The sequence below is a fragment of the Taudactylus pleione genome, unplaced genomic scaffold, assembly GCF_031769625.1.
Source record: "Taudactylus pleione unplaced genomic scaffold, aTauple2 ptg000641l, whole genome shotgun sequence".
Lineage (NCBI taxonomy): Eukaryota > Metazoa > Chordata > Amphibia > Anura > Myobatrachidae > Taudactylus > Taudactylus pleione.
Window position 1 is genome coordinate 465248 of NW_028285043.1, and position 127247 is coordinate 592494.

General features: G+C 42.9%; 2 protein-coding genes across 2 annotated transcripts; both read left to right on the forward strand.

The window, feature by feature from the left end:
- Positions 1-11314: 11314 nt before the first annotated feature.
- Positions 11315-37610, forward strand: LOC148479049 (trimeric intracellular cation channel type A). Its single transcript, XM_088455003.1, has 6 exons — positions 11315-11590; positions 22227-22383; positions 23496-23680; positions 29612-29699; positions 32766-32883; positions 35899-37610. The coding sequence occupies exons 1-6, from the start codon at positions 11467-11469 to the stop codon at positions 36118-36120; spliced, it is 894 nt and encodes a 297-aa protein (XP_088311129.1). The 5' UTR covers positions 11315-11466; the 3' UTR covers positions 36121-37610.
- Positions 37611-43889: 6279 nt separating this feature from the next.
- On the forward strand, positions 43890-105902 carry LOC148479050 (tetraspanin-33-like). The gene is made up of 8 exons (XM_088455022.1): positions 43890-44239; positions 54115-54172; positions 57885-58009; positions 71343-71417; positions 75318-75413; positions 81310-81438; positions 84191-84352; positions 98316-105902. Exons 2-8 carry the CDS (start codon positions 54130-54132, stop codon positions 98523-98525), a joined length of 840 nt encoding a protein of 279 aa, XP_088311148.1. The 5' UTR covers positions 43890-44239; positions 54115-54129; the 3' UTR covers positions 98526-105902.
- Positions 105903-127247: the final 21345 nt, after the last annotated feature.

The window sequence follows — 127247 nt, forward strand, 5'->3', positions numbered from 1 at the left end:
TGGTAAGGCGGTTGTAGACAATCCGCTCAAGGAGTTTGGAGGCAAAAGGGAGGAGAAAGATGGGTCGGTAGTTAGAAAGAATTTTAGGATCAAGGGTAGATTTTTTAAAAATGGGGGAGACAAGGGCATGCTGGAATGCAGAAGGAACAGTGCCTGATGAGAGGGAGAGGTTAATGAGGTGGGCAAGATGGGAGCAGGCAGAAAGAGAGAGGAAGCAGAGGAGGCAGGAGGGGATAGGATGAAGGGGGGAGGTGGAAGGGGGGGAGGACCGGATGAGGGCCATGACTTCCTCTCCAGACACAGGGGAGAAGGATGTTAGAGTTGGTAAAGTTGATGGGGAGGGGTGATCTGGGAAAGTAGGAGGTGGAGAGCTGGGGGACAGGTTGGATATGATGTCCTGACATATGGAATCAATTTTAGATGTAAAGTAGGCAGCAAAGTCAAGGGCAGAGAGCAAGGCGGGGAGGGGAGGGGAGGAGGGGGTGAGCAAAGGAGGGAGTTGAAAGTGGTGAAGAGACACTTTACTAAGAAGACTCCGCGCGCCGCTTATTTGTTTTGATATATATATATATATATATATATATATATTCAAAGATAAATAATTGTGAAGTCTGCGCAGCTCACTTGGAGGTCCAAAGTCCAAAGGATACAAGGCTTCAATTCTGAATGCACTGACTTCCAACGGTCACTGCAGTACAATTTATAAGTTCACATTCAAATAGTCCTTAGGGAATAAGATCATTGGATACAGGCAGGGATCTGTATATACTCGATGTCGGCTAGGTCAGTTCCCTCTTCTATCCCAATTCTGGAATTTCTTTGTCTTACAGGGTCAGGGGAGAGGGGGTAGTTTCAGTTTCAGGTTAAGCACATTACATTGCTTAACTGCAAATAAATAGGATCTAAAACATTATAAGAATAATATTACATTTATGTTTACAACAGAGATGCAGTATTTACCTATAATAAACTACAAATTAAATGCTGATTAAAATAAGACTAAACATCAATATACAGTTATGTAACATTATAAATACACTTAAAGTATATTTAAAATAAGAACTTCATATTAATGATATTCCATAGCCGAACAGTGTGACGGTTTCTGCAGGGTCACCAAAGTTATTCTATTGGAATACAGAACAGAACAAGCCCAAGGAATGGTGCAATATTATGAATCACAATAGCATACAATCAGGTCTCATACAATCAGATAGACCAATCAGTAATTTGTAACCTATATAAGTACATGCCTTCATCCAAAATATCTATCTTTAACAATATATACAAATATAAATATACTGTATATATTAGGGGTGAGCGGGTTCGGATTTCTGAAATCCGAACCCCCCCGAGCCCCCCCGATCCGAGTCCGATCCGAATCAGGCTCGACTTTTCCCGCCTGACTCGGATCTGAAATCGAGGCAAAACGTCATCATCCCGCCTTCCGAGTCTCGCGGGTTTTGGATCCTATATAAGGTACCCGCGTCGGCGCCATTTTCTCACTCGGCTGTGGACAGTGAAGAGGGAGGGTGGGAGTTAGGGCTGTGTAGTGTAGTGTAGTGTAGTGCTGCTGTTGTCCACTACTTCAAAGTCCATAGGGGCAGGCTGTGTTGTGCTGTGCTGCTGTTGTTAATAGGGGCTGTGTCCACTACTTCAAAGTCCATAGGGGCTGGCTGGACTGTGTTGTGCAGTCAGTTCTCCATAGGGGCTGTGTCCACTCCAAAGTCCTGTGCAGTGTCCCAGTCCTAAAGGGGTGCTGTAGTGTTGTCCAGGGGGTGCTCTGTCCATCAGGGGTGCTCCCCCCAAGTGCTAAAAAAATAATATATTTTCTGTGTTTGTGAATTGTGTGCGCAGTAGCCGCACGTGCATCAACAAAGTAGTGCCAAGCGTGCGCCTGTGTCATAAGTAAAGGGCCGGCTGGCTTGACCGTTAAGGGTGCTGTAACCCCCGAAAGTACACTCCAGTCCAAACCAAAAAAAAAATTATTTTCTGTGTTTGTGAATTGTGTGCGCAGTAGCCGCACGTGCATCAACAAAGTAGTGCCAAGCGTGTGCCTGTGTCATAAGTAAAGGGCCGGCTGGCTTGACCGTTAAGGGTGCTGTAACCCCCGAAAGTACACTCCAGTCCAAACCAAAAAAAAAAATATTTTCTGTGTTTGTGAATTGTGTGCGCAGTAGCCGCACGTGCATCAACAAAGTAGTGCCAAGCGTGCGCCTGTGTCATAAGTAAAGGGCCGGCTGGCTTGACCGTTAAAGGGTGCTGTAACCCCCAAAGTACACTCCAGTCCAAACCAAAAAAAAAATTATTTTCTGTGTTTGTGAATTGTGTGCGCAGTAGCCGCACGTGCATCAACAAAGTAGTGCCAAGCGTGCGCCTGTGTCATAAGTAAAGGGCCGGCTGGCTTGACCGTTAAAGGGTGCTGTAACCCCCAAAGTACACTCCAGTCCAAACCAAAAAAAAAATTATTTTCTGTGTTTGTGAATTGTGTGCGCAGTAACCGCACGTGCATCAACAAAGTAGTGCCAAGCGTGCGCCTGTGTCATAAGTAAAGGGCCGGCTGGCTTGACCGTTAAAGGGTTCTGTAACCCCCAAAGTACACTCCAAACCAAAAAAATATATATTTTCTGCCAAGCGTGCGCCTGTGTCCCATAAGTAAAGAGCCAGCTGGCTCATTTCTTAAAGGGTGGTGTAACCCACAAAGTGCACTACTCTCCAGCAAAAATAAAAAAATATTTTCTGTGTTTGTGTGCGCTTTAGCCGCACGTATATATATCAATATAACATAAATGGAGGACCAAACTTTCTCCGATAAAAATAAAATAGGGAAAGATCAAGAACCACTTCCTCCTAGTGCTGTTGCTGCTGCTGGGAGTTGTTCATCATCCCAGAGAGGAAGTAGGAACATCACTACTTTTACTAAACAATTGACCCTCCAACAGTCCCTAGCGATGAGGATGAAGTACGACAGCAGTCATCCTGAAGCAAAACGTATAACTGAGGCCTTGACTGCTATGTTGGTGTTAGACGTGCGTCCGGTATCCGACATTAGTGCAGTGGGATTTAGACAATTGATGGAGGTAGTGTGTCCTCGGTTCCAAATCCCGTCTAGATTCCACCTGCATCCTCAAAGCAGCAGCGACAAGCGTGCGTCTGTCTGTTAAAGGGTGGTGACACCCTCAAAGTGTGCTACACAAACAATTAAAATATTGTTCTTTTTTCTGTCTTTGTGAATTGTGTGGGCTGTAGCCGCACCTGCATCCTTAAAGCAGCAGCGACAAGCGTGCGTCTGTCTGTTAAAGGGTGGTGACACCCTCAAAGTGTGCTACACAAACAATTAAAATATTGTTCTTTTTTTTTTGGTCTTTGTGAAATGTGTGGGCTGTAGCCGCACCTGCATCCTTAAAGCAGCAGCGACAAGCGTGCATCTGTCTGTTAAAGGGTGGTGACACCCTCAAAGTGTGCTACACAAACAATAAAAATATTCTTCTTTTTTCTGTCTATGTGAATTGTGTGGGCTGTAGCCGCACCTGCATCCTTAAAGCAGCAGCGACAAGTGTGCGTCTGTCTGTTAAAGGGTGGTGACACCCTCAAAGTGTGCTACACAAACAATAAAAATATTCTTCTTTTTTCTGTCTATGTGAATTGTGTGGGCTGTAGCCGCACCTGCATCCTTAAAGCAGCAGCGACAAGCGTGCGTCTGTCTGTTAAAGGGTGGTGACACCTCAAAGTGTTCTACACAAACAATTAAAATATTGTTCTTTTTTTTTCGGTCTTTGTGAAATGTGTGGGCTGTAGCCGCACCTGCATCCTTAAAGCAGCAGCGACAAGCGTGCGTCTGTCTGTTAAAGGGTGGTGACACCCTCAAAGTGTGCTACACAAACAATAAAAATATTCTTCTTCTTTTTTCTGTCTTTGTGAATTGTGTGGGCTGTAGCCGCACTTGCATCCTCAAAGCAGCAGCGACAAGCGTGCGTCTGTCTGTTAAAGGGTGGTGTAACCCTCAAAGTGTGCTCCACAAACAATAAAAATATTCTTTTTTTTTTTCTGTCTTTGTGAATTGTGTGGGCTGTAGCCGCACTTGAATCCTCAAAGCAGCAGCGACCAGCGTGCGTCTGTCTGTTAAAGGATTACATCGGTGACAGCATCCAAGTAGGCATGTCAGACAGTCCGTACCTGTACTGGCAGGAAAAAGAAGCAATTTGGAGGTCCCTGTACAAACTGGCTCTATTTTACCTGAGTTGCCCCCCCTCCAGTGTGTACTCCGAAAGAGTGTTTAGTGCAGCCGGGAACCTTGTCAGCGAAAGGCGTAGGAGGTTGCTTCCACAAAATGTGGAGAAGATGATGTTCATAAAATGAATTATCAACTCTTCCAGGGAGACCAGCCTCCAGAACGTACAGAGGGACCTGTGGTTCCAGCAGGGACGAATTAATACTCTGTGAGGATGAGGATGTACACACTGAAGAGGGTGAGGAATCGGTGGATGAGGAGGATGAGGATGACATCTTGCCTCCGTAGAGCCAGTTTGTGCAGGGACAGATAAATTGCCAGCTTGTTTTGTGGGGGCCCAAACGAACCAATCATTTCAGCCACAGTTGTGTGGCAGACCCTGGCGCTGAAATGATTGGTTTGTTAAAGTGTGCATGTCCTGTTTATACAACATAAGGGTGGGTGGGAGGGCCCAAGGACAATTCCATCTTGCACCTCTTTTTTTTCTTTGCATTATGTACAGTTTGGGGCCTAGTTTTTCAATGCCATCCTGTCTGCCACTGCAGTTTCACGCCTAGATGGGTCACGTGTTTGTGCCGCCCACTCGTGTCGCTTAGCATAGTCATCCAGCTACCTCGGTGCAACCTTTTGGACATAAAAACACTATTGTGAGGTGTGAGGTATTCAGAATAGACTGGAAATGAGTGGAAATTAAGGTTATTGAGGTTAATAATAGCATAGGAGCAGAAAAACCTACAAATTCTGTGATTTTAGCTGTTTTTATGCTTTTTTTCAAAAAAATACAGATCCAAAACACAAAACCCAGAACCCAAAACACGGAAGAGTGGTTTTGGCAAAACCAATCCAGATCCAAAACACGAAGAAAGATCCAGATCCAAAACCAAAACACGAAAAGTGGCCGGTGCACACCCCTAGTATATATATATATATATATATATATATATATATATATTGTAACAGGACTGGATTAGGGGTCCCTTTCGTGGGGTAGATGGACTCCCTCTTCACACACACAGCAGCCGGAAAATAGTACACCAGTCTGGGTCTCGTGCTATCTGGTCGGCGCCAGTCTTTATTGTGCCAAGTAAAAGGAAAAACAAAACATAAAAGTAAACGCTAGCCCCGTCTGGGTGCTAACTAAACAAGAGGTTCCCTCTCTAAAGAAACAGTGGGGCCTACTGCCTCCACCATCAACACAAGCGCTTCCACAGACCTTACAGGTAGTTTCACCAAGTGTCTCTGAGCCAGCCAGCGTGCTTGCTCTCCCAAGTATGAGACACTCCCTTACAATTAGACACAGCCTATATCAGCCAGTTCCAGGTGCAGAGCTTAATGAGTCTGCTAACAGGCCAAAAACCAAAACCTGGAGTGGGTTGTGGATGGAGCCCACCCTCTCCTCACATCCACACCCCCAGGACCCAAACCAGCTTTTTCAAAAGTTGAAACTAAAATCTGCTTTAGTGCAGACTTTCTCCTGGGGGCTTTTTTAGAACACATTGGTCAAAAACCTATTATATATATATATTTTTATATATATATATATATATATATATATATATGTAAAAGTAGAAAAAAAGGGGGGGGGTAGCACTCACCAGTCTTCTTTGTCCATGCACAGGACCGAAACGTCGGATTTTGATATGCTGTAAAATTTTTACTGAGATGTAATAAAGAAATGTTTTAAGAAGACTGGTGAGTGCTACCCCTCCCTTTTTTTCTACTTTTGCATGAAGAGGATTATTGTGATCCCATATGGGTGTGTCACCCCAGCAATTTATTATTGAAGACGAGAGTGTGGACCTATTTGGACTATATATATATATATATATATATATATATATAATCACTCCCTTCACCCTGTAGTACCTCTCACTCCCCATCTTCACCATGTAGCACTTCACTCCCCCTGTAGCACCCCACTGACTCGGCGACTCCCCTCAGTCACCGGAGGGAGGGGAGTGTATTATTCGGGACAGTCTTGCTCTGGCTAACACTGGGGGGTATGGGAGCCAGGGCCAGGTGTGGTGTCCTCAACTTAGTGAGCATTATTCCGCAGCGTGGCAGTGGGACGGAGTGTGTCCATGACTTCTGTGACTGACCGGTGGGAGTGGGGAGACTCGGGCCGTCACTGGTGGAGGTGGGGTGGAGGGGCAGTGGGCCAAGATGTACTCACGGGTCCGGTGTCTGGTCTGTACAACGCGGCCTTCTCCATCTGAACTGCTTCCGGACTCGCGAGATGATGACGTCATTGTCTCGTGAGTCGCGTCTCTCCTTATTACGGTACTCCCTGTGATAATCGAAGCAGTGGGTTGGCCTTAACTAATGACAGAGGGTGCAGCAGGGAGGCAGGGCCGGATTAAGTAAATAACATAATGTTTAAAAAAAAGAAAGAAAAAAAGTGCAGATTGCTTGCTGGAACTCGGGCCCCCCAAGCGGCGGGCCCCATAGCAACTGCCCCCCCTGCACCCTCTGTATTTACTCCACTGAATATGTGACAGGGCAGTATGTGGTGCTGTGAGGTGGACATTGAAGGTAGGGGAGGAGGGGGGGTGCTGTGAGGTGGACATTGAAGAGTGGGTGCTGTGAGAGGCAGACATTGAAGGGGCTGGCTTGTGGAGGCTGTGGGAGACACTTATTGTATATTGCTTCCTACATTTTATATCAGTGACTAGAATCTGTTTGTCAGAGAATGTTGGTATGTGATGTATTTGATTATAGCTCTTAGACACAATGATTTTTCATATATTTCATTACACATTAAAGCCGCATCCCATTAGATAAACCACACCTGCAGGTTTTATCAAACTTATGTTTCTATGGGTGGGATGCATCAACACCAAATATACGATCAAACCTCCTAAATTACAGTTTTCTAAGGTTTGGACAAATTTCAAATATGCACAAAGCTCAGTAAAGCGAAAGTTTCCGGAACTTGGATCCGATAGGCAATGTGGAAAGCCGTGCTGGGATCAAGTGGCTGATCCCAGCATCGGCACAGAGGGAGGAGGTGTGTCCCCTGCGGAACACATCAGCATCCGGCGCCGGGATGCTGTGTCTGCTCCCAGCGCCAGGTAAGCAGAGGCGGCGGGTAGCAGGCGCTGGGACAGAGTATCTGTTCCCAGCGCCGGTACGTACTTGGCTCCGGGCGCGGGCTTACTGTAGCCCGCTGCCAAGCAGCCTGGTTACAGCAGTGGGTGTTTGGCTCTGCAAAGGTAATAGGGTACTGGAGCGCTACACCATATGATACTAATGAATGGTGATGATGAACAATTATTGATGAGAAGAATATTGTATAAATGTTTTACTGATAACCATACAATAAAATTCCATAGACGTTCACAATGAAAAAAGAAATCAAATTAATACATGAAATTGTTAATAAATGACCTCAAAGTAATACCTTGCTCAGATATTGATGTAAAACAAATGGTATATGAATAATGAATAATTCAGTGCAATTGCATGCATAAATAATAGTTTCAATCACTGGTAGGATAGTAGATGAACTCTCTTGAGGTGAGAGCGTTATGGTGACAGATGGCTGTAAATGGTATTCGTCACAATAAAGACTGTTCCTTAAGATGTGAATGTGACAGTACTGAGAATCCAAGTCAAAGAGTAATGTGTCAGATGCGCGGCATCCCGCTGATCTGACTCTGTGTTGATAAATAATGAGTGAAGTCTGTATAAGATAGGTGCCTCGAGGTGTGCTTCTCGGGATAGGAGTACTTAATCTGGGGAATGCGGGAACAGAGGAAGAGTCCTAAACGTGATCTTTAACCTCTTCTCTATGCAGACGTACCGGCGCTTGAGCTGGGTGTCCCAGACCAGCACCAGTAAGACTGCTGGTGGGCAGGTGATCAGCCGTCTGGGGAGGGGATGTAACGTTGTAAGCTCTCCCGGACCTGTCTGCCATTGATCTCCTCCTTGATGACACTTACCTCACTTTGCAACTTCCAGGTGGCCGCTCCTGCCCCTTGCCAGCTTGAGATGTCTTCTGCGTCCGTCCTCTGTCTTGAGTTTGATGCATGACCCGAGGGCGCGGGACCGCGGGATCCGGATATGATGCAGCAGCAGGTGCGGCTGGTTAACTGGTGCTGTTAGGGATTCTCTCGTCTATCTCACGTATAGTGTGTGGGTCTCCAACGCGTTTCGGCTTCCGTCTTTGTCAAGGAGCGCGAGCCGAACACGGCTTGCGGGCCAGCAGCCAATAGGAGACAGACGCGGCTCACCGCATCATGGCCCCGCCCACTCGCGGCATCTTGTATTACATGCCACTGAGCGGGAAACTTCAGTTCATTGGCGGAGAAGGAGGAGGGAAGACCTCCCGAAGAACGTGCGGCAAGAGTTCCCAGCGGCCACGGAAGAGGCTACAAGATGCCGCTGTCAAGAAAGACAGGTGGCGCCGGCTGGAGGAAGAAAAGAAGAGGCGGCGCCGCTGGCCTGGACAGGCCAGCGGCAGAAGAATGCGGCTGCGGACTGCTGGGGTGGAAAGTAAAAGAGCTAACGAAGCTCCCCACGCAGCCTCTTCTAACGGAGTAGGTAGGCCCTCCGTGAGTCCTACCATATACCCCCTCCTAGTCCACCAGGGTTGTCGGGCATTAGGCCCGTGGGGACACTGTCGGGCACTAGGCCCGTGGGCATATAGGCGGGCGCAAGGCCCGGACTACATAGGGGACATTAGGCCCCTTTAGCGATTAATTGCCCCTATTAGGTGTATGTGACATGGATACTAGGCCCAGGTCGCAAAGGAATAAAGTAGACGGGCACTAGGCCTGTGACCATAAGCCAAGCTTAGGCCTGTACCCATTTAGGAGGGCACTAGGCCCAATTCAGCCCCTTGGTTAGGCAGGCCCATAGGCCCGAGTCCCATATAAAGTGGCCCTGGGCATTAGGCCCAGGCCAGTACCCGAGCCCCACCATTAGGCAGGACCATAGGCCTGAGCCATCAATATAAAAAAGGGGACTCTGGGCAGTAGGCCCAAGTCCCTCCTGTGCCTGCAGTAGGCAGATATGAGACCTGTGTCGCTGGTAAGACCCTCGGCGTTAGGCCCAGGGCCCTGAGCCCATTAAGAGTGTACCAATGATGTAGTAGGTAACCCCTGTGTAAGTGTATAGAGGTGTGAGCAGTTGTGCGACTCTCACCCTCCAAGTCCCCCGTGGAGAGCTGTCAGGCTCCCACTGTGATAGCAGGTAATTTTCCCAGTCACCAAGAGGAGGAGCTGGCCAGCTCTGGATAGGCAGGTAGCAAGCATTTATAGGGACAGCTCCGTGTTTTACTCTTGTGTAATTTCTGTCTGTGATTGTTGTTCCGTTCAAGGCAAAGTTTAGTTATTGTTATACATGTCGCACTACACACACTGTAGGTTGAGGGCGATGTTGTCTTAGTATGTGTAGTTACGTGACACAGGTTTAGGCCCTGCATGGCTGTGTTGTGTATCTCCTTAAAGGGACCTGTAGGCGAGTGAGCAGATGAAGAGCAAGAGTGGACACGGTGAGAAATATCTGGTGCGCGAGTACCTATAGGTCAGTGGTTCTCAAACTCGGTGCTCAGGACCGCACACAGGTTACGTTTTCCTGGTCACCCAGCAGGTGCACAGGTGTATTCATTACTCACTGACACATTTTGAAAGATCCACAGGTGAAGCTAATTATTTCACTAATGATTGTGAGGAGACCTGGAAAACATGCACTGTGTGGGGTCCTGAGGACCGAGTTTGAGAACCTGTGCTATAGGTGAAAACTTGGGATCTGAGGCCAAAAGTGCCAGTGATGATCTTCACTTAAAAGCTGATTCTATTCCTCGGTCTGGTAGGGCATGTCGGTCGACGTGAGGAAGGACGGTTCTCACATCATCTCCTTCCTCCTAGGTCATCGTGTCCGTGTTCTGTTTTGGTATTCCAGGACCGTCTGTTCAACATACGGCCTGAAGGTGAGAGGGTGCGACGCAAGGTAAGAAACAGAAATACACCTGCACGACAGCAGGCACTGCACCACACCCATTTTACAGCAACGCCAATAGGTTTCTTCCGGAGACTTCCCAAAAGGGATCCAATAGGATCGCCCCCAGGGTCCCCCAACTGCTGCACAAGCGCAGAAAACTCTGAAGTCTCCACACCGCACAGGACAGCTTTTATAGGCTATGCAGAGCTATGCATGTGATCAGTAACAAAATGCATCATATCCAAAAGGTGTTGCTTGATGCACCCCACCCTAGGGGGGCCCATTTATCATTGTATATTTGCGGTTTGTTTTTGGGTGTTAACCACAAATATTAAGTTTCCCCCAGATGTATGAAGGAGAGACCGCAGTAGGTGTCTCCGATGCCTGCTGCGACCCCTCCAGTCCTGCCGGCAGCCGCATCCCCCATAGCTTTCTATTGGGGATGCGATGCTGCCGTATTTGCCAATTCCGAAGATTGGCCGCTGCAGCTACTGCCATGTGAAGATGGCAGTAGCCCATTGTATCCTATGGGTTACACATAACGGAATCGGCCGACACAGAGGGTTCCCCCCGAACCCTCCTCGGAAATGGGTGCTGTGCATGTGTGCTCAGTGGGACCGCGCATGTGCAGTAGCCTCGGCAGCACATTGAAGGGACAGGCTTATATCGTTCCCAGATTGCATTGCAAATGCACCTATAAATGGGCAAATGGGCACCTATGTCCTTTTTACTGTCGCCATGCACTGGTAGAAAAGCCAGGGTCACTTAATTGCATTTACCCCCCCATGGCAAAAAGTTGCAAGCCAGCCCGATAGTGGGGAACTAGCGTTGTCGATATAGTTTGTATAGAACCGGGTTTTTTTAATACAGTTTCTATAGATCCGACAGGATTCGGCTTTTACCCTCTTCCGCAGAAACACAATCTACTCAGAGCGGAAACTCACAGACAGTGAATACACATTACACAGAGGTTTGGTACAATAGTGAAACTACAAGTAACCCCGGCAGCATGCACACTGCAATACAGTACTCCTCGTATATCTTATCTAAACAGTATTTCCCTCCCACCTAGCACAAGGGAGGAGCAGCCACTTCTAGCCAGCTAAATATAGCTGCTAGCATGCACAGCCAAGGGTTTATTTTCCCTGTAGAAGGGGTGGGCGTGGGGAGAGGGAATCCCACACGATATTCATCATACCCCGGCTAGTAGCCTGTTCCTCACTCATAGTAGACCCCTTGCAGCTGCGTGCTGTCACTGTATCAGCAAGGACAGCCCGGGACTCTGACCAACCATGGACCTGCTGACAGCTCTCAGCCTTGAAGACCTGGCCGTGTCTTTCTCCAAACTACCTGTCTTCCCTGTGTTCGATGTGGCTTATTATATTATCTCCATCCTGTACCTTAAGTATGAGCCAGGTGGGTGCTTGCCTCTACAATGAAGTTGCTATACGAGCACTGCTTCGGTTATTTCTGCAGTTTATTCTAGATTGCATGCAAGCATTGCTTTTCCCATACTCACCCACTGTCTATGTATATTCTGTATATATTGCCATTACTGAAGGAGTTAACTGTTGGCATGGATGTACCATTTTTAGCTGGTTCAGTCTCAGCTGTCTATTTTCCTTGTAAGGATGTAGATTGTAGACGTTACAGCAAGACAATGAATGAGTTATTATTTTCCCATGCTGCAGGAATAATCAAGAAAGGATAATCTACATGAGGAGAAATACTAACATTTATATATACATAGCAGTATCTATGTGACACAGCTTAGTACTGGCTTCTGTGTAATTAGATTCTTAGAAATATTTTTTTTTACTGTGTATAATTATCTATTAGAATAGTGATTCTCTGGGAACCTAGATGTGTATACCCTGCTATTGAAAGTGTGCTGTTATCTGTTTGTGCAATACCAACAAACAATGGGTTAGAATGCTGATTCACATACATGATTTGGGTTTTTGCCAAAAAAGATTAGGAGGCCTAGGGACTCCTATCACATCATATAAGGTACCAGAGGCGCAGGCCACTGGCTATATATGCAGCTGCTGTGGCCTTCTTCATAGTTTTAAAGAACATTTTGTGGTTTGTAGACTAATAACCAAAATTACTATTGGCAAAATCTTTTAGAGGTTTTTATTACTGAGTGTTTCTTTTGTAACCAGTGCCCACAGCAGTGACAAGTAGGGAAAATGGAGTAATGTCACTTGGTGGTTAAGGTGACTATCATATTTACTAGCAGCCATGCAGACGTGATTGTAAATATAATGGTATGGGGTGCAGACAGTCCCTTGGGTTCAGGGGGAGGCCACACAGCATACCCTGCACCCATTCACCTTACTTACCTTTCCATCGGCGTGGTAGAAATCACTGGGAAAAATAGTAGGGTGCCATTTTCCCAGAGATTGGCACATGAGCAGTACTGAAATCATCATGAAAATGGGCCCGCACCATTTTCCGGGCGATCAGCGCATGCGCAGTAGTCTCTGGAACAGTGCCAGACTACAGGGGACATGTGTTAGCGAGAAAGAAAGGGGCCCACACGGAGACTACACATGGCCACCTCCTCTGTTACACCACCCTTGCATGCATGCAGACGACCCTATGGGGAAATTTCAATTGTTGCTTCGTTCGGGCGCAGTAGTCGCCGGCATTTCTGCTCACTGCCTCCTGAGGTGGCAAGTAGAAATGTGCTATAAGTCCATGGTTTGGATGCCCTAACCAGGAGTTTAGATGGGTTTAGCCGTTTTATGCGGCTAAATCCAGTCTAATTGGGAGCGACAATCGTAATAATTGATGAGTACCCCAAAACAATTGAATTGCTATATTGGGTGCCCATTACTTACTGTGGCTAAAAAATAAACAACTGAAAAGCCCCCTATATTTGAGTACTGTAATGCATGAATGAGCATACACGCAAGCAGTTGTTTTTCAACATTATTTAATTCCACATCTTCCTGTACTTTATGTATATTCTCCAGTTTCTCAATGGTAATGGCTGTACTGCAGACTTTTCTGTTAATAAATAAAATTGTCTGTTCATACAAACAGCAATTGAAAACATGGCCCAATATAAAAAAGCAAGAACATGTTGCATGCATAGTGCCACATACATGGACTTTGCTATATGGCATTGTGGCACATAATAAGGATATAAACCATATAATGTATAATGACAACATTGAAATATATTTCAGTGGCACTCTGGTGCTGAGCCAGTTCTCCTAAGCTGCAGTCTCCGGACACTCTAAATTCCCCACGGTGTCTATTTACTGAATTTGGTCAATGGTACCATGTAAACGTATACAATAAGGGTAGATGATAAGAAGAGCATCTACTGTACCTTGTAGAAAAAGAGCTTTATTGTTTGGTTAGTCAGGCACTGAAAAATGTGTCAATTCTCGGAAAAAAAATCTCTAAAAATTGGGACTGTATGTAGAAATTAGGGCCATTTAGCAACTATATATGGAAGTCTGTGTGAATAATTGTGTTAGCGTAATTGAGTTGTAGTAGTTCATGCTACAATGCAGCCAGCTGTGAATCCAGCATAAAAGAAACTTCAACAGTACCTGTAAAAGGGACTATTGATCCCTATGGAGAATGGGGAGAGCACGAGTGGTCATGGAAAGCTGATCTGGGATGAATGGAGGACAGTGCATGCTGCATCTCTCTCCTATTACATGTCCTATTCTGGTTCTGTTTGTGCAGCATTCAGTCCATGGTTTGCATGTATTTGCATTTGTTAAACTCGTAGTGAATACATGCAAATACACTGCGTGCAAAGTGCATATAAAATCTGCTTTGCTGAGAAGGTGAACTTTAAGTTGTAGTTACTGTTGACATTTATGGGTTTAGTTACTAAGTAATAACTTGTAAACCAGTGTTTTGCTAAGAAAAACATTGCCCTTTTAAATGTTGGGCTTAAACACACCAGGAACCTATGGCTTGTGCAAGTCATCACTTAATAAATAGTATTTCTTCTTGATACATGCAAAAAGTATCAATTCTAGTGGAGTGTACCGACACTTATTTATAGCCAGAAAAATTAAAACTTCATCAAAAACAATCTGTAGCTTTTAGACCTGTTTAAATCAAAACATCATTAGGATACTTACTTATGGGAACTCATGCAGTTCAAATAGCTGAGACCTCAGTTGCTGTGACATCAGTAACCCTGCCTTTGTGTTTCCATCCACACAATAGGCTTTATCCAGTTAGGTACGAAAGGGGAGAATTGCCATTGCAACAGCAAAGAAATGCCAGCTATTCGCCCCCCTCGCGGCCGAGCTCATCTGGACTCGCACATTTTTGTACGGAGGTGCAGGTAATTTGCACCTAATTGGATCAAGCCCATAAGCTTAAATGGCAAACACACAAGGCCACAACTGGCTTCAAGTAGTATTTAATTTAATAATCTCAGGCAGTGCTTTGTGGCTAAGGGTGCGGCGTACACAAGACGATGTGCTCACGATGCGATATTGTGAGCAATTTCCCTTGCACTCTCCCCGGCAGTTCCCCGGCGCTCCATGACAAGATGTGTCTAGCAAAAGCTGCACGATGTGACACAAGATCTAACGATTTGCCGATCTTTAGATTGTGCGCGATAGTTGAGACACAGATGCTTGCACGGAACAGGGAGATCCGTGATGCATGCATCTGTGTAAAAAAAAAAAAAATCAAGCAAGACACAGATGCATGGACGGATCAGTGAGAGCCGTCTATGCATCTGTGTTAAAAAAAAAATGGGTCCCCCAGCCAAAGCATTACCCCTGACCGCTAGTCAGCCCAGGCCGAGGATCCCCCTCTCCAGCGCACCCCAGGCCTAGGCTGATAGCCCAGGGCTATTACTGGCACCCCTGGCCGGAGGGTGCCGGATTTATTATATAGTGTGGTGCATTTGAAATAGGTAAAAATATTAGCTTTTGCTGAACTACAGGTCCCAGCAAGCCTGTTCTGTGTTTTTTTAATATTGCTTTTGCTGTGGAACTACAGGTGCCAGCGGGCCTGTAATGCCTCACATGCTGGTACTTGTGGTTCTTTAAGTACCAGCATTGCTGGTACTTAGCAAAAAGACAATATTTGAAATGCATCACATTACATAGTCAACCTAGCACCCTCCGGCCAGGGGTGCCGGGGATGCCCCGGGCTATCAGCCTAGGCCTGGGGTGCCCTGGAGAGGGGGACCACTTTATTGGGGGCATCCCCAACTCCCCAGGGATCCTCGGCCTGGCTGACCAGCGGTCAGAGGTAATGCTTTCGCTGGGGGACCTGGTGAAAGGGCTTCCCTGACTGTGGCATTACCCCCCCCCCCCCCCGCTAGAAAACGTTTGGTGCTAGTTCTGGTAAATACAGGGGAACCCTGCGCATTTTTATTCCCCTGTATTTCCAGAACCAGGACCGGTTTGTCCTCTGTATTTAGCACAACCAAAAAGCCCGGGGCTGGTTGTGCTTTGGGGGTCACGCCGTTTTTTTGGTTTTTTTTCACTTTGTATTCATTTTTTTTTAATAGATGCATAGACAGATCTCTCTGATCTGTGCATGCAGCATCATGCAGATCCAAATGACATATCGTTCGGTGCATACACACTGAACACTATGCCGATGGATCGTGTAGGAGATCGTCAAATCTTACCTGCAGTAGCTAAGATTTGACGATACTATGTATGACCCACGGGTCACTCACGATTTGGACATATTTTACACGATTTGTTGTTCAGATGCCTCGAAATTGGGCGAATTGTGTAAAATATTGACTAGTATGTACGCACCTTAAGGAAAATTACAGATACCTGCACTCCTCAAAAATGCCTCCTGGTGCATAGCTACTCCTTATGGAGTTTAGATGGATGAATCATTTTGGTATATAGAAACTTGTAATATGTGCATTCTATGGGGTCAATCCAATTAAAAACAGTGCACTCGCTGGTGCAAGTCATCACGACAATGGCCGCACTTGACCGCAGGCTGAATTCGCGCAAAACTGTGCGCAGCCCCATAGGGCTGCTTACAAAATTGAGCGAGTTCAGCCTGAAAGAGGGCTGCAAGGGGTGCGAGATTCATCGCCGGCGTTTGAACACCATGGCAATGGCATAACTCACCCGATTCGCACCCCTCACGGCTAAGTGGATTGCCCCCTATGTGTGTCCTTTTGTAGCAAGTATATTGTGTTCCTGTCATGACATTCATGCCCAGGCTCAAAATATTTTTTTTTACATAGTTTTCTGTTTATCTTACCTGTTATACATACATACATACATACCTTATATAGGCTTTGTTATTATTTTGCACTACAACAGTTTAATTATTTCCAAATGCAATCTTCTTAGTAGTTAAGGTCAAATTTGCTAACTCATTTAGACCAGTAGCACATTGCAGTGGTCTTCAATGTATTTGTGCTTTACTGCATTTCATATCACGTACCAGGTATAGGCAATGTGCGGCACTCCAGCTGCTGTGGGGTGTTGCATTCCTAACCGTTTTGTGTGTCCAACTAAAAAAACAGTAGTATTTGCACCAAGCATACAGGTATGTTTAATATAGAGAAGGGGCTAGGCAGCGTTAGTATTACTATTATTATTATCAGCCTTTATTTATATGGTGCCACAAGGGGTCCGCAGCGTCTTTCAAGGTACATAGACAGATACAGAATGAATAAAACGAGAAAAAAGAGACAATGAGCAAGGAGCAGTGGGTAGGGGTACGAGCTGGATGGATTTGATAAAGAAGTCGGTCTTCAGCGTCGGTTTGAAGTAGGTGGAGAGTCTGAAAGGGAGAGTGTTCCATAGGTAGGGAGCAGCATGGGCAAAATCTTGGAGAAGGGAGTGGAGGAGATAATCAGTTGGGAGGAAAAGGCAACATTGGCTTGTGGGGCAAAGTGTGTGGGCGGGCTGGAGTGTGAAAGGAGATAAGGTCAGAGATGTAAATAGGAGTGGATTGGGTGAGGGCTTTGTAAGTAAATGTGAGAAGTTTGAATTGGGTTCTGGAGGAGTAGGAGAGCCAGTGCAGGGTAGGCAGATGTAGTACATTTGGAGAGGATGACGAGCCGGACAGTAGCATTGAGGACAGATTGGAGTGGAGAGAGATGGGAGGCAGGGAGGCCAGAAAGTAGGAGATTACAGTAGTCGGGTGTAGTAGGTATTACCGCCCGGCTTACCTTCGTTCGATATGCCGGGCATCGGTCTTCCAGTGTAGGTCTAATGACAGGCGTCTAATTTTTTGACGCCTGTCTTTAGTACCTTGCCGGGATATGACAGTCGGGAAGCCGGTGGTCGGGATTTAGACCGTCGGCTTCCTGACTAGATCCCCAGTAGTCCAATATGGAGATGAGCAGTGAATGGATGAGGGTATTATGGTGCATACACACGGTCAGATTTTCCTTCAGATCTGTACAATAACGATTTCAAAAATTCTTCATTCGTTCATATCTGAAGGAAAATCTGACATACCTGACATGTTTGTCGGATGAACGATGCGCGTTCCCATTTGTCAGATAACGATATCTGACATCTGATGTGTTTGGAGTCAGATTTGGACGATTCCATTCATTTTAATACAGGCAAAAATCGTTCAATCTTTCAAATCGTTGGGAAATCGTTCAAATCATTCAACTCGTTTATCTGACATATCTGACCGTGTGTATGCACCTTAAGTTGCCTCCGGGGTGAGAAAGGGTCTAATCCTGGAGATGGAGACTGCAGCATTGCGAGAGGTACTGGATATGTGATTTGAAGGAGAGGGAGGAGTCAAGGATAACTTCAAGACAGAGGACTTGTAGGATAGAGGAGATGGTGGTGCTGTCAATAGATAATGAAATTGTGGGAAGTGAGAATATTGGGGAGGGATGGAAGATGATCAATTAAGTCTTAAGCTGCATACACACACAGTGATGTTAGTAACCAACGATTTTAGTGAACGATTTTCGTAAATTTTTTCCCTTGAAAAAGTGAACGAAAATCGTTCACTAAAAATCATAGGTTACTAAAATAATGAACGATGAACGATTTTTTAATCATGCATACAGTGAATGGAAATCGTTCATCATTTATCTTTGATTCTGCACAACATGAACAATTTTCTGAACGAAAATCGTTTGTTGGACAGTCAGAATGGATGATAAACTACAAACGTGAACGCGCATTATCGTTCACCTTAAAAAGATGAACGATTTTATAAACGATTTAACGATAATTATAGTTAAATCGTTCAAAAAATCGTGGTGTGTGTACGCACCTTTTAGATATATTGGACCAAATGTAATAGAGTGCGAGTTTAGAAAATGTGAGAGTTTAGCAGTAAGCTCTCACACTTTTTAAACTTGCCCAATGTAATAGAGTCCGAGAACATACAAACTTGCATATTTTTAGACTAAAAAAATTTCCACTAATTAAACTCTCATCCAGATGTTTTCCCATTTTGAAGATAAAACTTGGCTAATGTGAGAGATTACTGCTAAACTCTCACATTTTCTAATCACTCATCCTATTACATTTGGCCCATTAAGTTTAAGAAGCGCCAGGACATTCAGGAAGAGATAGAAGAGAGTATAGAGATGATATTGGATGCCAAAAGAGCTGATGAGCTACCCTAAGGAGGATGTATTGAGGGAGAATAGGAAAGGTACAAGAACAGAACCTTGAGGGACACCTACCGATAGTGGAAGTGGCATGAATGTGGAGTCATGAGAGGAGACTGAGAAAGAACGGTCTCAGAGGTAGGAGGACAGCCAGAAGAGGGCAGTATCACGCAGACCGAGAGAATTAAAGATTTGCAGGAGGAGAGGGTGGTCCAGAGTGTAACAGTTATATTACCATTTTTTTGTAGTCATTGTAATAATTTAATGAAGTGACATATTAACTAAAGAAAATAATATCTTGACTTATTAATAAATGCAAAAAATAAAAATAATCAAATTTTACATATAAAAATGAATTAAATACAATCATGTCACATCCGTTATTTACCCCTAGTAGTCCAAAAAGAAATGAAGTACTGCAAATAGATGGCCGTGACTTGATATAATACAGATGGAGAGGTGGATATACACTCATCATCATCATCATCATCATCATCATCACTGTGCATTTTTTCACAAGCTTGGCCTCCAGCACCCGCAATGATATCTGGGGTTGTGCCCACATCTAATGACATAGCTTGTCTGTGAACATGTCTTTACTGTAGTTGGCTTACTCTTGCCTGTCTCCTGTGCTGGAGTGTGGGCATGCAGGACTACATATGCAAAATGCTATGTACAGATTCATTTTATGTGCATACATAGTGCAGAAATTATTATATTATGGCAAACTGTGACACACAACTACAGTAAATGAGACCCTTTGTGCTCCAGAGAGGGAGGAATGTAAAATGCACAGCCTGGCTTACAGTTGGGCACACACTGGAGCGACGACATAACGCCTACATCGCTCAGTGTGTACGCATGTTTGCAGCACACTCCCGTGATCGCTAGCCCCTTCCGGGAGGGAGCAGCCAGATTGGCATGGCAGGGGGCGGGGACGGACAGCTTACTGTCATTTATGGGTGGAGCGGGGGCCGGGGCCACATGATCGCGTCACAGGCATTGTGAAGCATTGAGTGGGGCCAAAATGACGCGATTCAGCGTGATTCGCGTCACCGCCCCCTGCTGCGGGGGTTTCTCAGTTTAGCCCGGTGGGTGGGGTAGGGGCGGGCGTGGAGGGGTCGGCGGCCACCGGGAGGCTTGCCTGCCTTTCAGGGGCCCGGGAGCGGCACCCGATTTTTCGTGAGGCTCCCGGACGAATCGGGAGGGTAGGCAAGTATGCTACACTGGTCACACATTCTTTTGTCAAAAAGGAGGGGATTTTAGATGAGAATATGGAGTGCACACTGCACAATTACTAGTTTGGAATATATTGATGCATGATTGCCTGGAGGAGTAGAAAGGCTGATCTACATGCATGTGCTATTTACATTTGTGCCTACTAAATAAATATATGTATTAACTTTAATGGGTCAGTGGCCACCCTAAAGGTAAACAGCTGTGAGAGGGCGTTGTATTACCATAGGTTAGATAGCAATTTGTCTGGAGGCATGATTGTTTTATGTGTTAATTGTAGTTCATTAGAGTGCAATCATTGCCTTACACTGTAATCTCAATGGGTATAATTGCAAAGAGTATAAATCAGAATATATATATATATATATATATATATATTTATTATAATCTATCCACATTGCAAATGAAGACTCCAGACTGTGGCGAAGCTCCAGCGTTTTGGAATGAATGTTGTAGCTTACCTACAGTCTTGGGCTTATATTTGCATTGTAGCATCCCGTGAGTGTCACTGTGGATATTTGTGAAAACCCGGGCAAGTGTAAGTTCAGTTACAGTTGAGCGCCTTCTTTGTGGAATTTGTGTGTATGTATAATAACTACTATATCCCATCATGCTATGACTTGCTATACTTGCTCTCACTTACTTCATTAATGGCTCTGACAGGTGTCTCTTCGCCTTTGCTCTTCTGCTGACCCATTGCCTATATTTAGTTCTCCATGGAAGGATCAGTTGTCTGTCTTCCCATTCCACCTCCCCACATTACCATCATACTCGGGGGATTATTCATGAACAATTTTGCTGCTGTGGTCACACACTACTGTAGATTTGTAAAGATAATATATTTGTTCTCAGAGTGAAGCTGACATCTCTGTATGTCATTACATCTATTCTGTTTTGCTATACACTTGCTTTTATATTTTGCTTCATGTAACCATGTAAATCAATATGTTCACTTTGCAATATGCCTTTTGTCTGGCCCATTACAAATCTCCTGTCTGTTGTATGTGTCTCATGTTAGCTGAATACATAATACTTAGGGAGGAATGCATCAAGCATCACATTTTGAATATGATGCATCCAGCCACTGATCGCATACATTGCGACATTTATTAACGCCATATGCATGTCTACTAATGTAAAGGACAGCTCTTTCGATAAGAGCTGTCCTTTGCCAAGAGAGGACTTTTGAGTTTTTGACCGAGAAGTCCTTCTGCATATGCACGGCTGTCGGCATGCACCTGGACGGTAAGAAGCCCATAAGCCTTTATTATGCAAGATGACGTTGTCTATCGAGAACAAGCTCTGGTAAGTTTTGCTTTTCGTAGCTTGATGCATGTGGGGAATGCGGTGAAATCTCCAAAAACTGCTTTTTCGAAGGTTTGACCGCATTTATACATCCCACCAATAAACTGTTTATCGCTGGAATCTTGTTGATTTCTGGGGGTAAATTTACTAAATTGAGAGTTTTTAGAAGTGAGTTTTAAAAGTGATGTTGCCCATAGCAACCAATCAGATTCTAGCTATTATCTTCTAGAAGTTGCTAGTTGAATGTTAAATAGAATCTGATTGGTTGCTATTGGCAACATCACTTTTAAAACTCACTTCTAAAAACTCTCACTTTAGTAAATTTACCCCCTGGAGTCTGTTTCTCCAGCAACACCTCCATATCAGTGCGGTATATTTCATAAAGGGCAGGCCTATATAAGGCAGAAGAGCACTAGCTTTCAGAACAAAAATCAATGCGTATTAGTTTTTTGTGCTTTTGGTAGCTTTCTTTTTTTATCTGTCCAGTCAGTGCCATAAGGATTTATGTGGCATAATCATTCAAGATGCACAGACACTAGTGTAGAGAATACTAATTCAGATTGCTGTAGGACACACAGAGCATAGAAACTGACCAGTGCGCTTTTGAAATTTCCACCATTACAGTCTACAGCAGGTTATGGCAGACTGTGCGCCTCTAGCTGTTTTTGAATGGCAACTATCTGGCAGAGCAGCCAAGAGCTGTAGATCAGCAGCAGCTGGAGAGTCTACAGCACCGCATGTATGCAGCGTTTTATTTGGGCTCTAATTTTTTATGATATTGTTGTAAAAGGATGGTACTGGCACAATTGAGTATAGATTCCAAGTCATTGTTGTGCTCTGTATATTGTTGTGTGCTATATACCAGGTTTTTACAGAGACTGGTACACTTTTCAGTTCACCTTGTAGATAAATCGCTCTTCTCCCTTCTCTCCTGTGAAGGTGCTGTAGCTTTTTCTCGACGCAGTCCGGTCGCCTCCTGGCTGTGTGCGATGCTTTACTGCTTTGGCAGCTACATTCTCGCAGACATCTTACTTGGAGACTCTCCCATCAGCTATTTCAGCAATAATGCTAATATACTTCTGGCATCTGCTGTTTGGTAAGTACAGTATGTCTGTGGCACAAACTCTGTGTAAAGTGTATATAGAAGAGTCTTGAGTCTGTAGACAGCTGTGCATGAAAATGCGCATATACATAAAATAGAGTACGACGGTCGGGGTGCCAGCGGTCAGAATACTAACAGTGGCATCCCAACAGTCTGAATCCCGACCCAATTAGATAACTGCCCTAACCCCTAGCCCTAACCCACCATTCCTGCAGCCTAACCCCCCCTGCAGTCTAACCCTCCTCATTGCAGCCTAACCCTAATGCTCCACCCCTGCAGCCTAACTCTTCCCCCCTGCTACCTAACTCTAACCCCCCCTAGTGCCTAACACTTAACCCTCCCCCTAATACTTACCATTGGGATGCCAGTGGTCAGGATTCTGTCACCTGGATTCTGACTGCTTTCTGGATTCTGGTGCCGGTGTTCTGAGCACCGGCACCCAACCGCCGGGATGCCAACTACATCCCCAATAGCATATGTGCCAGGTTTGCATAAGGGGTAACAGTACTGGTTTCTCTAAGAAATTATCTAGTTTCTGAAGAGAATATGCTTAATTAGTTAATTATATGTGTAGAAAACATACAATAGACAATTAAGTTAAACTTTTGATATATATGTGTACATATAAAAGAAGTGACTTATCCGCTGTTGTTGTTATGTACTGTGCATGTACCATATATTAAAATTTAAAAAAAAACAACTTTGAGTGGAATTCTATAGTGGCAAGAGAGTGTTCCACACACCTACCTGGTTGTGCCCATAAAAATTTACCCAACCGCCTCTCCCATCTGCAGAATGTAATCTCTGCTTTGTTCTGCTCCATAAAACTAAGCACACTGTTGCATCTGCTCTGTACTTTTCAAAGAACATATATACATATGTGCCATTATAAGTAAAATTACAAGGCTTGCTACACAGAGGCAAATAGTTAATGTCTAAAGTGTTTGACTGTGGTACATGGGGTTGGGGGTTTGAGTCCCCTGCATGGCATGCTGAGCATTGTATTTTAAATACATGGGGACTTAAATAAAAGTTATTATTGACAAGGTGCACATATCTCCTGTCCATTTTGGCTAAGCTGACTCCCTGTCTTCACATTATTGCAGGTACTTGATGTTTTTCTGTCCACTGAATCTTTTCTACAAGTGTGTTAGCTTCCTGCCACTGAAACTTGTCCTTGTTGGCATGAAGGAGGTGGTTCGTGTGCGCAAAATCGCCATTGGAATCCACCATGCCCACCACCACTACCATCATGGATGGGTTATCATGGTTCTGATTGGATGGGTGAAAGGTGAGACTTTACATCATTAAGAGTTAATGTGATTCTTGTTTTCCAACTAAATTCATTAGACAGATATGTGAATATTTTATGCAGTCCAAATAGTTTACAATATACAATATATGTTTAACGGGGTTGGGTATGATTTCCCGGCTGTCAGGCTGCCGCTTGTCAGAATACCGTCAGCGGCATCCCAACAGCCACAATCCCGACACCCATAGCAGTGAATGGTAAGTAACTTTCTAACCCCCACCCTAACTCCTAACCCACCTTCCCGGTGCCTAACCCTCCCCCCCCCTAGTGCCTAAACCTAACCTCCCCCTCCCTGGTGCCTAAACCTAACCGCCCCCTTTCGTTCTTAAACCTAACTTCCCCCTCCCCACACCCTAATACTAACCACCCCTCCCCGGTGCCTAACCCTAACGCTCCCCTAGTGCCTAACCCTGCTAGCTAACGCTACCCTCCCCCTGCACCCCAATACTTACCTTCGGGGATGCCGATGGACGGGATACTGGTGCTGGGATCCCGACCTGTTGGGATTTTGGCGCCAGTATTAAGACCGTCGGCATCCCGACTACATCCCGTTTAACGTGGCTGATGAGAGTAAAAGGGTCTTCTAGATTGTCCTAATGTCCCTTCCTAAAAATGACTGGGACTCAAATAAATATGAACAGAGTGGTGCGGAATGTAGAGAAGGTGATAAAAATTACCAAAGTGGCGCCACCACAGGATGTACGGACCAAAGTTGTAGTGAACATCTGTATATAGAAGAGGATAGTCAGTCCTCACACATATACAAGAGAAAATCTAGAAGAAAACACAGCGCTCTATAATGACGGTCATAAACATAAATCACATATAAATGCAAGTATTAATCTCATAAATTCATAGTACTAAAATACATATTATGTATAAATGTATAAAAAAGGAATAAGAAAAATTAAATAGCACATTACTAATAAAAGTGAAAAGATCACTCACTCCACATAATGTATATGCTCAGTCCCAGGTGTTATAATTAATTGGAGCTTTAATTTATGTATCGGTCCATACAAAGAGCAGTCTCTTGGTGTTTAAAAAACTGAAACCAACATGGGGTAATTGTTACCAGGTCCAGTGTCCAAGATAATGGTGTACCTTTAATAATGCTGGCAAAACTTTTGCAAATATGATATTCCCATAAGCACTGGTCCGGTTTGGTGATATATAGGTCGTCTCTTGTAGCACAATTCCCTGTAGCACAGGTCCAATCGGCTGCTGATAAGTATCGTAGGAACACCAGTAAACAAGTATTGGCTCCCGTTGGGTTCTGAGTGGTAGAGAGTAGATCAGCCAGTCCCTTAATGCGTTTCGCTGTGCAAAGCCACAGCTTTACAGGTGGTGCAGCATATTGATTTTCTAATTCATAGAAATATGTTGCAGTTTCTCTCTTCTGGGCTCAAGTCTTCATGGAATCTTTAACTGGCACTGCATGTGTGTGTGCTTCATTCCAGTGTTAGATACACATGTCTGTGGGTATATGGATTACAGCAGTAGTGTAGCTGATTTACTAACCATTCCAAATTAGGCAAAAGTTATTATATTGTATGTGCAAACTAAAAATGTGCCAAGGGAGACTTATGGATCTATTTAATGATTTACAACTACAGTAAAAACTTTATGTTGCTGCTTTTTGCTGCGATAGCAAATGTTTTATTACAGAAATGTATCAATAAAACCTTGCTGGTACGGCTGAGCGATGCTGGATAGCAGTGATCTGGCTGAATATATTGCATCACCAGGCCAGTGTGAAGGCAAATGTACATGCACAGTGGACTTTAAACCCAGACTTGCGCTTCCAGTGCAATTTTTTTACAGCGCTGACATCCCTTTGTGTGTCGGCTTCTCAGGAAAAGGGGTGTGGTCATGCCTCACAGGGGCGTGCTGCAAATCATGGGGCGTAGCTTTGTGGCACACCCCCATCTCTGCATACCGGTGAAGCAGAGTGCTGGGAGGCGGAGGTTCTCTGGTAGTTGCCAGAAGTGTCAGATGGCCAGTCTGACCCTGTTTTATGGCCAACCATGTGGCCAACTGGGAAGCTGGTTATCTTCTTGCTGTCATGATGATGGGCCTATTTTTATATGGAGGCCTGGAGCTGTAGTCCCATCTGCTCCATTGTTAATCTGGACCAGTATATAAGGATGTATTTCCTTCATTTGGATCAGCTGGGATGTTTGAGGAGAACTATGTATCTCAGGATCAGAACGCACACAAACTGAAATAGACATAATTTACAGGCCGTCATGGTATTTGTGAACTGACATGCTTGATCTGTCCATAGTGAATGACTGGTGTGAGTGAAATATTTATTTGTAAAATTTATGCTCTTTTGTGATTATATTTAATACTATTCAGCTATGCAGTTTCCCTTCTTGTACCAGATCTGTATGTGTTAGTTAATCCCATATTTACATTAGTAACTTCCTGGCAGCAAAGAAGTTATACAGCAAGGTAGAAGAATGTGACTGTACAAGACTGGAACGGACTGTACAACTATCATAATATGGAATACAATCGGGAAACCGTCTGCCTTAATAACGACAGCCAGCTTCCCCACTGTCATATCTCGGTGAGGGTTAAATGACAGGCGTCTAGTTTAGACGGCTGACATTTCCCCGACGCCGGGAGACTGGCGCTTGGTATCCCGATGGAAGGGATGCCGGGCGCCGCGGGGGGGGAGGGATAGGTTTAGGGCTCCCGGGGGGGACTTAGGGCTAGGCACCCCCCGTTCGGGTTAGGCTAGGGGGAGGGAGGGTTAGGGTTAGGCACCCCCGGGGGGTCTTAGGGTTAGGCACCCCCCCGGGGGACTTAGGTTTAGCCAGCGGGGAAGGGGAGGGTTAGGCACTTAGAGCGGGGATTAGGGTTAGGCACTTGGGGGGAGGTTAGGGTTAGGCACCCCTAAGGAGGGTTAGGGGGTTAGGTTAGGTTAGTTTATACTTACCTTAGCGACGATCGGGATTTCCAGTGCTGTCGGGCTTCCGCTGCCGGGAACACTGCTTTTGTTGCCAATGCCGGGAATCGAACCGCGGCCGGGGGTATTTCAGACCGATTCCCATAATACAAACTAGTTATATAGTGTAATTTGTAAAGTAAGATTTGCAAATGATTACTAAATACTAATATAATATGTGAGGCAACATAAGTCAGTGCTGTGCTGGTGACATTATTGAGGTGCCAGCATTTTACTTCACTGAAAACCCTAAGAGTAGCATTGTGGTCTTCTCAAATTACTTTGACACTTGTGGATGAAACATCTATAATGTTAAAAATGCTATTAAATATGTCATCACATGTTAAAAACATGAATACATTTTTTAAATGACCATTTTATTCCCCTTGCAAAATTTACACACATGATACCAATCTACCTCCTCCTTTGTATAGCAGGGTTTATATGCAAATAAAGAGACAAGCATACATGTAAATAAAAAATAGCAATTCTGATATTTTGTATTTAGAATAACAATATACTGTATAATTCTCTTTAATACCTCAAGCCTGCCGCTGGCAATTTGACTACATTCCGACATCAGAAGTGGAATGATACTTATACCACTATACCTACACCACTAGGTGTCACCATAGCCTTCATAGAACAGTTCCAGCATGGCTGAGTTAGATCATCTTAGTGCAACATAACATTTCAAAAATATATTATGTCTTTCCTTATATATATATATATATATATATATATATATATATATATATATATATATATATATATTTTTTTTTTTAATAGTTTTATTGAAAGGTTGTCAAACAATACAATTGAATTATTCATGCAAACACATAATAAATTCATGTGTATCACATCTGTTCATTGAGTAAAAATGCAGTAATTGGTTCAAAATGGATAATCGGAACAAATCTGTAATATGATCATAGATAGAAAGACCATTGCAACAGTTATTACACAATCATGAAAGCTATTAAAAAGGGACTCCATTACTAAGGACCTTCGGATTATACCAAGAAGTAAATTGAAAACATTTCCTCAATGAGTCTTTTACTACCAATGTTAATGTGTATATAGATATATACGGCAACCAAGTGTCAAAAAACTTTTCAGACAGTTTTTCTCTATTCAGTGATATCTCCGTCCAATCCATCATGAAGGGTATGAAAGCCTAGGGAACATCAATGTTAAATAAGGGGGGCCATGTACTATCCATTGTGACAGTATAGTTTTTTTGTAGCCACAGCCAGATTAGGCGTGTTGGTGTCAAAATATATATCCCAAAACACCCCAGTCTTAGAGATGTTAAAATTTAGCTTTAAAGTAGTGATCTAATTTTGGAGTTCCTGGCATAAAACCTGTACTTGTGTACTGGGACAGCCAATGACTGGGCTCATTGAGACAATAATAAAAGCATGATTATTTTAAGTTTGTATAAATACTGTTACTGAGGGGCCTATTCATAACAATTACCACAAATGTAATCAGTGCTGCGCATGTGCTGCTTTTGTGAGCGTGAATGTAACGGCGCATGCACAGCACTGATTACAGCTGCGGTAAGTTAGTGTAGAGAAGGATAACTATCTAGTTTCTGAAAAGCTGTCATCACAAAAATGACAGCTTTTCGGAATAGATACTTATGGAGAGGAGGAATGACAGGGGTGTATCTATAATGGGTGCAGGGTGTGCGGGGAACATGAGCCCCTGGGTCCAGGGGGACCCTGCAGCACACACCCTGCACCCATACTTAACCTCTCCGGAGTCCCACGTCGGTGCGGGCGTCTGGCGCTGTAAAACGACTGGAAAATGGCTGCAGCGGCCATTTTCCCGTCGCATGCGCAGTACAGGAAAAATGGCCGCCACGCCCATTTTCCCGGTAACCTGTGCATGCACTATAGACTCTGGGCAAACTCTAGTGCCCAGAGTCTATAACTCCGGCGCTGGCCGCGCACAGTTCAGTGCGCTGCCGGGCGGAGAGGAGGGGGCCCGTGTTGGAGACTGCACACGGGCCCCCTCCTCTCTAGAAACGCCCCTGTGGAGTGATTAATTCCTCCGGTAATTAGGTAGAACTCCATGCGAGTTCTAAACCTAATTACCTTCATCTATTTTTTTTTTTAATTTTTAATTTTTTATATAGTAATGATGAATAGGCCCCTGAGTCAGTAATAGTTGGAGGTTTAAGCTGGGTACACACACTGAGTGATGTGTACCCAGTTGATATGTTGGCTGACATATCGGATCCTGGGTACACATCAGAACGATGTAATAAACAATGGAACGATCACTTGTTCTGTCCTTAATTACACAGCATGGTGCCGTGTGCGATATCATCAGGTTTGATGTGCAGCACATCAAACCTGACAACATCGCATACGACTGCGGGAGCGCACATATATTGTGCATACACACTGCAGTATTTGTCATTTCTATTTGGCCAAATCGGAATGACATCGTTGCCCAGCTTTAGATATACTGAACAGCATCATAGCCCAGAACAGCATGGAATACATGATACAAAATAAGCATTCCTACTACATAGGAGCCAGGAATAATTATAAAGGAAATACAAAAAAGTTTATTTTTCTTTTAAATGATTTCATTGGACTAAAGTATAAATTAACTGGGAAATGATAATGTGTCTTGTGAACTAATATCAAGGACAGCAGGGGGGGTTTGGAGATTGTTAATGACAGGCTCTTTTACAAATTTGCTATAAAACTTTAAGAACTGGACACATCCCAAAAGAAATGTTGGATTTTGTTGATCCCTAATTTTGACATAATGCTAATGTAAGGATAATTTATGTTGTACGTTTTGGTCCTTTTTGAAGATAACATATTTTATTTTCCTAATTCATATGAATGTTTGAGTTGAAAATGTTTATGACAAAAATGTATACCTTTTATTAGATGAAACCGCACTAATTCACCATTTCTGTGTTGTTGTAGGCTCCGGTGTAGCTCTCATGTCTAATCTGGAACAGCTCTTGCGTGGTGTTTGGAAGCCAGAGACCAATGAAATACTTAACATGTCCTTGTGAGTGTTCCATTTACATGTCTTGTGACTTATTTGGGGCTTCTCAAGACCCCCCCCTTCCTCTTTAAAAATGTTCAAATTCACTGTGTGGCTCTGCGGCCCATTTATCATTCCGTATTTGCAGTGTATTCCCAGTAAACAATGTTTGCAATTGCAGCTATCTCCAGAAAACTAGTAAGTATCCTTCTAATGTATTATGGAGAAATCGTAGCAGATATCTGCTGCTGTTCCTCCATTTTCACCTGCACCGATGCGATGCGGTCAGATTTATCAAATTGATCCATGCAGCTTATGCCATCTGAAGATGACATAAGCCGCTGTAGCCTATGGGCTACACATCGCAAATCTGTCCGGGAGAGGGTTCCACGGGAATCTCTCCTGGCCATGGCCGCTGCGCATTCGTGGTCTGTAGACCGCACATGCGCAGGATCCTTGGCACAGGAGTCTAGTGACCACTAACACAGTCATTTCACTCCCGGCACATCGCTGGGAAGGGCTCCTTTCGGAGCCCCTGTCCCTGCAAGTGCTCATTGATGCATCCGATCATGGGCGCTAATATGGCACCCAGATCACATTGCAAATGCGATCATTGATAAATGGGCCCCTATGTGTGCATGCTGCAGTCAGCCAGTGCTTGATACGGGCTTCTGCAAGAAACTTGTTGGCAGATACCAGGACAGCTCTGCTGCTCATACTTTAATTGTAAACTAAATTAATTTGAAAACAGCATTTGTGACTGACCTGATCACATGAAAGGAGCAAGCCTCCCTCTGCTGTCTTCTACCGCCAAACAGGTAAGAGGGCTGAAGCCTCAAATGGTTTAAGCACTTCATATTTGCAGAGTGAGCTGACGAGAAACCATAATCGAAAGAGCTGTGACTGGCAACAGCGGGAGAGATGGACACAACTGGTGAAAATAACAGATAAAAGGGCTTGAGGAAATAACAAAGCGATAGTATTGAGATAAAGAAAAGGATTAGAAAGTGATAGCTACATTAAAAGAAAGGGAGCAGCAAACAAAAGGGACAGATAAATAGTGACAGTCATTCTAGGATAGTAGGACAGCCAAAAAAGGAAACACTAGACAGATAATAGTCCGAGACAGAGAAACTGTTACAGGCATTCTAGAATAATAACGAAGAGGCAACAGGTAATAGAAAAGAAAAAGAAGGGGATAATAAAAACAGAGGTTAAATATAGAGGTGTAATGTAGTAACTGACCAGAAAGGAAGATAGTCTGAGACTAGCTAGCAGTGGTGAATAATAGTGTGAGTGATAAAATAAGAGTACAACTGATGATGTGAGAGTTTTAAAGAAACCTGCAAAGGCCAGCTGAGATTTACCACCACTACTCAAGAATTATGGGGAGTAAGATATTGGGACATTGGTGACACTGCCCTGGAGCTTCTGATGAAGAGCACTACTTGTGTAATTATCATCTGTAGTAGCAGCTGTGTTCAGAGGAAATGACGGACGTATATAGCATTCTATGCAAAGTGGTGGCCCTAAGCACATTGTGGCATGAAAATGAGTTTGCACTGCTCACTAAGAATGAGTGTAATGGCACTTAACAAAATTCCTAAATTAGCACTACATGGCTTAGTTTATTGGAATGTGAAACATGTCTGTACTAGGTGGTCAATAGTTGTGCAGCAGGTCACAGCAGGCAGGCACATCTGCCACGAGGACACTCGGGGACACTGATATTGGAGAATTTCTGCCCCTTAGTAAGGTTTTATATATCTATCATATTTCTGGGCACTTTCAGTCATACACAAGTACTTACTTTCTGAAATACTTACTGCAACATGCTTTCTCTGCATTGCTTCTACACAGTCGAGTCACCTTATTATGACCACCAGCTAATAGCTAGAGTAACTGCCATGTGCAGCATGGAAAGCAGCCAGACGCGCTGGGAGTGACTCAATAAGGTGCTGGTAGGTTGGCACAGGTATCTGGAGCCATGATGACTGCAGTGCATCCCACAGCTGCTGGAGGGTGTTCGTAGTGGAGTATCCATAGAGCGATCACAACGTTCGAGGTAGTCCCACAGATGCTCAATTGGGTTCAAGTCCAGGAAACTAGGTTGCCAGGGAAGTACTTGCAAGTCTTGGTCGTGCTCATCCAACCACATGTCGCATTGTCTTGCTTGAAGATCCCATCCGCCTCAGGGAAGACAATCAGCATGTATGGGTGTACGTGCTCTGCAAGGATGGAGTCCTAACCAAATCTGTTTTGGGTGCCTTCCACATGGATGAGTGGGTCCAGAGAATGCCATGAAAACATTCTCCAGACCATAACGCCGCCACCACCAGCTTATGTTCTTCCAGCAATGGTTGCAGGGTGTTTGTTCTCCTATGTTTCTCGCCTGACATGCCAACGTCCATCCGTTCGATGAAGCAGAAAACGTGACTCATCGGAGAAGGCAACCCTTCACCAATCAGTGGAGGTCCAATTCCGATATAGGCGTAAAGATTGAAGCCTTTTTTGCCGATGCACCTTCATTAGCATAGGAGCCCCATACGCAGCAGGGTTCACTGAACTGACGTTTTAGACACACGTCTGGTGGCCCCCAGGTTCATTTTGAGCTGCTTCACTATAACACGTCGGTCGTCCCTCACGCACCTTCGTAGCCGACGTTCACCTCTCACATCAATGGCACTTGGTGCTCCGCAGTTCCCATGTCGGTTATTCACAATGCTGCCATTTGTCCATTCACGATACACCTTCACCTCAGCAGCACTCAAACTGTTTGAACGCCATTGCGGGGGCCCGAAAGCCAATGATCATCAGGTGATATGTGAGCAGACTGCCTATCGCACACCTTATATACCCACCAAGCCAGCGCACGGCATGTGACGTACTTCATGGGCTACTCGTTGCTGACATCAAATGTAGGAGGTGGTCATAATAATGTGACTTGACTGTGTATGAGGCCCCAATGTCTTCCTCATGAGGCCCCATTGTGTCTTCCTTATTAGAAGGTCTTAGCTGTTATTCTATCTAATTAAATGGTCTTTATCATTAATTTTTTTTAATTACTTTTGTTTCTCATGTCTGACACAGCCCTACCAAGGCCAGCTTCTATGGTGCTATCTTGTTCACTCTGCAGCAGGCCCACTGGTTACCTATCTCCAAGGCGAACCTCATTTTCTTCTTTACTCTTTTCATGGCTGCTTGCAAGGTATGACGCTACTTTTCTTTTTTTTACATTGGGAAAAATTTTCAATAAAAAAATACTCAATTAAACAATAAACAAAATGACACATCACAATCCTAAAACATATCCATTACCAATATTGCAGTATAGCAGAGGAAAAAAATACAGCATATATAAAACATATTATTTTTCTCTTTAGCATACGAAAAAAGAAAAGAGAATAATAGACAGTGCAAAATAGTATCAACATCATCTAGTATAGAATATACCTGTACAATGTATTTTATGCTAGAGCATTCACACTTAAATGTTATGGCACAGAGGCCCTGATTCAGTAAGGATCGCTATTGCGATTACGCTCGCAGATGGCCGATTGTTGCGTACTGTGTATACGTATATGCATCGCAATGCACGTACGCGAAGGCTCCACTGCAATTGTGCCGCGTTCAGAGACTATGCAGACCCATTGCAGAGTGATTGACAGAAAGTGAGCGTTTGGGGCTGGTGATGGGGGGTGGTCAGAAAAACGCAGGCGTGCTAGTGCGTTTGAACGCCATTGCGGGGGCATGCATAAATTATCCACTTCGATGGAATACGCAGATTCAGTTATCACTGCGTGCAATGATTTTACAAATTTCTGAGTAAAGTCAGGGCTGCTGTAATTCTGCGTGAGGGACCGATGGTTACTGATGTTTGTGAAGGATTGCAAAGTATTACGGATGTGAGATAGCGGTAGTGGGAGGCAGTGGGTGTCTCTATGCTGGCGGTGCGACCACATTGCGATTGCAATCATTAGCATATTTTCACAGCAGATTTTGCGTGCGATTACGAAGCTGCGATCCTTGCTGAATCAGGCCCATAATGTACCTCCATTAACAATATGCATTAGATAATCATATATAAACAGCACTGAGCAAGATCCAACCATCGTCTGACTCACAATCATGAAGCTACTTTTCATCCACTAGGATAAAGGTACGATCTAAATGTAAAAATTCCAGTTCAGCAAATGATGTTCATATACCCTTGCTGGAGGTATTTATAATAGTTAAAATGCCCTGCTATTTTTTTTAGTTGTTTGCTTAAGAAAAGAGAGCCTGCACCTACACCTCCCTACCCACAATTAGCTCTTACCCCAGCAGGCCCTAGCCTAAAGCTGGCCACACACTAGACCAACTTACATCCAACCATCCAACTAGTTGATTGGTTGGAATGAAAATCTGGTAAGGGATGAAAGCATATGACAATCAGCAATTTCCTCCCAAATGCCGGAAAATTGACAAAAACTTTTGTTGAACAAATTGTTTAGATCAAACATTTAACAAACTTGTCTGAACGACCATTTTCATCAGTTTTCTGGCATTTAGGAGCAAATTGCTGATCATCCGTTACTCCCATTCCTTACCAGATTTTCATTCCAACCAATCAACTAGTTGGCTGGTTGGATGAAAGTTGGTCTAATGGAGCGTACACACGGTCAGATTTGTCAGACTTGTCAGATTTGTCAGATGAACGACTGAACGATTAAACGATTTGAACGATTTGGACGATTTGGACGATTTGACCAAAGTTTTGAACGATTTGAACGATTTGAACGATTTTTGACTGCATTAAAATGAATGGAATCGTCCAAGTCTGACTGCAAACCCATCAGATGTCAGATATCGTTATCTGACAAACGGGAACGCGCATCGTTGATCGTCCATCGTTCAGGCATGTCAGATATGAACGATTTTCCATCAGATATGAACGACTGAACGATTTTTAAATCGTTATCGTCCATATCTGAAGAAAAAATCTGATCGTGTGTATGCACCATTATGTGTGGCCAGCTTTAATGGTGCATACACACGATCAGATTTTTTCTTCAGATATGGACGATAACGATTTAAAAATCGTTCAGTCGTTCATATCTGATGAAAAATCGTTCATATCTGACATGCCTGAACGATGGACGATCAACGATGCGCGTTCCCGTTTGTCAGATAACGATATCTGACATCTGATGGGTTTGCAGTCAGACTTGGACGATTCCATTCATTTTAATGCAGTCAAAAATCATTCAATCGTTCAAATCGTTCAAAACTTTGGTCAAATCGTCCAAATCGTTCAAATCGTTCAGTCGTTCATCTGACAAATCTGACAAGTCTGACAAATCTGACCGTGTGTACGCTCCATTAGCGTTTAAATCCAAGGACATTGCATAGAGGTTGGGGCAAGAACTTCTTGGTGTGGTCTATTTGTTGGTTGATTTAAATGAAAAACAGCTGTGGATTTTTTACCATAGGTAAAACACAATTCATAGGTTTTTTTTTTACATAAACTATAACTTTATAAATTGAATAAAAAATATAATGTAGTCACTTTCTAGATTGTGCTTTTTGATCTTTTAAACAATAAGTAAAAACAATATTGGACCTCATAATGAGTATATTTACTAAAGTGCAGGTTTTTAGAAGTGTAGTTAATGCCCATAGCAAGAACACATGCAGACCGAAAAAATAATGTCTATACGGCAGGGAAAATCCTATATTTTCAGGTGTCAGGGGCAGATGATGAAATATCAGATAATGATGCCGGTGGCCAGCACTAGTAAACCAGCTGTGATGGGCTATTTATGAACACGCGCAAATGGAACTTAAGTGTCTGCGACACTTTTTTTTACAGTTATTTATGCCGATTACCAGCTCCTTATCAGCCCCTAAGTCTATTTAACAAAAATGCTCTGTATGAACTGTTAATCCATATATTGGCATTAGGCATATGCATGGCCAGTAATGTAAATGCAAGCATAACTGACCACCTATTGATGTGGTATTTCATATTTCTATAAGAACAATAATAAAGCTGCAGTAGAAAGTTAGTGAAAGACTAATAGGTCCATATATCAGTATGACTCAAATGTTGATATATTACCTTTTTGGGGATATAGTTGTTGGTTATTGTTTCATGTGATGTAGAATTACTTGTTTGTTCCACAGTTTGAGTCTCTAATTCCTAAATCTCTATATCTGTATGTGTTACCTTTGCTTTATATAGATCTTCATGACAGCCACTCACTCCCATGGGTCACCTTTCGCTCCTGTGGAGAACTGCATTTGCCCATTCCTTTTTGGCTCTGCTAATGGTAACCACGACAATCACGACGACCACCACCATCATCACCATGATGACCATGAGGTGTCACATTCAGTACAAGCAAAATCTAAAGAAGAGCTAAATGAGGGTACTCGCAAAAGGAAAGTGAAGAAAGCAGAGTGAGGATTACATTGAGACATCACAACGCACTATGCATTGCCCAAAGCAGTCTTCATGTAACACTTCAGCCTTTTTTTTTTTTATTTGATGGAACTGAAAGTCCCGCAGTAACTTTTCTGGATTTCTCAATTTCAAGAGAACTGCCAGAGCTGAAGATATCCAAACAGTGTCTATAAATCATCTGCCAGCAAAATGATATACGATCATTTTCTTTTGCATAGTAGCATTTTAAACCATCTTGCAGGGAACGATAATCATTTTGTGGGGTTGAGTACAAGAGAGTAATCCGATTTCCCTTACAAAATATAGTACTCTCCCAGTAGTAATGTGTATGTGTAGCAGATCACTCTTAAGTATTTCTGTTTGCCAAAAATTCTAATTTTAATATAATATGCAAATCTTTTAATATTTATTTTTAGAAATCTATTTAAAATATTTTTAAATATTCTAACTGCTTTCAGTCCACAATCTATCCACATATACCTTTTTCTATTTTATGGGTTTAAATTATTTCCTAAACAAGGCAGAAGCATTCACTTTATGTAACAAAACTACTAAATAAATGACCACATCGGGCATAAAAAAAAAAAAAGAGCAGATGAACTAAGATATTTTTTTTACCGCTTATAAAGCGTGAAAACATAGTGTAGGTCATTTATGAAGCGCAAATGGTAGCTCCACAACGCCAATGCCACTTTGGATGCATTTTTTGCCTTAGTTTACAAAAGTGCACTAAGATTTCAGCCAGGGCAAGAGGGACATATTTGAAGAGGAGCAGATGTTTGTACAGACAGGATGCAGTGAAAGAGTTAAGTTCCTAGAGAAGTATGGAACAGGAACTGATGTGTCTCATTTGCGATGCAGGGCAGAAACTAAATTTGATTTTGCAGATCAAGATAATTGTAATGGGATAGGGGATGAGGAGAGTGCAGTTTCAGGGGTATTACCGTATTTGTTGCCATGAATGGCCATTCCTCTTTGCAAAAGGATTTGAGCTGGCAGGGATCGTGTTTTAATGAGACAATTCAGTTCCCATACACTGTTCACTGTATAAAAAAATAAATAAAAAATTGGGCAACAGGGCTGGACAGCCTGGCGCAGTTTCACACTATAACTGAGAGACTATGAACATGGGGTCCTCCTGCTGTAGTGAAAGTTTGTCCCAAACTAGTAAGTGCAAGGCTGGTGGGGGTTCGTTGGGGCAGAGTTGAGGCTTGTGCTTGGAAGTCCATTTGGGCACACTTATACGGTACTAAAAAATGTCATGTGGTGCGCTTCATAAATGACTCCCAGTGTTTTCTCTGTTATTGTACAGAGCTTTACATCTTAGATTGGTGAACTTGTACAATCTGCATGGAGATGAATGATTTACAAGAATGAAAATGTTGTTCCATTGTTTTTGTACTCCATACATTTTGGGATTATTTATCAACACCTTCAGACAAACTTTTGAAATGTTTTTCTTGCCCAATATTTATTGACTGATAATGATTAAAAACACTTTAAAGTTTAAAGGTTTCATTTTTTTTTTTATAAACTTTTTATTGAGCAAATCACAATACAATAGTACAGTCAAACATTCAAGGATAAATTACAGCACATAATATGCTTTTAATTTAAAAACTGTAATCTCTCAGAACAATAATATAGTGATTAACTTTCTCAGTATAAAAAAGGAGAAGAAAAAAAAAATATAGAAGCAAGAAGAACATCTTGCGGCAACGGTGTGGCAAGCCGTCTAAAAGTAAGAAAGAAAAAAAACGAAAGACATAAACCAGAAGAAAAACAAGGTAAAATAAGGGGAATAAAGGGGAATAAAGGGTGGATCAGCCCTAAGTGAAAAAAACATTCTTTCAATCTAAATATAATAATAGATACAATAAAAAAATAAATGTTGAATGGCAAGGATATGTTTTGATATGTCAGCCAAGGGGACCATTTTTTATCAAAAGATTTTGATGTATTGCGTAATAACGCGGTCATGTATTCCATCTTGTAAACATACCAGATACGTGATAATATTGCCTGCATAGGAGAAGGATTAGGGTTTTTCCAATCCGCTGCTCTTAGCAGATCTTATATGTCGGAATAACTTATTCTGATATCGTGATAAGGTGGGCAGATATAAGGGAAGTAGAAAATGCTGAGGATCGGAGGGAATCGCGGTCTCAAAGAGGTGCGAGAGGAGATCGACAACCTCCTGCCAAATACTGGCTACTTTGGGACAAGTCCACCAGATATGCAAAAAACTGCCCATGCTATTACAACCCCTCCAGCATCTATCCGAAGCATCAGGGAACATTACTTGGAGCCAAGATGGCACATAATACCATCGATATAGTAATTTGCAAGCGTTTTCCTTAATTTTGACGCAAATAGAACTGGTGGCAGCGTTGTCCCAAATCTCCGTCCAATCCTCAGCGTCTATAGAATGTCCCAAATCTCGTTCCCATGCCAATTCATGAGATTCCCGATTGGGACTTACTTCCTCCCCTAATAGGGAGTAAATAGTAGAAATAAGATCCCTAGTGGAGGGTCATCTCCAACAAATAGACTCAAAAGTAGTTAAAGGTCTGCAAATCAATGTCGAACTAATTTTGGAGTCGAAGTGTCTAATTTGTAGGAAGCGAAAAAATTCTGTGGATGGAACTGATACTTTTTCCTGGATTTCAAAGAATTGTGGAAAATTAGTATCAATAGTGATATCGTTTACATAATATCTATTACCTGATGACCAGGCAGTAAAGGATGGTTTGCATAAACCTGGAGGGAAAATGGGATTGTGAAATAATGGTATCAAAGGGGACGGGCCTGGAGCCAACTTAAAATGTCTATTGAGTAAATCCCTGATTGCTAAAGAACGAGAAATTACAGGGTGAGAAGAAACCATCCGGGGGCGATGAATTCTAGATATCCATAAAAGGGAAGATATAGTGGTCAGTCCCAGCTCCTCGGCCTCGATAGCAACTCAGACCTTCCTTGCATTAAAGTTACACCACTGAGTACAATGAGAGAGCTGCGCAGCATAATATTGTTTTAAATCAGGAATACCCAAACCTCCCCCCCTGGAAGGACGCTGAAGCAGCTTTAGTCTGATCCGCGGGCGTTTCCGGTTCCATATGAAATATGAAGTTTGATACTGAAGGAATTTGAACACGTAGGGAGGAATATAAATCGGAAGGGTCTGAAATAAATACAAGAGCAGAGGGAGAACGTTCATCTTAACCGAATGTATTCTACCTATCCAAGAAATAAAATAATTGGACCAGTCATACAAATCAGACTTAATACTATCAAGCAGGCGAGGAAAGTTTGCCTGAAACAGCTGATGATAATGATGAGTTAAGAAAACGCCGAGATATTTGATCTTTTTTTTTATGCCAGGTACAGGGGAGCATGGCCTCTAGGGATTGTTTTAGGGATATAGAAATAGAGAACTTAATTTTATAACCCGAGTATTGAGAATATGAATTTATTTCCTCTAAAAGTGAATTTAGTGATTGGGCCGGGTCACTGAGAGAAACTAAAACATTGTCGGCATATAATGCAGTTTTATATTCAGATGGACCTGTGGATATTCCTGAAATAGCTCTATTACAACGGATCCTTGCCGCCAGGGGTTCCATAATGAGAGCAAATATTAAAGGAGAGAGGGGACAACCCTGCCGAGTACCGTTAGTGATCCCAAAACTAGATGAGTAAACACCATTGACCGAAACCCGCGCAGTGGGGGAATGGTAGAGTGCCACAACGCCATCTAAAAATTTGCCTGAGAAGCCCATTTTGTCTAGAACAGCAAATATAAAGGGCCAGGAAATGCGGTCGAATGCCTTCTCCGCATCTAGAGCTAAAATTAGGGAAGGAGCTTTCCTTTTCTGAATAGAATGTATTAGATCAATGGCCCGTCTAGAGTTATCCAATGCATGACGTCCAGGTATACACCCGACCTGATCCGGATGTATCAGGTAGGAAAGCAAAAGGAGCTAACCGAGTTGCTAAGATTTTAGCATAAATTTTCAGGTCGACGTTTAATAATGAAATCGGTCTGTAGTTAATACAGTGAGTAGGATCACGATCAGGGGTAGGGATCACCACAATATCAGCCCAAGTCCTATCAGGGGCAAAAGAAGCGCCTTCCAAGAGATCATTAAATAAAGATTTAAGATGTGGGGCGAGTTCTTTTGTAAACAACTTATAGTATTGGGCTGTAAACCCATCGAGGCCTGGGGCGGCAGAGGAACGCATTGATCTAATAGCAGCTATTGTCTCTTCATCTGAAATACGGTCATTGAGAGTGAATAATCGGGATTCTGAGAGACTAGGTAGGGGGGTAGAGGACAAATATGAACGTACCCCCTCGGCTCCAGCAGAAGTGGGAAGAAGAGAGTCTGATAAATTATAAAGGGAACTATAAAAGGTCCGAAATTCCTCAGCCATAACTTCAGGATCATAGGTAAGAGAACCAGAAGACGGAGAGTGTAATTTGTCTATCGCACCTAATGCTTGTCTGCGACGCAATTTATTGGCTAATAAAGAATCAATTTTGTCAGCTTTATCATAAAAGCGTTGACAAAGTTTTTGCAGGATAAGTGCAGCACGACGAGACAGAAGGGCATTTAGCTGACCTCATAAGATCTCAATTTGGGTTAGCACGGAGGCGCTAGGAGATGTCTTATGTTGGGTCAATAGCACTAATATTTGTGACTCAAGGGAATGGATTTCCTGTGCAGCCGCTTTCCTAACTGCTGAAGTTTTTGAAATGAGAAAACCCCGTATAGTAGCCTTATGGGCTTCCCAAAGGATACTAGAGGAAATATCAGGGGAGGTATTCTCCTCAAAATAGCGGGTCATCACCAATTTTATTTCTAGCAGAGTGGAGGGATGTTGTAAAAGGGAGTCATCAAGGCGCCAATTACGCTTTCTACGAGGGGAACGATGTATTTCTAAAAGAATATAGACACCTGCATGGTCTGTCCATGTAAAGGGGGAAATGCCGGCTTCCGTAATCAGAGAGGTAATAGAGGAGGAAATATGGATCATATCTATCCTGGAATAATGTTGATGTGGGGCTGAAAAATGGGTATAGTCCTTGGCATGGGGATGTTTAAGGTGCCAGGAATCACAAAGGCCATAATGTTTAAGAGAAGCCTGGAGAGTACGAGAAGCTCTGGGAAGAGACATCCCGAAGGAGTTTGCAGGTGGGTTAGACCTATCTAACAGAGGATCAATAATGGTATTAAAATCTCCACTCATAATATGGCCCTGTGCCACTCTGCTGATACGCCGTAACAGAGAATCAAGAATTGGGGCTGGTCTTGATTAGGAGCGTACACTGACACCAAGGTGAAAATCTCAGTACTAATGGTCCAGATCACTATAAGGAATCGACCCTCTGGGTCTATCAGTTTTAATACGAACAAAAGGGACATTTCGCTGAATTAAAATGGCTACCCCATGTTTTTTACAATTCGCTGAAGCAAAGAAGGTCTGGGTGAACCACCTGCCTCGAAGCTGGGAGTGCAGGCCCGCAAAATGTGTCTCTTGTATGAATGCAATATCGGCCTTCTCCCTCCTACAAGCCCCCAAGAAAACAGTACGCTTCTTAGGGGAGTTAAGACCATTCACATTAATAGATAGCAATTTAAAAGACATGGAAAAATATATAAAGAAATGCTATATGCATAACACACAGATATAATGAGTCAGAAATTTGGCCCAAGTATAGCCACCCTTGGGAACAGAAAGGAAAGAAATGTGGGGGGGGGGGGGGGGGAAACATAGAAGAGCCGCAGAGAAAAGAAACAAAAAGAAACTGAAAACCCATTTGGGTAAAAACCCTGGTAAATTGGGTCCCAAATGAGGGCCGCAATAAAATCAATCAACATAACATTTATCAAGAGTATAAAAGGGAGCATGGGGGTAGCGGAAAAACTGTCTAATAGACTCAGGGCTGCCTGGACCCTTACATATAGATCGGTAATAACCTAATTTAACAAAGATCCCTGTAGTAGAGGGATCATAAACCTGTGTAAATATAAAAAAATAATAAAATAAATGGGAAAAAACAGGGAAGGGAAAAAGGAAAAAGGGGAGGGATAGGTAAGGGCAAGAGGGCAGGGGTAGGGGTACAAGAAAAAAACAGCATATAAATCTGAATGTACATAGAAATAATAACATATATACGCAAAGAACCAAAGAGAGGACTGTTCCTCCCAAGTAACATAAGAAAATTACAGTGCAAGGAAATTAAACCCTATCAAAGAGAAATTCAACAACTGTTAACCTCACAGTTCAAGTGGGATTAGAGTTCTCAGAATGGTGTCGGGATATCCTTGTTCACTCTGGTAACGGAGGATGAGAGCGTTGTGGTTTGGGAGAAAGTGTAGCAGTTACCGGAGCAGAGGTTGGCGTCGGGAGGAGATTAAGCTTGGCTAGTAATTCTTGACCTTGAGTAAGGGTCTTAACATTTTGCATAAAGTTATTTGCTGAGACCTGAAGCATAAAGGGGAATCCCCAGCGGTAATGAATTTGATGCTGTCGCAGAATCTTAGTGACCGGCTGAAGGTCTCGCTGTTTTTGAATAGAGGAAGGGGCCAGGTCCAGAAAAACTTGCAGCTGCATATCTTGGAAGGGAATCACTGGAGAGTCTCGGATAGCTGACAAGATCTGTTCCTTTGAACGGAAGTAATGAAAACGAACAATGACGTCCCTAGGTGGTTGAGTAGGAGAGGGCTTCGGACAAAGCACCCTATGGGCTCTGTCACATAAACAATCTTCATCTGTGAGGGTTGGCACAATTTGTTGAAAAAAGTATTTTAGAAACTATGCTAAAGAAGAACCAAGAACTGATTCTGCTATGTTACGGATACGTAAGTTATTACGGCGAGAACGATCCTCTTGGTCTTCTTGTCTTTCTTTGAGTGTCTCCATCTCGTCATGAAGTCTAGAGAGTTCTGTATCAAGGCGTTGTTGGGAACGGCATGTCATCCGATTTGGACTCCAGAGCATCTGTTCTGTTGCCGAGAGACGTCAGTTCCGACTTAAACTCTGTTATGGCTTTAGATAGTTCTTGTTTGAATGCAGATTGGACTCCCTCCAACAAACCCGTCATAACCACTTGAATCTGGGGATCAATACCAGCATCAGACGAACATGGAGAGGACGGGGATTCTGGAAGCAATGAAGAACACTGAGAGCCCTTAGATTTAGATCCGAAAAAATTTGCAGTGGACGGTGGAGGTTTTTTGCTTCTTTGCGACATAATGAGACAAAAAAAAAAAAAAAAGTACCGTATGAAAGACACAGGGTTCTACAATATTGATCCAGGCAGGCTGAGTATTAATATTAAGCGTACATCTCTAGCTTGTGCACTTCTGGGGGATCGTTAGAGACAAGAAAGAATAAAAATAAAAAATTTTTATAAAAATAATGAATATATAATAGCCAGTGCCACTTTCAAAGCTTAATGTAGTAATCACTAAGTACCACAAGAGGGGGCCGGTGTATAAGAAATAGCAAATACAAGTACCAGAGTGAAAACTTTCAGGAGGAAAGCAGACAAAAATAAGTGAGAAATATTAACCCTGTGAGGTATGTGAAAAGGGGCATATGATGTTAGTTATGCAGGGTTCCAGGTACTGAGATTAGGCCAACAGGTCTCAAGACCACAATGTCAGCACCAATGCAGATGCAAAGGGGGGCAGAGGGGGAGGCAAAACAGGATTATATTATATAATGAAATTATATAGTCTCCCTTCAGGGACTCACCATCCCTCTATCACTCTCCAGGGTATCTCCGTTTGAGAAGGCACTTCTGACCACTATCAGGGCTGTAAAACTGGCAGCCAGGCTGAGATTTGCTGAGAACAAAACAAAACAAAAAATCCAATATGGCCGCCAGAGGGTGAAGAGTCTGTCCAGAGCCGTCCCCGATCAGGAGCACAGGACCCGACAGCAGCAAGGAAGCAGGGATTGGTGGTGCAGAGAAGTGTCCTGTGGTCAGCGATGGGGAGCGGAGAGCACTCCGTGGGGCGCCCGTAGACAGGGATGCGCCGACCAAACACCGCCAGAGGTCCACTGCGGCTGGTCTTCAGACTCCAGTCCCCGGCTCAGAGGGAATCAGGTAGGCCGCAATCCACGAGCGCGCCTAGCATGCCCCGATTCCATGGACCCTACCCACTTAGGCTATGCAAGAAGCAGGGGTATGGGGGAGAGCAATTGCTGGGCTGTTTTAGCCGCTATAAATGCAGCCGAGGCTCACTGGAGCTATAGAGGTCCGGAGCTCAAGGAGAACTCGACTGCCTCCATTGACAGTCAAGCCACGCCGCCCTAAAGGTTTCATTTTATTTTCAAATAATTTCTTTAACATGCTTGTGGGTTATTTATTTGATGTTAATGACTATGGAGGTAATACAATGAGACTCATTCTATTTATCTTAAATAAACCTGCCCACCTGTAAATGTGTGAGCAAAAACAAAGGCTGAAAATAAAGTGTGCGTGTGAGGCTGTGGGGGCAGTGTGCGTGTGAGGCTGTGGGGGCAGTGTGCGTGTGAGGCTGTGGGGGCAGTGTGCGTGTGAGGCTGTGGGGGCAGTGTGCGTGTGAGGCTGTGGGGGCAGTGTGCGTGTGAGGCTGTGGGGGCAGTGTGCGTGTGAGGCTATGGGGGCAGTGTGCGTGTGAGGCTATGGGGGCAGTGTGCTTGTGAGGCTATGGGGGCAGTGTGCTTGTGAGGCTATGGGGGCAGTGTGCTTGTGAGGCTATGGGGGCAGTGTGCATGTGAGGCTATGGGGGCAGTGTGCATGTGAGGCTATGGGGGCAGTGTGCATGTGAGGCTATGGGGGCAGTGTGCATGTGAGGCTATGGGGGCAGTGTGCATGTGAGGCTATGGGGGCAGTGTGCATGTGAGGCTATGGGGGCAGTGTGCATGTGAGGCTATGGGGGCAGTGTGTGTGAGGCTATGGGGACAGTGTGTGTGAGGCTATGGGGACAGTGTGTGTGAGGCTATGGGGACAGTGTGTGTGAGGCTATGGGGCAGTGTGCGTGTGACTGTATGATGGCAGTGTGTATGTAAGAGGCTATGGGGGCTGAGTACGTGTGAAGCTATGGGGGCAGTGTGTGGGTGAGGCTATGGGGCAGTGTGCATGTGAGGCCATGGGGCAGTGTGCATGTGAGGCCATGGGGGCAGTGTGTGGGTGAGGCTATGTGGGCAGTGTGTGGGTGAGGCTGTAACCCTGGCTCACCTGGAATTTGCATGGGTTACTATGTCCGTGGTTCAGGTCTCCTCTTGTCTAGGTGTTCTGCAGTGCCTCCACCCAAGCCTTAGTTATCAAATTATCAGGGGCTGGCTTGGGAGAACCCCGAATTTTAGTTTAGTGTGTGAAAAGGGCTAACGTGTTGCCAGCTCCGATATGGACAACACACAGAGAAGGTGTATCAGAACATCGGAATATATGCTTGATTATACTGTATTACTTTAAGATGTAAATTCTATGAAATAAAAGGCATTTAGGGAATACTCCCATCATATAATGCATATATTTCACAGAAAAGCAAAAACAGGATCTATAATATTCAGCATTAAACAAACTCCTATTATATTTTGCATCCACAAAACAATTGCATACAGTCCAAAACCCAATTTAGATTCTAACTTATACAAGCTAGTTACTGTTTGTTGGTTCTAATAAGAGCTTAACCTAACCTCCACACTATTAATACTTGTTTAGCTAATTGGATAGGTAATACCCCACAATATTTTGAATGCTGAATAAAAAATACTTTAAAGCTTCAAATTATGAACCAATTTAAGGTGACAGTCTAAATAACTGCTGACTTATCTATATGCACGGCCATGCTACAAAGGTGCACACGTGTGTGATTAACGGATGAAAGGAGAATGGTGGGGGGGGAGGATTTTGCTCCTTTATTCCGGATGGGTGGTACTTAAATTGATAATCTTGAGCCAATCCAATGCCACTTCTCGGTGGGCTGAGTTCCCTTTTATTTAGCTCCAAAATCTAGTTTAGTTTGTGAAGCAGCAGAATACTTGATCTTTAACAAAATGTTTTGCTACTAAAGATTGAGGGGCCTATTCATCAACACTAAAATAACGTTTTTAAGGACATTTTCCTTAAATAACGTTATTTTGGTATTCATGAACAGACTTAGCACAGGAGATATCACAGATATCTCCTTGCTAAGTTCCCCTGCGTTAATTTCCACACTCCCCATACATTAGTATGTGGATGTGGAAATTGTGGTATTCATCAAATTCCGAAAATTATGAATTTTCGGAATTTGATGCAGTTACTATTCGCCACTGTGAGGTGGCGAATAGCAGAATCGACTTACCTGTATCCGCATGTGCAGGTCCCCCGACGAGTCCCTCCGGTGCTCTGCTCCGTCCTCAGGCTCCGGAGGCTGGTCGGACATGTGTGCTCCCCAGCAGAGCACAAGAAAGTTTAGAAAAAAAAAAACATTTTTTTTCTAATCTGTCAGGTGGAATGCGGGGAAACCACATGACAGACCAGCAGGACGGAGCCGGAGGCTGCTGCGCGGACAGGGGGGGGAGGTGAGCGGAGGGTGGAGGGGGGTGGTGGGGGTACACAAACTTAACACATCTGTAGGCAGTGCTTTGCATGTGATGGTTTTACAGATGTAACAGCGCATGCGCAGCACTGTTTCCAGATGCGATAAGGTAGTGTAGGCAGGGAAAAGTATCTATTTCCCGAAAAGTTGTCATCGCAAAAAATGACAGCTTTTCGGAATAGATACTTATGGAGAGGTGGAATGATGAATTCCACCTATAATTAGGTAGAACTCCATGCGAGTTCTAAACCTAATTATCTCTAGAGAATTTTTAGGTTTAATGAATAGGCCCCTAAATACTGAAGCTACTAGAGATAGTCAATATCCTTGGAATGATGAATTTGGGTTTTGTCTCTAGTCTATCCTTGCTCTCTATGCTCCTAACTGTAGAAGAACACTATATCAACATAGAGCAGTCCTCATAGGATTAGGGATACATTTACTGATAGTCATTATGGGGGTCATTCAGACCCGCTCGCGAGCGCAGGACGCTCGCAAGCGGGTCGATGTTGCCCCACTGCGCATGCGCACGACGGAGGGAGCTCTCCATCGTTCCGGGTCTCGCACCAAAGGGGGCATGCTGTCGATGTTGATTGACAGCACGCCCCCTTTGGTGGGAGTGCCAGGGGCGTGCCTGCCAGACGGAGGCGTTCCCATGGGAACGCTTACCGTCTGAACCCGGCCCCATTGACATCACTAGTGATGTCAGTGGGAGTGATTTTGGCTCTGATAGAGCCAAAATCACTCCAGGGCTTGCGGCAGCGAGACCCTACCGCACGGTCTCCGTCGCAAGCCCGATGGTCGCGATGGTCAAGACCATCGAGACCATCATCATGGACGCTCGCATGTGCTGTGGGTGGTCACCCACAGCTATGTGAGCGGCCAGGAGGCCGCTCCATTTTCATGAAGGAGGGCACTGATTCAGAGCGAGCGTTCTGGTCAGAGCGTTCGGCTCTGAATCAGGCCCTATGTCCCTTGAGGATATATGATGTTTGCAGTCCCTGGATTAGATTATGTTATAGCCACTCAATGTAAGTGACGCTGTTGTTGATAACTTTAACTTCAGGTTATTGCTGCATTGAATATTACTAGATCTCCATTGGTGATGCTCCCAGATAGTTCAACAGATGTTTGTTTGATGTCTGCTTATGAAAGCTAGTGCACTTATACGTAAGCCTCTGGTGTCAGAGGGGTAGGGTCACTTCTGCTTTGCTCTGTATAAATTTGTATGAATAGAATAATTATCTGCGGGGCAATACTAAGGTGTTGCAGAATGGTGTTATTCTATTTTTTATTTACTTTATTTCAAATTTCAAGACTGCTGCAGCTATGAATGTATTCATCTGTCGCAGTGCTGGGATTGCAAATTCAGCAGGGGGTGTCATACACCTCCTGCTGCATTTAAATAATAGCAAGGACGTAATTGCAATGCTATGTTCAATTGTAAGATTCCTCCAGAGCGCAGATCTATCATATCTGTCTCAAGGAAGGGTTAAGCAACATGGCTCAGTGAGAAAACATTAGCATTTTAAATATGTTACAGTCCACATTGCTGCAAGAAAACACTGTGGACATGAGAAATCAAACTTTTCATAAACATGTCTGCAACACAGTTTCCCGAGAAGACTAATTTTTCTACATATGGTGGCTATGACCTTAACTGTCAGCATTCTGTCTAGAGATTTCGGGGGGTATTCATGAAAGCTTGGAGAGAGATAGTGGAGACAGATAATGTACCAACCAATCTGCTCCTAGCTGTCACATTACAGGCTGTGTTTGAAAAATGACAGTTAGGAGCTGAATGATTGGTACTTTATTTTTCACAATTTTATCTCTCTCCAAGCTTTCATGAATCCCCCCCCTCAAAACATATTAAGCTCTATCTTTCAACTTGATAGCCACCTCTCTTCTAGGTTCTTCTTCCTCCTGCTTGGCGCTTGGCCACACAATACCAAAACAAGCTAATCCGACACATTGTGTTGGTGAAATACAATACTGGTGTCCTTAAACTATGCTCCTTTAAAAAAATTATTTGGAAAAGTCTCAATGTAAGGGTATTTGGGATCATATTCTTCCTTTGTGTTATTCCAGCCGTTGAGCAAAAATGACAACAAGAAAACACTTCACTATGAAACCTGTGCTCACCTCTGATAATAGGAAATGCCTGTTAGGAGCCACATATTTTACATTTGCTTGATGGCAGGTGCAAATACACTGAGGGGTCAAGTTATTATCGCCACCAGGCAATTTTATGCAAAGCAGTTATTCCGCATATAAAGCTTGCGTAGCATGCCTGAAGAACAGACAGGAAGAGGTATGCAGAGACTAATGAAGTGTATCACTCCTTAAATAATGGGTAAACGTTGAGATCTGACGGACTTTGAAAGTGGAATGATTGTTGGCACTTGCAGCAGCGGTGAAGTATTAATAAAATGGCTGCACTAGTGAATTGTTTGTGGACGGCAGCTTTTACAATGGGAATGGGATTGAAATGCTGGCAGCTCAAATCTCGAAAGCGGATGCCGGACAGGATAAAGATTCCAACAGGGGCAGGTAAGTACCCTAACCTCCCCCCTAGTGCCTAACCCTAACCCCCCAGAGGGGGTGCCTAACCCTAACCCTCCCCCCTAGGGGTGCCTAACCCTAATCTCCCCCCCAAACCTAACCCCGCTAGACTCCCTAATCCTAACCCCCCCCCACTCCGCAGCTAACGCTAAGGGCGCCCTGGACTTAACTTTGTTCGGGATGAAGTCCTTGGCATCCTGGATTATGATAGGTGTTGGTATTTTGATGCCTATCATAAATCCCTAGCCGGCATTCCGCTGTCGGTATTGTGACCGGCGGCCGCAATATGACTACATCCCGTTGCAATTTACACAGTGTAAAACTGGGTCTGATTACAAGCCTGAGGTCATAGATGGCTACTGGATGCTCGAGCGGAATGTTGAGTGGGCAGACTTGTTCAGTTCCACAACAGTGCATCGAATTACAGATAATCTGAATCCTGGACCAGTTCAGAATCTCTCTCCAAGCTTCCGCCCCCTCCTCACTGACCGCGGATTCCTGATATTATTCGCCTCATTCTTCCCACTTTATTAGGAAGTGGGCGGGATGCGGGAGGAGTACCTACTCTTCTGAGAGTGCAGGGGGCTACCTGAATATATATTGTATATTGTCCTTTGTGACATTTGTTTCCAGTAATCATTCATTGACCTAGCAGTTGGGAAACTATTGCGCTATGACCATACTACCGTGTATTGTAAAGTTTTTATATAACTATCCATACAAAAGGATTGTTAGAGCGGTACTTTCCTAATGTTGTGTTTTTTTTACAAGTGCTCATTACATTTTACACCTTTTTTTAAGGTTTTATAGGCAATAAATGAAACTTGTTGTTGTGTAATATTGTACATGTTTATAAAAATTATATCACTTGAAATTACTGTTTTCACAGTATACAAAATATTAAATAATGTTGGATCTTGGCAGCACAGCAAGTGGTGACTTATGAAGTGAGGTCATGTAGCATAGTCAAGGTGCATAAAGAATATATTACAAGACTCTACACGTCTGTAAGTTTCCTCATTCCTCCTCTTCTCTCACACACACACACACACACACTGTACACATACTACACATGTCCCTCCTTACAACCTCACTGCAGCCTCGCATAAGATATCTGTGTCTGGAGACCATCAGCTAGTCATAAATAGGGCAATGAGGACCAGTCAGGCAGTGAAATATTGTTTGTTTGTATCCTGCTATATTTTTTGGGTGAGTACAAACAACAAAGCTTTATTGTTCATACCTTACAGAATAACAGATATGGTTATTTAGCTGTATTCGGTAAACAGTGTTTGTGAAATGGTTCAATGACGGGAACATCATCTGCTACTGAAATTGATTGCTGATTAATATTGATTGTTGTATACAGAGATATACACATCAGTTTATTATTTGTTAATGCTTATTTCCCAGCTGTGCCTATTTTGGAATGACAGCCTCACTTTACAAGCAAAACCCAATGCCAATCTTTCCTCCCATGTTGTTTTTGTTTCAGCTTGGATAATGTACACATACTGTACCTGTCTATGGATAAACGCCTTCATATTCTCTCAATAGTATGTTTTGCCCCTACATTTCTAACAAAACTCTTCCCATTCTTTAGTACTTGTTTCAGCCCGTGTGGTAGTTATGTGCAGCTGTTATAAACTTACTGAGCTGTGAATGAAAGAAAGGACTTGTTTTTATTGTATAGCTACTTCACTATATATACAGTATGTTGTCACAAGATCATATCAGGGGCACAGTCTCCTCATGTAAATGGTGGCACTTTCTCTGCAGCAGCCAATTAATACATACTTACCGACATTTGAAGTCTTCTGTCCGGGAGAAGACTCCGGGGTCTATTCATGGAGTAGTGAAAAGCCCTTTATCAGTTATAATAGGGCTTTTCACTGCTCCGTCCTATTCACAGAAGGGGTTACCCAGTGGTGCCCCAGCTCTGTATCAGGATCGCTTCCCCATACATAGTATGGGGAGAGTGAATTATAGAAGCATTCTATGAATCACTCGCCCCATACTCTACATTATTTTTTTCTCCATCTCAGGATGGCGTAATGTGCCTCCTGAGGGGAGAATAGCAGAGAAGACAGCTGACCCGGCATATGCCAGGTCACCTCACTCTGCTGACTGGTTGGTGCCTCCACTGCCAGCTCGCTCTGCGCTTACCCCGCCGTCGCTGTCCTGAGTGACCCAGCATATGCTGGGTCACCTCTGCTTCACTGCCCAGTACCTCTGCTGCCGGCGGCGCATATGCCGGGTCGCTTCAGACTTCTGATTACCTGGTGTCCCACCGACTCTCCAACGGTGGAACTGCCCGGCACACGCTTTACCCCAGTGCCCCCCTAAAAACCCACGTCACTGACAACGATGAGAAAACAGCCTTGCCGGACCACATTTTATCACATTGCTTCACAACACAGATAAGGGTACATGAATTGCTACTTAGCTAAGCAATAGATCGCATTGAACTGATGCGATTTATAGTGAAAAGTAGCAATACTGTAGTGCACATCTTCATGAATAGACATCCTTAGATGCAGGTGGGCAGTGATGGGGGCTGAGCTGGATGATCATGTCATTAAGTCCTGCTCCCTCGCGTCGAAAATGCCAGGAATCATGGACATTTGAATAGGGACAGAGCCAAAATGATGTGATTATAGTTGCATCATTAAGCCCTGTCCCCTCCTGACGGATCGCAGAATCACGGTAAGATTCTCCCCATTTTGCCTACTTCACTAGGAAGTGGGCAGAATGAGGGAGAAGTGACTACTCTTCCGGGGGTGCGGGGGTCTACTCGAAAATTCGGGAAGCTCCCGCAGGTCTCGTGAGAGTAGGTAAGTATGAATAGCACACGAGTATCTGCAGCTAGTTTTATTGAGCAGAACAAAAATAAGCAAAACATAAAAATAAATCCTGGCCTGTCACAGGCCTTTTCATCATCACTTAATTTATACAAAAGCAGGTGAAAAAGTAAAATTTTCACATAATTTTGTATAATTTAAGTGTCAGGGCTATTCATCATTCATGTAACGCAGGAGATATCACAGAAATCTCCTGGTTACAAATGTGCATTCATAATTTCCACAGTCCCCATACTATAGTAGAGCAGTCCTTCTGTGAGTTGGGGCCAGGAGAGGGCACAGCAGCAATGGCCAGCTGGGTCAGGCACGGCAGGGGTCCTACACTGGGCAGCTGGTGTGACCGGGGGAGGGCCAAGTCTCCGGCAGCAGCTTAGCCGAGTAGGTCCCCCACACAGCAGTGGCGGTGGCGGGTGGCCTACTCGATGCATCAGGTCTTAGCGGGTGGGGGGGCGCACACTCTCTGGTGCCCGCGGTGGGGGAACCTACACTGTGCATGCAGCAGGTCTCAGCAGGGGGGGGCAGGCCGCACAGTCTCCAGCAACCACAGGGGCAGCTTTACAAGGATGGGGCGGTGGGGGTGACAGAAACCGGCAGGTGCAGACAGGTGGGGGGGCTCAGTCTCTCTTCGCAGCCTGTCTTCAAGCTTGAAGACAGGCAGTGAAAACTGAAGAGGGACAGGAGAAAAGTCTTTCAGTTCCAAAAAACTGCATCATAGCAACAGCAGTTTTTCGTAATTGATAGTTTAGGGCAGGAGGCATGATGAATGCCTCCTAAACTGTGCTTGAATCGCAGCGAGTTCAAACCATAATCACAAGTGATAATTATGTTTTGATGAATAGCCCCAAAGAAACAGAACTTAAAGACAGCACCTACATTCAGTGGGATGTAATCAAAATGTCAATATCATAATGTCAACATTTGGTGTGTGCAGAATGTCGACGTTCTCAGTGTCTACAAGTGAAACGCCAACATTCTGCACAGTCTGGCAGCAAAGGGTTAGGCTTCTGGAGGGAAGGTTAGGGATTGGCTGTGGGAGGAGAGGTTAGGTTAAAGTAATAGGGTTAGGGGATAGGCATACTCTCCACCGCAAGTGTTGCTGGATTGACCAGTAGTCCCCATCAGATTTCCGCCAAACCCGAAAAACATCTCTGGAGTCGCCGGGCCTGCTGCACTAAGTAAGTCAGTGCTTGACCATCAGGGACATTTTATTGACATTATAATCATGTCGCCATTTCATCAGTGTTGACATGATGACTGTCGACCGGGTATATGGTGACATTGCAAGAATGTTGACATGCTACATGTTGATATTATGGGCAGGTTGACCTTTCGTCGACATGATGAATGTCTATAAAATATACCACACCCCGGGATGTAGTTTAAATCCCAGCTGTCGGGATGCCGGCATTCAGAATGTCACCGGAATCCTGACACCAGTTAGAATCCCAGCACCAGCATCCCGACCGTCAGCATCCCAATGATAAGTAGTGGGGTTAGGGGGAGGGTTAGGCACTAGGGGGAGAGGTTTAGGGTTAGGCACTGGGGGAGAGAGTCAGGTTAGGGGTAGGGTTAGGAAACTTACCGACAAGTGTCTGTATGCTAACCCTGTCGGGGTGCCAGCACCAGGATTCTGACTGCCGGGATCCCAACCCCACACCCCATATAAATGTTCAGAGTGGAGATCCATCACCAGTTTATTTGCATCTGCTGTGGAACGCATTAGCCTCTATCCCTGTGTCACATCTTCAGCACTTCAAAGTCCATGTGTCAGTTGATTCATGCTGTTCTGACTGTAAATGGACAGGTAACTGACTGTAATATAGGTAAAGTATCCACTCAGCATTTAGCAAGTTAGTGTTAAGGCTCAATACAGATATGGAAATGAATCAGTAAAAAATGATATATACATATTATGACAGGCATGCATGCAAGATGTCAATATATAGCTAAGTGACTGTCATCTCAATCTAACAACACTTTTCCAGGTGGCCAGTGGACTAATGATTGCTGTAGGACTGTATGCTAAACTCTGCAAAGAGACAGGTGAGTATACGTGGCTGATTGATCATTTATTATGTTAATAAAATACATAGCATGCAGTATGCTGTGAATAAAAATAAGGACCCTTTTTATCCCAGTTTATACGCACAGTATAGTCCATATGCCCTCGATAGCTTGTGTATAGTGTTTAAGATGGCTGTGCTTATGGTCATGCATGAAATTAATCTGTGCAATGGACATTTTAGATCTAGTGGTGGTACTGAAGCAAAAATAATTAATTATTTCTAAAAGCTCAAATGTTACATTTGTACTTTACTTTAACCCCTTCATTAATTTAAACCTTTCCAATTTTTGTCTAAAATTAGTCATTATAGTAAGTGAACATGTAGACTTTTCTTTTTGTCTTGTAACATTGTGACTGGGGTTTGTGTAAAAAGGTATCCAGATGGAAGATCGTCATCATTTAGATTGACAGTCACTAGGTCAACACCAGATGGTCGACAAGTAATATGCCGATATATTGTAAATAGTCAACTGACAAATGGTCGACAATGCGAAATTTGGAAAAACGGGTGTTGGCCATTTTTTTGTGTCGATAATCTGCTATGTCGACCATTTCAGTCAACCTTGTGTCCCCATCGACCTTTTGACCATGTCGACCTATTACCTGTCTACCATCTGGTGTCCACCTACTGACTGTCAATTTAAACATTGATAATCTATTGCATCACACCCATGTAAATATTTGTGTTCCCATGTGAACTGTGTCTGGAGTGTGCTAAAAATGTCCCATCAAGGATATAGGCCACCTGACCTCTACTGCGCGTGCAGAAATAAACTTTTTGGGTGGGTTGCTACTTAACTGATCTAGAAGCCACCATAATATTGCCCACTGGCCTTCTCCATCTCGTTAAGCTCATTTAAATATTATTTTTTGCATAAAGAGGTCATACAAGGTTAAGCAAGGAACCTCACAATCCTCCCATCTGTTCCCATCAAAAGTAGAAAAAAAAAACCCTGCTTTTCGCAGACGCTATACCAGTCTGCTAATCTATGTACAAACAAGCACAGAAAATTAAACGTGTGCTGCTATAAAATAACACTTGCTTTATTGGTTTGCATACTGTATTTACTGCTCTGTAAAAGATACACACACTGGCCATGCACTGCACGACAATTGTGCACCCCAGCCAACTTGGTAAATCCTCCTACAGAACAGCTCCCTTAGAAACCTATGGGGGCTGCTTTGCGGTCCGAGTACGGCAGACATAGCAGATATCTTACGTGGTCACTCCGTGGTAAATCTGCGAAATCCTTAATATTTGCGGATATTCCGCAAATATAAATTGATAAATGGACCCCATAATAACAAAACATCTGACCACACTACATTTTACCATATACAGTATTTAGCAGAACCTCTAGAAAATTGGGAATAATATCCAACTCAATGGATCTTAACATTCTACAATCATAATGAACTATGAATTTGTTAGAGAACTAAATTATAGTCAAATGTATTTCATATACTATTGAAAATGTGAACTGACACATAGGGGTCAATACATTTAGATTTAGGTGCAAATTGTGAGTAGCGTGTTTGTTTCATGAAACTCGCAGACTTCTCACGAATGCGCGCACCCAAGAATTCTCTAATCCAATTAAAAATGCCTATTTGCGGTACTTGTAGCAGAGGTTTGTGAATTGTCTGCCAAATGTGATGTGGTAGAAGTGCATGAAAAAGTGGGCAGACCATCCTAGACCCCCCAAAATGTATAAGTTTCTTAGCAGGACTATATAGAAGACTGTTTGGGGGTATTAGGAAAGTACTGAAGGTTTTTAATTGGTGTCAAATGGCTGATTTGTGCTTTTTTAAATGCAAAAAAATTATAAAAAGCTAACTTTTTTGTTAAATCTCAAACTAATTAAACGAAAAAAAAAGTAGGAAAAAAAAAAAGGTAATTTTGGAATACTTTGAGGGCACTTTAAATAAAATTGTAAAAAAAAAATTGTTTTTCAATTTAAAAATATTGTAATTAAATTTTGGGGCGCCTAAGCAAAAGTTTTTTTTGGGAAAAAATGTTTTCCCCAATAAAATTTGATTTTTGGACTAATTAAGCTAATTGGAAACTTCCAATTGCCCAATTAGTCATTCGGGGTCATGTCCAAGGGGTTCAGCACAGTATCCATATATTTTAACCTTAAAATAAATCCTCCTCCTCCTCTTTTTGTATCTCTAAAGTGAATTTTAAATAAAATTTCAAAATCCACCTGCTTCAAGCACCTGCAATCCTAAAAACACCTGCCCCATCCACACAGCCCCACCAAGAAACATTTTGCTATCTTTTTATCCTTGTCCCCCAACTTTTTCATTTTCGCCCCAAAAATTATGTGTCTTTTGGGGTGTTCTGAGGTAAATTTTTTTTTTTGCTTATTTGTCCTTTGGAGGGGGGGGGGGGCAGGGGTTGTCCAAAGGGTTCTGAATCAATTCCCCACATTTGCACCCCAAAATAGAGATTTTGCACTTTTTTCCGCCTGCCATTCATTGGAGAAACTTTGCTGCCTGTTTTAGTGCATTGAGTTTCCGCTTATGTGAAAACGTCCTGGAATGAGATTTGGACATGAGAAGCAAACAGGCGAGAAGCGGCAATAGGCTAAACTTTTTCGCCAATTCCGTTTTTTCCCATCTAATTTAATCCGGCCCTTAGACACACCAAGTTTATTTTATCAATATTACTTTTAGCATTATTACAATTCTAGGTATAATCTGTAAAATATTTTCTACACAAATTCTATGGAACAGAGTCACTGTACATTTTACTTTAAAGGGAATTAATCATCACAATATCCTAAAAAATATTTTAAAATTGAGAATACTCATATTGTGAACATTAAAATTATTATTATTCTAGGTTTAATTTTTTTGATAAGAAACAATAATGACCCATAATTCTTAAAACTACAATTTTACAGTTTGCTCTGCTCTTGTTGTTCTTTTCTTTTTTTGGAAGTATTGAATTAGAGCTAAATGTAAATACGTGCAAGAGCAGCATGCTAATGCTGCCCATCCATTACACGATGCGGGGGATGACGGCACGATTATGACGCCGTCATCTCGCGCGGGGTGAACTGCATACACTGAACGTTCAGACATTCAGTGTATGCAGATCAATCATTCCTGAACATGGCAACCTGACGGCGGTCGTCAGGTTGACCGTCATGTTCGGGTGATGACTGATGTTAAAAACGACCAGCGGGCGTGTGCATCGCTGGTCGTTTTTAACCTTTTACTGCCCGATTTGTGGGTGATTACCAAGTGATGGAGCGATAACGACCGTCGTTATCGCTCCATCGCTAGGTTTAATCGCCTAGTGGATGGGCAGCTTAAGATGAGCGGTCTCCATCTAAATAATCAGTTTTGCTCCTCAATCAGTAAAATTCAAAGTAAACAAATAGAAATCTTACATTGAGGGGAGCTCTTCTGTAATGTAATTGTAATGATATAAATCTTTAAAAAAATAAATAAATAATGAGTTGCTGGATTAAATTAAAGTAACACAAGTTTATGAGATGGTGGTAGAGTCAATGGATTGACACCAGTGTAAGTAATATTGTTGTCTACATCACTGAAATATTTATGCTATTATAAGTAGTAGCAACCAAATCATACTCTAGCACCACATAGACGTGTACACAGTGACATCCAGGCTGTATGCTAATGGATATTTGTAAGTAATTCCTTATTGTTTGTCAGGTGTTGTAGAATCCCTTACAGCGGACCCTGCCATCATATTAATCGTGGTGGGAACACTCATGTGTGTCATAACCTTTCTTGGATGTATGGGAGCCTTGAGAGACTTGCGCTTACTGCTTAAAATTGTAAGTAGGATCTCGATCTCAATTACTGGCTATATTACTGATTGTATTGTACTTCCGATAAACTCATCAAGGTGGACCCATGAGACCTTCGGGATGCCGAAGCCGGGATTTTGACAGGTATTCTATGCGCCAGCATCCCGCATGTCGGGATACTGGACATATCCCCTGCAGAACACATGGTGGCCTTTTACAACAATTTCTCTCTTTTGGGTCAAGGTAGGCAACCTCCTGAAATCGATAGTACCAAATCCTAAAAACACCTGGATCTTTATCCTAGGTTATTAACCTACTCCCTCTCCCTCACATAACCGAACTATTAGTATTTATGAGTCATTTTTCTCCAACATTCCTGGCTGCAGAAAACTCTGTGATAGCAGCTTGTTGGAAAGAGAGAGAATCTTAGCCATTTGTTTTGTTAAAGGATGAATGGAAATAATGACTTATCATTGTACTTTTAAATACACATCATACGTAAATTTGCCTTATTCCTTTTCCATTTCTAACAAATCAGCCCTTTAGACCATGTTTTTATTATATTTTAAATGATCTCTTTTGTACTCATTGTGCTATGATTGTCTATTGTGAATAAAAATTGAAATAAAAAGATGCAAGTAGGTGATACAGATACCATAGATAGGAGTTACAGATACCATAGATAGGAGCTACAGATACTATAGATAGGAGCTACAGATACTATAGATAGGAGCTACAGATACTATAGATAGGAGCTACAGATGCTATAGATAGGAGCTACAGATGCTATAGATAAGAGCTACAGATGCTATAGATAAGAGCTACAGATGCTATAGATAAGAGCTACAGTTATAGATAGCAGCTACAGATACTATAGATAGGAGCTACAGTTATTAGATATAGGAGTTACAGATACTATAGATAGGAGCTACAGTTATTATAGATAGGAGTTACAGATACTATAGATAGGAGCTACAGTTATTATAGATAGGAGTTACAGATACTATAGATAGGAGCTACAGATATAGATAGGAGTTACAGATACTATAGATAGGAGCTACAGTTATTAGATATAGGAGTTACAGATACTATAGATAGGAGCTACAATTATTATAGATAGGAGCTACAGTTATTAGATATAGGAGTTACAGATACTATAGATAGGAGCTACAGTTATTAGATATAGGAGTTACAGATACTATAGATAGGAGCTACAATTATTATAGATAGGAGCTACAGTTATTAGATATAGGAGTTACAGATACTATAGATAGGAGCTACAGTTATTATAGATAGGAGTTACAGATACTATAGATAGGAGCTACAGATATAGATAGGAGTTACAGATACTATAGATAGGAGCTACAGATATAGATATAGATAGCAGCTACAGCTACTATAGATAGGAGCTACAGATATAGATAGGAGTTACAGATACTATAGATAGGAGCTACAGTTATTAGATATAGGAGTTACAGATACTATAGATAGGAGCTACAGTAATTATAGATAGGAGCTACAGTTATTATAGATAGGAGTTACAGATACTATAGATAGGAGCTACAGTTATTATAGATAGGAGTTACAGATACTATAGATAGGAGCTACAGATATAGATAGGAGTTACAGATACTATAGATAGGAGCTACAGTTATTAGATATAGGAGTTACAGATACTATAGATAGGAGCTACAATTATTATAGATAGGAGCTACAGTTATTAGATATAGGAGTTACAGATACTATAGATAGGAGCTACAGTTATTATAGATAGGAGTTACAGATACTATAGATAGGAGCTACAGATACTATAGATAGGAGCTACAGATACTATAGATAGGAGCTACAGATACTATAGATAGGAGCTACAGATACTATAGATAGGAGCTACAGATACTATAGATAGGAGCTACAGATACTATAGATAGGAGCTACAGATATAGATAGGAGCTACAGATATAGATAGGAGTTACAGATACTATAGATAGGAGCTACAGATATAGATAGGAGTTACAGATATAGATAGGAGTTACAGATACTATAGATAGGAGCTACAGTTATTAGATATAGGAGTTACAGATACTATAGATAGGAGCTACAGTTATTATAGATAGGAGCTACAGTTATTAGATATAGGAGTTACAGATACTATAGATAGGAGCTACAGATATAGATAGGAGTTACAGATACTATAGATAGGAGTTACAGATACTATAGATAGGAGTTACAGATACTATAGATAGGAGCTACAGATATAGATAGGAGTTACAGATACTATAGATAGGAGCTACAGTTATTAGATATAGGAGTTACAGATACTATAGATAGGAGCTACAATTATTATAGATAGGAGCTACAGTTATTAGATATAGGAGTTACAGATACTATAGATAGGAGCTACAGTTATTATAGATAGGAGTTACAGATACTATAGATAGGAGCTACAGATATAGATAGGAGTTACAGATACTATAGATAGGAGCTACAGATATAGATAGGAGTTACAGATACTATAGATAGGAGCTACAGTTATTAGATATAGGAGTTACAGATACTATAGATAGGAGCTACAGTTATTATAGATAGGAGCTACAGTTATTAGATATAGGAGTTACAGATACTATAGATAGGAGCTACAGTTATTATAGATAGGAGCTACAGTTATTAGATATAGGAGTTACAGATACTATAGATAGGAGTTACAGATACTATAGATAGGAGTTACAGATACTATAGATAGGAGCTACAGTTATTATAGATAGGAGCTACAGTTATTATAGATAGGAGCTACAGTTATTATAGATAGGAGCTACAGTTATTATAGATAGGAGCTACAGTTATTATAGATAGGAGCTACAGTTATTATAGATAGGAGCTACAGATATAGATAGGAGTTACAGATACTATAGATAGGAGCTACAGTTATTAGATATAGGAGTTACAGATACTATAGATAGGAGCTACAGTTATTATAGATAGGAGCTACAGTTATTATAGATAGGAGTTACAGATACTATAGATAAGAGCTACAGATATAGATAGGAGTTACAGATATTATAGATAGGTGCTAAAGATACTATAGATAGGTGCTACAGATGCTATAGATAGGACCTACAGTTATTAAAGATAGGAGTTACAGATACTATAGATAGGAGCTACAGATATAGATAGGAGTTACAGATACTATAGATAGGAGCTACAGTTATTATAGATAGGAGCTACAGTTATTAGATATAGGAGTTACAGATGCTATAGATAGGACCTACAGTTATTAAAGATAGGAGTTACAGATACTATAGATAGGAGCTACAGATATAGATAGGAGTTACAGATACTATAGATAGGAGCTACAGTTATTATAGATAGGAGCTACAGATATAGATAGGAGTTACAGATACTATAGATAGGAGCTACAGATATAGATAGGAGTTACAGATACTATAGATAGGAGCTACAGTTATTAAAGATAGGAGTTAATCCCTCTCTATTTTAATTCGGCCATTATAAAAGTTCTGCCGAAGTCAGGCAGAGACCCCCTTTTGCCTTCATCATATAGACCCATTTCTCTACTTAACGTAGACTATAAATTATTGACAAAAATTTTAGCAGAGCGGTTGAAGTTGATTCTCCCGTCTATCATACACCCGGACCAAACCGGGTTTATTTGTGGCAGAAATTCTGTCACAAACATTAGGAAAGTCCTTACGGTGCTGCAGTCTCTGCATATGGGCGAGACAGGTGATCCCAGGTTCTTGTTGTCTTTAGACGTAGAAAAAGCGTTTGATCTGGTAACCTGGGATCACCTGTTTGAATCTCTGCGTCGGTTTGGTATGCCCGCCCTTTTTGTTGAGATCATACGATCCTTATATACTTCTCCCCTTACTCAGATTCTCACTAATAGATATTTGTCACCTGTATTCTGTACACAGAGAGGGACGAGACAGGGTTGCCCGCTTTCTCCACTTTTGTTTGCAATTGCGCTAGAGCCATTGGCGATAGCAATAAGACAGGAAACGGAGGTAAAGGGTATTACTATCCGAAACCAAACATGTAAATTGTCTTTATTTGCAGACGATATGATGCTTTTTATATCTGATCCCCTACGATCCATCCCTACACTTCTGGATCTAATTACCACATTTGGATCATTTGCAGGTTATCGCATCAATGTGAGTAAATCTGAGTTGCTCCCTATTGATGCAGCTACTTTTTTAGCTACACATCCCCACATAGCCTCTCTTTTCACAATTGCAACACATAAATTAAAATACTTAGGTATACTTATACCAGCTCAATTATCCTCTCTATATGCTTTTCATTTCTCTCCATTGCTAAATAGATTAAACTCCCAACTCCAGAATTGGAAAGATCTTAAACTCTCTCTACTCGGACGAGTAACTGTAATAAAGAGTGTGGTGTTCCCGAAACTAGCCTATCTTTTACAAACTTTACCCATTACTTTAACAAGAGCGGATGTACTGAAGTTTACGCAGATCTTTTTTAAATTCATTTGGCAGTACAAGAAGCCCAGAATGCTGCGTTCCCGAGCTTACCTACTGAAAAAAAATGGAGGGCTGAGCATCCCAAGCATCTCTGCATTTGCAAAAGCTGCCATATTCCGATATATAACTGATTGGTTATTACATACCGATCACTATACTAATCCTGACTTGGAGGAAGCATTATTTCACCCATATGCCCCAGCAGCCTTGTTACACACCCCTAAAATACACATTCCTAAGATATTTTGTTCTAATATTTTATTCTGGGACACTTACACTACGTGGTTGAAGGTCAATACACATTTGGGGAAAAATCCTTTTTCATCCCCGTACATCCCCTTATGGGGTAATCCCTGTTTTCCCCCTTCACTTGACATTCCTCTTTTTAAAATGTGGAATCAAAAGGGAATCATGTCCATCAAAGATGTATTTGATCCGGGTGGCAATTTGCTCTCCTTTGTACAATTACAGGATAAATATGACATCCCTCGTACACAATTTTTTATGTTTCTACAAGTACGTCATTTCATTCAATCCTTAGATAATCCTTTATGGATCTCAGTTAACACAGATACAATGGGTCGCATTCTACTCTTATGTCGCTCAACCAAATTCAGAATAGCTCATTTATATAAATACCTGATTGAAATTCCTATACATGCTTGGGCACCAGTTGCGGAAGCTTGGCACACAGAGATACCCGAATTATGTGACTTGGAGCCATTTGTTGCGAATCTGGATCGTGTTTTACCCTGCCTTAAGTCAGCGAGACTTCAAGAAATTCATCTTAGAATTTTAAATCGTACATATATGTCCCCGGCCCAACTGAGACATTTTGTGCCACTGGAGGAGGGAAATTGTGTGAAATGTGACTGCTCTAATGCCTCTCTCTCGCATAACCTCTGGTACTGCAGAAAGATCCATAGATTTTGGAATAAAATTTTGTGTTATCTAAATAATACAATACATCTTAAATTGTCCAAAAATGCGGCAGCTCTTATTTTCGCAGAATTTTCAATATGGGAGGCTGAGTCCTCCTTGGGCCCATGGAAACCTGCTCTGAGAGTCATGGTTACAGTAGCTAAACAACTTATCCTTAATTACTGGATCTCAAAATCAGCACCTACACTAATGGAATGGAAAATTGCGCTGCTGGAGGTAATTTATGCGGAGAGACGTATGGCTATCTTTAACATCGAAAGAGGGGTACGGATTTTTTCAAAAAAATGGGAACCATACATACAATGTTTACCGGTCCAGATTCGGAATAACATATGGAAAGTCTTTGATCACACGGAATGGTTTATGCTAAGAAATATCACTTAAAATGCCCCTATTGTTGCTATTTATATGTAGCTCTCTGTGAATCCCCCCAGACAAGGTATCTCTCACCTTTTGTCAGTGATTCCCCCTCTATTTCACCTTTCTTTCTTCTTCTGTTTCTTTTATCATTTTATTCTAACTCTCCCCCTTTTTCTAATATAATTCTACATTGATGTAGATTATATTGACGCAACGATTGACTGATATACCGAAGTTGATGTGATAATTGGTTAACTCAAAATTCAATCGCTGCTTACACTGGCTCTATAAGTTGCATAGTTTGAGTGACATTGATTGTATATTTACTTGCATTTCTATACGGTGTACTATATCGATTTTTTTTTATACAGTATTTGTAATTTTGTAATTTTCTACATTATATTATATTCAAGTACTTTGTTTCTTTGTACTTTGACATAATTTCAATCTATATTTGTACTATTTTCCAAAAAAGTTTGAAAAGATTAACAGTAGTTTGTATATTGTTTGTTCCAAGAAACAGACTAGTCGTTTATCAGATAATTTTATTTTCTTTAATTCTTGGATTGTGCAATGTATAATTGTTTTATTGCTGTTCAATAAAAAGATATTTAAAAAAAAAAAAAAAAAAAGATAGGAGTTACAGATATTATAGATAGGAGTTACAGATACTATAGATAGGAGCTACAGATATAGATAGGAGCTACAGATACTATAGATAGGAGTTACAGATACTATAGATAGGAGCTACAGATACTATAGATAGGAGCTACAGATACTATAGATAGGAGCTACAGATACTATAGATAGGAGTTACAGATACTATAGATAGGAGTTACAGATACTATAGATAGGAGTTACAGATACTATAGATAGGAGTTACAGATACTATAGATAGGAGTTACAGATACTATAGATAGGAGTTACAGATACTATAGATAGGAGTTACAGATACTATAGATAGGAGTTACAGATACTATAGATAGGAGTTACAGATACTATAGATAGGAGTTACAGATACTATAGATAGGAGTTACAGATACTATAGATAGGAGTTACAGATACTATAGATAGGAGTTACAGATACTATAGATAGGAGTTACAGATACTATAGATAGGAGTTACAGATACTATAGATAGGAGTTACAGATACTATAGATAGGAGTTACAGATACTATAGATAGGAGTTACAGATACTATAGATAGGAGTTACAGATACTATAGATAGGAGCTACAGATACTATAGATAGGAGCTACAGATACTATAGATAGGAGCTACAGATACTATAGATAGGAGCTACAGATACTATAGATAGGAGCTACAGATACTATAGATAGGAGCTACAGATACTATAGATAGGAGTTACAGATACTATAGATAGGAGCTACAGATATAGATAGGAGTTACAGATACTATAGATAGGAGCTACAGTTATTAGATATAGGAGTTACAGATACTATAGATAGGAGCTACAGATATAGATAGGAGTTACAGATACTATAGATAGGAGCTACAGTTATTAAAGATAGGAGTTACAGATACTATAGATAGGAGTTACAGATACTATAGATAGGAGTTACAGATACTATAGATAGGAGTTACAGATACTATAGATAGGAGTTACAGATACTATAGATAGGAGTTACAGATACTATAGATAGGAGTTACAGATACTATAGATAGGAGTTACAGATACTATAGATAGGAGTTACAGATATAGATAGGAGCTACAGTTATTATAGATAGGAGTTACAGATATAGATAGGAGTTACAGATATAGATAGGAGTTACAGATACTATAGATAGGAGCTACAGATATAGATAGGAGTTACAGATACTATAGATAGGAGCTACAGATATAGATAGGAGTTACAGATACTATAGATAGGAGCTACAGTTATTATAGATAGGAGTTACAGATACTATAGATAGGAGTCAGATACTATAGATAGGAGCTACAGATATAGATAGGAGTTACAGATATAGATAGGAGTTACAGATATAGATAGGAGTTACAGATATAGATAGGAGTTACAGATACTATAGATAGGAGCTACAGTTATTATAGATAGGAGTTACAGATACTATAGATAGGAGCTACAGTTACTATAGATAGGAGCTACAGATATAGATAGGAGTTACAGATACTATAGATAGGAGCTACAGTTATTATAGATAGGAGCTACAGATATAGATAGGAGTTACAGATACTATAGATAGGAGCTACAGATATAGATAGGAGTTACAGATACTATAGATAGGAGCTACAGATATAGATAGGAGTTACAGATACTATAGATAGGTGCTACAGATACTATAGATAGGTGCTACAGATATTAAAGATAGGAGTTACAGATACTATAGATAGGAGCTACAGATATAGATAGGAGTTACAGATATAGATAGGAGCTACAGTTATTATAGATAGGAGTTACAGATATAGATAGGAGTTACAGATACTATAGATAGGAGCTACAGATATAGATAGGAGTTACAGATACTATAGATAGGTGCTACAGTTATTAAAGATAGGAGTTACAGATACTATAGATAGGAGCTACAGATATAGATAGGAGTTACAGATACTATAGATAGGAGCTACAGTTATTATAGATAGGAGCTACAGTTATTATAGATAGGAGTTACAGATACTATAGATAGGAGCTACAGTTATTAAAGATAGGAGTTACAGATACTATAGATAGGAGTTACAGATACTATAGATAGGAGCTACAGATATAGATAGGAGTTACAGATACTATAGATAGGTGCTACAGTTATTAAAGATAGGAGTTACAGATACTATAGATAGGAGCTACAGATATAGATAGGAGTTACAGATACTATAGATAGGAGCTACAGTTATTATAGATAGGAGTTACAGATATAGATAGGAGTTACAGATACTATAGATAGGAGCTACAGATATAGATAGGAGTTACAGATACTATAGATAGGAGCTACAGTTATTATAGATAGGAGCTACAGTTATTATAGATAGGAGTTACAGATACTATAGATAGGAGCTACAGTTATTATAGATAGGAGCTACAGATATAGATAGGAGTTACAGATACTATAGATAGGAGCTACAGTTATTATAGATAGGAGTTACAGATACTATAGATAGGAGCTACAGATATAGATAGGAGTTACAGATACTATAGATAGGAGCTACAGATATAGATAGGAGTTACAGATACTATAGATAGGAGCTACAGATACTATAGATAGGAGCTACAGATACTATAGATAGGAGCTACAGTTATTAAAGATAGGAGTTACAGATACTATAGATAGGAGTTACAGATACTATAGATAGGAGTTACAGATACTATAGATAGGAGTTACAGATACTATAGATAGGAGTTACAGATACTATAGATAGGAGCTACAGATACTATAGATAGGAGCTACAGATACTATAGATAGGAGCTACAGATACTATAGATAGGAGCTACAGATACTATAGATAGGAGCTACAGATACTATAGATAGGAGCTACAGATACTATAGATAGGAGCTACAGATACTATAGATAGGAGCTACAGATACTATAGATAGGAGCTACAGATACTATAGATAGGAGCTACAGATACTATAGATAGGAGCTACAGTTATTATAGATAGGAGCTACAGATACTATAGATAGGAGCTACAGATATAGATAGGAGCTACAGTTATTATAGATAGGAGCTACAGTTATTATAGATAGGAGTTACAGATATAGATAGGAGTTACAGATACTATAGATAGGTGCTACAGATACTATAGATAGGTGCTACAGATACTATAGATAGGAGCTACAGATATAGATAGGAGCTACAGTTATTATAGATAGGAGTTACAGATACTATAGATAGGAGCTACAGATACTATAGATAGGAGCTACAGTTATTATAGATAGGAGTTACAGATACTATAGATAGGAGCTACAGTTATTATAGATAGGAGTTACAGATACTATAGATAGGAGCTACAGTTATTATAGATAGGAGCTACAGATATAGATAGGAGCTACAGATATAGATAGGAGTTACAGATACTATAGATAGGAGCTACAGTTATTATAGATAGGAGCTACAGTTATTAAAGATAGGAGCTACAGATATAGATAGGAGTTACAGATACTATAGATAGGAGCTACAGATATAGATAGGAGTTACAGATACTATAGATAGGAGCTACAGATATAGATAGGAGTTACAGATACTATAGATAGGAGCTACAGTTATTATAGATAGGAGTTACAGATACTATAGATAGGAGTCAGATACTATAGATAGGAGCTACAGATATAGATAGGAGCTACAGATATAGATAGGAGTTACAGATATAGATAGGAGTTACAGATACTATAGATAGGAGCTACAGATATAGATAGGAGTTACAGATACTATAGATAGGAGCTACAGTTATTATAGATAGGAGCTACAGTTATTAAAGATAGGAGTTACAGATACTATAGATAGGAGCTACAGTTATTAAAGATAGGAGTTACAGATACTATAGATAGGAGCTACAGTTATTAAAGATAGGAGTTACAGATACTATAGATAGGAGCTACAGTTATTAAAGATAGGAGTTACAGATACTATAGATAGGAGTTACAGATACTATAGATAGGAGCTACAGTTATTATAGATAGGAGCTACAGTTATTAAAGATAGGAGTTACAGATACTATAGATAGGAGCTACAGATATAGATAGGAGTTACAGATATTATAGATAGGTGCTAAAGATACTATAGATAGGTGCTACAGATACTCAGATACACAATTTAAGAAGATTTGCTACAAAATACATCCACAAAATTGCCTGCAGTGTGTATTTTTAGTACAGAGAAGTCAGAAACCAGGAGGCTGGGAATAGTATAGGACAAAAAACCTACTTCCAGGGCCAGGAAAAAATAAGAACAATCTGGCGATCAGGGACAGATAGGAAGTACCAGGAGTGAGATTTTGGTAAAACATAAAACAAAATTCTACTTAAATCATGCAGAAAAGAACATGGTGGTTAAAGTTTTCTGCTACTCAGGTGGCAGGAAAACATTAAAAAAATCCTTACCTTATACAGACCCTCCAACATGACCCTTTCCATTCATTGGAAATTGCTCTGCTCCTGGGCTTCCTTCTTAATTTATGATCTATTAACTAGTTCAACACAGGTGTCTGCAATCATTAATTAGGTGGGGAGTCCAGGAGCAGAGGATTTTGTACCAGGTGGAAGGGGTCATGTTGGAGGGTAGGCCTTATATATGGCATTAGCGAAAAACTGCATAGACAGATGGCTTTCATCTAATCAGGATTACCTAGGTGGCTGCTGGTTGGAATGAAAATCCTGCATCCCTGCATGTTTGCTCCCACATGTTGAAAAATGTCAAAAAACGGTAATTCCAACTAGTTGGGAAAATCAAACATGTTTGATTTTTCCCAACTAAACGTTCATGTGACCGATATGTAGGTGCACACTGTCTGGCAGTGCCCGCCTACTTTTGTCACAGTCACCTTTTGCAGCAAGCGGTCTCCTGTCATAAAAGCCAGCAGCAGCATACCCCGTGTCACATGTGCCGCAGCAGCAGGTCGCCTGTCATTATCACCAGCTGCTGCAACAACAGTAACCCAGATTTAATGGACCTGTGTCAAGTGGGGCAGGAGGCAGCTGGAACATGTTGTCCATCTCCCTGCCTGCAGCAGTGGTGGATCCATGGGGGTATCACAACCTCTGGTCAGTGATCAGGTGCCAGACACCTTCCACAAATGATAGTCTCCTGGGGTGTACCTGCCAGGTTTGCTGCGGGCTGCGGAAGCTACAGCGGGCGGGCGGCAATGTTAGACTGTAACCTGGTCAGGTCACCGCAGAACAGCAGCACATTTGATATACAAATTATTAGAATAATACAAAAAAGATATTTATAACTTATAAAAATCTTCTTTGTTTATTGTAATCATTTTTACAGTTAACCCTTACCCATAACTCTTTATTATGTTGCCCTGTCCCTTTCTATGCTCCCTTAACTATCCTGCAACTGTACTGCACCTCAGACCCCCCCCAGTACAAGCAGTACTGCACATCCCTATGACATATCACTGCACCCTAACCTCACCCACCTCCTCTTGACCTCTCTATCACTGCAACCTAACCAAACCCACCTCCTCCTGACCTCTTTCTCTATACCCTAACCTCACCCATCTCCTCCTGACCACTCTCTCTCTCTGTGCCCCAGCCTCACCCACCTCCTGTAGCAGAGTTGCAGACAGTGAATGAGCAGAGCCACCTCCATGTTATTCAAAATATGCAGTCGTGGGCAGACACTGTCCACCTACTTCTGTGACATCACAAGTTGAAGAGAAGTTGGCTGGTCTGATGAAAAAGTTGGTTAAGTGTGTGGGGCAGAGTTTTAATCAGACAGACAAGTTAGACGGTTCGTCAGTTAGATGGTTGGTGGAAAGTTGGTCTGGTGTATGGCCAGCATTACTTTTTACCAAATCTGAATCATGCCCATTAAATGGATCATGGGCCTGAATCACTACGAGTTGCTATTGCGATCGCAGCTGCGATTACGCACTGAGATTTGCTGCGAAGATATGCTAATGACTGCAATCGCAAAGCCTTCTCACAGCGATGCCCACTACCGCTATCTCATATCCGTAATACCTTGCAGTCCTGCGTATACGTTGGTAACATCGTGTAACACCGGCTCCTCACACACATTTACAGCAGGTCTGACCTTACTCAGAAATTGCTAACCTCATCCCAAGCTGCGTATGCCGTTGCAGTGGCTAATTTATGCACGCCCATACAACGGCGTTCGAACGGACAGGCACACCTGAGTTTCTCCGACCACTGCCCCGTCACCACCCCCAAACGCTGACCTCCCACCACTCACTTTGTTATAGCTTTCTTTCTGCGTGAGTGATCACAGAGCGATCGCAATGCTAACTCACGCACACACGCACTGCGATACATACGCATGCGCGTTAAGCACCATCGACCGATCTGCACATGCTGTTGCTGTTGCGATCTGTGATGAATCAGGCCCCATGTTTGTCATAGTGTTACTGGCATTTTGTTATTTCCAGTAGGATATTGGCCTTAAGGTGCATACAAACGTAACAAGTTTGTAACCAACGATTATCTGTCAGTTTATCTGTCAGATTTTCCCTTGAAAAGTGAACGATTTTTTGAAGTGTACTGAACGATTTTTACAACAATGACCAAAAAATGTTCCTTCTCTTAATAAAAATCGTTATGTTGGACAGTCTGAAATGAACTACAAACTACAAACAAGAGCGCGCTTGAACGATTCTCGTTCATTCTTATAACTCAGAAACTGAACGATTTTTTGACCGACTGAACAATAACAACGTCATTATAGTTAAATCGTTCAAAAAATCGTTACGTGTGTACGCACCTTTACTTTGCATGTACATTTATGTTCCTAACTACCTTACTTACTTGTGGTTGGAAAATGCTAAATTAAAATCTTTAAGAAATGGAATTAATTAAACATTTGTTGATCAAAGCTCATTTGGCTGTTTTTTCATTTTACAGTTTGCCAGCATGCTAGTCCTAGTCATGTTTCTTCAATTTGTGGCAGCTGTTATTGGTTTTATTTTCTCAGGAATGGTAAGTACTTAACTTGTGATACCGCATACAAGTGCACATTCTGAAATGGACTATGGCGAATTTGGATAAAATAAAAAGCTAGAGCACAATTCCTCGTTAAGGGGCATATTTATTATTTATTAACATTATTTTACCTAAAATAATGTGAAAAGGGGCTCACTGTGATCAACTGTGTGGTCTAATACCCCTTTTACACCGGAGCTAAAACCCGGGTTATTGCAGGGTTAACCCGGGCAGCTCCCTGGTGTAAAAGGGGTGAGGGTTGGATCGCCGGGTCGAGTGACCCAGCAATCCAACCCAGGTAAATAGCAGGGTTTAACACGGGCCCGTGAAACCCTGCTGTGTGTACGGCGCATTCCGGGTCTTGATGACTTGGAGTGCGCCACAACTATTCGGCCGATTGGTCCGGCTTCAGTGGCGCTTGGAGATGACGTCATCTTCAAGCGTCCACTTTCACGCCAGAAAAGCCGGGTCTATGCAGACCCGACTGCAGTATGAGTGGTGCCGACTCGGGAATATCCCGAGTCGCCGCCAGCTAAATTCCGGGTCTGATCCGGATAGGAACCCTGGGCCTGATTCAGAGCCGGATGCTATTTGCGCTCGCTCGTTCAGAAAAAGGGGCCGGATATTTAAATAGAGCGCTTGCTCTTTGCCGTCTGTTGACACCTCTATGTCTGATCGAGCGAACGAAACATGTGCTCGCTTTTTTTAAAAAAACGCCCCCTGGCCGCTCGCATCATACGTCATCTCCGCTATTTATTAGATTAATCGAGTACATTGAAAGGCGTATGAACTGCTCGCAGTGCTTGTGGTAGGATTTTCCTACCGCAATCATGCGAGCAGTTCAGGCTAAAAGACAACCAAGAGACATGATCGATGACACTCCCTTACTAATTATGCACTCCCATTAAACGCCCGTTTTGACCGTTTGACACGCCTGCGTTCGGATCTCCACTCCCCATTTTCAAGCACCTTCCCTTGTTACCACCCACAAACGCCTCATTCTGTCACTCAAATTAGCAGGCATTCGCTATTTTGCGAGCACACAATTTCCGACCGCAATCATTGGTTCACGCATGCGTATTACAACCCATACGCATGCGCAGTTGTGCGAACGAGCGGCCGCTTACGAGCGGCTCTGAATCAGGCCCCCTGTTCCAACTCCGGGTCAGACCCATAATTTAAGTGGAAAAGAGGTATAAGTAAACCACAAGCTGATTACTGTGGGGGTTTCTGAGGTGTCGGGCGTTTGGACGCAGTATCCGGCAGGTGTATGCGCAGATACATCTCCCTGTATTTTTTTTGTAAATACAGAGAAAAGTGTGCTGACGGGATTCGCAGGGACAGAGGGGGTCATTCAGACCCGCTCGCGAGCGCAGGACGCTCGCAAGCGGGTCGATGTTACCCCAATGCGCATGCGCATGACGGAGGGAGCTCCGTCGTGCGCATGCGCGAGACCCGGACAGCGACAGCCAAACTCCGGGTCTCGCACCAAAGGGGGCGTGCTGTCGATGGTGACTGACAGCACGCCCCCTTTGGTGGGCGTGCCTGCCAGACGGAGGCGTTCCCATGGGAACGCCTACCGTCTGGGTCCGGCCCCACTGACATCACTAGTGATGTCAGTGGGAGTGATTTTGGCTCTGATAGAGCCAAAATCACTCCAGGGCTTGCGGTCACCGAGACCCTACCACAGGGTCTCGTCGCAAGCCTGATGGTCGCGATGGTCTCGACCATCGCGACCATCTTTTTGGCCGCTCGCATATGCTGTGGGTGGTCACCCACAGCTATGCGTGCGGCCAGGAGGCCGCTCCATTTTTAGGTAGGAGGGCACTGATTCAGAGCGAGCGCTCTGGTCAGAGCGTCCGGCTCTGAATCAGGCCCAGAGCTTTATCACAAGCTCAATCCCTGTATGCGGATGTTGGTACATCCATGTGATATTTCCTAAATTCGAAATGCGAATTTAGGGCCTGATTCAGAGCCGGACGCTCTGACCAGAGTGCTCGCTCTGAATCAGGGCCGGGCTACCTAAAATTGGAGCGGTCCCTTGGACGCTCGCATAGCTGTGGGTTACCACCCACAGCTATAGCGAGCGCCCAAAAAGATGTTCGCGATGGTCAAGACCATCGCGACCATCGGGCTTGCGACGAGACCCTGCGGTAGGGTCTCGTGGCCGCAAGCCCTGGAGTGCTTTTGGCTCTATCAGAGGCAAACGCACTCCCAATGACATCACTAGTGATGTCAGTGGGGCCGGACCCAGACGGTAGGCGTTCCCATGGGAACGCCTCCGTCTGGCAGCCACGCCCACCAAAGGGGGCGTGCTGTCACTCACCATCGACAGCACGCCCCCTTTGGTGCGAGACCCCGAGCGACGGCTTCCTCGTCGCTCGCCAGGTCTCGCGCATGCGCATGACGGAGCTCCCTCCATTGTGCGCATGTGCATTTGGTTACCATCGACCCGCTTGCGAGCGTCCTGCGCTCGCGAGCGGGTCTGAATGAGACCCTTAGTCGAAAAATACCATACCTCAACTGCATTTTAAATGCGGATTGTAATAAATAGGGGCCTAAGGGTCTATTCAGCAATGGTTTTTTATACTTAAAAAATGCGGAAACTATAATTTCCGCATTTTTTAAGTATTTCCACTATTCAGAAATGGGATAATGGAGAAGATAACACAGTTATCTTCTCCATTGATTCCCATATCGCAGAGTACCACACTCTAGGGATCAAGCAATTGCTCTCTACAGTGCTTTAATGCTTTTTGCTATTCAGCAAAGCAAAAAGTGTTAAATTACTCTAAAAATATTTACTTTATATAACGCCATCTCAGAATGGCTTTATATGAAGAATATCCTTAAATATCCTGAAAACTGAAGGGACAGAGGGATATTTTCCCATAAATCCAGCCTGTCCAAACTGTCTAAATTGATTGAAATGAGGGCCTGATTCAGACCCGCTTGCGAGCGCTGAGCGCTCGCAAGCGGGTCGATGTTGGACAAGTGCGCATGCGCACGAGGGTGCCGGCTCCATCGTGCGCATGCGCGAGACCCGCATAGCGACTGGCAAGCCGTCGCTATGGGTCTCGCTACAAAGGGGGCGTGCTGTCGATGTTGAGTGACAGCACGTCCCCTTTGGTGGGCATGCCAGGGGCGTGGCTGCCCAGACGGAGGCGTTCCCATGGGAACACCTGCCGTCTGGGGCCGGCCCCACCGATATCACAAATAATGTCAGTGGGAGTGCTTTTGGCTCTGATAGACCCAAAAACACTCCAGGGCTTGCGGCAGACGAGACCCTACCACAAGGGACTCGTCGCAAGCCCGATGGTCGCGATGGTCTTGACCATCGCGACCATCTTTTTGGCCGCTCGCTATAGCCGCTCTAAAAAAAGAGAGGGAGGACACTGATTCAGAGCGAGCGCTTTTATATTTAAAATGTATATATACATTTTAAATAAAAGCACATAAATATAAATGTATACAGACTAATATAAAGCCTGTCTACACATTTCAATCAATTTAGACAGTTTTGACAGGCTGGAGTTGAACTTGCCCTTAGCGGTCACCACAAAGCAGGAGCAGAGACTATTCCTAAGTGCATGACTGAGTCTGCGCAGAAGAAGAAAAAGCAGGTATTGTTTTTGGAATCCTATAAACAATGTCTTCTGTAACATCGCATGGACAGAGTGTTACCGCAACCGCTGCGCCTGCGTACAAAAATGCTGAATAGCAGCCATAAAATGTAATGATTCATAAAAATGGTGGCGATGTTGCCTGATAATATTCAGGGCAACATCGTCACTCTTGATGAATAGAGCCCTAAGTCTCAGTGGTTCTCACTTTACTAAAACTTTACTGAAGTTAGTTTTACATTGGAGGAATTGTTAATATTACTTGTACTTGCAGGTTTTAGAAAAGGCCACTTCTGTAATGTCGCGGGCGATTATTCATTATCGAGAAGATTTGGATTTGCAAAACTTTATTGATTATATCCAAAAAAAGGTAAGATGATATGATTAAGACAATAAAAGAGCATCTAAGACCAAACTATAGTTCTATCAGAATCATGTTTCTGTTCCTCTTTAGACTATATAACATGTAGCAAATATTATGTAGTAGGTAGCACTAATGTTCTTGAATCTCACTGTAATCCATAAATAATGGCGATTTTATTAAAATTGGTTGTCGCTACTGTATAACAAGATAATATGTAATTATATGTCTCAGTTATTTTTCGGATACCATACTGGATTTAATGGACACTATTCTTTTGTAAAAGTATTTACCAACCTAAAGGGGCAGTCCATACAAGAATGAAAATCATAACCAATATCCACCTTTCTACATTTTGAGCATTTAATTATAAGTGATAGATTGATGAAATAGATTTTATGATCAGACCAGGATTTGCACTGGCAAGGTTGAGGCCTGGGGGTAAATTTACTAAGAATCGAGATTGGTCGAGATGCCAATCTCAGGAGAGTTTAGGCATGATTTTCATTTCGCAAATTTACTAAAGGCAAAGTCGGTTGAGTTAGAGAGAGATTTCTCTCTTCTCACTTGTAAAACACGGGTGAGATAGCTAACTCGAATCAACTCCCCATCTGGCCAACTTGGAAGTACTTTTCACCTAAAAGATACATCTCTCAAATTTACCAAGAATCGGAATGACAAGCTCGGGTGAGATGACAGCAAACGCTCTGTGAAACTGACTTTTCAAACTCTCCACCTCCTGAGCTGCGAGTTTGACAGAAACATACACAAATCATTGTGATTTGTGTATGTTTCTGCCTGTAAATAGTTCAAATAGGGTTAATTTTTTTTTTAAATGATGCAGGGTCCCCCCAAAAGCATAACTAGCCCCGGACTTGTCAGCCACTCCTGGTTCCGAAAATTGCGGGGAACAAAATGAGTAGGGTTCCACCGTAGTTTAGGAACCAGCACCAGGCTGCAGGGCCAGTGCTGGTTATAATAAATATAGGGGGAAAAAATGTATAGGGATCCCCCTATATTTAAAACCAGCACCGGACCCAAACCGACCGGGGTGTAATGTCACAGCCAGGAGACCCTATAACCGGGTCTCCGGGGCCAAACTATTCTCACTCTAAGCCGGTCAGGCCAAGCCGAGTATCTCAGGGGTGGTGGGGACCCCACAAGAAGGGGTCCCCCCTCTCCTGAAACCCCAGGCTTGGTTTGAAGCCCGGGGCTCTACCCCACATGCCTGGGCTGTGGGTACGGGGGTAATAAAGTATAAAAGAGAAGTAAACTATTGTATTTTACAGTGGAACTACAGGTGCCAGCATGCCTGCCCTTTGGCACTTGTGGAACTACAAGTGCCAGCAGGCAACCGGCACCCGTACAACCACTGTAAAATAAATAGTTAAATAAAGACACAACACACACACACACTGTATATAGTACAAGTTTATTGCACACATACCTCAATCACACATACTTGCCTGTACCTGAACCCTACTCTTTTTGTTCCCCGTAATTTTTGGAATCAGGACTGGCTGACCGGGGCTGGTTATGCTTCTGGGGGGGGACCCTAAATCTTTTTTTCTTACTAAATTGAACCCTTCTTTTACAAGTTTTACACACAAGCAAACTTCACATATCTCACTGATATGTGCAGGATGCTAGCTCGGAGAGATTTGCAGAGAGAATATACTGCAATCTCGGGTGAGCAATCTCATGTTCAATTGCAACTCGGGGGAGATATCTCGATCTGCTTCACCATCGGCCATTTGACTTTCAGCTAAACTCAGTAAATTTGAAGATGAAAAACAGGAAAATCACCCGAGATACGGCGATGCAAATCGAGGTTCAAAAAAACTAAACTTGACCAATCTAGATTCTTAGTAAATTTACCCCCTGGGATCTAATGAGCCCCTTAGTCATGAAGTACCACTCACAGAGTAGCTTTGTATTGCTGTAATGCGATTAACTATTTTTTCTGCCTTAAGGCTCAACTTCTGTGTATGCAGTATGAATGTTACAGCTATGTTCTTGCATGCCTCCGGTGACAGCATTAAGCATTTCAACACTTTTATCAGGAAGTATATGAGTGAATTCTTACAACACAGATAAATGTAGCCCACATTCTTCTGACTTACCTGCAGACAGCTGACTGATAATGAGCTCCTGCTGTGACTCATTATCTGTTCTTCACACAAGCCCTCTAGGTCTTTATAAAGCATTCACTACAGGCTTGCTTTGTCCATTTTGTGAATTGTCCTACTCTCCACCTACCAGTTTCCATTTTAGTTTGTATTGTGCAGAACTTCTTGTTATTTTATACTCGTCCTTTAACTTTGATCCTTTTCTTTTCAGTCATCATAATGTAGACTGTATGCCATAGTACTGCTTGTTTCTAGTATTTCATGTTCATAGGGCGTGATTCAGCATGGATCGCTATTGTGATCGCAGCTGAATTACGCACGCAGTTCTGCTGCAATAGTATGCTAATGTTTGCAACTGCTCAGCCAGTATAGAGACGCCTACTACCGCTTCCTCACATTCGTAAGACCTTGCAGTCATGCGTATGCATCAGTAACATTGAACCATCATGCAGAATTACAGCAGCTCTGACCTGTCTCAGAAATTGCAAGTCTTGTCGCACAAAGTGAGTAAACAAGCTGCGTATACCGTTGCAGTGGCTAATTTATGCACGCCCATGCAACGGCCTTCAAACGGACTGGCACCCCTGCGTTTCTCCTACCACTTCCCCCAAACACTGACGCCCCGTCACTCACTCTGTGCTGGCTTTCTATCTGCGTGCGTAATCACAATGCTAACTTGCACACGCACACTGCAGTGCATACGCATGCACAGTACACACCATCGGTTAATCTGCGTACGCTGTTGCAATTGCGATCCCTGCTGAATCAGGCCCATAGTCTGTTCTATTACGTATATATGCAACAATCATCTGTCCTGAACATGCATCTGGTTTTCTAGCCCCAGTTCTTATCTGGCCTTATATTTCTTGTTTCTGGGTATCCTGCTATCATATTTGGGTTTTGACGTTAACCGGCATACTTCTGGTTTAGTCCTGTTAGTAGAACTCGGCAAACACAAACATGGGCAATGTACACAATCAAGCGCAACAACACTTGTAACTGAGGAGGTGTAACTGTGCTGTAATGGGGCCTTCTCACATAGACAAAGTTCAGTGATGGTGTATCAATGCAACTGTGGGACAAACAGAATTAGACAAAAGCATAAATATTTTCATGCACCAAGAATAGGTTGAAGCAAGCGTGCACCGATGATGATGACAGGTTGCTAATCAAGTGTACAAATAGGGGAAGGTGGACAGCAAAACTGCGTACAACTCTGTATATATAGGCAAATATATACATTTATTCCATGCACGAAAAACAGTAGCATATATAGGCCCTCATTCAGAGCCGTACGCTCTGAGCAGAGCGCACGCTCTGAATGAGGGCCGTCCTCCATAACTATGGAGCGTCCCCCTGGACGCTCGTATAGCTGTGGGTCACCACCCACAGCCTATACGAGCGTGCAGTTTGATGGCCGCGATGGTCTTGACCATCGCGACCATCGAAACTGCGAGCCGGAGCCTGCGGTTGAGGTTTTCAACCGCAAGGCCCGGAGGGATTTTGGCTCTATCAGAGCCAAAATCACTCCCACTGACATCACTAGTGATGTCAGTGGGCCGGCTTCTGACGGTAGGCGTTCCCTTGGGAACGCCCCCGTCAGGGAGGCACGCCCCCGGCACGCCCACCAAAGGGGGCGTGCTGTCAATCAACATCGACAGCACGCCCCCTTTGATCAGACACACTCGTCGCGTCTGGCGCATGCGCACGACGGAGCTCTCTCCGTCGTGCGCATGCTCAGTGCAGACCATCGACCCACTTGCGAGCGGACAGCCGCTTGCGAGTGGGTCTGAATCAGGGCCATAGTCAATTTGCGTTCAGTGCGTGTAAACCAGTTATCCAGTGCTACTCATGTCAATTTAACTTGCCATAGTGGATATTAAGGTTCTAAGTGCTTAAAAATCATGGGTGCTGTTTCATTACTTCAGAGCATTTACTCATATGGAAAGGCAGCTGCTATAAGCAGAAACGCATGCTGAGACTGAGATAATAGATTTCCAGTAGTGGTCTGTGTATCATTATTATTCCGCTAGCTTATCTATCAGTCTGTTAGTTAACACCTTTAAGGGGAGATGTATCAAATCTTGGAAAGTAATAAAGTGGAGAGATATAAAGTACTTTTATTAGGTCTGTATTGCAGCCTGAACATAACAGTTAGGAGCTGATTGGTTGGTACATTATCTCCGTCCACATTATCTCTCTCCAAGATTTGATACATATGCCCTGTGCCTGTGTTTAATTAAACTTTTCATTCATGGTGTGTGTGTTCTGTGGTTTTTTAAGTATTTGTTTTGCAGTGGAACTATAGGTACCAGCGTGCCTGTAATGCCCTGCATGCTGGTACTTGTGGTCCTCCATGTACCTGCATGCAGGGGAGGCTTCCTGGGACCAGTAGTTCTACTGCAAAAGACAATATTTTTAACTCTTTCAAATGCACCACACTTTACATAAAGTTTAATAAAACATACATGCACACTCACGCTATCTCACATACTCACCTATGTATCTCTGAAGCCCATCACGTCCACTTTTCCAGTAGGAATCCATAGGGTATCTGTAAAAAAAATTCCAGACTAACCTGTCCCTATGCGTGGATCACGTCCTCTTCGCTCCGTGTAGGCATCCTCTAAGGACAGTACTTCCTGAATGACGGCTCCGCCACAGGATTTCACTATAGAAATCCCAGTGCTGAGCGCTCTTTGGCTGAGAGAGGCGAGTCATCTGCCTCTCATCCTAGGCCTGGGGTGCCCTGGAGAGGGGACCCCTTTATTGGGAGGGTTCCTCAGCTCCCAAGGGATCCCCGGCCTGGGCTGACTAGCAGTGAGGGGTAATGCTTTGGCTGGGACCCGGTGAAAGAGTTCCCATGGTTGTGGCATTACCCCCCCCCCACTAGAAACAGTCCAGTGCTGGTTATGGAAATTACGGGGGACCCCTACACTTTTTGTTCCCTGTATTTCCAGAACCAGGACCGGATCAGAGCCCAGTGTTGGTTGAGCTAAATACAGGGAACCCCTACGTCTCTTGTCCCCTGTATTTTGGCAACCAGGGCTGGCTCTGCATAGCCTGGTGCTGGTTGTGTTTAATACAGGGAACCCCTACATTGTTTGTCCCCTGTATTTACCACAACCAGGACTAGGTCTCCAAAGCCTGGTGCTGGGTGTTCTTTTGGGGGTGTTCTTAAAAAAATATATTTGCACAGGTCTTCATTTTTTAAAACACAGAAGCACAGACGGATCTCACTGATCCGTCTGTGCATCTGTGTTTATTTTTTTACACACAGATGCATGTATCATGGATCTCCCTGATCCGAGTTAGTCAAAACCGAACACTAAGTACAAATGAAAAATATGACATAGAATAGAAATTGGCAGCTTAGTAAATGTACTCCTTAGTGCAGTGGTATTGTTTTCACGGCACCCCTAAGCCAGAAGTTTGTTATGAGAAATTCAGAAAAACATGTAGTGAAGTAGTAAAGTGAATTGTTCTTACCAGTAATCCTTAGGTTCAGTTATGTAGTGGTGGACAGGTTTGTGTTCTGTTTGTCCACATATTACCATTTACCATAAAAAAATTGATCTGGTGCTGGACCACCAACCTGAGGCACCCCTGCAAGTGTCCCGAGGCACCCCAAGGTGCCGCGGCACACAGTTTGGGAACCACTGCCTTAGTGTCTTGTGTCCATACTTTACTCAAATGCATAATGTATTGCAAAAATTATGTACAGGTTTAACTATATTTATTGGCTAAATTATTTGTTTTATTCTGTTTGATTGAAGTTTCAATGCTGTGGAGTTGACAACTACCAAAACTGGTCCCTGAATATTTATTTCTCCTGTAAAGACACCAACCCAAGTCAAGAGAAATGTGGGGTGCCATACTCCTGCTGTGTCAAGGAAGAAATACAGGTAATTGCTCATATAAGAATAGAAATTCATTGCAGCTATGCACTACATAGTAAAAGTGCCTAATAAAGGGTGGGATTTACAAAAACAACAAGATTTGAAACTGTAGGATGAAATATCTAAATTATCAAGAAGCACTGGATATTACATATATATGAATGCATTTCTGAATTTGCAGGGTTCCGTAGACTTTATTTTGCATGTGCCTCATATGGAAACTGCTGTCTCTGTAAGTTTATCTGAACTTTTAGCATTGGGGCAATATATTACAGTTGTAACGTAGGAGATATCACAGATATATCTTGCATAGATTAAGACTTGCAGGACACTGCCATTCTCATAGACTTCTATAAGAACGATGATGTGGTCCAATTTCCAGTCGGCTTTAGTTATTGTAGTCTATAGGTTACCCTTTTGCCAAAGAGGCATATTCAGATCTCTCCCTTGTAGTCTACATAGGCTCCAAGTGAGGTAAAATGCAGATATAGATTTATACTTATACCCCTTTTCCACCAAAATTCCGGGTCTGACCCTGGAGTTGAAACAGGGTTCCTATCCGGATCAGACCTGGAATTTAGCCGGCGCCGACTCAGGATATTCCCGAGTCGGCGCTGCTCACACCGCAGTCGGGTCTGCATAGACCCGGTTTTTCCGGAGTGAAAGTGGACGCTTGGAGATGACGTCATCTCCAAGCGCCACTGAAGCCGGACCAATCAGCTGGCATGCGGCTCACTCCAGGTCATCAAGACCCAGAGTGCGCCGTACACACAGCAGGGTTTCACGGACTACGCCTGTGTTAAACCCTGCTATTTACCTGTGTTGGATTGCCGGGTCACTCAACCCGGCGAACCAACCCTCACCCCTTTTACACCAAGGAGCTGCCCGGGTTAACCCTGCAATAACACGGGTTTTAGCTCCGGTGTAAAAGGGGTATAACAAACCAATGTATTCAATTTCATTTATTTTTTCGCCCTTGTGATATTCCTGTAAGCGATGTAACTGACTGGGACCAACATTTTTTTTTAATTTCTTTTGATTTATAACATCCAGAGGTATAGTCACAATACTACAGAACAGATAGAATGGCAATGTAGACTATGTAAAACAACAAATACAAAATAAGTATATACTGGCAGTAATATTAGTACCCAATGCAGATTTTTGGAACTATAACATGGTGGTAAAGGGGATAACAGGTCACGGGTGGTGGTGGTGAAGGGGGTAGAAGAGAAAGCACTCTTAGAAGACCCGAGGTCTACCTATCAGAGAAACGACTAAAGGTGTCAAAGGGGCGTAAATGGATCCAAATAAGGTAAATAAAAACACTGAGTTGTGTAGTGCCATGAAGTGTAGAATGGTTGTTGTAATGGTTCCATGTCTCATGCAATTTTTTGATCTTGTCGTTAAGCAGGCCTGTAATATATTCCAAAAGAACCACAGTACTTAATTCAGGAGATCACTACATTATACATAAAAGGACTAGATGCCTTCCAATTTTTGCAATTTGAAATTTTGCAGCAGTGCAAAGATATTGTACCAGTTTTCTGTTAGATTTCCTAAGTATACGACAAGATGATCACTAGTGAAATGTCTCGCAAGGACCTGGCCAGTATGATTGAAGACATTACACCAAAAATTTGAGACCCGTGAAGAATCCCACTACACAGCCCACAAAGTACGAGCTTCACCACATTGTGATATGAGAGATAAATTGGAGAAGTTGCCAAAAGTAACTAATCATCTTCTAACTGACATTTATTTGAAGTGACATTTACAAGCTGATTGGCTACTTTTGGCAACTTCTCCACTTTATCACTCTCCAAGGCTTGATACATATCCCCCTGGAAGAGGAAGGAAAAATTTTATAGAGTCTGGTCGGAAGTGCCACCTTGTTATATAGTATATATCCCAGGCTGCTGACAGCTTTGCCAGCCTCGGTACTGGGAGGGGAGGTGTGGCACAGATCTCCTCACAAACATAAAAAAATATTCTGTGTTGGCGGCCATGAAACAGCGCTTCCTGTCTCAGGGGCGGCGGGCTTCAGGACCAGGGCCTCTGCAGGGTCCCTTTAACAAGTCCAGGCCTGGGTAAAAAGTAATCGCCCCCCCTCCTCTTGGTGCCCCTATATATATCTTTAAGGAGTTTTCCATAATGCTGTTTTTATAGACAATTTAGAGATACAATGGGGCAGATGTATGAAGCTCTGGAAAGTGAATAGGTGCAGAGTGATAAATGACCAGCCACTCAGCTTCTAACTGTCATGTTACAGGCTCTGTTTGAAAAATGACAGTGGAGAGCTGATTGGTTGGTCGTTTATCACTCTGCACTTTATCACTTCCCAGAGCTTCATACATCTGCCCCATTGTCTGATGAGTGACCACCCCTCTTCATCCAGTGGATCTCCCAGGTCATGTTCCCAGGCCGCCTCGGAGGGTTCCAAGGATGGGGACTCAGTAGATAACAAATATATTCAATTCTTGTTAACTCCTTGTAAGTAAACTTCATGCTTAAACAAGTAAAAAAAAATATATAATTTTTATAGGGGAAAAAAGTTAAAGTCTTAACTTAACATGGGAGGTCAAATATTAGAAAGTAGTTATGGTTTCTGATATGCAGTGTTCAAACAGATTGTATTTCAGCAACTTCAGGGGTGTAACATGTATTGGTTCAACCCTGTAAAAAATGTACACAATTACAAATCCTAATACTGCTGAACAGAAACTACCTCCCTTTACAAGTTTTTGTTTCCCTACAGAGCGTCATTAATACAATGTGCGGGTATAACACGCAAAACCTTAGGAGCTGGCATGTGGAAGATCGCATCTATGTGGAGGGCTGCTTACATAAGATTGTCAGCTGGGGTCGGGGGAACTTGTTGTTCCTTGGAGGCATCGCAATGGGACTGATCCTTCTAGAGGTAAATAACTATGTTGTTGCAATCTAGACATCTATATAATCATGGAACAACATGTAAGGGTTTTTGCACCTGACTGTTGATAGAACCAGACCCTTATATTGGTCCAATGTGCAAATAATAATAATTGTAATACTCCCCTGTGTAAAGGGTGGCTGCTATATCCAAGAATATGTGGCAGTGGTGATCCGCCCTTGGAAAAATATAAATCAGAGGACTTGGATGTCAGCGCCCATATTACAAACTGTACATACCCTATTCCAACAGTGAAGAATAAAGTGTTATGTGCAAAAGTGCTAAAGTGATGTCGAAACTAGATTATTGGATGAGACAAGATCAGTTTAAAATTGAATCGCAGCGACACCATCTTGCGACTGGCCGCAAGACGCCATTTTGCAAGATGGCCGCCTAAGCGCTATTTTAGATAAACTCACACTTTAGTACATGTGGCGATAATACTATTAGCAAGTTACGGCGATTCACCAGAAGCCTATTTCATGACTTTACGTATTATAAAGGATATATTTCAGAAATTACTTTACAGTATGCCAAAATTGATTGCATCAGCTGAATAAAGCAAATGACTACGTGACAACTAGCTTGTGTAGATAAGCTTCCTGGACACTGCCCTCACTGCAGGTGGTCTGGCTCGAATACACACCTACATTAGCTAGCTTCCTGCAATGACATGATTTCAAAGACTAGAGTGTCATCTTAGGTCTGTCTCTTGTAGCTGGGCTATTTGCATTTCACACAAGAGACTGGGAGAATAAAGAGTTTTTCTTTTGAAGCCTGGGACAGGTGGGGGGGACTGAGTGGGCATGTGGAACTATCTGGCTCAGCATGTCACACTGCTAAGATGTTCACTTAAGTGCGAGTTAAGTGCACCCTTCCTCATACACACATTAATACGTCTTTATATCAAACCCCGAATACTCACACATTACATATTCACACATAAGGTTTAATAAGCTTTCAAGTGTATGATTTAAGTTGGTTCAGTTAGTTTAAATGCTGAGAAATAAAGATATTTGATAACTAAGGTATTATACATGCTAAACAAGTCGTGTTTGGTTTTGTACTGATGCGTACTCTTTTTACAGTATTCCGGTGTAATCGGTGGGGAGATCGCATCATGCATTCTCGCGTTATGGATCGCAGAGACTTCAAACAACAAAATGTGTATTTTATGAACAACTGTTAGGGGGCGGGTGGGCAGAGACCCCCAGTTGTTGGAGGCTGGGTTGAGTCTATTTGAAGCAGCCTGTTAAACGCTCTGTAACAGATGGTTCCCCCATGGGAACCAATGCCATAAGCAAGAAACTTCTCTATTGTCCTGTCTATTCTGGGGGGGTATAAACATGTGTGCTCAAACACTGGGTCTTTAGTCTTCTTGCTGAATGCTGATAGATGGAGGTTTTCTTTCTGAATGCCGGGATCTGGTCCAGAGCGCATGCGTATGTATACTGTATTTGGGGTCTGTATAATTCCTTTGCGCTAAATTGTACACAGATCATAGCATGTAACTGACTGTACTTTTACTTGAATAATACTTTGTGCTTCGGAACCACATGTTCTGAGTCTGCAGTCTCTATTTATTGTATGACTGCGTACGCAAATTAGCGTCATCCTTAGAGGTTTATAGGAAGGATTTTAGAAGGTACAGGCAGGGGTATATAGAGGTTCATTTTAATATCGTCAGATGGGGGCTCATCGAGTGAAGTCACTTACCTACTCACACGGCACATACGGCTATCGATGTCTCAGCAAAGGCTGGAGTGGCCACATGCAGGGTTTTCCTGCAACCGCTTTGTGCTGAAAAATCGCTATCCATTTTCGTGTGAGCAAAGGAAGCTGACTAGAATCCAGGGACAAGAAAGGAAAAAGTTTGTTTTCCTTTGTTGATAGAACCTAGCGTTTAAAGGGGTGCTGCAGTATTGAGTATGTGGCTGAGTTGCAGTTTTGCGCACAGAAAAGACGCACTTTTGCGTATGCAGTTAAAAAGTCATTATACGGTTGTGTGGTAGTCGCATTATTTTTTTATGTGGCTGGTCGCACAATAGCGTATACGTACTTCCGGTTGTGCTGCCATGGTGTTTAAACAAAGCCATTGAGGTTTACATTTTTTTTTATTACCAATATCTGGGTTAACGCGTATTTTTCTGCGCAGGAAAAAGTGTGTAACAGTGAGTGTATTGTTGGTAGGGGTAATTTGTTCCCTACAGTTAAAGGTACCATATGACCTTAAAGGGCTAGGTGTAAGGGTTAGTCTAGCCGCTCGGTAAGCAGCTTTACCGTTCTATACACAGTAGCAGGTGTACATGTTGTCTTTGTTGTAGAGAGGTGCGTGAGAGTAGCCGACATATAAACTCTCATAGGTGTGGAAGTTGCCTTACTAAATCTTATCCGGGTGTGGAAGTTGCCTTTTTCAAATCTTATCCAGGTGTGGAAGTTGCCTTACTAAATCTTATCCAGGTGTGTGGGCGCCGCCGACTTAAATCGTCCACAGGTAAGTGAAAGTGTCTTGATTGTCTTTCACCAGTTTAAATCTTTATTGAAAAGCATAGGAGTTGTCTCAGAATGGGAGCCGCGCAAACAGTAGAGATGTTAGACAATGATGTGCTGCTAATGGAGGCACCGATCGGATCGGCCCGTCGTATCATGCATACTAAGTACGGTACTTATGCAATAAGGTATTGTGATTTATGGTTTAATATGACGAAGAAGAGTGTTAGACCATTTCCCAGAATTGGTAGTTTTGATAAAAATGTGTTAGACAATGTCCGGGATCACATCAGTTTGATGCGTTCCTGAGAGAAAAAGGTTAAATATTTTGAATGTTTAAAACTGTGGCAGCATGAAGGGGATGCGTGGCTTAAAAATGTTGAAACGACGCAAACTAGCGTCGTGAGCACATTGCCAGAAAATACATCCGCGATGCTAAATTGCAATACGGGCGAGCCGCAAAATGGCGTGCCCGTGCGGCAAGGTAGCATCGTGGAGAGTATTGCCGGCAGTTCCCGCTCACCTCCCCCACCTTATGTGGATGGAGGTGCAAGTACAGTTACCAAAAATACCCATAAAAATGTAACAAGCAACTTGTACCCTCTCTTAAGCAACTATAAAGAAAATGTTCATGATGCGGATGATGAGCCTATTGTAATGTCTGCCATTTCCCATGCTATGCAGATGATAGATGCTGCATCACCACAATCACGAGTGGTGCCGCCATCTCCATCGGTAACAGCAAGGGAAGTGTTAATGCCCTCTGCACCCGTAGAGGAAGTTGTTCATACCATACGTAGCAGCAGCAGACTAAACCCCCAGCCAGGTAATCAGGTCAAAGGTAGCAGTGCTACCGGTCTGCATCCCATTCGGACAATAACTGTTCCAAATGGAAATGCAGATGCAAACGGTATAGTGCCCACGAGGGAAGTAGTAATGCATTGTCCTTGGACAAGAGCAGAACTAAATTCCATCATAAATGATTTCCCCGATCCCAAAAAGGAATTAGCCAAATGTCAAAGATTTTTGAGAAATTTGGGTAGTTCACATGAACCTACTAATAAAGATTGGCGTGTGGTGTTAAGGGCCTGTCTGCCACGCAATACCGACGTGACAAAATTTATCACGGATTATGTATTGGATGCTGACGTTCCCTTAACAGGCCAAGTAAACCAAGGTAACATTTCCCGTATTGTAACTCAATTGGGTATATATTTTCCAGTAGTAGTTAACTGGAACAAAATTTTCACCATTAAGCAGAAGGAGAGTGAAACTGCAGAAGATTATTGCGATCGGGCTCTGCAGGCTATCACCCAGTACACTGGGATAGAGGATATTAAAGATAGTACTCACCACCGGGGAATGATAGTCACGGTACTTGTGGACGTACTGAAAGAGAGTTTAAAAACTCGGGTTCAGACCTCACAGCCTGGCTGGCGGGGACTCACAATAGATACCCTCATAGGAACCGCCATTTAACATGATAAAAACATCTCCAAAAAGAGAGAAGCCCACAGCGAAAAACTAATGGCTGTCAGTATACAAGCTCTGGAGGGAATGACGGTAACATCACAGCCAACAGACACACTTCCACTTGCACACACACTCACTTCTGAACAAGTATGTGCTCTCACTAACCCCATGCAACAATAAACACAACTCTATCCCACTAACCCGATGCAACCACCGGTCCCAGGCTACCCACCAACTTCTTATCCCCCACAATACCCTTACCCTCCCTATCCTTACCCATATCCACCACCTTTACCCTCTGCGCAAACCTCACAACACCACATGTCTTCACCCGATACACGAACATGCTTTAACTGTAAACAATCAGGACACTTAAGTAGAAACTGTACAGTAAAAAGAGTAGGGATCCCACATCAGGGAAGACCTGGATATCCCCATAAGGGATATGCACAGAGGCCAGCAAATGTTCAGCAGGTACCAGCTCCAATTGTAGCCGTAAATGCTTTATTGGAGAATGGTAGCCAACGCTAGGGGTCAGGTCATACCTGTAGTCTACAGATAGTCAGGTTAACGGGAAGTACTAGGGAAGAACCGGTCATGATGGTTGATGTAGCTGGTACTGAATATCCTTTTCTTGCAGACACAGGTGCGACCAGGTCAGTGATAAAATCTCCCGTTAATTTGCAGGTGACCAACGAGACAGTACCAACAATGGGTGTAACAGGTAAAGGGGAACATTATCCTTTAACAAAGTCCACAGAGGTTACAATTGGGCCGTTGCGTACCAGGCATTCTTTTCTCCTGGCTGCTGCGGCTCCGACTAACCTACTGGGCAGAGACTTGTTATTTAAGATGGGATGGGTTATATATTGCACCCCTGATGGTGTATTTTTAGATATCCCAGAGAGAATGGTATACGAGGTGCGGGATATGTTAGACACTCCTCAAAGGATAATGTATCACTCTACAGTTTTAAATGAAACTCCATCACAGGTAGATGAAATGTTGTCCCTAATTCCAGATTCCCTTTGGACGAAAGATGGACAGGACACTGGATTAATGGCAAACGTAAGCCCAGTAATGGTAAATTTAAAAAGCGGCAGGCAAGCTCCAAAAATTCCCCAGTACCCACTAAAACAGGAGGTAGAATTAGGGGTTTTTCCAATAATTGAGCGATTATTGCAACAGGGAATTTTAGTTCGTACAGCTAGTGTAGCCAACAGTCCCATCTTCCCGGTGAAGAAGAGTGGTGGGAGGGGTTATAGGCTGGTACAAGACCTTAGAGGTGTTAATAAGGTAGTAGAGAGCCAATTCCCGGTAGTGCCAAATCCAGCAGTCATTCTGATGCAGATCCCTCCAAATGCAACCCATTTCACTGTCATTGACCTCTGTTCTGCTTTCTTCTCTGTGCCTCTCCATCCTGACTGTCAGTATCTATTCGCATTTACATACAGAGGTTTATAATACACATGGACACGATTACCCCAAGGTTTCATAGACAGCCCCAGTATCTTCTCCCATGCATTGCACGACTGTTTACAATCTTTTCAACCTATCAATGGATCTGTTCTAATATAAAATGTGGCCGATTTATTGTTGTATTTTAGGTCATGTTTAAATGATATTAAACTGTTGTGCTTTATCTCCCACTCATAGGACACAAGGTTGCTAAGGATAAACGGCAGCCATGCCAGGCTGAGGTCGACTACTCAGAATACTATTCAACCCAGTGGCCCAGGCATTATTTAGAGCAGTAGCTATTAATAACAAGATTTAATTGCAGGAACCTGTATGCAAATACTATGGACCTCATTCAGAGTCGGTCGAAGCGGCCGCACGGTTGTACGCCACCGATGTTCGCTATACTGCGCATGCGTAAAGTTCGCAATGCACGTGCGCAAACTAGCCGCTTCGATCAGAAATTTCTCTCTCCTAGAACCCAGCCAGGTCGGTAGTTTGAGTGACAGATGGAGGCGTTTGTGGGTGGTAGCGGGAAGGTGCTTGAAAACGGGGGAGTGGAGATCCGAACGCAGGCGTGCCTCATTATGCGAACGGCGTTTTATGGGAGTGCATATGGATTATGGGAGTGCATAATTAACAAAGTAGCGTCATGGCACATGTGACATGGGAGGTTTTTACACTGACATGATCGTAGAGCTTAAGAGAGGGTATGGTCAACCTTAAGCTCTACGACCAGTTCCGATGGTTCCCGATGGTCTCGATTAATCCTTATATGCCCGGAGATGACGTGTAATGCATACGAGAAGGGGGCGTATTTTTTAGTCTTCCGACCGCTTCCTCCCCTTGGTCGGTCAGCTACCGATCCGAAGTTAGGGACGCAACTTGCGAGGGAATCATTTGCATATCCGGCCCCTTTTCCCGTACGACCGTGCGGCCGCTTAGACCGACTCTGAATGAGGTCCTATATCCCTAGAATTATTAAGATTGAGATACTGTTCAAACAGGCAGCCTCATGTAAAAATATGATAATGAGGTTACTGTAAAGGGTCTCACGAAGATGAATGCGAATAACAGAAATTGAAAGTATCCTACGTCATCTCCGCTATTTATTAGATTAATCGAGTACATCGAAAGGCGTCTGAACTGCTCGCAGTGCTTGTGGTTGGATTTTCCTACCGCAATCATGCGAACAGTTCAGGCTAAGAAACAACCAAGTGACGTAGTCGATGATGCTGCTTTGTTAATTATGCTCACCCTTAAAATGCCCATTTTGACCTTTTGGCACGCCTGCGTTCGGATCACCACTCCCCGTTTTCAAGCACCTTCCCCTGTTACCACCCACAAACGCCTCATTCTGTCACTCAAATTAGCAGGCATTCGCTATTTCGTGAGCACACAATTTCTGACCGCAATGACTGGTTTGCGCATGCGTATTACAACCCATACGCATGCGCAGTTGTGCGAACATCGCTCGGAGCGAACGAGCGGCCACTTACGAGCGGCTCTGAATCAGGCCCTCAGTGTCTGTGATTGGAGGACCGATAAAGGAAATGTGAGCTGATGGCAGAGCTGATGGAGTGGAGTCAGGAGGAGGAGTGCTATACCAAACCAGGGGAGTGTCTGACCAGTCTTAGTATTGTAATTGTTATGTTATTTGGAAAGAATACTTCCAGAACTTATGACCCTCACACATGTTGAAATGCTTGGTATATGTAAAAAAAAAAATACACACCATATCTTCACACGCAATATGAACACAGAGGCAAAAGAAACATGATACCTGGTGATGTGCATAAAGCCGCTCAGTTAATCAGTGAGACAACTGGCTTTCAAGTTTTAGTCGCATTGGATCCCACCAGGATTGCTCGGGGTACATTAAATTTTAGATATATTCAGGAACTTGCTAAATTGATAGATAATATCACCGAGATGTACGATGACACATTTAGGTATACAGGGAGAGAATTGCAAGCGTACAAGAAAGAACTGGTGCAACACAGGCTAGTGTTTAATTATTTAACTGCTGTTACTGGAGGGTATTGCGTAACGTTAGCCACCCAATTTGGAGTAAAATGTTGCACCTATGTCACCAATGATACCAGCGACCCTAAGGAGGTGATAGACCGGAAGATGGATGAAATTCTGTAGCTAAAGTGGGAATTTCGCAAGAACCATAACGCTTCAGTGGCTGAAGTAGGGGAAAAGATAGAAGGATGGGTTTCATGGCTGAACCCAGTGAAATGGTTCTCAGGTCTAGGGGAATGGGTTCAGGAAGCGATCGCCAGCATAGGCAAATTCTTAATCCTTATACTGATTGTAATCATAATAATTGGCATATGCGTCCGGTGTGTTCCTATTGTGTTGAAGTGTGGAAAATGTAAAAAAATAGAGTAAAACGAAAGAATGAAATTATGATAGTGGCCAGTATGAATACCGAGGTAAATACAGAACTGCATTACAACCCTGAGCTAGGAAATACCATCATTTAATGTATTATTGAAATGTTATTTTTAAAACACCTCAGATAATGTAAAGTCTCAATTCCCCTTCAAGACTGCTTTTATAAGACTGGTGCATCCCCACACCTTTCACATGATCTTCCAAGATCCGCGGTGTGCGTATAATAGTAGTTTTATGTCCCCAGAGACACACTCAGAGACACATTATTGATGGATTAAGAACCACCTCGTGCCATCCCATAATAACACTAAATAATATTTAAATATAAGCCTAAATTAAATTTTAAGATCAGATTGTGATAGTATGTTGTTCGTTATCAAAGGGTGGACTGTCGAAACTAGATTATTGGCTGATGATTGGCAAGATCAGTTTAAAATTGAATCGCAGCGACACCATCTTGCGACTGGCCGCAAGACACCATTTTGCGAGATGGCCGCCTAAGCGCCATTTTAGATAAACTCACACTTTAGTACATGTGGCGATAATACTATTAGCAAGTTACGGCGATTCACCAGAAGCCTATTTCATGACTTTACGTATTATAAAGGATATATTTCAGAAATGACTTTTACAGTATGCCAAAATTGATTGCATCAGCTGAATAAAGCAAATGACTACGTGACAACTAGCTTGTGTAGATAAGCTTTCTGGACAGTGTCTGCCCTCACTACAGGTGGTCTGGCTCGAATACACACCTACATTAGCTAGCTTCCTGCAATGACATGATTTCAAAGTTTAGAGTGTCATCTTAGGTCTGTCTCTTGTAGCTGGGCTATTTGCTTTTCACACAAGAGACTGGGAGAATAAAGAGTTTTTCTTTTGAAGCCTGGGACAGGTGGGGGGGGACTGCTGGCAGAGTGGGCATGTGGAACTATCTGGCTCAGCATGTCACACTGCTAAGGTGTTCACTTAAGTGAGAGTTAAGTGCACCCTTCCTCATACACACATTAATACGTCTTTATATCAAACCCTGAATACTCACACATTACATATTCACACATAAGGTTTAATAAGCTTTCAAGTGTATGATTTAAGTTGGTTCAGTTAGTTTAAATGCTGAGAAATAATGATATTTGATAACTAAGGTATTATACATGCTAAACAAGTCGTGTTTGGTTTTGTACTGATGCGTACTCTTTTTACAGTATTCCGGTGTAATCGGTGGGGAGATCGCATCATGCATTCTCGAGTTATGGATCGCAGAGACTTCAAACAACAAAATGTATATTTTATGAACAACTGTTAGGATGACTGTTAGGGGGCGGGTGGGCAGAGACCCCTAGTTGTTGGAGGCTGGGTTGAGTCTATTTGAAGCAGCCTGTTAAACGCTCTGTAACAGATGGTTCCCCCATGGGAACCAATGGCATAAGCAAGAAACTTCTCTATTGTCCTGTCTATTCTGGGGGGGTATAAACATTTGTGCTCAAACACTGGGTCTTTAGTCTTCTTGCTGAATGCTGATAGACAGAGGTTTTCTTTCTGAATGCCGGGATCTGGTCCAGAGCGCATGCGTATGTATACTGTATTTGGGGTCTGTATAATTCCTTTGTGCTAAATTGTACACAGATCATAGCGTGTAACTGACTGTACTTTTACTTGAATAATACTTTGTGCTTCAGAACCACATGTTCTGAGTCTGGAGTCTCTATTTACTGTATGACTGCGTACGCAAATTAGCGTCATCCTTAGAGGTTTATAGGAAGGATTTTAGAAGGTACAGGCAGGGGCATATAGAGGTTCATTTTAATATCATCAGTGACTAGTACATAAACTAATTGAAATGACACTAAAATATAATAATGGTCTAGATAACACCACTCTGTGCTATTTTTATAAAAAAAATACACATTTATTTCTATAACATAATTAGACAACAATTAATTACAATAAGATAAAATGATAATTATCTTTTAGTGTCATTTAAATTAGTTTAAATACTAGTCACTTTAGCACTTTTGCACATAACACTTTATTCGTCACTGTTGGAATAGGGCATGCACGGTTTGTAATGTGGGCACTGACATCCAAGTCCTCTGATTTATATCTATATATTCATGTTTGATTGACCAATACTTAACTAGATATGTTGAATGGCATTATTTACTGTGCAGGTGTATTTATTCATAGCTGTATGTATTCACTGCTGCCTCTGGGTTGCTCAGAGGTTTCTAAATTGCATAACTCAAGGTACTTTACCAGGAGAAAAGTTTCCTTGCGGTATCAGCACAACGGCGTGCAGTCGGCCACCGTGGCGATGTCCAGCTGCACGTCATGCCAAATTGGATTTCCCCTTATTTGACTATTTGGGGTAAATTTACTAAAGTGAGAGTTTTTAGAAGAGGAGATGTTGCCCATAGCAACCAATTCTAGATTCTAGCTATTATCTTCTAGAAGCTGCTAGTTAAATGTTTAGTAGAATCTGGTTACTATGGGCAACAACTCCACTTCTGAAAACTCTAACATTAGTAAATTAACCCATTTGTATGGTTTCTGATCCACAGTGACTGCTACCCCTTTAAATAATATAGTTAAATGAAGAGCCAGCAGACCATGTTGAGTTCAGCAAGTTTCTATGTGTAATCGTATTTGCCATGGTGTGTTGGGGCTTCATTTTAACTTATTTAGATAGTTGTCATGCGCTCATTAAGGACTCCTCCAATCAGGAGCATTTTAAGAGAGGAGGGAGCCTGTGTGCAGCCTACGTTAGGTCCCCTTCTTCTTTGATTGCCTGAATCTACGGCACATGCGCTGGTCTCCGGGAAAATGGAGCCTGCCCCTTTTTCCCGGGGATATCTTTTCTGAGAATGCGCGAGTCACTGGGAAAATGGCCGCTGCCATTTTCCCAGTGATTATTTGCTGTTCTGCAGCGCTGCTCCGGCGCAACAGAGCAGGAAACCAGAATCTGCGGAAAGGTAAGTATAATTACCTATGGGTGCAGGGGGTGCGTTGTGAGCCTCCCTGGACCCGCGGGCTCGTGTGCACCGCACACCTTGCACCCATTATATAGACAACCCTGCTGCCACTCTTGAAGATGCCTCAACATGCCTAGCTGTTTATAGAGGTGGAAACATCTTAAGATGGACACTATACAAAAGTTATTACTACCATTGGCATCACTAGAGGGATGCAGGGGCTGCAGACGGGATGTTGTCAGCATCCCGACAGGATGTCGACGGTCACAATACCGACAGCGGCAGTCTGACTGTCAGAATACAAACAGATTTGGGAGGTAAGTATTATGGTTAGGGGTGGTGGCTTTGGGTAAGGGGGGAGGCTTATATACTAGGGGTAGGGTTAGGCTGCAGGAGGGGAAGGTTAGGGTTAGGCTGCAAGAGGGGTGGGTTAGGGGCATGGTTAAGGTAAGAGCTATGATACTTCTGTCGGGATTCTGACTGTTGGGATGCTGATATCGATATTCTGGCCATCAGCATCCTGGTCGTTGGGATCTCATACCTTCCTCAGTAATCAGGAGCCGGGCGCTGCACAATAACATCACAATGTGGACTGCACCGGTTGTCAACCCCACAGGCAGAGATGACTGCTGCTGCTCTACAGCAGCAAGCAGTCTCCCATTGCAGCCCAGCACATAGCAGAGTGTCCTGGGCTGCTGACAGGTAAGAGGGAGGGTGGGGCAGCATCGGACCCGTGTCCCCACCAGGCCCCTCCAACAAGCCCAGGCCCTGGTAATTAGTAGCCACTCTGCCCCCTCTCGGCGCCCTGGGCGTAACTAGAACTTTGTGGGCCACATAGCAAGATCTTAAAAGGGCCCTTCCAGCGGTAAAAGAAACACATACATTGCCTACACAGATCCCATTTATTTTATGCCACACAGTAATGCCCCTTACAATACACAGTAATGCCCCTTACACATTATACCACACAGTAATGCCCTTTACAGATTATCCCAAATAGTAGTAGTGTCCCATATAACACATTATTTCACACAATAGTAGTGCCCTTTACACATTATGCCCCCCCAAGCAACTCACCTCTCTGTGTCCCTCCAGCAGCCTTTCGCCTCCCCCTTTGTGCCATCAGCAGCCAGCAGGTGTGGATTTGAGGCCAGGGCACCAGCTAATTACAGCTGGCGCACCAGCAGACATATACAGACAGCACCGGCGCAATGAATCTGGCACCGGTCACGAGCCCATTGGAGCTCGCGGACCAGCAGCCAATCAGCAGCCGCCACTGCTAATTGACTGCCAATGCACAAAATCTGATTGCATTGTGACAGGCAACGCTGTCTCTCCATGACTACCTGCCAGTGTGTCAGCTGTAATCAGATGGCAGGCCAACACCAGGTCAACATTTGCGACACATGGGCCCCCCTCGATGGCCCTGACTGGACCGGCCCACCTTGCGTGACTGAGTGCAGGGGGAGTGGTGGGCCAGAGACAGCTCGGGCACCATAGCAGCCGCACCCCTTGCACTCACGTTAGTTACGCCACTGTCTGTATGCATGTTAGCAAACAATGGGGTCCTTTTCAGGATCAATAGAATGGGGATATAGGTGAGGACAATGTAAACAAATAAAGGCTGCAGGTGTTTTTCAGGGTCTAGTCTTCAACCCGGGCAACTCCGGGTATCCAAGCTAGTTTTCCATAATGGGAGGTGGGCACATTTCGGCATATCTCCCCCATACTGACCATAGCATATGTGGGCATCCTTGTTTAAAAGATGGGAGTCCACTTCTTGCTAACAATGTGTCTCCTTAGTAGTTGTATGATGATTACCAGATAATACATAATAAATTGAATTTTCACAGTTGGGGGAATCTTATGTCCAGCTCTGCTCCATCCTTTGTCACATAAAAGGAGTCTCCTCATTTAATGGGGTAGGTTTTCTAGTTTAAAAAATGGTAGGCCTTTTGTAGCCCCATATTATTAATACACATTGTAGGTGAAAAAAAAAAAAAATACATCATTATATTCATGTGCAGATTTTGTTATGAATCTGCTGTTTTGGAAAGGCTGGTTGATGCTGAGGCTCCACAAAGTAGTTCTTGCTTTTAGTTCACTTTTAACCTTTTTCCTACCATTTTATTTAACATGTTAGAATGATCCAAAAATATAATGATGTTATTTTTTGGGAAAAAAAAACCCAAGGTATTATTTGTGTGGAACCTGTATAGAAAATAAGTGATGTTGATGTTCAATGTGACGAGCAGTAAAGTACAAAATGCGCTCAGCACGTGACTGAGAAAACATTCAGCAGCAAACTGTTTATGAAATTATGTAATTTGTAGCTGTATCTGTTCCTACATTGGTATTACGTCATTAATATTTATTCACAGTTATTTACCACCTCACAACTGTGAATATTTTCACTACAGTAGTATTATGGGTAACACTGTGTCACCGCTATTCTGCAGAGCAGCAGTGAATTGGTGACGCTCCCATGCATGCATTATCAACATTGTACTGGGAATTGCTGCTGACTGCCCAGAAGTTCCTGGAGAGCTTCTGTCCCAGCATGATGCTCAGTCACACCTCCAAAATGTGCTCACCGGGGGGCATGGCCTCATTTACCATGAGGCCACACCCATTTTTGGGGTGCGCATAAAAGAGTCCCGACAACATCCTCCTCAATGTTGCACCTGGGCCCATCACTCGCTAGTTTCTCCACTCCGTGCATCCGTGAGTGCTATGTGTGTCTGATATTTCAGATTCTGACACTGTAATTAAATAGAAACTCCTTTCAACCATATGGAAATGTGAGGATGAGTAGGAATGATTATGATTTAGAAATTGAGGATACTACTTTGGAAGTTGCTAATGTGCAGCAGCATGAGGGGGTTAATGATGGATGTGACAATGATGAGTATTATGATGATGAATGTGTTGCACTTGAACAAGTAATAAGAACAATGTTAGTATGCGTGATCCATGCAGATTGCAAATTTGCTGAGATGTTTATTATTTGTAATATATTGTAGATAAGTATGCTAGTTAGAGTTAGATGATATTTTTTTATTACATGCGCACTCACATTTACACAGATTATGAAAATGAATATTGCAAATCTGATATCTATGTGTATCAATAATAAATTCATCTTATTTTACTAGCTTTTGGGGACCTTTTTGGCTGTAGTTCTGATTTATCAAATAAATGTCATAAATAAGAGAACACAAACATCTACTGCGGTGAGAACTGTTATACACAGCGAAGAAGAGGATGAGATTATTCTACATATGGGACAAACGCACAACGTGGAGAATGCAGAATTAGTAAGAAGACCGTTTCCTCCTCAAGGGTGGCAGCAAACTCCATTCTAATCTTGTAGCCTAGTAAACTTTATGATCATTTGATAAAAAAAAAAACGTAGGATTTTTGGTTTATCTTCTTTTATTTGTTATTGCTGAGTGCAGGGGACATTGTTATTGTTATATAATCCAATCCAATTCTTGCTTTTATGGGCGATATTCCCTCTTCATATGATTGATGGTTTTAATATGTGGTTTGGATATACAGTACTCCCTCTACAAACGTGTGCTCACAAGATGTGCCTGTAGCAGTATTAATGTAATGACTAGAGAGGGTGCTAAATTAACAAATAGAAGTCAGGTTTTATTGTTCAAAGTCACAGAAGCTGTCGCAGAGTGAGAACTACACCACTTTGTATACAGTAAAATACCTCAAAATGCTGTGATGCTTGTCCAAAAATGTATATGTGCCCATGCAGACTGGAGAGGCAGGATGGGCAAGGGAAGAGGGCAACTAATGTAGGCCAAGTACAGAGGGAACCTGGACAGAGACACAAGTATAATAAACACACAATGATGATGATGGCAGTTGCCGACAATATCAAACCGCTTGTGACTAGCTGATTGTGTATTCACCGCTGACACTGGTAGGTGCACGTTTTACTAATTTTGCTTTTTATTTCAGATACAAGAGAGTTTGATGTATTAGAATTAGAGGGTGTTAATGACGTGGATATAAGATAAGTGTGTGTTATTTACCTAATGGAATCCTAGCATACATGATACTCTTGCAGACTTGGATGCATCTTTTAAATTTAATACATCAGCTATTTTAGTGAAGGCATTTTATGTCTGTGATTTGGGATCTGATTCTGAGACGCACCCAATGCTGATGTTCACATAGTTGAGCGATTTTTTTGCAACTTTGCATTCGCGAAAATCTTTAAAACTCACTATGAAAAGGTGCTGTTGGAATCGGGTCAAACGGTATTATAAATAGGGCAGAAAAGCACTTTGGATTCCTGGGAGGTGGCTAGTAGTGCACGCAAAAATGTTCCATTCAGTGGGCGTATTATGGGAGTGTCAATGTAAGTGAGAGCCGAAAGCTAACCTTAAGTAACTTTAGCGGTTCTCACCATTGAAGTCAATGGTGAAAACCGTTCATTGGCTGAGAGAGATGGAGGCTCATCTCTCTCAGCCAATGAACTTTCAGCCCTGGCATTTCTGAGAGAAATGTCTTGGCTGCCCTATCATTCGGAAAGTACCGTCTTTAGAGGACGGTACAGTTTGTGGTTTAGGCTCCTCATTTTTTTGTTTTCATAAGACCGTGAATGCCTACTTGGAGAAGAGGACCGGTCCAGGTATTGTAGGTGAGTATGTATGTGTCTAATAAACACATACTGTGTGTGTGTCTTGTCTTTATTTTAACATTTCTTTACATGTGAGCTAGAGGTACCAGTGGGCTCTTAATGAACCGCATGCTGGTACTTGTGGTTGTCCAAGTACCAGCATGCGGGGGGGACTTGTAGTTCCACTGTTAAAGACAATGTGTTCTATTCTATTTTTACACACACTTTACGCAATCAACCCGGCACCCACTGCCCAAGGGTTGTGGGGATAGCCCCGGGCTATCAGCTCAGGCCTAAGGTGCCCTGGAGGGAGGGACCCCTTTTTTGTGGAGGTCCCCAACTCCCCGGGCTAACTAGCGATCAGGGGTGATGCTTTGCCGGTGAGAGGTTCCCCTGACTATGGCATTGCAACCCCCCCCCGCTAGAAAGAGTCCAGATTGCTAGTTATGGCAAATACAGTGGACCTCTACTCATTTTGTCCCCTCTACTTCCAAAACCAGGACTGGCTCGCTTTGCCCAGTGCTGGTTGTGCTAAATACAGGGGACCCCTACATCTTTTGTCCCCTGTTTCACTACCAGGACTGCTATGAAAAGTCTGAGGCTGGTTGTGCTTTTAAGGGGGGGACCCCACATCAGTTTTTTTAAAATGTAACACTCTACAAGCATTTTACAGAAAGATACGTGCATGGATCTCACCGATGTATGCATGCATATGTGTCAGCCAGACCTGCTAATGCTAAAATAAAAGCATGAAGCAGTTCTATTCAAGGAGTTTGATTTGAAGTTCAATTTGGTTTTTGATTTCAAATCACATATTAGTAAATAAGGGATTTGTGTGTTGGTCCGATGTTTTTTCAACATTCGATTTTGAGTGGGATTTGAGTGAAATTCGGTTCTAGGTTCGATTTGACATTCGATTTTGCCTTTAGTAAATCTAAAAACGCAAGATCGAATAACAATCACATGTCAAATTACTCAAGAATCAAAATTGAAGTAAAATTACCCCCATATTTCATGAGCACAGATTTGATACCTTTAATGTATTTATTTTATCTTTGCCCTGACCTCAACATGACTGAGATAAAATAGGCTAACTGGAAAGCTTACATTCTTTAATTAAAGAAAAAAAATCATTGCCTTTATTAATATAAAATTAAATTTGCATTGTAATACTGCAAGAACACCATATGACAGCACATGAGGATATTACATTTAAGAACAACTGTTATAAAACTAACATTTGCTTCGTGTAATTCCAAAGCTATAAGGTTAATGATGCAATATAGATAAAACAGGTAAACCATTTGTGGAACATGCTGCAATGATTGATCCTAATGGGGCGTTGTGTAATAGATTACTTGTGTACATGACGACTGGATAGTACTACACAGGGCCATAACTTGTGGTGGGGAATACTGCCACTCTGCAGCCCAGAGAGTCGCTAGAGTTCCAATTGTCTCTGCAGAACCACTCAGGGCATCTTTAGGACGCTCCAGGTGCTCTGCTCGTCCCTGGGGTAAGTGGTCCTGCTCAATTGACGTGATGTCATTACTTCACGTGGCAGGGCTGGCACAGTGCTACAGCCCTGGTATTGTGTAATGTAATACCTCCAATCAGAGGAGTAGCGTGTAGCCAGGGCACCCAGAGCACATGCATGCTATGGCTCCCCCTTCAAGTGTTCCAGGGAGGAGGCGGGTCCATATGGGATTAAAGTAAAAAGAAATAAAAATAAAGATTAGAGGCAGCCCCCTGTAGTGGTTCCCATATGTTGTAGTGCCCATCAGTGGTTGAAGTGGAAATTTTGAAGTGGGGGTATGGAATATTTAAGGTCGTACATATGCATCAGAAAAGGGGGCATGGTCCCTCAAAAGGGGTGTGTTCTTAAGACGCGCCCCTTTGCGTCAATGTAGTGTACCACATTGTAGTACCCATTAGGCACATTATGCCACACAACAGTAGTGACCCTTATAACACATTATTCCATGCTGTAGTAGTGCCATTTACACATTATGCCACACAGTAATGCCCTTTATAATTGATGCCACACAGTAATGCCCTCTACAAATTATGCCATTCGGCATTGCCCCCCCCCTTCCCCACAGCCTCTTACCTCCCCCTGTGTCCCTCCAGCATCCTTTCACCTCCGCATCATGGGGAAACCAGCAGCAGCCTCAGACCTCCCCCTCATGTGCCAGCAGCAGCAGGTGTGGATTTGGTGACAGGTCCGGCAGATATCCATGGAGAGACAGCGTCACAGTGCCACAGTCATTTTGAATCTGGCAATGGGCGAGATGCATCAAGTGTAAAAATGCGGTCATTCCCTGAAAATGCAGGTTTGACCGCATTTTTCATATGCACCAAGCCCCGAAGTGTGATGCACTCTGGGACTTAGTTGCGGTGGGTAACGCCATCTTCCTGATGGCATTACCCTATGGAAGCCTATGGGCTTCTCTCCACAGAGTGCAGAAGGACGCCGGAGGGCTTCTGGGTCATAGACCCGAAAGTCCATCCACCGCAAAGGGCCATTCTTACCAATAGAGCGGTCCTCTATGGGGATCATCATGCATACCGGCGTTGCTAACGCCAGTATGCATGCAATTACTGCCGAAATGCATCGCAACACGAGTGCGATGTGTCATGCATCCCGCCCACTGTCTGCTAACCAATTGGAGCTCAGGGACAAGCAGCCAATCGGGAACCACCTCCTGTAATGCTACATGTATAGCAATACCGTCTCTCTTGCATTGTTGATAGTAGGTAAGTGGGCAGTAGATCAGTAAGTAGTAAGGTAGGTAGTCGGAAAGTGGGCACTGGGCAAGTAGACAATTAGTAGTTAGGTTAATAGCAGGTTGGTAGTATGTTAGCAGGTCATAGATAAGTAGAGAGTAGACAGGTAAGTAATAAAGGTATGTAGTAGGAAAGTGGGCAGTAGGTATAAAGACAATAGGTAGGTTTATAGCAGGTAGGTGGTATGTAAGCAAGTGGTAAGTATGTAGAGAGCAGACTGTAGATAAGTAGTAATGTAGGTAGTAGGTAAATGCATGGGTAGTTAGTAAGCACACAGTGTATGTATGCAAGTGTTAGGTAAGTAGAGAGTAGGCAGGAGACAAAGTATAAGTTAAACCTATAAAGTCTCCTCTGCACTAAGCAAACAGCCGAAGCCCCTGAGGGACTGGAGGGTGAGGAGAAGTGCAGATCAGCAGCAGCTTACCTCAGAGGGGCTCGCTCCCGTGGATTTCTAGTTGTACGGACTCACTCTGCACCAAAAGTTACCTCCCCAGCAGCGGGCTCCGCTGCTGCTGTCACCTTGATCGGGACCAGCATCATCTGCCCGCAGCGGTGCAGAGCGAGTCCCTACAACTACAAATCCACGGGACCGAGCGCCTCTGAGGTAAGCTGCTGCTGCTACTGCTCTACACTTCTGTGGTCTGCCAGGGCTCCCAGGTCGGCAAACTCTTAAGTGACACGCGGACCTGTCAGCCTGGCTGGGAGCCCTGATAGAACGCAGAGCGCGGGAGAAGAAGTGCAGTTACAGTACGGCAGCCAGCAACTTACCTCGGGGGAGAGGGGGCTCAGTGTCCATCTCCTGCAGTAGGGACTCGGTCTCCCGGATTTGTAGTTGTGGAGATTCTATGCGCCAAAAGTTACCTTCCCCTCACACCTCCCACACTAGTTTCTCCCCTCCCTCCCCCCGCCAGATCAGGCCCAGCGTCTCCCTGACTCCCACATGGGTTGATCTTATTTCCCCTTTGCGCTGGGAAGGTGACTGTGTGGTAGTTCCGTCCTGTTAGGGCAACGGATGGCAAAACAGGGCTCAGAGCTTGAAGTGGTGGTATACCATACCGTTGTATACCGGCACACTTCGACCCTGTATAGGTGCCCATATGCAGTGCTCCCAGTAGTTGTGTCCCTTAAAGTAGTGCCCCTGTAGTTGTTCCCCCCCTTACTGTGCCCCCTGTAGTAATGCCCATATGCTGTTCCCCCGTGTAGTGGTGCCCATATGCAATGCCCCCTGTTGTGGTGCCCATTTGCAATGCCCCCAGTAGTGGTGCCCTTAGGCAGTGCCCCCTGTGTAGGTGCCCATATGCAGTGCCCCCTGTATAGGTGCCCATATGCAGTGCCCCCAGTAGTTGTGTTTCTCTTGCATCAGGATTTTGCTGTTATGTACAATTTTTTATTGTATAATAATTTGAAACAGAACATGTTATAATTTGTTATATTTCAATAAAAAGATCATATAAAAACCCCAAGATAAATGAATACATTATTTTCATCTCCACAGCTATCTAAGATGTACAGATTCTTTTCTGGTCACTGAGACAGGCCACCAGCATGTACCTTGCATCTGGGTTTGCCCATTTTAGTACTGATTCAGAATAATAACTATGCCGATTTGCATAGCGTAGTTATGCAAACCTGCACAATACTGCCACTTCCGTCCGCCTGCCTGGATTGGGGGAAAGAATGGGCGTTCTAACATAGACTGAGTAAAGATACATTGAAGGTGCCCACACACATACCAAATTGCTCCCAATCAGCCGATGTACACGATTTCCCCTGAACTCTCCCCAGGCAGTCGTGGTCACGATTTGGAGTTAAAAATGTCCAATCTGACTTAAGATCTAGCTTGCAGCCAGTGCATTGTATCCCAGATTGGCTAATCTGCCCTACAGCACGGCAGATCTGAAGATGCAGGGTACGACGAGTGGAGACAAGCATCGGCATCGTGATCAAGAGTAGAAACTCACGATTTGGCCATTTTTTACATGATCTGTTGTCACGATTCGTCGAAATCGGCCAAATTGGATGAAAAGTGGGTATGTGCGTGGGCACCTTTAGGCAAACATGGGTCAAGCAGAAGTGCATATATGCTAGTTAGAGGTGTATTTTTTGCACTGTCGAAGTCAGAAATATTAAATACAAAAATAATGCCTTATTCCCAGATCTTATGCCTTAACTGGCATAGTCTCACAGATTCCAATGTAATAGGTAATTATAGGTTAACCAGTAAATCACAGTAGGAGTTGTAAAATTAAGTTTGCTGGAGCCATAAAGTCTGATTTCTCAACAAAGGTTTTTCCTTTGCTTATGTGGAGTGTAAACATCAACAATTGAGATTGTTTAGTGGTTCAGTATGTTGTAAGTTCCTCTGAACAATAGACCAGATAACATCCAATTGCTAAAAGACTTCTGACTCTGCATTTATCATCACGCCTCTTTTGGCTCATACTGGACAATGGACATGTCAGTTTATGATTGCCAAGGGTACAATGCTTTGATCCTGATTAGAAATGTAGGTATACATACCACTATCTGTGTGCATTTTTAAGTGATCTAAGCAGTAAAAACCTGTTTCTTATACAATGATCTAAACAATTAACACACACAGTGTATTCAAACCTATTTGGTCTGTTTCTCACTTTAAAATATATAGTACAGATCAGACATTTATATTAGAATTTATAGTGACAAGTCCAAGGTAATATATATATATATATATATATATATATATATCCCCTGGTTTTCGTAGCTCACACATAGTATACAACCAGCAGTTTACACCAAAATACAAATATATATTGAAGAGACTAAAAAGAGCTATGCATAGTCCAGAGATGGAATCACATATTAACATAGTGTTTGGGTCATTATGTACAGAATTGTGTTAGCAGTAATCTGGTGATTGCGAATAGATTGTCGCACATTGTGGCAAGCAGATATTAGCAATGCCGGATTTATGTTTAATATAGCATATGATTTGAACTAAGCTTTTTGGAGGGAACCCAGAGGTGAACTCCTGTAACAGAAACCTGAGCCTAGGCATCGCCCACTGTTTGAACCAGCCAAGACCCACAGTGAACTGGAGACATCCCACCCCTGGACCAATGGAAGGAGACACAACTTGTCATTATACACACCCATAATTTAACTGTAAAAAAAAGCTCCCCTGATCCAGAGACCAGTAGCTGTATTCTACCAGTCATCTGGTGACGACTGCACTCTGGATCCAGGGCGCGCATTGTGAATGTATGTATACTGGTTTGTTACTCTGATCTCTGTTCTTGAACTATATTGTACCACTGTGATAATAATGTTATATATACTTTCAATACAATATTTACTTTTGTGCATTGGACCACAGAAACTTTGTGTGTGTGTTTACTTGCTTTCACAATAAGGTTATTATACAAAGATATATATATATATATTCAGAGCCGTAACTAGACTTTTTGGTGCCCTGTGCCAGAAAGAGCATTGGCGCCCCTCTCATTTTTCACAGGGACATAATGCACACAAAAAAGGACCATGACTTCATGAGGAAGAGCCAGGGAAGAGATAGGAGAGGCCAGGAGATGCTGGGGATGAAATAAGAGGAAACTACAAGCAAGAATGATAATAAACAGAAATTTGACAGGCCCAAACCGTGCTCCCTGACCTGTGGTGCCCTGTGCGATGGCACCGGCCACACTACCCTAGCTACGGCCCTGTATATATTGCACTGTAATTCACATTGTATTTTGATATGAAGATAGCAACTATTATGCATACTGTTGGTGTTACAATAAGGGAAGGTATTGGGTATGCATCACATGTTGCATACACTGTGTATTCACATTTGCGTATCGCCATACGCAAGGTGCGTCTACATGGCATCAACAGCCGTAGGGAGATTTTGTGATAGAAGCACTGGAGAAGTGCTGAATGGCTTCTATGCATGTCCCAGATTCCTGTCCTATGTGTTTTAAGACCCCCAGGAGAAGTCTGTTAGTAAAAACAGACTAGAAATGTTGGCTTTGGAGAAAAGCCAGAATGGGTCCTGGGGGTGTGAATGTGAGGAGAGGGAGGGCTCCATCCACAGGCCACTCAAGGTCTTGGGCCTTTCAGCCTGGTAACAGGCTCATTAGGGGTTGCAGCTGGAATGGCTAATATAAGCAGGGTTTGTTTGTGGCTGAGTGTCTCACACCTGGGGAAATAGGCATGCAGGCTAGCATGTCCAGAGACACTGCATGATTACCCTGTAAGTACTGTGCACCTGCTGTTATTGATGGTGAGGGTAGTAGGCCCTACCGTTCTGGTAGTGAGGGTACCCACTGTTTAGTGTGGTCCATCTACCCCAGGAGAGGGACCCCTATCCTGACTGTGTCACAATATATATATATCTATATATGTATATTGACAAAAATAACCGATTTGAATAGTATTACTATAATATTTGACAACAAAGTGTAAAACATCTGTGAAAGTACTATCTGTCTCTGTGAAATAATTTTTTTTCTGTACAGAAAATATAGTTTTTTTTGTATGTGTGAAGAAAGAAAATTGCATGAGTGTGTGAACCAGAAAGGTACCGCAGGGAAACACTGAACAAAGAGAGGTTCTGGTGGCGTTTTACGATCACAACCACATGTTGAAAGGTACAGGAAACGTGTCCTATTTGAAATCGATTTCCAGGTATGAGGTTGTCCTATGAAGACCTCAGGTGCAGGGGGCATATCCTAGTTAAACTGCCTCTGTAATCATAAGACACATAGATAACCAGTACCTGTGTACCTTGCGATTGGACCGCATGTTTGTGTATTGTACGCATAGAGTATAATACGCAAACATGATTTGTGTAAAAGAAAGGAAATTTCTCTGATTCTCTTGGTTGAATAGTCCTGGTTGAAGTCCACTGGATGGGGTGGTGACATTTCCCATCCGGAATTCTAGTGGAAATAAACCAAAGTAGGTAGGGACTCCCGCTATATGCGGTGCCTGCTGTATAATGGTCAGTTGCATATTGACGAGTAAGAAGTTCTGTGGCAGTACTTAGAAAGAATCCCACACCTATTGTACATGACTGTGCGATGGAGTGTACAAGCGCTGAGGCTCCTACTTTCAGGCTCTGTAGTCTGTGCATTTGTGATAGAGTTTGTTATGGATACCTAATTAAAACCTCTATGCAATCCTGTCTATACCTTCTAAAATCCTGCCTATACCTTCTAAAATTGTTGCAATTTAGCGTAATGAGTCACACAGTACATAAATGCTTTCAGACTTTGAATGTGGTTCCAAAGCACAAAAAGTTATTATTCAATATAAAAACAGATGGTTACATGCTGTGATCTAAAGACAATTAGCACAAATAAATCATACAGACCCAAGGTACAGTTGTTATATACGCACGCGCTCTGGGCCCAGATACCGGCATCAGCATTAGAAACCTCCGTCAACAGCACAGCAAGAAGACTCAAGACTGGAGTCAGAGAGCGCACATATATACTCTTACAGGGATAGGCAATACAATAGACAAGTTTGACATGATTCCATTGGTTCTTCTTAAAGGTGCTTCTGTTACAGGATAGTTCATAGGTCAATTCGAATGGACACAAACAGACTCTAACAACCCTTTGTGTCCTTTTTCCCGCTGCATGCTAATCTAAGCTGCTAACATTACAGAGTACATTTTAATGTATTAACTCTCTATAGTCCATAGTTTGCAGACCCATGTTGCGATCTTCTCACCGATGATACTGGAAATCTGTGGAGGCACAGTGGATCAGTACAACACCAAACATGGTCTGCTTACCATGTACTAAACCTTAGATATCAAATAACCTTTATTAGACAACATTAATAATTACTGCATAAACCTTGGATATTACACTTTAATGCTAGGGAACCTTTTATGTAAGTGTGCAGTGTGTAAGTATTGGGGAATTGGGAAAAGATGCTAGTTAGCGTTGTGCGACTATGTGTTTTGTGGAGTACACCATGGTACGTGTTTTGCAGGGTTAATCATTTTATATGTTTTAGTGACTGTATTTGTATGGTGAGGACGTTTAACTTCTTTCTATTGCATGGGAATCGCACGACGCTAAATAATATCATCGCCATATGTACTTATAATGGCAAGTTTCACTAAAATGGCACTGGGTGGCCAATCGCAAAATGACGTCTCATTGCCATTCGCAAAATGGCGTCGCCCCGATCTAATTTTACACCGATCGCGTCTCAGCCAAGTATCAAGCTTTGACAGTCCACCCTTTGATAGCAAACAACACGCTATCATACTCTGATTTTAAAATTAATTTAGGCTTACATTATGACATATTATTCAATGTTATATTATGGGATTGCACAAGGTGGTTCTTAATCCATCAATAATGTGTCTCTAGGAGGGGACATAAAACTACCCTTATACGCACACCGCGGATCTTGGGAGATGATGGGAAAGAAGTGGGGATGCACCAATCCTATAAAGGAAATCTTGAGGGGGAATAGGGACTTACATTATTTAAGATGTTTTAAAATAACATTTTAATAACACATTTCATGCATGTCTAAATCTTATACATTATATGATGGTACCTTCTAGTTCAGGGTTGTAATGCAGTTCTACATTTACCTCAGTAGTCATATTATTACTACTGACCACCATCATAATTTCATTCTTCCGGTTTACCTTATCTTTACATTTTCCAAATTTCAACACAGTAGGAACACACCTGACACATAAGCCAATTACTATGATGGCAACCAGTATGAGGATCAGGAGTTTACCTATGCTTGCAATCATTTCCTGGACCCACTCTCCTAGACTTGAGAACCACTTCACTGGGTTCAACCATGAAACCCAATCCTCTACCTTCTCCTCCACTTCAGCCACTGAAGCATTATGGTTCTTTCGAAATTCCCATTTTAGCTGCAGAATTTCATCCATCTTCTGGTCTATTACCTCCTTGGGATCGCTGGTATCGTTTGTAATGTAAGTGCAACACTTTACTCCAAATTGGATGGCCAAAGTTACGCAATACTCTCCAGTCATCTGTTAAATAATTTTATACTAATCTGTGTTGCACCAGTTCTTTCTTATACACTTGCAATTCCCTACCTGTATACCTGAATGTGTCATTATACATCTCAGTGATATTATCTATTAATTTAGCAAGGTCTTTGAAATATCTAAAATTTAGTGTACCCCGAGCAATCCTGGTGGGATCCAATGCTACCAAAACTTGAAAGCCAGTCATCTCACTAATTAACTGTGTGGCTTTATGCACGTCACCAGGTATCATATTTCTTTTGTCTCTGTGTTCATACTGTGTGTGAAGTTATGGTGATGGTGTGTTTTTATGAATACCAAGCATTTCACCATGTGTGAGGGTCATAACCTCTGGGACTACTCTTCCCAGGTAACACAAACCTTCGGAACTCGGAGAGAGCCACTTATACGCTTTCCTTCCACATATAAAACATACATCATCAGGGAAAACATAAGGAATAGTGTGCATCATGATCATCAAACACATTTCCCTCACAAATGATCCTATATCAGGTTCTCCCATCTGGCAAATACATGTTTCTGGTTGTATAACCTTAGCACAGTACCCTTCTGATATTCTACCAATCATTTCTTTGGTGTTACTCAGTGTATATTTATACCGGAAGTGTCTTCCACCTCACCTAATTTTGCGTAACAGTTAATAATTCATAGGCTCATGGTCAGCTCTTTGTGAGAAGGTCATCGTCTGGTTATTCCCAGTCACTTCCAAACTTTCTGGTTCATTGGAGTTGGTGATGTTTAAACATACAAGTGTTTTATCTGCCTGGTACTGGTGGAGTTTAAAATGGGGTGGTTTGGTATTAAGACATTTTCCATCCAGTGTCTTCCCTTTTTGCAATTCTAAAATTTCAGAGATATTTAATGGGAATGGCACTAATCCTACATTATGTTGTCCTTGGGGTACATGAGAGCACACCCAACAGTCAGTTTGGTTCAAAATTTTGCCCACCATGGTATGATAATCCTCTAAAGGATACCCACCCCAATACTGGTTATACTTAGGTTGACACTGTTGGATGCATCTCTCGTTGACTATGGATCCACAGAACTCACACATACAATAATCCTCAGACGATAGACCTTCACACTGTCTCCGAGTATCCAAAATAGCAGATCTCTTAACAATTACAGTACTAAGATTGGTCAGACACTATTCTGATTGGCATAGCACTCCTCCTCTCGACTCCACTCCATCAATACTGCCATTAGCTCCCATCTCCTCTATCGGTCCCCCATCACAGAAACCAGAGATCCCCGAACAAACCAGGATGATGGAAACTCTGGAAAAGAATACAAAAATGAACACAGCAGACCAGTCCATTGCCGTAGCAAGGACCTGCAAATTTCTTTAGTTCAGATATCTCACTGCAACCTTTTAACCCTCCTGGAACAAGCTCACAATCAACAGGTCCATGTTATCAGCCTCGTCTCCGCCTTGTTTCTCCACCAATTGGTTGACCTTCTTGCAGTGAGTGGAATGGACCCAGGTATCTCTCTCGGCCACCTTCAAAGATGTGGTACTCATCAGCAACACCTGATATGGACCTTCCCAATGATCAGTCAAACAACCTGAATGCAAGAAATTTCTGATCATAACATATTCTCCAGGTTCAACATCATGACAGTTTGTTTCAGGCATATCATGGGACAACAATTTCAGTTTCTGCTGTTGCTGTTTTAACTGTTTACTCATTGTTATAAGGTACTTTACAGTTACCTCGTTGTTACCTTTCAAATCTTCCTGCAGACTTATAATCAAATGAGGTTGTCTACCAAACAGTATTTCAAAAGGGGACAGATTTAGAGTGGGTCTAGGAGTGGTCCTTATGCTATGTAGAACCAATGGTAATGCTTCTGGCCATCCTAGTCCAGTCTCTGCCATGATCTTACTTAATTTATTTTTAATAGTACCGTTCATCCTCTCCACCTTGGCACTGGCTTGCGGTCGGTAGGGGGTATGAAGTCAACTATTAATACCCATTAGTTTACACAAATTTTGAAAAACATCACCTGTGAAATGAGTAACCCTATCACTCTCGATAATTTTAGGGATACCGTATCTGCACACAAACTCCTGAACAATTTACTTGGCAGTGAACACAGCAGTATTAGTGGCAGCTGGGTATGCCTCAACCCAATTGGAAAACACATCAGTGCACACTAATACATACTTGAGATTCCTGCAGGGTGGTAACTGGAGGAAATCAATTTGTATTACCTGAAAAGGTCCGTCAGTTGGAGGAATGTGGGATGGTTCGGTAAGGATTGTTTTCCCAATGTTTTTCCTCAAGCAGGTCAGACAGGACAAGAAAAACCCGGTGCACACCAATATGCTCTCACCAATTTACACATACCTTGCTTTCCCAGATGAGTCAGACCGTGCGCTGCCTCAGCCAGGTTTGGGTAGTATGCCTTGGGAGCCACTGGCTTATCTTGTCCACCTCTCCAGAGTCCAGTGGACTCTTGCCCACATCCCTTGAACCTCCAGACTGACTTTTTCTGGATAGAACTCAAATTTTGCATCTCAATTAATTTCAGCATATCAGTTGTTTGAAAGTCGTGATTTGTTCAGTTGGTACATTCTACCCTGTTGTTGCCCAGTGACACCGGATCATCCTCATATGTATGGGCTTTACACTTAATTACTGCCACTGCCTTTGGCAATTGGATTGCTGTTAGTAGTCCTTTTATATGTTTGGAATGTGCAATTGGTGTGCCTGCTGCTGTCATAAATTTTCTCAGATGCAATAAGGCACCAAATTGTGTACTACCCCGAAGGTGTACCTACTAGAGTCAGTGTAGATATTAGCAGATTTACCTTCCTCTAATTCACATGCTCTCTTTAGTGCCACCAGTTCTGCCACTTGGGCCGAGTGTGGTGGGCCTAAAGGTTAGGCTTCTGTAACGTCCTTGTCATTTACCACAGCGTAACCTGTACCTAACTCTCCAATGTCAGTTTGTCTATGACAACTCCCATCCGTGTAAAATGTCACATCTACATTTTCTAAAGGTGTATCCCGTATGTCAGGTCTTGCAGTAAAGGTTTGATTCAGATATTCCATACAGTCATGTGCATCAATATACCTGCAGTACTCAACTGTTGCCAGCGGCTCACCTCTCTCCACCCTTTGTGCATCATGTTGCACATATGGTAAATACGTAGCTGGATTTAATGTACTGCACCTTTTGATGGTGATGTTTGCAGGTGCTATTAAGGCTAGTTCCCATTTTGTGAACCTAGCTGAGGAGACATGTCTGGTTTGGGCAGAGTTTAGCAAAGCAGATACAGCATGGGGAGTATAGACAATCATATCATGGCCTAGTACCACATCCTCACTCTTACTGACCAATAGAGCAGTTGCTGCTACACTTCTTAAACACATTGGGAGTGATCTTGCCACAGTGTCCAGTTGTGCACTGTAGTATGCTACGGGCCTACTGGCATCACCATGTTTTTGTGGGACGACACCTGCTGCACAACCATCGGCTTCCGTACAATACAAATCAAAAGGTTTTTCATAGTCAGGTATTCCCAATGTAGGTGCTCTTGTCAGACTACCCTTAAGATTAAGGAAAGCCTGCTCTGATTCCTCTGTGTGCATACCATGATCGGGCTTTGAGGAAGAGACTAAGGACCTCATTCAGAGTCGGTCGAAGCGGCCGCACGGTCGTATGGGAAAAGGGGCCGGATATGCAAATGATTCCCTCGCAAGTTGCGTCCCTAAGTTCGGATCGGTAGCTGACCGACCAAGGGGAGGAAGCGGTCGGAAGACAAAAAAATACGCCCCCTTCTCGTACGCATTACACGTAATCTCCGGGCATATAAGGATTAATCGAGACCATCGGGAACCATCGGAACTGGTCGTAGAGCTTAAGGTTGACCATACCCTCGCTTAAGCTCTACGATCATGTCAGTGTAAAAACCTCCCATGTCACATGTGCCATGACGCTACTTTGTTAATTATGCACTCCCATAATCCATATGCACTCCCATAAAACGCCGTTCGCATAATGAGGCACGCCTGCGTTCGGATCTCCACTCCCCCGTTTTCAAGCACCTTCCCCTGTTACCACCCACAAACGCCTCCATCTGTCACTCAAACTACCGACCTGGCTGTGTTCAAGGAGAGAGAAATTTCTGATCGTAGCGGCTAGTTTGCGCATGCGCAGTATAGCGAACATCGGTGGCGTACGACCGTATGGCCGCTTCGACTGACTCTGAATGAGGTCCTAAGTCCTGTAATGGCAAGGCCAAAATAGGAAAACCTGGGATCCACATTCTGCAGTATCCACACATTCCCAAGAAGGTACGAATTTGCTGTTGGTTCTGCGGTTGTGTCATGTTCTGCATGGCCTGGATTCTGTCGTTTGTGAGATGTCGTAACCCCTGAGTTAGGCAGTGTCCCAAATATTTAACCCTGGATAGGCAAGGCTATAGTTTGTCCTTAGCAACCTTGTGTCCTGTTTGCGAGAGATGAAGCAACAAAAGTTTTGTATAATTTAAACACGACATAAATGAATCAGAACATAACAATAAATCATCCACATATTGTATTAGAACAGATCCATTGGCAGGTTGAAAAGATTATAAACAACCGTGTAAGGCCTGGGAGAAGATACTGGGGCTGTCTATGAAACCTTGGGGCAATCGTGTCCATGTGTATTGTACACCCCTGTATGTAAAGACGAATAGGTACTGACAGTCAGGATGCAGAGGTACAGAGAAGAAAGCAGAACAGAGGTCAATGAAATGGGTTGCATTGGGTGGGATCTGCATAAGAATGACAGCTGGATTTGGCACTATGGGAAATTGGCTCTCTACCACCTTATTAACCCCTCTAAGGTCTTGTACCAGCCTATAACCCCTCCCACCACTCTTTTTACAGGAAAGATGGGTCTGTTGGCTACACTAGCTGTAACAATCACTCAATTATGGGATAAACCCCTAATTCTACCTCCTGTTTTAATGGGTACTGGGGAATTTTAGGAGCTTGCCTACCACTTTTTAGATATACCATTAAGGGACTTACGTTTGCCATTAATCCAGTGTCCTGTCCATCCTTGGTCCACAGTGAATCTGGAATTTGGGATAACATTTGATCTACCTGAGATTAATTTTTACTTAAACCAGTAGAGTGATACATTATCCTTTGGGGAGTGTCCAACATATCCCTCACCTCGTGCGCAACTCTCTCTGGGATATCTAGAAGTATACCATCAGGGGTACAATATATGACACATCCCATCTTACATAACAAATCCCTTCCCAGTAGGTTAGTAGGGGCCGCTGCTGCCAGGAGGAAAGAATGCCTGGTATGCAATGGCCCGATAGTGACCTCTGTGGATTTGGTTACAGGATAATGTTGCACTTTACCAGTTATACCCAATGCTGGTACTGTCTCGCTGGTCACCTGTAAATTAGCTGGAGATTTTATCACTGATCTGGTCGCCCCTGTGTCTACAAGAAAAGGATATTTAGTACCAGCTACATCAACCATCATCACCGGTTCTTCCCTAGTACTTCCCATTAACCTGACTATCTGTAGACTACAGGTATGACCTGACTCCTAGCATTGACTCTCACTCTCCAATACAGCATTTAAGGCCACAATTGGAGCTGGTGAATGTTGTAAATTTCCTGTACTATGTGTATATCCCTTATGGGGATATCCAGGTACTCCTTGGTTAGGGGGTCCTACCTTCTTCACCTTACAGTTCCTACTTACATGTCCCACTTGTTACAGTTAAAGCACCTTCGTGAGTGGGGTGGATGAAAGGGTTGCTGTGTGGGTTGAGCGGAAGGGAAAGATGGTGGGTGTGGATAAGGATATTGAGGGCAATATGGTGTTTGTGGATAGTATGGGTTTTGTGGCTGTGTGTGATAAGTGGGGTAGGGTTGTGTTTGAGGTGGTGCAGGATTGGTGAGGACGTGTAGCTGTGCAGGTGCATGTGTGTCTGTTGGCTGTGATGTTATAGTTATTCCTTCTAGAGCTTGAATACTAACAGCCATTAGCTTCTCGCTCTGGGTCTCTCTCTTTTTAAGGATGTTCTTATCATGTTCAATAGCGGATTCTGTGAGGGTGTCTACAGTGACTCCCCTCCAGCCAGGTTGTGAGGTCTGAACTCGGGTCTTTAGGTTCTCTTTTAGACCATCCATAAGTACAGTGACGATCATTCCCCTGTGATGAGTGCTATCTTTAATATCTTCTAACCCAGTGTACTGGGTGATAGCCTGCAGAGCTCGGTTACAATAATCCTCTGCAGATTCACTCTCTTTTTGTTTTATGGTGAAAATTTTGCTCCAGTTAACCACTACTGGAAAATATACACCCAATTGAGTTATTATGCGGGTAATGTTACCTTGGTTACTCTCGTCTGTTATGGAACGATCCCCATCCAATACGCAATTCATGATAAACTATTTCACGTCAGTATTGCGTGAAAGACAAGCCCTTAACACAACTCGCCAATCTTTATTGGTTGGCTCGTGAGCACTACCCAAATTCTTTAAAAATCTTTGGCATTTGGCTAATTCCTTTTTAGGGTCAGGGAAATCATTCATTATGGAATTTAGCTCCGCTCTTGTCCAAGGACAATGCATTGCTACTTCCCTTGTATGCACTACACCGTTCGCATCTGCATTCCCATTCGGAACAGTTATCGTCCGGATGGGATGCAGACCGGCCGCACTGCAACTTTTGACCTTGTTACCTGGCTGGGGATTTAGTCTATTACTGCTACATATAGGGTTAACAACTTCATGTACGGGTGCAGGGGATGTTAACCTTTCCTGTACTGTCACTGATGGAGATGGGGCCACCATTTGTGCTTGTTGTGGTGGAGCATCTAACATGTGTACAACATGGGAAATGGCAGACATAACAATAGGCTCATCATCCGAAACATTTTCTTTATGATTACTTAAGAGAGGGTCCAAATTACTTGTTACATTTTTATGTTTTTTTTCCTACAACTGTACCTGCACCCCCATCCGCATAGGGCGGTGGTGGTGCACGTGAACCACTGGCAATACCTTCCGCAATGCTACCTTGCGCGACGCACATGTATTGCAGTTTAGCGCTGCGTGTGTACTCTCTGGTAACATAATCTGGTAATAGTCGCCCAGCTTATAGGCCCGGGGGTGACTAGTGTTAGGGCTCCTGGACCTATGAGCCCACTGAAGAAATATTGCTGTTTTGAAGACTCTGTGTAACATTTTGCCAGTGAAACTGCCATATCCTATGTACCTGCCTGTGGTGAGCAATAAAAGCTACTGGTGGATTTTACCTGGTCTATGTGATTCTTGTCATTATATATATATATATATATATATATATATATATATGCACACTCACTTTCCCAGCAGTGAAAAAAGGACCAGCAATCACTTTTAGATGATCAAGACTTTATTCACATAGTCATAAGTGATGATTACAGCAGAAGCTGCAGCGGCCCGACGTCCGTTTCAACTGATGCTTCTCAGTTTACCCGCCCCTCCAGCATCATATGTCTCTATATTACTTCTCCCCTACCCCACTTATGATATAACCCCCCAGTTACCCCTGAACCCCCTTGGGCACATAACCCCCTTCCCCATATGCAGAGGGCAGCGGAGCATGTATCAGGGGGGACTGAAGGTCCTACTGGACCTCTAGCATCTGTTAATCACCCAGGCAGGGCGGTAGTGTGGACGGCACATAAGTGTCGTCTGCACTACACTTCCAGGAACAAACACACAGCCACCGGTGTCGGCAGCTGTATGTTTGTTTGAGCAGCCGATGAGAGTCTGTCAGACTCTCATCTGCTGCTGCGCCCACTGTGGGAGCCAGGCTTCCGGCTCCTGCAGTGAGTGATGGGAGAGACATCATGACGTCTCTCCCATCATGCAGAGTGGGCCGGCCCGGGGGGACGCTCTATGGAGGAGCATACCGGAGTGGGGATCAAAGTAAGCAGAGTTTTCTTTTCTTTTTGTGTGTGTGTGTGTGTGTCTGGCTGGGGGGGTGGGGAACGGAACTGCTGGGGGGACTACCACTAAGGGCACTGCTGGGGGGGAGGATGGACTACTACTAAGGGCACTGGGGGGGGACTACTACTACTACTAAGGGCACTGCTGGGGGGGAGGACTACTACTAAGGGCACTGCTGGGAGGGACTACTACTAAGGGCACTGGGGGGGATGGACTACTACCACTAAGGGCACTGCTGGGGGGGACTACTACTAAGGACAATGGGGGAGACTACTACTACTAAGGGCAGTGCAGGGGGAGGACTATTACTAAGGGCACTGCTGGGGGGGACTACTACGAAGGGCACTGCTGGGGGGGACTACTAGTAAGGGCACTGCTGGGGGCACTACTAGGAGCACTGCACACTGGTGGGACCACTACTGGGGGACACTGCATAGAGAGGGATTACTACTAGGGGCACTGCTGGGGGGACTACTAGTGGGGGCACTGATGGGTGGGACTACTGGGGGCACTGCTGGGGGGGACTTCTACTGGGGACACTGCTGGGGGGGACTACTACTGGGGGGCATTGTTGCAGGGGACTACAACTGGGGGCACTGCTGGACTACTGGGGGGGTCTACTACTGGGGGACATTGCTGGGGGGACAACTACTGGGTGCACTCCTGGGTGCAATCCTGGGTGGGCTACTGAGGGCCCTGCTGGGGGGGACTACTACTGGGGGCACTGCTGGGGGGGCTGCTACTGGGGGCACTGCTGTGGGGGATTACTACTGGGGGCATTGCTGGGGGGGGCTATTACTGGGGGCATTGCTGGGGCGGACTACTACTAGAGGCATTTCTGGAGGGGGACTACTACTGGAGGCATTGCTGGGGGGGACTACTACTGGGGGCACTGCACTGGTGGGACCACAACTGAGGGCACTACATAGGTGGGGATTACTGCTGGGGGCACTGCATTGGTGGGGATTACTGCTGGGGCAGTGCATAGGTGGGGGACTACTACTGGGGGCATTGTTGGGGGAGGACTACTACTGGAGGCTCTGCTGGGGGGGACTACTACTGGGGGCACTGCTGGGGGGGTTAGGACTGGGGGCACTATATAAGGGGGACTACTACTGGGGGCATTATGTAAGGGGCACTGCATAGGGGGACCACTACATGGGGCACTGCATAGGGGAACCACTACTGGGGGCACTGTATAAGACCCCTGACAATGAGCAGGTAATTTAAAAGTAATTAGAAGCCTTACTGTGAGCCATAAAATGGTGTCAGGGGGCAAATATGTAAGTGGCACTTTGGTAAAAGGCATTACAGTGTGTGGCATAATGTTTAATGGGCATTATGGTGTGTGGAATAATGTGTAAGGGGCATTACGGTGTGTGGCAAAATGTGTAATGGGCATTACTACAAGGAGGAAAAATACTGTAAACTGTCTAGATGGGTGGGGGCACATTTTTAAGTTTTGCACTGGGAGCCAAATTGCGGTTAAATGGCCCTGTAATGATTTTACCAAAATGATATGGAGGGGGAAGGGGGGAGGGCGTCAGAAACATTTTTTCCAGGGTGGAGCAATATTTATAGTTATGCCACTGGAGAGAAGCAGCGGGGCAGCATGGTCACATGTGATGCGACCTTGCCAGCTGAAGCATTGCTGGCTGCAGTCACATTACATGGGTACAGGGGTTAATATCTGAGCTGTGCTTTAAGCTGTGCTGTGCCTTAAGTTTAGTGTGAACTGAGGCCCCTTGACTTTGACTTTTGTTCTGTCTGTGGGCTGCAGCTCAAGCTTGCCGATAATCTGGCTGCCTCTTCCAGGAGGAGGCAGCCAGCTCGGCACAGCGGTGGGGGGGCGTGATGCTATTTCGAGGGCGGGACCGGGTACGTGGCCGCGTGATTGCATCATCATGGCCCCGCCCCTGCTACACAATGTAGAGATTACCTTCACTGTGTAGCCGGGGGCGGGGCCAAGATGACTCGATTCATCGCATATCGCGTCATCAGCTTCCCCAAAACCAGCCACTTAAAAAGGCGGTGAGCAGATGCCGGTGGAGGTATGCAGACAAGATTCACTCAAATGTTTTGCTCATATCTACATGCTAATTAGAGACTGGCTGTGTATAGAGAGTTATGTATTCTTTTAAGACTGAAAATATGGGTCTGTTCTGAGCTGTATGCAGCTGTGATGTTGAACACAGTGTTTTTTGTATGCACATGTATCTGAGCTGTACAGCACTTGTGAGCTGTAGGTGTTTGTACAGAGGACACAGAACAGATTTTGTCACACGGTCTCTGACATATGTTGGGTGTTCCTGGGCAGCGTCTGGAAGGCAACAGTGGTGTGTGACTAAACGGATGCACAGAGATTTTGCGTATTATGGGAGTGTCACAGGCATGTCGTGGCCAAGTTTCTGAAAGTGGGTGTCTCATACCTTGCACAGTTATACATACGGATGTACACCAGGGAAGGGCATTGTAGCAGCATTAGCATAAAGTCACAGACCTGACTGCGGCAAAAGATGAAAGGACTCAGAAGCAGCCTATATGTGTCTTTATTAATATTAAAGAAAAGCATATATTTTATATCTACGTTGGTAATTGTATTAAAAAAAATTGCAGTAGCTGCTTATTTTCCTGCCATAAAGAGCAAATTATCACCAATAGACAGCAAAATAGTTGGTAAGATTAGAAATTACCGTTTTCTGCTGAGTAGATCATGTATGTAAGTCTGTCATGCTGTCTAGTCAGATTCTAGCGTACTGCAACTCCCTTCATAAACCTCCCCATCATAAACTACAGTATGAACTGAACAAAGCACTTATTACTTTTTATGAATGTTTATTCACTGATGTGTATATGCTGCACCTGACATGAATATATGACATGTAAATATAAAATGCATACCCATTTGCATTCATACTTGTGTCTACATGCGTTTAAAATGGGGCTTGTTTTTTTGGATCCTGCTTGGTCCGCTTTAGTGTGTCCAAAGTATGTCATCGGCTTTGTTTTATTTAAAAAAAAACTTGAAATAATACGTCATAAACACATAAATAAACATAAAATCATTGCAAATTTAATAACACACATCACCTTGTCCACCCCAACCTTCCCCATTCTGCCCCCTATGCCCAACTTAACTGCCCTACTATCCTCACCTATCCTGCACACTCTCAACTAACACCATAAACCCTAAACTCTAAGTACCGGAATGATAAGAAAAGCGTATTAGTAGTATGCAAACCATTCAGGTCACCAAAATTTCCAACACCCAGGAATGTGATAGAAAAAAACCATAAGATCAATAAAGGAAAGGACTTCCACCACCCACTCAAGGGGGCTTCAGGTGGCACCACAACCGGGACCAACTGACAGCATCCATTCTTCCCTTATTGATATCCATCATCTGTTTCAGTATTTCCCCCACCACTTCCCCACAGGGGAGGACTTTACCCCTAAGGGAAACCTGACACTGTGCATTCCATGTGCAAAATCTTAACTGCTAAGCTAGCTAAAAAAATAGTGCTCAAATCAAACATCCTATATCCCTTGAATGCTCCATAAGTCCATTCAGGGTCACCCAGTCCCAAAAGGCACGAGAAACATAAACCTCTTGAAACTGCTTTATAAACTTTCATGTTAAAGGGACACTTACAGAAGAAGAGGTCCATGTTCTCCTCCTCCCCTTGACATTCCGTCAATGAACAACCATGATGATCGGCACTTCACTACCCATGAGGTTCCCCCTCACATAAAGCATTCCATGGAAAGAGAGCCAGGTGATGTCCCTAAACTTCAGTGGGATCCTCTGAGAATTAATCAGAGTCAGCCCAGCTGAGCAAATATCGCCTAGGCAGTCCTTCAGTAATAGCGGGACATGAAAGTAGGCATGAAGGATTATCATCTCCAACTCCCTTCTGGATGAGTTTCTTGCTTCATCCACCTCCAGTTCCCAACGCCTAATCACTCTCGGACACATGATCACGAAGATCAGGAGGTACCCATGCAGGACTCAGAGACTTCTTGTCTGGCCACCTTCTATCCAGACTCTGAGGAAGGGCAACACCCATGCCACGAAACCTTCTACCCATCAAGGGTAACTCTTGAGTGATTGCCTATTACATAAGTGTTCACAATTACATAGTCCCTATTGATCAATTTACTGTACCTCTGAATAGTTGTCTATTTTGGTTTGCTTGTTTGCTTTTTTTTGTGGGGGGGGGGTGGTGGTTTATAGTTTTATAAGTTACAATTCATTAATATCTATTGAATATATCATGTACATACCCATTAGGGGATTAACCTAAGTGGGTAAAATTAAGTGGTTCTACATGAATCGTGCTGTATTTTTATGTTCATGTGAGTGGTTATTTATTCATATGGCCCATTCATTTCAGTACTGTTGTTTCCTTAATGAACAAGCTCCATTTATATAAATGAGCAATATAAATGAATGTGCCACCACCCTTTCCCAATTGATAGACTTCAGCCCTGCACTGATAATAATAGGTTGGCTATGACAAGGAGACCCTACGCTTTGTCTCTAGCGGTGGGACAACACTCTCGGTGTCCCTCTCCTTTAGAGGCAGCAGGCCATTGCTATCTAGCACTGGGACTGGTTCAGGAATGTTTGGGGAGATAAACAGCATAATTTTATATATAGTTTATTGAGATTCTCCTGTTCATATAAATTCATATCAATGGGACCATTCAACTGAAGGGGAAAGTTATTGAAATTACCTATTTGTGTAGAACCTGCGTCATTACAGTTGGAACCAGCAGAATGTGAAAAGGAGATTAGTCCATACCATGAGCCCTTGAATAGGTTTGCAGGTTTATTGGTAACAACAAGTTTTTTATATGTCAGAAACTCTTAAAATCCTGATCCTTCCCTCTCACAAGAGGATTGGGTATGCAATCCCAGCACACACAATGCTGGTGGTCAGAATCCAGGCGCCGGAATCCTGATGGTGAATATCCCGACTCCTGCAGGTAGGTAATCTAACCTTTCCCCTAAACCCTACCCACAGATATACAAGTGTCACATATCAAATTAATCAGTGCAATCTCGTGAAGCGGCTTTGTCACACCATGTTGTGACTAAGGGGCACATCAGTGTGAAAAAGATGCAAAAAAGATGCTTGGTGCATGCCAAGTCGCACAGAACCTGGCATACTGACAATAGTGGAAGGAAAAATGGAATAGCTTTTCAATGCCCGTGCTGTTTGTATATAGCTTTTTTTTTTTTAAACAATTTCTTTTATTGAGACACCGCACATAAACACAATCAAATACATCAAAATAACAGTCACGAAAGATATAGATATACATAGAGTACAGTAGACATAAAGATCATAGTTGTTGTGGACATAATATAGTAACAGTGTGTCTACCTAAGGAGAAAGATAAACCTAAAAACAAATCAAAAACCATAGATACATACATATAGTTTATGATAGCAGTATTCCACCATGTAAACACTGCATATATCTTAGTTATCAGATCATATTGTATATCAGATATTACTTGAAACTTTCAGCATTTCACAAATACAAACAAAAACAAATATAAACAAACCAAAAAAAAAAAAAGGAAAAAAAGAAAAGAGCTCTCTCCCAATCCTCCCCCCCCCACCCCCCCAAAGGAACCACAGCCACCCGTATCTGATGTAAACACATTATGTCGCGGTAGAGTTGATGTCTATTGGTGGATTATTCCCAATAGTCTGGAGTAAAAACCAAGATGTATCCTTCACACTATGATGTATTTGGCGCCTTATGTCGAGGGATAATGTAGATATATATGATTCCCACATATCAAAAAATTTCTCCACTTTCTTTTCTTTCTCCAAGACTACCTCTACCCAATCCATTCGAAATACATTGTATAATTTTGTCTTAAATAACACAAAAGAGGGGGAGGAAGTCGAAATCCACTCCTGCAATAATGTTTTACGAGCAGCCGCGCTAATTGCCAATAACAGTCTTCTGCTTCCTTTGCTAGCCCTTGTATCTGCAGGTATAATGCCAAAAATAGCCCACTCTGGAGTGAAAGGGACATAATTGAGTAAAGCTGACTCCGCATATTGCTTGATCCGTAACCAAAATCCTCGGACTATAGGGCACGACCAAAAGCAATTATATAAATCCGCATTATCTTCTCCGCACCTATAACAGGAATGAGAAGCCGAACGTCCCATTAGATAACTTCTATGCGGAGACAAATAGGCTCTGTGAAAAATGTTAAGAAACATCTCCACATATATTGTTGATGTTAAAGATTTACAAGAATAATTTAGGGCAGTCAATAACTCTTCAACTGTATATAAGGGAAATTTTTGAACCCACTGCGAAAGTCCCCTACCATTGGACACGTGATCCAGAGATATTTTAAAATATTGATAATAATTAGAAATAGCTTTCTTAAGTATTGGAGGTTTGGAAAGGAGGTCATCTACTGGATTATTCCAATCTTTCGCCACAAACACCTGGATTACTGAGTTGATATAATGCTGTGCCTGCAGGAAGGCCATGGGGAACCCCAACAGAGTATTATACTTTTCTGCAGCTTCGTTAAAGGATAAAACCCGACATGCTTCTTTATCTACCAAACAGCCTATTCTCTGAATGCCACCCACTCGCCATATTGTGAATAGATATGTCGCCTGCCCAGACTGAAAATGTGGATTTCTTATGAGAGGAAGAAATAATGATTTGTGCGAGTTAAGGCCTGCCTCTTGTCTTATTAAATGCCAAACTCGTTTTGTATTCCACAGTAATGGGTTATTTTTAATTGTGGTGGGTAGTTCCTGATCAGGGGAGTGAAGAAATGTAATCAAATCGCCCTGGTCTAAGAACTCTCGCTCAAGTGAAGTATTGGCATAATTCTCTGATCCATTTATCCAATCCGACAAATAACGGAACATAGCTGCTTTATTGTATAATCTAATGTCTGGAAAGCTTATTCCTCCATTCAATTTGGTTTGTTGCAATTTTAACAAACTAATCTTAGGCCGTTTACCATTCCATATAAAGGATCTAAATATCTTATTTAAAAGACTCAGATCCTTAACTGTAATGAACAAAGGTAGGATTTGGAGCATGTACATTAATCTTGGAAATGAAATCATTTTGATTAAGCTCGCGCGACCCATATATGACAGAGTGATATTCCTCCAGCCATCCAATTCATCTGAAATCTTTTTTATAATGGGTCTATAATTAAAAAGATATAAATTTGCCAAATTGCTGGGAAGCACAATACCTAAGTATGTAATCCTGTCCCTGGCCCATTTAAGTGGAACATCACTAGGTAGACGTGGCAATGAATTGCGCGAACCCAAATAAAGTGCCTCCGATTTACCTATGTTCACCGCGAACCCTGATATTTCTTCAAAACTTTTCAAAAGCCCCAGTATATGTGTTAAACAGTCATGAGGATTTGCAATGTAAAGCATTATATCATCAGCAAATGCTGTTAATTTTATTGTTTTAGAACCAATCTTTATTCCCTTAAAAAGATCGTCCTTTTCCAGTATTCTAATCAGCGGATCTATAGCTAGATCGAATAGGAGGGGTGACAGAGGACATCCTTGTCTAGTACCTCTAAACATCTCTATAGGTGCACTCGCACAACCATTTATCATTAGGGACGTCATTGGGGATAAATAAAGATATTTGATCAGTCCTATAAATGAAGAGCCGAACCCACGCATTTGTAACACATTAAATAGGTGGGGCCATAACACTGTGTCAAATGCCTTTGTCGTATCTAAACTTAATAGAGTGTTAGTAGAAACCGAAGATGTCCCAGCTGACACTGCCACTGCGGCAATAGCCGCTCTAACTCCTCGAACTGAGTGACGCCCTTTTACAAAACCCAGTTGATGAGGAGTTAGTAATTCTGGCAAAATAGTTTGTAAGCGACTTGCCATAATTTTAGCTAATAACTTCGCGTCAGTATTTAACAAACTAATAGGTCGGTACGATTCTAATTTTTGTACATCCTTTTGAGGTTTAGGAATCAATATTGTAGTTGTATTTGTAAAATATGGGAATGGAGAATTGTTGTCTATCATGTCATTAAACAAATCCACTAGAATCGGGGCCACCTGGTGCTGCAATAATTTATAATATTCGTTTGAATAACCATCCGGGCCCGGTGATTTCCCAAGTTGTAACTGCGAAATAGCCGACAGCATTTCTTCTAGAGTTATTTTCCCAGAGAGTGCCTCCTGCTGTTCTATAGTTAATAAAGGCAACAAGTCATTGGGGATCAAAGCTTCATACCGAGACTGATCAAAAGGAAGATCTCTATATAAGTCCTTATAGTACTCTTCAAACTTATTTATAATTTCATTATTCGTTGTGAGTAAAGCATTGGTATGCGGATCTTTAATGGCTGTGATATATGTTCTTCTACGCCAGGGCTTAGACATGTTAGCAAGCAACTTTTCAGCTTTGTTCCCCCATCTGTAAAATTTATGCTTAGTAAACAATACATCCTTTTTAGCTTGGGATAACAGGTGCGATTCTAAGAGTTGTTTCGCCTGAACATACGTTTCCCGAGATACATCAGTAGGGTCTGCTATATAATTTTGTAATGCTAAAGTTAGGGCCTCTGACATTGATTTATACACAGCAGCCTCTGTCTTTCGCTGGGATGAGACAAAAGCTATGATCTGTCCCCGCATTACAGCCTTCGATGCACCCCAAAAAATTGCTGGTGTATCCCATGCCTCTATATTATCGTCTTGATAATTCATCCACTGTGCTAGTAGGTGATCTCTAAATTTAGTGGACCTGTATAAATAAGACGGAAACCTCCAATGTTTCAAGTTTCTCAGAGACTGCGTTACACTCAACGAAATTGTAATAGGCGCGTGGTCAGATATTAGAATTGAATGCAATCTGGATTCCTGTGTTCTGGATACCAGGCTATCTGAGACCAGAAACAAGTCAATTCTCGACCAAGATTTATGGACGGCAGAGTAAAAGGTATATGATTTATCTGTAGGGTTCAATAGCCTCCAAATATCTGTAAGTTGATGATTTGCTTTAAAAGATTGGAATTGTCTCCATATTGTCATATTAGATGATTGGGGAGTCGGTTGTCTGTCTAATGAGGGATTCTCTACTGAATTGAAATCTCCCGCCACTATCAATGCATAGTTAGTACGTTGTGCCAAGATGTCCATCACACTTCTCATAAAATCTTGAGGTGAAACATTTGGTGCATACAAATTTACCAGAGTGTAACAGGTACCCTGAATCTCTACATCAATAATCAAAAATCTTCCATTAGGATCAGCTATGGTATTTATAATAGAATATTGCAGATTCCTTTGAAATATTGTGGCCACACCCCTGATCTTTCTACCGCAGCTAGCCTTAATACATTCCCCTATCCATGGGGCCCTCAAAGTGGAAATATCTCCCTCTGCCCAATGCGTTTCCTGTAGAAACACTACATCTGACTTAAATTTTTTAAAATGAGTTACTACTCTTTTGCGTTTAATAGTAGAGTTCAAACCCCCGACATTCCAGGATAAAAATTTCAACTTACCAACCGGTGCCCCAGTATTACCAGTATTCATATCGTTAGACATGCCTTATCCAATACCTTGCTGTGGGACAAAACAGTCTAAGAACAAAATG

Bases quoted from the DNA above. Each gene is read 5' to 3' on its own strand.
- LOC148479050 (XM_088455022.1), top strand. From the start codon at position 54,130: ATGATTGCTGTAGGACTGTATGCTAAACTCTGCAAAGAGACAG. The intron at 71,418-75,317 runs GTAAGTACTTAA...TTGTACTTGCAG, and splicing joins GTTTTATTTTCTCAGGAATG to GTTTTAGAAAAGGCCACTTC. The intron at 81,439-84,190 runs GTAATTGCTCAT...GTTTCCCTACAG, and splicing joins GTGTCAAGGAAGAAATACAG to AGCGTCATTAATACAATGTG.
- LOC148479049 (XM_088455003.1), top strand. From the start codon at position 11,467: ATGGACCTGCTGACAGCTCTCAGCCTTGAAGACCTGGCCGTGTCTTTC. The intron at 23,681-29,611 runs GTGAGACTTTAC...GTGTTGTTGTAG, and splicing joins TCTGATTGGATGGGTGAAAG to GCTCCGGTGTAGCTCTCATG. The intron at 29,700-32,765 runs GTGAGTGTTCCA...TGTCTGACACAG, and splicing joins GAAATACTTAACATGTCCTT to CCCTACCAAGGCCAGCTTCT.